This window comes from Macaca thibetana, chromosome 12 (assembly GCF_024542745.1).
Source record: "Macaca thibetana thibetana isolate TM-01 chromosome 12, ASM2454274v1, whole genome shotgun sequence".
Taxonomy (NCBI): Eukaryota; Metazoa; Chordata; class Mammalia; order Primates; family Cercopithecidae; genus Macaca; species Macaca thibetana.
In genome coordinates this window covers 95,886,157-96,030,335 of record NC_065589.1, presented here as the reverse complement: position 1 = coordinate 96,030,335, position 144,179 = coordinate 95,886,157, and the positions used below count along the sequence as shown (strand labels likewise).

Sequence of the window (144,179 nt, the reverse complement as noted above, 5' to 3'; positions counted from 1 at the left end):
ATTAAATAGGGAATCCTTTCCCCATTTCTTGTTTCTCTCAGGTTTGTCAAAGATCAGATGGCTGTAGATGTGTGGTATTATTTCTGAGGACTCTGTTCTGTTCCATTGGTCTATATCTCTGTTTTGGTACCAGTACCATGCTGTTTTGGTTACTGTAGCCTTGTAGTACAGTTTGAAGTCAGGTAGCGTGATGCCTCCAGCTTTGTTCTTTTGACTTAGGATTGTCTTGGAGATGCGGGCTCTTTTTTGGTTCCATATGAACTTTAAAGCAGTTTTTTCCAATTCTGTGAAGAAACTCATTGGTAGCTTGATGGGGATGGCATTGAATCTATAAATTACCTTGGGCAGTATGGCCATTTTCACGATATTGATTCTTCCTATCCATGAGCATGGTATGTTCTTCCATTTGTTTGTGTCCTCTTTGATTTCACTGAGCAGTGGTTTGTAGTTCTCCTTGAAGAGGTCCTTTACATCCCTTGTAAGTTGGATTCCTAGGTATTTGATTCTCTTTGAAGCAATTGTGAATGGAAGTTCATTCCTGATTTGGCTCTCTGTTTGTCTGTTACTGGTGTATAAGAATGCTTGTGATTTTTGCACATTAATTTTGTATCCTGAGACTTTGCTGAAGTTGCTTATCAGCTTAAGGAGATTTTGGGCTGAGACAATGGGGTTTTCTAAATATACAATCATGTCATCTGCAAACAGGGACAATTTGACTTCTTCTTTTCCTAACTGAATACCCTTGATTTCTTTCTCTTGCCTAATTGCCCTAGCCAGAACTTCCAACACTATGTTGAATAGGAGTGGTGAGAGAGGGCATCCCTGTCTTGTGCCAGTTTTCAAAGGGAATTTTTCCAGTTTTTGCCCATTCAGTATGATATTGGCTGTGGGTTGGTCATAGATAGCTCTTATTATTTTGAGGTACGTTCCATCAATACCGAATTTATTGAGCGTTTTTAGCATGAAGGGCTGTTGAATTTTGTCAAAAGCCTTTTCTGCATCTATTGAGATAATCATGTGGTTCTTGTCTTTGGTTCTGTTTATATGCTGGATTATGTTGATTGATTTGCGAATGTTGAACCAGCCTTGCATCCCAGGGATGAAGCCCACTTGATCATGGTGGATAAGCTTTTTGATGTGTTGCTGAATCCGGTTTGCCAGTACTTTATTGAGGATTTTTGCATCGATGTTCATCAGGGATATTGGTCTAAAATTATCTTTTTTTGTTGTGTCTCTGCCAGGCTTTGGTATCAGGATGATGTTGGCCTCATAAAATGAGTTAGGGAGGATTCCCTCTTTTCCTATTGATTGAAATAGTTTCAGAAGGAATGGTACCAACTCCTCCTTGTACCTCTGGTAGAATTCAGCTGTGAATCCATCTGGTCCTGGACTTTTTTTGGTTGGTAGGCTATTAATTACTGCCTCAATTTCAGAGCCTGCTATTGGTCTATTCAGGGATTCAACTTCTTCCTGGTTTAGTCTTGGAAGAGTGTAAGTGTCCAGGAAATTATCCATTTCTTCTAGCTTTTCCAGTTTATTTGCGTAGAGGTGTTTATAGTATTCTCTGATGGTAGTTTGTATTTCTGTGGGGTTGGTGGTGATATCCCCTTTATCATTTTTAATTGCATCGATTTGATTTTTCTCTCTTTTCTTCTTTATTAGTCTTGCTAGTGGTCTGTCAATTTTGTTGATCTTTTCAAAAAACCAACTCCTGGATTCATTGATTTTTTGGAGGGTTTTTTGTGTCTCTATCTCCTTCAGTTCTGCTCTGATCTTAGTTATTTCTTGCCTTCTGCTAGCTTTCGAATGTGTTTGCTCTTGCTTCTCTAGTTCTTTTAATTGCGATGTTAGAGTGTCAATTTTAGATCTTTCCTGCTTTCTCTTGTGGGCATTTAGTGCTATAAATTTCCCTCTACACACTGCTTTAAATGTGTCCCAGAGATTCTGGTATGTTGTATCTTTGTTCTCATTGGTTTCAAAGAACATCTTTATTTCTGCCTTCATTTCGTGATGTACCCAGTAGTCATTCAGGAGCAGGTTGTTCAGTTTCCAAGTAGTTGAGCGGTTTTGATTGAGTTTCTTAGTCCTGAGTTCTAGTTTGATTGCACTGTGGTCTGAGAGACAGTTTGTTATAATTTCTGTTCTTGTACACTTGCTGAGGAGTGCTTTACTTCCAATTACGTGGTCAATTTTGGAGTAAGTACGATGTGGTGCTGAGAAGAATGTATATTCTGTTGATTTGGGGTGGAGAGTTCTATAGATGTCTATTAGGTCTGCTTGCTGCAGAGATGAGTTCAATTCCTGGATATCCTTGTTAACTTTCTGTCTCGTTGATCTGTCTAATGTTGACAGTGGAGTGTTGAAGTCTCCCATTATTATTGTATGGGAGTCTAAGTCTCTTTGTAAGTCTCTAAGGACTTGCTTTATGAATCTGGGTGCTCCTGTATTGGGTGCATATATATTTAGGATAGTTAGCTCTTCCTGTTGAATTGATCCCTTTACCATTATGTAATGGCCTTCTTTGTCTCTTTTGATCTTTGATGGTTTAAAGTCTGTTTTATCAGAGACTAGGATTGCAACCCCCGCTTTTTTTTGTTCTCCATTTGCTTGGTAAATCTTCCTCCATCCCTTTATTTTGAGCCTATGTATGTCTCTGCGTGTGAGATGGGTCTCCTGAATACAGCAGACTGATGAGTCTTGACTCTTTATCCAGTTTGCCAGTCTGTGTCTTTCAATTGGAGCATTTAGTCCATTTACATTTAAGGTTAATATTGTTATGTGTGAACTTGATCCTGCCATTATGATATTAACTGGTTATTTTGCTCGTTAGTTGATGCAGTTTCTTCCTTGCCTCGATGGTCTTTACATTTTGGCATGTTTTTGCAATGGCTGGTACCGGTTGTTCCTTTCCATGTTTAGTGCTTCCTTCAGGGTCTCTTGTAAGGCAGGCCGAGTGGTGACAAAATCTCTAAGCATTTGCTTATCTGTAAAGGATTTTATTTCTCCTTCACTTATGAAACTTAGTTTGGCTGGATATGAAATTCTGGGTTTAAAATTCTTTTCTTTAAGAATGTTGAATATTGGCCCCCACTCTCTTCTGGCTTGGAGAGTTTCTGCCGAGAGATCTGCTGTTAGTCTGATGGGCTTCCCTTTGTGGGTAACCCGACCTTTCTCTCTGGCTGCCCTTAAGATTTTTTCCTTCATTTCAACTTTGGTGAATCTGGCAATTATGTGTCTTGGAGTTGCTCTTCTCGAGGAGAATCTTTGTGGCGTTCTCTGTATTTCCTGGATTTGAATGTTGGCCTGCCCTACTAGGTTGGGAAAGTTCTCCTGGATGATATCCTGAAGAGTGTTTTCCAACTTGGTTCCATTTTCCCCCTCACTTTCAGGCACCCCAATCAGACGTAGATTTGGTCTTTTTACATAATCCCATACTTCTTGCAGGCTTTGTTCATTTCTTTTTCTTCTTTTTTCTTTTGGTTTCTCTTCTCGCTTCATTTCATTCATTTGATCCTCAATCGCAGATACTCTTTCTTCCAGTTGATCGAGTCGGTTACTGAAGCTTGTGCATTTGTCACGTATTTCTCGTGTCATGGTTTTCATCTCTTTCATTTCGTTTATGACCTTCTCTGCATTAATTACTCTAGCCATCAATTCTTCCACTTTTTTTTCAAGATTTTTAGTTTCTTTGCGCTGGGTACGTAATTCCTCCTTTAGCTCTGAGAAATTTGATGGACTGAGGCCTTCTTCTCTCATCTCGTCAAAGTCATTCTCTGTCCAGCTTTGATCCGTTGCTGGCGATGAGCTGCGCTCCTTTGCCGGGGGAGATGCGCTCTTATTTTTTGAATTTCCAGCTTTTCTGCCCTGCTTTTTCCCCATCTTTGTGGTTTTATCTGCCTCTGGTCTTTGATGATGGTGATGTACTGATGGGGTTTTGGTGTAGGTGTCCTTCCTGTTTGATAGTTTTCCTTCTAACAGTCAGGACCCTCAGCTGTAGGTCTGTTGGAGATTGCTTGAGGTCCACTCCAGACCCTGTTTGCCCGGGTATCAGCAGCAGAGGCTGCAGAAGATAGAATATTTCTGAACAGTGAGTGTACCTGTCTGATTCTTGCTTTGGAAGCTTCCTCTCCTGGGTGTACTCCACCCTGTGAGGTGTGGGGTGTCAGACTGCCCCTAGTGGGGGATGTCTCCCAGTTAGGCTGCTCAGGGGTCAGGGACTCACTTGAGCAGGGAGTCTGTCCCTTCTCAGATCTCAGCCTCCGTGTTGGGAGATCCACTGCTCTCTTCAAAGCTGTCAGACAGAGTCGTTTGCGTCTGCAGAGTTTTCTGCTGTGTTTGTTATTGTTTACTGTGCCCTGTCCCCAGAGGTGGAGTCTACAGAGACAGGCAGGTTTCCTTGAGCTGCTGTGAGCTCCACCCAGTTCGAGCTTCCCAGCGGCTTTGTTTACCTACTTAAGCCTCAGCAATGGCGGGCGCCCCTCCCCCAGCCTCGCTGCTGCCTTGCCGGTAGATCACAGACTGCTGTGCTAGCAATGAGGGAGGCTCCGTGGGTGTGGGACCCTCCCGGCCAGGTGTGGGATATGATCTCCTGGTGTGCCTGTTTGCTTAAAGCGCAGTATTGGGGTGGGAGTTACCCGATTTTCCGGGTGTTGTGTGTCTCAGTTCCCCTGGCTAGGAAACGGGATTCCCTTCCCCCTTGCGCTTCCCAGGTGAGGCAATGCCTCGCCCTGCTTCAGCTCTCGCTGGTCGGGCTGCAGCAGCTGACCAGCACCGATCGTCCGGCACTCCCCAGTGAGATGAACCCAGTACCTCAGTTGAAAATGCAGAAATCACCGGTCTTCTGTGTCGCTCGCGCTGGGAGTTGGAGACTGGAGCTGTTCCTATTCGGCCATCTTGCTCCGCCCCCCGACCTCATCTTTTTATGGTTGCATAATATTCCATGGTGTATATGTGCCACATTTTCTTTATCCAGTCTATCATTGATGGGCATTTGGGTTGGTTCCAAGTCTTTGCTATTGTGAACAGTGCTGCAATAAACATACATAGTATGTGTCTTTATAGTAGAATGATTTATAATCTTCTGGGTATATACCCAGTAATGGGATTGCTGGGTCAAATGGTACAAGCCTGGAACATCTTTTTGTGCCAGAAAGTAAAGAAATACCAAAATAATAATGAGAAAAAATTTCAAAAGAATATGGGGGTTAGTAGGAAAGGCTTCCACTGGACAAGTCTGAAATGATTTGAGCATCAAAATAAATAATAGCTGTAATAGATAGTAATCCTTTGAGTAAAATAGGAATTCATCAATTCATACTGTTATAAATACCATGGTGGGTTTGTATTGTGTCAACCTGGCCAATCTGTAACTACATTTCCAAGAAGTCCCTTCCCTGCATAATTCTGAATTAGCATGAGCCAGTATATGAACAGAAGTATTCCTTTATGCTTAGAAGGTTGGTGCAAGGAACAAGATGCTGTTACAGCTCATTCAGATTATTGGCTCACCTTGTGTCAAGAAGGTGCAACCAGGTCTGCAGGTCACCAATTCCTGTGAGATCTTTGGCCTCCATCTCTCTGGTGTCTGGAGAGGTACATGGTCAAGGGCACTGACTCTTCTCACAGAACATCCCAAAATCTAAGTTGGAGGCTTGGAGGTGATGAGAGACCAAGGGACTCCATTCTATCCCTATAGATTCTAGCTTATCCTTGCTTCCCCGACTTTATGTTCATTGACCTTTCCTGATTGTCCTGTAGGATTCAGAATCCAGCTCCAGACACAGAAACAAAAGGTTCACAAGACTGTGCAACCAGTTTCCACTATTGTGTTTGGTGATATTCTTATAATAAATCATATATATATATATATGTGTGTGTGTGTGTGTGTGTATCCTAGTGTCTTGTTTCTCTGCACAAAACCTGATCAGCACAAATACATGAAGAAAGGACAAAAGGAAGGATAAAGGTAGGAAGGATAAAGGAAGGGTGGAGGGAGGGACAAAAGGAATGAAGTAGGGAAGAGAGAAAAGAAGGAAAGGAGGAAGAAAAGAAGTAAGGGGAGAAGGAAGAAAAAAGGGAGAGAGGAAGGAAGGAAGAGAAGGAAGGCAGGCAGGAAGGAAGGACTATACTGTTCAGTGAAAATCTCAAAGCATATTCCCACAAGATACTTAGTTATTCATTAATCAATGAGCACAATTTTTTATTAATTAGCTCTACAGTGAAGAAGCCTAGCAGAAGCTGTATTACTCAAGTAATAAAATTTAACTACCAGTAGTAGTAACATTACCAATGTTGCGTACAACCTGATGTGATATAATGAGATAAACACAGCATTGTTTTTGAGGTAAACCTGCTGAAAGTAAGGTTTCAGTAGGCATACCTTTCAGGTATACTTTGTTTTTTGTTTTTGTTTGTTTTTTTGTTTTGTTTTGAGATGGAGTCTCGCTCTGTCGCCCAGGCTGGAGTGCAGTGGCGTGATCTTGGCTCATACAACCTCTGCCTGCCAGGTTCAAGCGATTCTCCTGCTTCAGCCTCCTGAGTAGCTGGGACCACAGGCGCCCACCACCATGCCTGGCTAATTTCTGTATTTTTTGTAGAGGCGGGGTTTCACCATATTAGCCAGGATGGTCTCGATCTGCTGACCTCATGATCCGCCCACCTCGGCCAAAGTGCTGGGATTACAGGCCTGAGCCAGTGTGCCTGGCCACGTATACCTTGTTTTATTGCACTTTGCTTTATTACACTCCACAGATTTTGTGTGTGTGTGTGTGTGTGTGTGTGTATTTAAGAAATTAAAGGTCTATGACAACATTGCATCAAGCAAGCCTATTGGTGCCATTTTTTCCAACAGCATATGCTCACTTTGTGTCTCTGGGTCACATTTTGTCAACTCTTGGAGTATTTCAAACTTTGTCATTACTGTTATATCTGTTATGGTGATCTGCGATCAGTGATTTTTGATGTTACTTTTGTAACTGCGGGGGATGGGGTGCCATGAACCGTGCCCATAAAATATGGTGAATTTAATCGTTAAATGTTGTGTGTGTTCTGACTACTCCACCAACTGGTTATTTTCCTCCATCTCTCTCCCTGTGCTCAGGCCTCCCTATTTCTGAAGACACAACAATATTGAAATAAGGCCAAGTAATAACCCTACAATGAACTCTAAGTGTTCAAGTGAAAGGAAGAATCACATTTCTCTTACATTAAATCAAAAGCTAGAAATAATTAAGCTCAGTGAGGAAGGTATGTCAAAATCTGAGATAGGCAGAAAGCTAGGCCTCTTGAGCCAAATGGTTAGCCAAGTTGTGAATGCAAAGGCAAAGTTCTTGAAGGAAATTAAAAGTGCTTCTCCAGTGAATGCTCAAATGATAAGAAAGCAAAACAGTCTCATTGCTGATAAGGAAAAAGTCTTAGTGGTCTGGATAGAAGATCAAAGCAGCCACAACATTCTCTGAAGCCAAAGCCTGATCCAGAGAAAGGTCCCAACTCTTATCAATTTTATGAAAGCTGAGAGAGGTGAGGAAGTTGCAGAAGAAAAGGCTGCAGCTAGAAAAGTTTGGTTCTGGAGGTTTAAGGGGAGAAAATGGCCTTTATAACATAAAAGTGCAAGGTAAAATAGCAAGTCCTGAAGTAAAAGCAGCAGCAAGTGATCCAGAAGATCTAGCTAAGATCGCTGGTGAAGGAGGCTTCAATATACAACAGATTTTCAATGTAGATGAAACACCCTTCTATTGAAAGAAATCCTTTATATGGGACTTTCATAGCTAGAGAAGTCAATGCCTGGCATCAAAGCTTCAAAAAAAAAAACAAAACAAAACTAGGCTAACACTCTTTTTTTTTTTTTTTTTTTGAGACGGAGTCTCGCTCTGTCGCCCAGGCTGGAGTGCAGTGGCGCAATCTCGGCTCACTGCAAGCTCCGCCTCCCGGGTTCACGCCATTCTCCTGCCTCAGCCTCCCGAGTAGCTGGGACTACAGGCGCCCGCCCCTGCGCCTGGCTAATTTTTTCTATTTTTAGTAGAGACGGGGTTTCACCATGGTCTCGATCTCCTGACCTTGTGATCCACCCACCTCGGCCTCCCAAAGTGCTGGGATTACAGGCGTGAGCCACCACGCCCGGCCTAGGCTAACACTCTTTTTGGAAGCTACTGTAGCTGGTGACTTTAAGTTAAAGCCAATTCTCATTTGCCATTCTAAAAATCTTAGACCCTTAAGACTGATGCTAAATATACTCCGCTTGTGCTCCATAAATGGAACAACAAAGCATGAATGACAACACATCTGCTTTATAGCATATTGCTTACAGGAATATTTTGAGCCCACTATTGAGACCTACCACTTAGAAATTAAGCTTTCTTTCTAAACATTACTGCTCATTGACAATGTACCTAGTCACCCAAGAGCTCTGATGGAGATGTACAAGGAAATTAATACTGTTTTCATACCTGTTAACACAATACCCATTATGCAGCCCATAGATCAAGGAGTAATTTTGGCTTTCAAGTCTTATTACTTAGGAAATACTTTTCATAAGGCTATAGCTGCCTTAGGGAGGGATTTCTCTGATGGAGCTGGGCAAAGTTAATTGAAAATCTTCTGGAAATGAGTCACCATTCTAGACGCCAGTAAGAACATTCATGATTTATTGGAGGAGTTCAAAATATCAACATTAACCGGAGTTTGAGAGAAGTTTTTCCAAAGCTCATGGATGACTTTGAGGGGTTCAAGACTTCAGTAGAGGTAGTAACTACAGTTGCGGTGGAAAGTGCAAGAGACGTAGAATTACAAGTGGAGACTAAAGATGTGACCAAATTGCTGCAATCTCATAATAAAACTTGAATGGATGAGGAGTTATTTCTTATGGACGAGCAAAGAAAGTGGTGTCTTGAGATGAAGTCTACCTTTGGTGAAGATGCTATGAACACTGTTGAAATCACGACAAAGGTTTTAGAATATTACATAAACTTACTTGATAAAACAGCAGCAGGGTTTGAGAGGATTGGCTCCTATTTTGAAAGTTTTACTGTGGGTAAAATGCTATCAAAGAGTATTATATGCTACAGAGAAATCTCTCATGTAAGAAAGAGTCCATTGGTGCTACAAACTCATTGTTGTCTTATTTTAAGAAATTACCACAACTGTCTAACCTTCAGCAACAACCACTCTGATAACTCAGCAGTCATTGTGGTAAGACCCTCCACAAGCAAAAGATTACAACTGACTGAAGCCTCGATTATTGCTGACGTTTTTTAGTAATAAAGCATATTTTAATTAAGGTATGCACATTGTTTTTGTAGACCTAATGCTACTGCACACAATACACCACAGCAAAGTGTAAATATAACTTTTATGTGCACTGAAAAAACAAAACAAAAAAAGTGTGACTCGCTTTATTGCAGTATTTACTTTACTGTGGTGGTCTGGAACCAAAGTTGCAATGTCAGAGAAACACCTCTATAAGTATCCTACTCGTTCTGTTTCTCTAGAGAACCCTGACTAATACAATCATGAAAGACAAGAAAAGACTGAAGAACTATACTAGATTGAAGTACACTAAAGAGAAACAACATTCAAATACAAGAATAACCCTATGTTGACAACAGGACAAATTTGAATAGAGTCTGAGTATTAGATGGTAATGATGGAATAATATTGATTTCCTGATTTTTGTACTCACAGCTAAGTGGGAAAAAATGCCTTGTTTCAGAAAATACTCACTTAAAGGGTATCATGTTTGCAACCATTCTAAAGTGGTTCACCACATCAAGTGATATGTTTGTATATATGTACACACATACTAGATTGACCAACTGATATATAATTATACATACAGATAAGAAGAGAGAGAAAGTGAGAGAGAAAGAAAACAGAAATGATAAGGCAAGTATGCCAAAATGTTAACAATTTGCATATATGGATGAAAGCTACACAGGAACTCTGACTATTTTTCATACTGGTTTTGCAACTTCTGAAATTTAAAATCATTTCAAAAATAAAAAGTAAAATACATATAAATGTAAAAGAGGAAGGTTAGAAATAGATACTACCCAGAAAAAGAAAAAAGATAAGAAATTATCTCTTATTTCACGAGATTCGCTGCCCACTCATATTAAGAGAAATGTATACATAATATCTCACCTCTCAGGTTCATAGTATGAATAATAGTGTAGACCTGTGTGTCGGTGACAGTGTGAAGAGGTCAACTGAGCTGGAGCTGTCCTGTTTGTACTTCTAGTCCCATTTCTCCACCCTGCTTTGTAATTCAGGTGGCTGACCTGTGGGGATTACATTAAGGGTCTGGTTTACTCTCTGGCCATCTGTCAAGTTTGGGCAATGGATGGTATCAGCAAGGCATCAGAGTGAGGAAGGAGAGTGTAGTTGAAATTATTTACTCCCTAGGCTTCCTTTCTGAGGATTTGCTTCTGGCTGGCTGCCTCCATGTCCCCAATTCACAGCCCCTTTAAGGTGGCCCTCTGAACACAACCCTCTCTGCCTTCAGTTCCCAGTGACTGTTTCCTTCTCTTGCACCCTCAGGTCCCCTAGTGGTAACCTCAACCCCTCACCCCCACCTCTCTATATATTCCACGGAAAGCCTTGGGGTTTCTGTATCCTGCCCATACTTTGTAAATAATTCCTTTACTTAGTCTTCTTCATATTACCCAATTCATGCATCTGTTTTCTGCCATGCTCCTTAGGATACACTGACACCCTCAAGAATTTCTAGCGGTAAAATAGTACCACTTCAGTTGAGGCAAATTAGCAATATCTATCAAAATTATAAGTACATAGAACCATCAACCCAGCACTTTCACATAATTTTCGTACTAATACATATATCCCAGCATATTCCAAAATGACAAATACTCATTGTAACTTTGTATTATAAAATATTGGAAAAACTCTAAATATCTATCAGTAGAAAACAGTCCTACAACAGAATATTGCAAAGCTATTAAAAGAATGAGACAGCTCTTTATATATAACATAGAATGATTTTCAAGGTGTAATGTTAAAAAAAGAGAAGTACAGAATAGTCTACTAGTGTGCTTCCATTTGAGTAAAATATGTGTGCATGTGTATGTAATTTCATATATATAATACACATATAAATAGACACATACACTCACCATATGCACATATGTTTGTATATACTACATATGCATATGTTATCTCAGAAAGGATGGTAAAGTACTATTAACCATGGTTATATCTAGTAAGTAAATCGAATGAGTGGAAGTGAGGTGGGAGGTATCACAGATAAAAATCACTAACTTCTATTGTGGAAATTTTGAATATCATACCATGTACATGTATTATCTATTAACAAAATAACTAAAATTGAATTTTGCCTGCAGAGTGCCTATGTGGACTTCTTTTAGTGTACACAGGAAAAGAAAACCATCAGGTGAAGTCATGAGCAATTTCAATTCAGGCCACTTTAATAAGAGAACTGCTGAGGCCTCAAACTTACAAATGCTGCAGATATGCGGCTGAAGTTGACTATTGGTTATGGGTATGGAGAAACAAATCTAGGCACAGGGCTTACCCCTCTGAGCATAGCTTGGTGGTGTAATGGTCAATTTCCAGCATGTACACTATACAATTTCAAGTATAGCTAAATGTATCATTGACTCTATATGGAAGTCAGGGGTGAAGTGGGAAAGGAGGGACCAAAACAAAATCTAATAGATGGGACACTGAAATAGGAGATATTTAAAGTCTGGAAGATGATAGTTATAGCACAATACAGGAAAAAATCATCCATTCAAGGCAAGACACCAGCCTCTAGCAGGCAGTGAATGAGTTGGGGAAGTAGAACAGGTATGGGAATGTAATAAGTAATAAGTAATAAGAAAAGGGCCAGTTTTTTTAAGTACCAAGGCAGTATGGTAGAGTCCCAGAGTCAAGCACAGTGACATCCTGGCCCAGCATTAATCTAACGGGGTGCTGGGGTACTGAGGCTTGTTGAAGTGGGTAGGTCCTGCTATGTAGACACCCAGGTTCATGAGGCATGACTTCTAATGGCAGTGAGACCACATTGCTGACTTCCCACTGTGATTATCTCACAAAGAAAGAACACTTTAAGTATTGGTTGGTTGAGCAATGAGCAACCAGAAAAACAGGAAAAATTGCAGTGGGCCTGAGTCCAGAGGTAGGCTGCATCCATAATCCCTGGAGAAGGGGATTAGAGGAGACAAAAACCCATGAAATGAGTCTGTACATGATAACAGATGGGATGTGAGCTGTACCTAGACCACCACAGCCTGCAGATACCCTTACAACAATTTCTCACCTCTGTTCCATGTCAACAATTTACAGAAATATAAACCAAGTCAGTATGTACTTTGCTCACTTTAAATTAGGAGACAGAAATGTTTTCATCCACATCCCTTTCCTTTGTCAGGTAAATGCCATTTCCTCATTTACAAATAGTTTCTTTGTCAAAAACATTTCTATGTCTACCTGGAATTCTGGAACCTCTCAATAGAGTAAAAGCAAAAGCAAGAAGGTCTCCAGGGAATTACGCTCAAAGCAGAGGCACTAAAAATAGCCTGGTAGGGTCTTATCTCGGCCTTTTCCCTTCCATTTAGAGATATATCCAGAAAACCTACTGCCTTAAAGGATGTAATAGTTCAAAAACTACCAGTGTTTCAGCAAAAATTGCATTTTAATCTGTGAGTGCCACCTTCTTTTTTTAAAAAAAAATTTTATAGGCTTATTTTCCTCATGATAGTTTCATTGCATTTGTTGGGTTGTAAACCATGTAAAGCTCAGCAATAAAATGACTGCAATCTGTACAAGTAATAGCAAGCATGTCTCATAAACAAGATAAGTTGTGCCTTGCCAATATTGCTACACTTCATAAATATGAACTCAAGTCTGTTTTGTGTTTTCTAGATCAGTAGCATAGTTTTATTTTAATTAAACACAACATATAAAATATTCATTTATGAAACAAACATCATTGTTTTTAAAAGATTATATTAAATTAAATTATACTGCTTTTGCCATAAAGCCATGCACAAAAGAACCATTCTGAATTTTAAGTGGATTGATACAGTTCAAGTGTCCATCAATAAAAACTATATTAGGAACACAGTAATGCTACCATGAATAAATGAGCTATTTATATTTCCTGATAATGTAAGTGCTCATACGAACTCATTCCAATTTCTAAACACTAGGCATTTCAGCTGTGTAGTAATTAAGAAACTATAATATCTGCAGAAGAAAGGTAGATGCTGCCAGAGCCATTTTATACAGCAGATTTTAAGCATTTAACTTTATCAATGACATAATTCGTTGTCATATTTTATTAGATTAGATTTGGATAACTTTGGGAAACCAAGTGAAGAGCCACTAAAGGTGATTCCTATACAAGACCTGCTGTGTAAAGGACAGAGCTTCCCGGTTTTGTTCTTAGTTCTGCTACTAACAAGCTGTGAATCAGCTGCCTCTTTGTGATCAAAGAGAACTGCACTAAATTAACCTCAAGCTTGCAGATTCCATGATTATCTTCCAAACAGGGGTGGCCCTAGGTTTTATGGTGTCTGAGTTATATAAATTGAGGAATCTTTTAAAGAAAAGAGCATAAAATCACAGATACAGAAATAGATAGGAAAATGAATATTTACTTTGAATGAAAAAAGAAATCATAGTAAACAAACCGAGGCTTTTGATACCTCTTTAGGTAACCTGCCAGAAGCACTTAATTAGATAAGCCTTGGGCTTGCTTACCTCTCTTCTCCTCCCCACCTAGGATACTGTATAAATTCTTGCACTCAGAGGGCCAAGACAAGTGAACCCCTGATGTTTTCACCTCCTTTACTTAACAGTAAATCTACTGCTACTCCTAAATGACCAGAAACCCTTATGACATATTATTAGTCAGTTACAAAGATTCCATCCAAATTCTACCTATAGGATTCTCCTATGTGTTCCATGAAGCTTAGCCTAACTCATTATTTTTCATTGACTTCCTCTTCTCAAAACCCATAGTACTTATAATGTGTACCACACAATTTACCATTTATAAGCACTGGAAATTGCCTTAGATTGTTCACCACTGATTCAAGCACTGTCTTCGCAGTGAGAAGAAATTAAAGGCATGACTTTTCTTATTATAACCCACTCTTGCAAAGGTGGCTTTTACTACCAAGTCGATGGTTTTGAAAACTAATTTCTCAACTAAAAGAAAACCTCTTGTGTGTTGATGGTGTAGAATATTTTATGTTAAATGTAATCTTCCTAACTCAATACCTTTCAGGCACATTACAACTTCTCATGTCTATGAAGACTAAAAATGCAAAATGTTATCCTAGATTCAAGTCATAGAACACTGAAAATTTGGAAAGGACTCAATTATGTTTTCCCTTATTGTTCTAGAATGAATTGAGGTGCCCTGAATGCTAAACAAATATTTCCTTTGGAGTATATCACTTTGAAAACAGCTGTTTTAAACACTCGATCTCAACTCTCATAAATCTCCTTTACACATAAAACAATTAATTCACACTTCATGTGAAAATGTAAAACTTTCACAAATCTTAAGCACTCACCTTGGGTTGACACATTTTTAGGGTAAAATTGTCAAGATCCAGAAGAAGAAAGGATAAAAATAACAAGAAAGTCAAGGTCAAGCTCTTCTCCCAAACTATCACATATTATTATTTTTATTTTATTTAACTTTTTGAGACAGAGTCTTGCTCTGTCACCCAGGCTGGAATGCAGTGGTGGTGTGATCTCTGCTCACTGCAGCCTCCACCACCTGAGTTCAATTGATTCTCCCGCCTCAGCCTCCCAAGTAGCTGGAACTATAGGCACGTGTCACCATGCCCAGTTAATTTTCTTTTTCTTTTCTTTTTTTTTTTATCTTTATTTTTATTTTATTTTTTATTTTTAGTAGAAACAGGGTTTTGCTATGTTGGCCAGGCTGGTCTCAAACTCCTGACCTCAAGTGATCCATCCGCCTTGGCCTTCCAAAGTGCTGGGATTACAGGCGTGGGCCTCTGCACCCAGACTCAAGCTATCACAAATGTAGTGTCTTTGCAATAAAGGGTATTTTTGATGCTAAAAAGAATATTATCAACATGTTTGAAAAAAATTCTATGTTTACTTATTTGTTTACCCATGTAATAGTCTTTTTGGTGAGGCAAATTTGTTTTTAAAATTACAAATGAATGCAGCTTCTGCCCTTGTAGGATTGCCCATAATTGACCTGGAGCTCAGGCGCTACATATGGTTTCCCCTTGCTGGAAGCTGGTGATGAAATAAAATAACTAAATATCTATAGTAATGGCACCAGTAGAAAATGGGCATGTAAAAGAGCAGAAAAAGAGAAGAGGGGAAGTGATAGAGTAGAGGAAAATCACGTCACATGATAGAGGTGAATGCCAATAAAGAAATACAGATCAGTCAGATGTTCTTGGTGACAGGAACATTCCAAGGGGTCTTTAATAGCAGAGTTGTTTATATTCAAATTTTTAATGATTTTCTTCATAGTGGCTATTATGTTCTTCCCTCTACCGCTACCAACCTTGACCCCTTCTACACAAACACCAAATCCCCAGTAAAATCAACTACATATATAAATATCTGGTGGGAGTTTCTTTTAGGAAAATCAAAGAAAAGGATCAACATTTTACATCTTAATTGGCATGAAGAAAAGAGGAGCCACTGAAAGTGAGAAGCAAGTGAGACAGAAAGTTTAACAGGAAAAGAAACTGGAGATAGATTTTCAGTGACATTGACATTCTTCCACTGAGAAGCATAGGTCTTTGTTCCCTCTCTTGGGATAGGGGCCAAATTTAATGACTAATTTTTAACAAATAGAATGTAGCAGAAATGATGATATGTGTCTCCCAAGGGTAGGTCATGAAAAGAAATTCAGTTTTCTTTCAGGACATTTATTATTGGATCACACCATGATAGCAAGTGGAAGCTCAGGCAACAAGAAGAGGCAGCAGATAAAGTGTTCCAACTGACATCTTCAGCTTAGGACTCAGTTGACAATCAGCCTCAATCACCAGCCATGTGTGTGGGCATGCCTTCAGATAACTCTAGCCCTAGGCTTTGAGTCCAACTAGGCTCCAAAAATGGCAGAACAAAGGCATAGCTTCCCTGTTGTGTCGTGTCAATATTCCTCACCCACAGAATCAAAAGGCATAATAAGTGGATGGTTCACATCACTAAGTTTTGGGATAATGTATTGACTACCTCAGTTTGGGTAACCTTACATTTCACATTCTCCTGGGCAATCAATCTTACTAACCCTTCTCCATCTATAGAGATAGCAGAAATGGCATTGAACAGATCTGCAAAATGGTGTAATGTTGGCCGTTAAAAAGAGTGAGCATTGTTTCTTGAGGCATAAAATATTAATAATGTTAACAACATGAGACCTCGGAAGCCGTTAAAGTGATGCAGGGTGGGTGGATAGGTGGGAGGGAAACTATAATTTTATCTGTATTTATCTGTTCATTCAGTTAACAAATATTCAACTAAGAGAAGCAAGAAGATAGATTTATTTATACTTAGTTATCCCATTTCGCCATGAAGAAGAGTCTTCCAGTAAAATAAAAGGAAGTAATTAAAAAGTGAAATATTTATCAATTTGATTAAATTAAAAATGTTATAGCATAATGGTCTGCATGCATGCGTGTGTGTGTGTGTGTGTGTGTAGCAAGAGAGAAAACAATAATAAAAACTCAGTGTATTTGTAAACAATAAAGAAAAGTCTGGAAAGTATATAAAAACGTTAATAACCTTAATGTGTAAGGGGCAACACAGAAATTTTCACAGAATAATTTAAAATCCTAGAGAAAAATGGCTAACAGATCTGAATATGTAATTTACTCCAAATGGCACAAGTACACACATACGAAGAAAATTTATCCTTACTAGTAAACAAAATAAAGCAAATTAAAATAAGAGAAATGCTTACCTAAGAAACTGGTATAATAATTGTATAGCTTTTCCCCGCATTAAAATGGCAAGAGTAAAAGGAGCCCAGCATTTTTTTTTTTTTTTTAGAAAGCAAGTAATTTAAAAATATTTCTTTTTCTTCTTTTTTGTTTTGTTTTGTTTGTTTGTTTGTTTTTTGAGACAGAGTCTCGCTCTGTCATCCAGGCTGCAGTGCAGTGGCGTGATCTCGGCTCACTGCAAACTCCACCTCCCAGGCTCTAAGAGATTTTTGTGCCTCAGCCTCCAGAGTAGCTGGGATTATAAGTGCGCGCCACCATGCCTGACTAATTTTGTATTTTCAGTAAAAACAGGGTTTCTCCATGTTGGCCAGGCTGGTCTTGAACCCTGACCTCAGGTGATACACCCACCTCGGCCTCCCAAAATGTTGGGATTACAGGCGTGAGCCACCATGCCTGGCCAATTTGAAAATATTTATTAAATGTGCCTACCACTCTCAGGAAGTAATAATGCTCCTGGAATCAATACAAAGGGAAAGATAAAGATGTTTACTGAAGCATTTAAAAAGATACGTGTACTAAGCGGAAAGATAGCAGTGCCAGGGGACTTCTCCCTGGTGCCGTGGAGGTTGCACTGAGGCTGTTGGGCCACAGTATCAAAAGAGCTGTTCATGCAAAAGCAAACTGATGTGAGAGCAAGACAACTGGATTTAGAAACCTGATCCCTAGGAGAAGAGCTATCTCCACACACACATTATGAGATGAAAGAATAAAGCTCCTCCAACAGGACCTTGCTCCTCTCCTGTGGATCCAAGGTTTTTTAATTTTTTTAATGGTAACACAAATTTACAATGAAAAGTCCTCCAGTTTAACATAAAAAAGGAAGATTTTGTTTTAGAATGCCATATAGAAGGGGACTGGGAGGATCCAAGAACATTGCTCACCTCTCATTTGAGGGGAGGGTATATTTGGCTTCAATAAATCTCTTGCCTTTCAAGGACAAGGAGCAGTAAACAGAAATACAGCAGCATAGCAATAAGGTCTGCTTTAAAAATAAATAATCCAGACAGAATAGAAAAGCATTTTTCTTGCAAAATAAACTTTTATGCAATAAAAGTGTAAATTCAATGAAAAAAAATTCTGAAAATACAGGTAAACCAAAAGAAAAAAGTAAACTTCACCATTTGCCCCCACACCAGAAAAGATGTGTTAGAAACATCAGAAGTCTTGAATAGACTGATTTCAAAACTGAGTTGTGGTCTTGAAAATTTTTGAGAATGTACAGATTATATGACACAGCTAGTGAAGATAATATACAAGTATATTGATAAAGAAGTAACTGAACAGAAGAGGATATGAAAACTGAAATACAAAATTCATTTTAAAATATAAGTAAATGAAAAGGAAAACTAATATTTAAAATAGAATTTCAAACACTAAAATCAAGCAGAAGCATACATAAAAGTGTAACAGCATACATAAAAGTATAACAGAATTATATACAATCAAATTTAATTTTACAAAATGCAAAGACGATATAAAGCCCAATTTTTTTAAAAAAAAGTAAGAAAAAATGAAGAAGGCTTCTGGCTAAGATGAAGCAAAAGGAACCCAATTTACCTTTTGACATGAAAGTACAACAATAATAAAAAGCCGAACAGTACATACACAATGGTTTGCAAGCCCCATTACATTAGGAATGAATGGGAGTGATCTCTGAAAGATGGGGCGCTCTCAGAGAAAGATGAGTACTACCATCGCTTGGCATAGTGTCCTAAGAAAGTTCTCAGACTACAGCCCAACAAGGGGGAACCTAAGCAGAGCCCAGCAGATTCCCTAAATTGGGGAGACAGAACTGAGAGTCCCAGGACACCAAAGCAGGTCAAGGTCACAAGATAAAGAACTGAAAAAGGGAACTCCACACACGCAGACAACTCTGGGGACCTGGGATGTGTTCCTCTCAAGTACTGAACCGGGCACTGATCAGCATAAACAAGCGAAAACAACAAAAACTGGAGAAGAACTACCTGAAATAATTAGAGGAAACAGTAACTGGCCAGGAATTCAGTCTCTTACCAGTCAATCTGGAAAAGTTCAGATTTACAGGATATTTGATAGTGTACTTAGAAAGGTCTCAGAGGTGAGGATTAGCCCTAGGATAACATTGCTCTGGTCCTACCTAAAATTAAAAGCAAGATCTAAAAAGATTAAAATCTTTTTAGGTAATTTAACTGCGCTTAAGAACAGAGCTCAAGAACATTTACAGGAATACAAAAATATAAGCTACCCAAGAAGGTGAAATTCACATGTCTACTACTCAAATAAAAGATTTTGTCATGAAAGCAAGCAAGAAAATACAGCTCACAATGACAAACAAAAATCAATCAATTGAGAATAAGCCAGAAATGACACAGGTGTTCGAATTAGCAGATGAGGATATTTTAAAAGTTATAACCACATTCCATTTGTTCAAAAAGTTAAGTAGAGACCAAAAGATGTATATATATATATACACACACACACACACACACTAAAAAGGAGCTTTTAGAGACATATATATATAGAGAGAGAGACATATATAACATATATATATATATGCTAAAAAGGAACTTTTAGAGATGAAAACTACCATACAGTATGAGGAATCAAAAATACAGTAGACGGAACTAACAACATAATGATATTGCAAAAGGAAAAGCTAGCTAATGTAAAGAAGACAAAAACAGAAACTACCCAAAATAAAATATGGAGAAAAATTAATTTTTAAAACAATTAGCAGAGCATCAGTGAGTTATATGACACGTTTAGATGGCTTCATAGATCCGTAATACAAGTCTTTAACGAAGATAAGAAACAAAAAGGTGATGCAGATTATTTATCAGAAAGAATGCGAGTGAGAAGACGTGGAGCAGCACTATTAATACAGAAAGAAAACTGAAACCTGTCTGGGTGAATTCTATACCCAGATAATTTTTTTAAAGGTGAAATAAGGACTTTAAGATATAAAAAACCTGAAAAAATTCATTACAGAAGTCCTGTACTACAAGAAATGCTGAAGAAGGCATAAAAACAATGCAACTTATATTAAGTGACATGAACTAGAAACGGAAAGGCAAATGCCACATAATGTCATCGATTCAATCTAAAATAGTCAAATTTATAGAAACAGAAAATGAAGGGCACTAGAGAATAAAGGCTGGGGATTGGGGGATTGGGGAGATGTCGGTCAAAGAATACAAAACTTCAGCTATACAAGAGGAATACATCCAATAGATCTATTGTACATTGTGGTGACTGTAGTTAATAACAATATATTGTATAATTGAAAATTGCTAAGAGAGTAGATTTTAAATATTCTCACCACAATAATAAATGAGGTAATGCATATGTTGATTAGCTTGATTTAGCCATTCCACAATGTTTACATATATGAAAACATAATGTTGTACACCATAAACATATACAGTTTTTTTATTTGTCATTTAAAAAATGAAAGCATAAGCCAAGAGAACAAATAAAATACGTGCCTGATATGGACAGTAATTATAAGTGTGTTCATTTCCCTCAATAAAAGATGAAGATTCACGTTGACTTTTAAAAATGCAACTAAAATCTTTCTACATGTGATACACCTAAAAATAAATAGTTCACATTATTTCAATAAGTCAAATATACATATACACATAATATATAATGCACATGCAATAAAAAGAAAAGGAAAAAATTTTACTCTGTAAAATTACAATTCAATTAGAACAAAGAAGTAAATATATAAATATGATTGTTTTGTCAATAAAGTTTATAATCAAAATCAAATACCATGCACCAAATACCATGGAACAGACTGTGATACCATACAAAATAACGAGGATAAAAGGGGTAAATAGAATGAAAAGGAAAACAAAGAAAAGAACAAGGAAGATAGAGGAAATAAAAAGGAAAGAAAGGGAAAAGAAGGAAAAGAAAGAGGAGAAGAAAGAAGGAAAAAGAAAAGCAGAGAAAGAATTAAAAGCAGTAGAAAAATTACTGTAATAATGAGAGTCTAATATATTTCAATCTTCACCCAAACAGGCAGAAAGAGATAAATAACCGAAAAAAGAAAAAAAGAAATAATATAATTAATAAAGCTGAATGATCAGAGATTTAACAGAGAATGTGTCTTTTTGTTAGCATCATGGAATAATCATAAGTATTTTCTTATACTTAAGCATAAAGAAGACATCCATATATTTTACAAAGAAGAATAATACAGTTCATGTTCTCTTAACACAGTGTAGGAAATCTAAAAATTAATAGTGGTGTTAACATTTTAATATGTATTACATATCATTCATTCACAAAATAAATACTTTCTGAGTATTTTTTATGAGAAGCCACTATTAAAAAAAAAAAACTTCGCTATTATGATGTTTTCATTTAACATTCTAGCAGGGGATAAAAACAATACCTTCAAAAATAATTTTAAGATTATTTTTCATTTTCTCTTTTGCTTTTTTGAATATGAGACCCCTTCTGGTTTATCCTCCACACCCCCAAATAAATACACCTTCAAGCTCTACTGTTTGTCTTGAGTGTCATTTCATGGTGTTTTGTTTTGTTTTAAATTCCTACTGCAAGCTCTCCGACCCTTCAGCAACTTAACAATTTAGCTTGGAGAAATAAGTTGATAGAGTTCACCTGAAATAACACGTTATTTCTTTCTGTCGTTAAGGTTTTGATGGAGTCAGGAAGAAGAAAGGCATAATAATGAAGGATGGGAAAAATAAAAAGCTACAGTCTCCAATCAAGCAAAGAAAATCAAGAGTTTGAAAAGGAGCTCAAAGGGATTGTGCTCTTATGTTAATATTCCCCATTCCAGGCTTTGGTCTAGAGCAGAGGAGATGAGTTACATAAGTAAAGCTAACACCAAGGACAGTGGAGGCTCTTACTCCATCCAGTTCTCTCTTCTCCCTCTGGGAAGTGGGACTGTTCTGTAACAACCCGAGCACAGATACATCATTATGTGCTGGAGGGCACAATGAGACCAGGAAGCTCCTGAAGTGTGGCTCTTCCCAGCTGCCGCCAGTTCCTATGTGGCATAGACAGAACTCAAATCCTGGCTTAAGGATTTGTAAGTAATCAAAGAAATTATTTACAGAGTTGACAAGGTAACTCTGGGCAAAGACTGTGAAATGACCACCCAGTCCAGAGCCAGAAGGGGGAGACACAGGCCGGCTTGAAAGTAGTCAGCATCATTGTGAGCTGAAAGGGCTCAGCTCCCAGGCATTGGTCCTGGGAGCATTGTCTCAGCCAAAGGACAGTACCAGGGTTACAAAACCATCAACTCCAGTAGAACCTGCTTTAATTAGGACCTGCCCCTCAAATTCATGTCTATAAAAATTCACATGGAAAAAAATTCTCTTTTAATATCATGGATTCCTGGGAACAAAAGCACTTACACAAACAATTTCCCTCCTCTTGGTCTATGTAGTTGCCCTCTATCGGCAAATATTGCATTGGAGTGAGGCTATTTGGGGTTGTGTGAAAAGACAACAATTTCTAACTGAATGGCATTTGAAAAGAGAGAGAGGAAGGGATAGAACATGCACGAGAGAAAACTCAGATTAACCAAATTTCTCACTGCTTTCTATTGTGCTGTTTCTTTAGATATAAAAATTGCAGTGCATGGTTGAAGATAGTTTTGGCAATTGGAATCAGAGAATAAAGCCATTCTGGAAACCAGGCAAGTAGAACCATGAATGGTACACTATCTTTTGGTTACAAAGTACTCAGTCAAGTCTCTCTAATGTGTGACATATTGACACTATCACATAATTATCCAGTGAACTTGCCAAAGGAAGGACTAATAAAGAAAGGTGGTAACAAAGGGAGGTAGTAACAAAAAAAAAAAAAAAAAAAAAAAAGTACCAATAGAGAAATGTATTTGTGTGAATCTCTGTGTAATGACCTGGAGCCAGGCCATAAAAATAAACTATACACATTCACTGTTGATATTAAAATGACTCATAGTCTATTTATCAATACAAAAATTTATTATTATTACTTATTTCCACAATCCACGTGAGCTAGATCAAATATAACATTGAAAATACACTGTGGCTAAAGACCAAAGAGAGACTAATACCTCAATTGGATAACAGCAAATAATAAAATATGTATTTACATTTTTTCCTTCACTAAATTAATGAATTTCCATCAGTGAATGAAAACAGCTTTTCCATTCCTAAAGTGTGTAATCACGGTTGAATGGTTAAAATAAAAAACCTATAATGCCATTTGGAAATTCCTAGTGTCAATTTAAATCATGCTGATTATAAGGTTTATCAGTGCCCAACACACACGAGGTACTCAAATAAAATTAATATTTTACATTTGGATCATTCCTAAAAATTGCAAAGCACTTTCACATGCCATATCTTCCTCAATCTTCCTAACAACCTCATGACACTATAAAACAGAAATAAGCTCTTCACACTGCAACTATGTTAGGGTTTAAGTTCACAACTCAGGCTACAAAAGCATATCATTTATGATAGAAATATAATTAAGACTTACAAATTGACAATTATTCTTGCTGGTTGATGACTAACACATACATGAGTTTCCTGAAGTTAGTGGCAAAATTGAAATAGCTAAACATAAGAATAAATAAACAATAGAGGACTTCCACACTGCAGTTTTAAGAAATCCAAACATAAAGGCTCCCCTCTCATAATAAGGCCTGTTAATATTTCATACCCTCAATCATTTCCTACTCCCAGAGTATATGAGCAAATTACATGCAAGAATGACTGGGCAGGTCATACTCACTGTAATTATAATTTATCACACTTGAAAGACTTTTTGAAAACTCATTCAGAGTAAGTTTGTTGCAAAGTAACTGTATTTCAGCAAAAAAAAAGGGGGGGTATATGGTATAATCTGAAAAAGAAATATCTAATTAAAAAAAAAAAAACGATGTGAAAATTACTATTCCTTTGGTCCTGGTTCTTTTATGTTTTTGGTGTCTTATTCAGTGCCTGTTTGAAGTGAGACCCAGAGGATAAGTTTTCCTGACTCCAAGTTCTTTGAATTTCTCACTGCCCATTCCTACTTCTCAGGATCCTAAGATTTATTAAAATCCATTATGGACCGTATTTGTCTTCTCCATCTTTGTATATCTTTATTCAGAGGACCATATTTTTTTGTAACTCCTATTTCTGATAACCTTCTAATGATATTCAGTTGTTTTTCAGGCAGCAAGCTTTTTTAAAAACCGGTATGTAGATGGCAAATATATCATGTTTATACAATTTACCATGTAGAACTCATATTTAAAAACTATGTAAAGACTGAAAATTATATTTGAAGTATTCCTATTACTGTCTCATCTCTGCATAGCATTGTATGATTTAAAACACTTTATTTACAATATAGAAATTAATTTTTATCTACAAATATTATTTGAATTGTGAAAAAATATGTATTTTGAGGAAAGATGAAAAAAAATTGGGTCATTTCAACCAGTGTAAAAAGTACTAGTAAATATCTAGTACTTTTATTCTATTTATAAAACAGTTTTAGAAAGAAACACGTTGTCTGCTTTCCTGCACCGTCATTGGAATAATGAAAACAATGATAGCAATTGAGTAAAGAATTAAGCAAAATAACAGATTTAGCTTCTTTTAAAACTACATGATAATAAATGTTGTGATATTTCCATGTCAATTTCTTTAAAAATGACTATTCAAGAAGCATTTACAAAGTATTTATCCTTATGCCAGAGACTGTATCAATTATCGTATAAGAGACCCCGCTATGACCCTCCCTCAAAGACCTCATAGTTTAACATAACACATAGGATTCATAATGGAAGCTGCAGAGCACACAGTGCTGTGCAATACACAAGAGGTATCGCTTAACTCTGAGTTTAAAGGATAATCTTCGCTGAGGAACTAATTTTGAGTCTTGAAAAAAGAATCAAGATTCACCAGGTAGGCTGGCGCAGTGGCTCATGCCCGTAATCCCAGCATTTTGAGAGGCCAAGGTGGGAGGATTACTTGAACCCAGGAGTTCAAGATCAGTCTGACAACATAAGGAGACCTCATTTCTACATTTTTTTTTTTTTTTTTTTTTTTTTGGCCAGGCATCATAGCTTGTGCCTATGGTCCCAGGTACTTGGGAGACTGAGGTTAGAGGATCACTTTGTCCTGGGAGGTCGAGGCTACAGTGATCTGTGAGGGTATTGATACAGAAGAGAAGTGCTGGGAAGGGAAGAGTGTGGTCCCTTTAAATGGTATGGAAGTGGGGAAGGGAAATGCTGGGGAGAGGAGGGTGTGGTCCCTGGCTAGGGCTCCATCCCCAGGGACCTCGGTGAGAACAGGTATTTCATACGCAAATGTTGCATTTCCCAAGACCACTGTGGTCTTCCACGCCCCCATCCTTTGCCTATAAAAACACTCAAGACCCTAATAGGCAGTCACACAAGCGGCCGGACATGGAGAGGAGCACATCAGGAGAACACTCAGGTGGCTGGACATAGAGAGGAACTAACTGGCAGGTACCGGCACACTGGCAGGCTACCAACCAGCAGAAGCAGAAGAATGTGGAGTCTGGCTGGGGCAGTCGGAGGAGAGCCCAGGCTGCTTGGGAGGTTCAACTCCAGAGGAAAACCTTCCCACTCCATCCCCTTCTGACTTCCCCCATCTGCTGAGCGCTACCTCCACTCAATAAAACCTTGCACTCATTCTCCCAGCCCACATGTGATTTGATTCCTCTGGTACATCATGGCAAGAACCTGGAATACAGAAAGCTCTATGTCCTTGCGACAAGGTGGAGGGTCTAACTGAGCTGGTTAAGACAAGCTACCTATAGACGGCAGAATTAAAAGAGCAAAACTAAAGAGCACCCTGAAACACATGCCAACTGGGGCTTCAGGAGCTATAAACACTCACCACTAGACACTGTCACGGAGTTGGAGCCCCACAGCCTGCTAGTCTGTATGCTTCCCCTAGACGTTTGAGCAGCAGGGCACTGAAGAAGCAAGCCACACCCACATCACATGCCCTGCGAAGGGGACAAGGGAACTTTTCTCGTTTCACTACCACTGCACCCCAGGTTGGGCGACAGAACAAAACCCCGTCCCAAAAAATAAAAAATTTAAAAAAAAGATTAAAGCCTGAATAAGAATATATAAATATAGTTATAAAAGTTTGAGAGTCAACAGAGAAAAGTGAATCATAAAGTTGCATAACTTAGCAACTATAGGTCTTTATATACTGTTGTTTTCCCCCAGAAATCTAGAAAAATACTAATTTGAATCTCACTCTTAGCTTGAAGCTCCCTCACATACATTTTTTGGGTGAGAAGGATATGAGTTTTGGTTTGATTTTTAAATAATAATAATATATAACAACCACAAAAAGCTATTAAATATTTTAAATTAAAAATAATGAAACTACTAAAGGAATCCAATTGAATAAAATGTGAAATATATGACTGGCAGAAGTGGTGAAAAATCAAACTATAATTCAACAATTAAAGACCATGTGTATTAATATTAAATATTACAAAAGCTTTATTTAAAGTAGTCCATAAATTAGTCACTGATTACTTTTAGTGATTATTCTATTCAAAATACAGTCACATTGTTTTTTAAAAATTAATAATGTTTCCAATAAGACACAGAGTTTAAATAACAACAGCAACAAAAGTCTGTTAGAGTTTCTCTAATGAAAAAGCCAGGGTTTAAAAAATAGGTTAAAAAACAGATTTATCAATTTCAGAAATCTTAAATATTACTTCCCATAATCAATCTTTCTGATGTGTTCATTACAAAGTATTTGTTCACAATAAGCTGATAGCAGTGGAGATTACCCTACTGAAAAAGCTACAGGTTCTACTTTTTATAATTTAAAATAGTATTTGTTATTTGGTGGATTTTTAAAATTCAACTTTTATTTACATCCTGTTATATAGCAGATGCTAAGCTACATTTTAACTTCTGGCTTTTTAACTTTTACTTTTTACTTTTTAAGTTTTTACTTTTAACTTTTTAACTTTCTACTTACTTTTTAACTTTTTACTTTTTAACTTTTACTTTTTAACTTTTACATGGTTTGGCTAAATTTGTATTTTCTACCTAATAAGAGGCTAAAAGAGGAGCAAATATATATATATTTATATACACATGTGTATGTGTGTGTGTAAGTATATATATATGTGTGTATATATGTGTGTGTGTGTGTGTGTGTGTGTGTGTATATATGTGTCTGCATGACGGGCTAAGACAACACACTTAGCGGATAGCAGAAATTTCTGTTATCCAGTAACCAACAGGCTAAGTGTGTTGTCTTCATGAGGACATACTTATCAGTCATCCATTATGTTTATAAACATGAAACAATAAAAGCAACTTTGAGGAAGAAGAACAAAGCCAGAGGCAGCACACTCTTAATTTCAAATTATATTACAAAGCTATAGTAATCAAAGCAGTATGTAATGACATAGAAACACTTACACAGATCAATGGAACAAATTAGAGAGAACAGAAATAATACAATCATCTAATCTTTGACAAGGATACCAAGAATACACAATGGTGTTAGAAAAACTGAATATCTACACACCAAAGTATAACATTGGACCCTTATCTTACACCACACACAAAAATTAACTCAAGATGAATTAAAAATTTAAATGTAAATTCTGAAATCATAAAACTTCCAGAAGCAAACATAGGGAAAAGCTGTTAGACACTGGCCTTAGCAATTATTTTTTGATATAACACCAAAAGAACAGGTGACTAAAGAAAAAAATAAACAAGTAAGACTATATCAAACTAAAAATCTTCTTCACAGCAAAGGAACAATCAACAAAATGAAAAGACAATACATGGAATGGGAGGAAATATTTGCAAACCATATATTTGATAAGGGGTTAACATCTACAATATATAAGACACTAATGTAAGTCAATGACAAAAACAAAAACCTGATTTTAAAATGGGCAAAGGACCTGAATAGACATTTTTTCCAAAAGACACATGTGAGTAGCCAAGAGGCAAATGAAAAGATTCTCAACATAACTAGTCATCAGAGAAATGCAAATAAAAATCACAATGAAATATCACCTCATACCTATTAAGATAGCTATTATGAAATAAACAAGAGATAACAAGTGTTGGCAAGAGTGTGGAGAAAAGGAAACCCTGTACATTGTTGGTAGGAATGTAAATTGGTACAGTTATTATGGAAAACAGTAGGAAGCTTCCTCCCACAATTAAAAATAGAACCTCCCATAAAAATCCAGTAATCTTACCTCTAGGTATATATCCAAAGGATATTAAATCAGTATCTCCAAAAAGATATCTGCACCCCCATGTTGGCTGAAGCATTATTCACAAAAGTCAAGCTATGGAAACAACCTAAGTATCTAACAACAGAAGAGTGAATTTAAAAATGCTGTACATATATACAATGAAATATTATTCAGCTAAAAAAATTGGGAAATCCTGACACTTGTGACAGCATGGATGATCCTGGAGGATCTTATCCTGAGTGTAATAAATCAGACACAGAAAGACAAATACTTTATGATCTCACTTATATGTGGAATCTAAAAAGCTCAAACTCATAGGAGCAGAGAGAATGGTGGTTGGCAGGGGCTGGTGGGTAGGGGAATGGGGAGACGTTGGTCAAAAGGTACAATCTTTTCAGTCATAAGATTAACAAGTTCTGTTTATCTAATGTACAGCATGGGTGGTAATGGGTGTGTTAATCTGATTGTGGTAAATATTACACAATGTATACATATATTATTCCACTGTACACTTTGAATATATTCAATATTTATTTGTCAATTAAATATTTTAAATTTAAAAATAATGAAACCACAAAAGGTATCCATTTGAATTAGACTTAGTGCATGTGAAAAAATGTGAAATATATGATTGGCAGAAGTGAAAAATCAAACTATAATTCAATAATTAAAAACCATATGTATTAATATTAAATATTACAGAAGCTTCATTTAAGTACCCCTTGCCTTTGATGTTTATTGAGCTTCTAGGATGTGTAGATTTATAGTTTTCATCAAACTAGATTTTAAAATAGCCATTACATGTTCAGATATTTTCTCTGCCTCCTTCATAGTCTGATTACATGTATATCAGGCCACTTGACATTGTCCACAGTTCACTGATGCTCCCTCATGTATTTGCTCCTGTACTTTCATTTCCTCTATGTGTTAATTTGAGGATAGTTTCTATTGCTGTGACTTCAATCCTCTCATCTTTTCTTCCACAATGTCTAATCATCTGCTTTAATCCCATCCAGTGTATTTTTCATCTCAAACATGGTATTTTTTCATTTCTAGATGTGTGATTTAAATCTTTTTTCATGAATTCTATATTTCTAGCTAACATTTTTAACATATGGAGTACAATTAAAACAAATGTTTAGTGTCCTTGTCTGGCTATTGTACTATCTGCATCATTTCTGGATTCATTTGGATGTCTTTATTCTCCTTACTAGGGGGTCTTACATTTCCGTAGCTTTGTGTTCCTGGTACACGTCTTATTAGGTAATGGGCATTTTGTATTCCTAAAAATATCCTTGAACTTTGTTCTGAGACATACTTAAGTTACTTAAAATCATTTTGATTCTTTTGGATCTTACTTTGTAAGATTTGATAGGCAAGACCTGGGAGGGGTTTATCCTGGGGCTAATTATTTCCATGAGTGAAGCAAGACCTGTTTACTATATACTCGCATCGATGCCCATGAGTTGTAAGGTTGTCCAGACCAGCTTGTGGGTAACAAGACCCTTCAAGAAGGTCTCTGTAAGCATCGGCCATTGTTACCTCTAATTCTTTCCTGTGGTTCTTTTCCTGGCCTTGGGGAATTTTTTCACATCAGTGCATTAAAATGTATTCTGCTGAATAATAAAGAGGGCCATTCTACAGATCACTGGGTTCTTTATCTGAGCATATCTCTCTTTCGAAATACTTCTACTGTGCAAACTGTAGCTTTCTTGGTCTCTTAGGACTTTCGCCTACAATTCCTCAACTCCAGGAGTTTGATAAGCTCCTCTTAGATTCCTCCTCACACCACCACTGCTTAGAAACTCTTTCAAAGAAATAAGCTGGGACAATTATGGGTTTCAACTCATTTTTTTCAGAGTCACTGCTCTGCATTGCCTAATGCCCTGGGTCTAGAAAACTGTTTCATAAAAAATTAAGTAAATAAATAAAAATATACATCGTTGAAATGATAAAAGACATACATGAAGTCAAAAGCAAATTTTATACCTAATGAACAAACATGAAAAGCATTTCATTAAAGTTAAGTATATCTACTATTAACATGATTACATTTTTCTAGGACTTCTGATGACTGAAGAAGAAATAAAAGGAGGAGTTGCTATTATTTGTAGTTGAAATTGAATTGTCTTAGGGAAACAAAGGAAGGCACCTATAAATTGAAAAAAATGTCATTTACAAAGATTTATTAGAAAATATTTGACCCATAGTCTCTCCTGGGTGTTTCATTGCTTATTTTTCAATGTAAAGACTATGAGCTGGAACAAGTATTAATATAATAATGGTAATTATCTATGTAGGACTAACTATATATCAGACACTGTCCTATGTGCTTTATAGATACTAACTCTTTTACACTTCACTGTTGTCCCAGTTTGGGTGATGTTTGAAGGAAGAATAAAGATGTTAAATAAATTGCCCAAAATGGAATTGGGATTGTAATCAAGACCAGATGATTTCACAGAAAACACAATCAAAAATCTTAAATCTAATCATAAAATCAATAAAAAACTTGGAAAATGCAGAAATATCTAAAATGATGGTTATCCATGGTTTTCCATGCAAAAACCATTTAGGCACAATTGTAGTTATATGGCTAATATTTGAATTTTGATGACCCTTGTCTTCTCCATCTAAAAGATCCAGTCTTCAAATTTTCTTCAGTGATTTCTGGGATTGTTTCACATGCACTTAAGCCAAGTTTGTTTGTTTTCTTTCATTCTGCTTTCTTTTGCTGTAGCATACTCTGTCACTCTGCCAGTCACTGAACTCTTCCACTCGTGGCTTTCTTGAGCCTTCAATTTATCAGAAGTGCCCACTGATCTGACGTAGAGTTAAGAAAATTGTTGATGGCTTATCTCTGCTAGGACATTGTTTTGTGTCCCCAAAAGAGTTCCATATGTCCCTCTGGACTTAGAGTACCCTTGATCCAATAAGCCCAGTTGGCTTCTAATTGTTCTTCTTCTTTTTTAGGGCATTAATTACAGACGTTTGAGAAAAGTGTGGGGACATAAGCCATAGTGCTCTCCATTTATCACCCTTTATGTCCAAAGTCTCCCCCAGCCCTCCGATATATATATAGGACCAGGATGTAATTTGCAAAATTCTTATGAAAACACCTGTATCTAAAAAATATGCTTGTTTTCTAAATGCATGTATTAGAAAATGAAAGGAAAATGTCTCCCCCAACCAAATGTCTTCAATAAGAATTAGATGGCTTTATTTTTCACATTTCATCTTGAAAAATTCAGAATACTGGAATATTTTGAGAAAAGACAACTCATTAATAAAGAACTGAAAACCACTGTATTACAAGCAAGATACAAATACATTCATTAGTACAGTGTGAAGAGAATAAGATGATGGTAGAAAAACCTACTGATATTTGTCTCTTGGAAACTTTAATTTTATTGCATTTAAAAGAATCAGTTAAGAAGGACTAGAAAAGAAAACAGAGACAGTGTATATTTTATCAAGGTCCTAAAAACACATGCTGGCTCACTGGCTAAATGGATGGATGGATGGATGGATGGATGGATGGATGGATGGATGGGTGTGCAGACTTTTTTTGTTTTGTTTTGTTTTTAGGCACAGTTTCACTCTGTTGCCTAAGCTGGAGTGCAGTGGCACAATATCGTCCCACTGCAAACTCCGCCTCCCAGATTCAAGTGATTTTCCTGCCTCAGCCTCCCGAGAAGCTGGGATTACAGGTGCACACCACCACTCCCGGCTAATTTTTGTATTTTCGGTAGAGACAGGGTTTTGCCATGTTGGCCAGGCTGGTCTCGAACTCCTGACCTCAGGCAATCTGCCCGTCTTGGCTTCCCAAAGTGCTGAGATTACAGGCATGAGCCACCATGCCTAGCTAGACTGTCTATTCTCTGTTTGTGATATTATATGGTATTAGGTAAGCAAGCCTGCTGATGGAATGGGTGTGATGAGGGATTGGATAGAAAGAAAAAAGTCAAAGATAATCTTTAGTTTTTACTTGAAAAAATTAGTGAATAATAATGGAATATACTTTTAGAAATTGAGAGACAATGTAGTTGGAGAGGTAAAAAAATCAAGGTTTTAGTTTAGCAGAGTTGTGTTTTAAATTTCTTTCAGATATCTACATAGAGCTATCTAATAGGTTGTTGAATATATTTGGGAAGTGTTAGGCAAAAGTCAAGTTTGTGAATACATACGTGTGAAGTGCTGATCTATAACTAGTATGTAGCATTATTAGATGTACGCAGTTACTTAGGTAGAAAGTGTGTATGAAAAATGGAGATCCCTGGGGCGTTTCAGCATTTACTGCAGAGGAGAAATAACTAAGTAAGTGTGGTGTCACAAGTCCAACAAGGTGTTTCAAAGGGGGCAATGTGGTCAGCTAGATACAAGATTCCTGCAGAAAAGTCAAGTGAGATAATGCAGAAAAGGAAGGCCCCTGCAGTTTGCTCTGTGAATCTTACTGGTGATCTTAATAAAAGCAGTTTCAGTGGAACTCAATAGAAGCATATTCATGATACATTATTTATTTTTATTTATTTATTATTTCTTTTTTGAGACGGAGTCTTGCTCTGTTACCCAAGTTGGAGTGCAGTGGCGCGTTCTCGGCTCACTGCAAGCTCTGCCTCCCGGGTTCACACCATTCTCCTGCCTCAGCCTCCTGAGTAGCTGGGACTACAGGCACCTGACACCAAGCCCGGCTAATTGCTTGTATTTTTAGTAAAGACAGGGTTTCACCGTGTTAGCCAGGATGGTCTTGATCTCCTGACCTCATGATCCACCCACCTTGGCCTCCCAAAATGCTGGGATTACAGGCCTGAGCCACCACGCCCGGCCCTAAGTAATACATTATTAAGAAAACCATTTTTATCGTCAATTAGCATGCCATCATGTTCAGTCTATGTTGCACTATAATTTATTTTATTTTATTTTATTTATTTCTTTTTGAGATGGAGTCTCACTCTGTCTCCAAACTGGAGTGCAGTGGCGCAATCTTGGCTCACTGCAACCTCTGCCTCCCGGGTTCAAGCAATTTTCCTGCCTCAGCCTCCTGAATAGCTGGGACTTCCACAGGAGTGCACCACCATGCCCAGCTCATTTTTGCATTTTTAGTAGAGATGGGGTTTCGCCATGTTGGGCAAGATGATCTTGATCCCTTGACCTCATGATCCACCTGCCTCGGCCTCCCAAAGTGCTGGGATTACAGGTGTGAGCCACAGCACCTGGCCTCTATGTTGTACTGTAATTTATTTAAGAAATACTTTATAATATATATTTAGTTTATATCCATTTTTCAGTATTACATATAACATAATTATCACTCTCCTTGTACCTATAGTGTTACATCTTTGATCACTTCCCTAAGAAAAAGTCATAGTTGAGGTGTTTTTTAAATTTACAGATAATGAACATGGTAAATGTTTTGACTATATACTGCCAATTTTCCCCTCTCTATGCAGTTTAACTTAGAATATAATTCCAGATCTGGTGATAAAATACAAATACATGAACTAAAAATGAGTTATCTTGTTTAAATTAAAGTAGAGGTCTCCAACACCCAACAACCCAATTCATTCCTCTACACTTATTTTGAAACAATAATTCTTATTTAAAACAGTTATCCTTTTTTATACTAGAACTGACTTTGTTCAGCTTACTTTATGTGTGAGAGAGATTTGGAAAGAAAAAAGTCATATAATTCTGTAGTTTCTGTTACTTTGAGTCCATATTCTATGCATCTTGTACTGAATAAAGGTAAGGTTTGAGTAAAACCTATACATTCTGAATTATTTGAGCTACTAGGTAAACCTACTATTAAAACTATTGAAATAACATTCTGGCTAAAAAAACACTCAAATTTTAAGAAATAAATTCATCCATGTTATTTAAAAATATAATATAACAGAATCAGGGTTTAAAACAATCTATTGTGTTTATTTACATCTCACAGAGCAGTAACAATCAAAGTTAAATTAAAACATCCTCGGTGCTTGGCACATTGCCTGGCACTTCATGGGTGCTTAATAAATATTTGTTGAATGAACTCAGTCAGTTCAGGAAGAAATAACATATATCAACATTGCATTCTCTCCTGTGGATGAACAGCCTGTTTTGCAAGGTAGTCCAAGAATCAATAGTAATTACTTTAGGATTTTGATGAATTTGAAAAATTAACTTTAAAAGTGTGAATTAGGTTGTGTGTTGGCTTCTCTATCTCTACAGTTCAATACTTTACTTTCTAAAATGAACGTACAAAAGCACTTTTTTTTCTCCAAGAGTAAAGTATCCTTTAGACACCAAATTAAACACCTTAGTTTATCTTTAGTGCATGGTAATTGAATAAATGCATCTTCCCAGTAATACCCACAATTTTATTTCTCCTATTACAAATGTTCATCCAACATGAGCATATTTTAGGCTGGTCAAAATCAACACCTCTATTAAACAGTATTTTCCTCCAGTCAATATTTTTTTCATTCAAACATTTACTTTCAGCAATCCTAAAACTCCAGCGATCTAAATATAGGCAACCTCAACTTGAAAAAATTCACAGCTAAAACTAACATATACTCTCTGCCAATCTGTGCACCAGCTGTGGATTAAAATGTGCTGAAAAGCAGAACATTTTGTCTCTCTTCAATGATCAAATAGTCTCTTGCAGCATATACAACTCTTCATTAAATGGGAGGAGGGGGTGCTGCAGGAGGGAGAGAAGAATCTGGGTGATTTATTTTGAGGTGTCCGGAAGGTGCTGAAATCCACTTAACTTACGGTTGTCACCTGGTTCTTTAAACAAAAAGCTATCTGAGTATTAAATAGAAACAAGGAGAGGAGTGGTAACTGAGTTAGATTCTTGGAAGGAGAGTATCTTTCTGACTTTTCCAAATTACTTTCAGATTTGCTTCCTGTTTACTTTCTGGCAAACATTTAAAAATATCTGGCCAAATGAGGTCGCATTTGCAGAGACTGTCGAAATTCCATGTAACTGCAAGGTTCCAGGAAAAAAATGACAGATTTATTACAGGGGTTAGCATTAGCCAAAGAGCTTGTTTAATTATTTTAAGTCTCTTGCAAAATGTGAGTTCTTTTTAATTAATATGGCATTTACCAATATATATTCTTCTAATATTTGTAGCACAAAATTGCTCAAAATTGTTTCTACAATCCCATAGATCACAAATTCTTTACTTATTTACTCATTTTAAATGGCCTCAAAAACTGTACAGGGATTATCCAGCACAGAATGTCTTACTTTAAAAGGCTGATGCTAACCTGACCAGCATAATAGACAAATCGAAGCATAGCATCGCAAGAAAAAAATTCTTAAAACTGTTGACGGTAATATCATGCTGAATATTTTTTTCAGTTTGCACAATAGTCAAATTTTTGTAAAACTTTTGTCCAATGGCAGAACAATCTGTTTTACTTATTTAGCTCCTCAAAGTATAAGTTCTGTTGTTTTCTAACCATATGGCAAAACAGAATTGTCACTGTCTAATCATAGCTTGTATTATTTCATGTTAATGAGCAAAACTTAAGTTCTTCACCATAATTTTATAAATACAAAGGGTATGTATGTTAATCAAACTGCCAAATTTAAGATTATTATTCACTGAGAGTCAAAATGGAAGTCTTACACTAAATAAAAAAATAAGGAAAAGTATTTGTATGTGTGCATATCATTATGATATTTTTATGTAGATATTTTAACTTTAGATATTATCTCAATAAAGATAAAGAAAAATAGGAAATTTGAATAATATATCTATCTTTAAAATATGCAATTTATAAAGCAGAAACATGAAAAATCAAAGTAATATAAGTAGAATTTTTTCTTATATTTAAGCAGTACTTTATATTTTTAAAACGTCTTTTAACTATTTCATTGTGAACTTTACAATTAGTTTTCAAAATACAAAAACACACTGTTATTCTCAATTTTTAGATGAGAAGGCAGATACAGAAATTAAGTGATTTTCCACAATGTCTTACAACTGATCTCATGGTGTAAGTTGTTTTTAAACTTTCTTAAACTTCACACACACACACACACACACACACACACACACCCCTCTGAATTACAATCAGATAGCCAAATAAAAAAAACTCCTACTTGCCATGTTTCTTAAGAGGACAATAATGCAAAAAATTGATATATGCATTAAAATAAAATGATATAGGCAAAGCAGGAAAAAAAGAAAAAAATGCACAAATGATTGGAAGGAAAAAGTGGTTGTCTTCTCTCTTCTTAATACAAAAAAAAATCTAATCAGAACTCTAAATGTGAATTTCATAAACACAAGGCCACACCAAGGAAATTAAGAGCAGCACAGTATAGGTTAAGGACCACTTAATGACAAAGTATAATCAGTCCATTTCAATTGACCTTTTAGAAATAATCAGCGTTTTTGTCATTGAGTTTTATACTTATTTTTTTCCAAGCAACTTAACTTCTCTATCCTTGACTAACCTGCAAAAGGATACAGAATTAAATATACAAATATACCACGTTACAGCTACCACTGATGTTCAATTCTTTTGATGGAGAGAGTACATAGCAATCATCTTAATGGAACTATATAAAAAAAGATCAGACTATCTTTGAAATCCAACATCAAAAGTTTTCTGAAATAAGCAGTTACAATTTTTTAAATTTAAGTTTTAAATATTAGGTATTACACAGAAATCAGAGGTAAACATGATTGATTCCAGACAATTTTCTCTGAAAATAAGAACTGGCCAAATGTTAAGCTCAATTAGACAGTTGTCTATATTATCTGGGGTTATGAAAGACCTTTTTGCTCTTACACTTTTTATCTTACAGCACCTCATGGTGTCTTAAATTCCCACTAGACTTAAGATTCTGAAGGTCGCTGAGCAAATGTCAATGTTATCAGCACACATTTTAACACATCTCACACTTCTAGTCTTTATCAGCTATCAACACCTCAACTTGGATTCATGTAAAAAAAAGAGCCTAATCAGTTACCTGGCAAAGAATAAAATAAAGAACTTATATATTATGATTGAAGTGAAAATGTGACAAATAGACTTTCTTGTGAGGTAGAAAGGGTAGATATAATTGGAAAAATAAGAGTGAAGGACAACCAGAGGCCAACAATGGGAAGAATTAGATATAGGTTACTCTGTCTTTGTCTTTTGCAGCTCCATGAAAAACTTCAGCTCTAGTCTCATCCTTGATTCTAAACTAGCCATTGTAATCTCAGAAATAAACCAACACATTATTTTGTTTCTCACATTTTTACCAAATCTCAGCATTTTCTCTATCACACATGTACAAGTCTGTGGAGTTGCCATGAAGGGTGTTAGGTAAAAGATTTCTACTTTAAGATCTCTGATACCTGGTATATCAGAGATATCTGATAACATATCAGGATATCTCCAAATGTGATATTTGCCTCAATTTTCCTGCCTGAAATTCTTTGAATGAAGCCCAGGTCTCTATGTCCACCACAACTAAATGTCACATGCTGTGAACAGCAAGAGGTTAGACCTTGTCAAAGCAGGATCTTGACTGAATGGGGGTTTATTGGAAGATGGCCAAGAATCAACCCAGGATGTACTACAGTCTGTAGTTCAGAGAGAGAGCAAAAAATTCACTCCAGTGGACAAGAAACAAACACATAAGAAGAATTACCAGCACAGTCTGATTTATTTTGATTTTTCTTGCCTAGTGGAGTCTTCCTCTGGTTTGTTTATTGTTTTTTTTCCTAATATTTGCTTTTTCTATTCTGTAAGTAATTCATGTTAACTAGAGAAGGCTTGGAAAACATGCAGATGAAACCATATACTACCTGAGATTTAACTACCTGGAGATAATCACTAATAACATTTTCATAAATTTCCTCCCAATCTGTTTTTTTCTCTGCATACACAGTTGTAGATAAAAATATAGAGAGATGTTTTGCCTCAAATGCTGCATATGGTTGTATAAGCCTTATATCATTCAGTGAATTGTTGAGAATATTTTTCTAGTCCCTCAAATTCTATAACATGATTTAAAAGCTACAAAGTCAAGTCTAGTGTATGATATGCCACCTAAAGGTGCTGTTGACCCATAGGAACTCAGAGGCAAACTGATGTTGTTTAGTTCTTACCCATCTTCTCCTTTGAACACTGGAACACTTTTGGCTCTTGGCTGGGTTGAGCCAACCACAATGACACCACTGCCTATCTGACTTTGGGTGTCACGCATCCTACAATTCCTTCAGACCTATGAAATTGCACCTACTGGAAAAAGAAACATTTGCTTAATTGTCCACATCTTTGCACTGCCTCTTGGACTGTCTGGCCACCTGTGTCAGAGCGTCAGCTTCCACAGCCCCGTTTCTGCAATCCCACCTAATCGTGCTTTCCTCCCTGCATGTATTTGTGAGAAAGAGATAGCATATCTTATTTCTTTTTTTTTTAACACACATGTATAACATTTATAGCAATGTTATTTACAATAGTCAAAAGGTTAAAACAAGTCAAACATCCATCATATGACAAATACATCAGCAAAGTGTGATATATCCACACAATAAGATATTATCTGGCAATAAAATGAAAATACTGACATGGGAGAATCCTAGAAACATAATTCTAAGTGAGGAGATCGGTCAAAAAGGATCACATATTGTATGACTCCATTTATATGTAATACTCTAGTATAAGCAAATCTACAGAGATAGAAAGTAGATTAGCCAACATCATCCTGATACCAAAGCCTGGCAGAGACACAACAAAAAAAAGAGAATTTTAGATCAATATCCCTGATGAACATCGATGCAAAAATCCTCAATAAAATACTGGCAAACTGAATCCAGCAGCACATCAAAAAGCTTATCCATCATGATCAAGTGGGTTTCATCCCTGGGATGCAAGGCTGGTTCAACATATACAAATCAATAAACGTAATCCAGCATATAAACAGAACCAAAGAGAAAAACCACATGATTATCTCAATAGATGTGGAAAAGGCGTTTGACAAAATTCAGCAGCCCTTCATGCTAAAAACTCTCAATAAATTTGGTACTGGTGGAACGTATCTCAAAATAAGAGCTATTTATGACAAACCCACAGCTGGCACAAGACAGGGATGCCCTCTCTCACCACTCCTATTCAACATGGTGTTGGAAGCTCTGGCCAGGGCAATCAGGCAAGAGAAAGAAATAAAGGGTATTCAATTAGAAAAAGAGGAAGTCGAATTGTCCCTGTTTGCAGATGACATGATTGTTTATTTAGAAAACCCCATTGTCTCAGCTCAAAATCTCCTTAAGCTAATAAGCAACTTCATCAGATTCTCAGGACACAAAATCAGTGTGCAAAAATCACAAGCATTCTTATACACCACTAACAAACAGAGAGCCAAATCATGAATGAACTCCCATTCACAATTGCTTCAAAGAGAATAAAATACCTAGGTATCCAGCTTACGAGGGATGTGAAGGACCTCTTCAAGGAGAACTACAAACCACCGTTCAACGAAATAAAAGAGGACAAAAACAAATGGAAGAACATTCCATGCTCATGGATAGGAAGAATCAATATCATGAAAATTGCCATACTGCCCAAGGTAATTTATAGATTCAGTGCCATCCCCATTAAGCTACCAGTGACTTTCTTCACAGAATCGCATATCTTATTTCTAAGGCTGTTTCTAGGATTAAAAGTGTACAGAGGAAATGTTAATGAAAACGCATTTATGCATGTTATTATCTTGCCTGGCTATCCCTAAACAGATATGTATTTTAGTATGGCAGTTCCTGAACTCAATCTCCACACACAGGTAGGGGATCTTCTTTGGACTTTTTTCATATTCATTCGACAAGTATTTATTGGACACTTACTATGTGCCAATCACTGTTTCATGTTCCTGGTCTTTAAAGACTACATTCCAGGGAAAAAAAATAAGGAAAACAGACAAATATAATAATTACAAATATAAAAAATGTGATTGAGGCATCAAATGATAGGTTGGGTTAAAGAATAGTTAGGAGACCAGCTTTAAAGAGATCAGGAAACACTACCCTGAGGAAATCTTCAGCACATTGTAGAGACTTGCTTTCCCCAGGATCCCAAAGAATTAAATTCACCTTCTTACCATTTTCAAAAGCACCTAATATGTTGCAGGGTAGGATCCTTAGAATCTTGCCATTCTTGCCTCACATGTCCTTCATCTCCACCAATGTTCAGTCAATGCACCTTCTCATTAAAATATCTATTTCTACCTCACCTGAAGCACTTAAATACCTGCAGTGAACGAGTTAAATGATTAAAAATGCATTTTTCTTCCCAGTCTGTAGCAGTTCAACACATGAATTATGTCTTTGATTCTGGCAACTCTTCTGCAACTAAAAAGATGTTTGAGAAAGGAAAACAGGAAATGCCACAGAGAAATGTGTCTCTTTGTTTTTTTGGAGAAAAATCTTCCCATCAGTGGCACCCAGCAGAACAAAATGAAATATGCTAGTTTAAGAGTTAGCCAAACCTTGGAATTGGATTCTAGTTCTGCATCTTGCTTACTGTGGTGAGCTCAGTAAATTACTGAACCACACTGAACCTCAATTTCCTCCTCTATAAAATGAGAATACAATACTCTATGTAATGTAACTCTAAGAATTAGAAATAATATATGTAAAGCACTTAGCACAGCACCCTCTCACATATCTCTGGATAAATAGCTATTGTTACCATTTCTTAACAACCTCATGAGTAATGTATGAACTGTTATCCACATTTTATTTATACATTATCCTCATGGTATGCCAACCATGCCCAGAGAGGTTCAATAACTTGCCCAGAATTAGAGTCAATGTGAGGCTTTAACTCCCAAACTGTGCTCTTAACTATGGTTACAGCACTATAGAAAAGATAATTGTAGAGTAGCACGTTAGTCAATTTCATTGGGTTGCATCTCTGGTGCAAGGCTATCCATTCAAAGAAGCACTTGGCAGAAGGAGTATTACGTGGTGCCAGGATGCGCCTTAAAATCAAGAACCATGCCTGATTGACACTGAGAGTACTGATTTGCCTACAACTGCCTTCACTCAAGCAAGACTGAGCTCAAGGGATGGCATGAAAGCAAGAAGGGTAAGGAAGGTGAAATCCAGTGGATTACCATAATCCCTCATGTTCTCAAAGGAGTACACATATGCACCAAACATCAGTGAAGGAACCTAATGCAGACCACATTTTAAACATATTTTACATATTATGATGGGGAAAAAATTTTAGTTGAAAAGATTTGTCCAGATGTTGCAGTGCCCTAGCTACCAAGCAGGATTATATACAGGTCAGGAATCTTTTCTTAGGTGAAAAGGATTGGCACTAAAGAGAAAATGACAGTGCTGAAACCGTTAGATTGTGGTTCAGGCAGAACTGAGGAGCAGGAACCACGGCAAAAATTCAAGCCTTTGAACAGAGTCACAGTGCGGACAGGAAAGAGAAGAAAAGGAAAGCAAAGGCGCACTGCCTCGCAGGGAAAGAACACTCCTGGGGCTTTGGCCATACATAGGTTTCTTGGTAGCAAAAGCTTTGGGGGAGCAACAAAGATCCCAGCAGTCCAAACCCTTTGATACAGCAGTCTACCCAAGTGAGCTCTCCTGAAATTGTTCCTGACTATTCTGATGAGGGGCCCTTCAAACTGATCTCTGGATTTTTTGACACAATCCCAGTTACTCTGTGATCTTTTTGTTTGTTTCCAGGACAGGAAAAAAAAAAAAAAAGTTCTAGACTCGTATGTTTCCTGTCTTAGTTCTGGAATCAATCATTTCTCTGAGGAGCCCTGGTTGCATTTAATGGAGAACAATATTGAGAAGTCATGATCTGGGCACTAAGACTGTTCATTCTTGTTAAGATTTTGCTGCTCCCAGGCCCCTGAAGTAGAGAGAGGTAGGAAAGGTATGTAGTCATGCATCACTTAACAGTGGGGATACATTCTGAGAAATGCATCATTACACGATTTTGTCACCATGGAAACATCAGAGTGTGCTTACACAAACCTAGATGGTATGGCTTACTACTCACCTAGGTTATATGGTACAGCCTATTGCTCCTAAGCTACAAACCTGTATAGCATTTTACTGTATTGAACACCTGTAGGCAATTGTAACACAATGGTAAGTATTTGCATATCCAAACATAGAAAATGTACAGTAAAAATACAGTATTATAATCTTATGGGACCACTGTCATTTATGTAGTCTGTCCTTGACCAAAATATCACTGAGTAGTACATGACTGTATACAAGTGTGTGTGTGTATGTATACCATAACTTACATCTATATTTATTTATGAATCCATATATATTAAAAACTTCAGAAATCATTCTAGTTTTATTCATTTCCATATTTGTAACTCTCTTCTGATACCTGGATCACCATGCCTTTAGCAGAATTACTTATTTGATAAAACTCCTGTGTATTAGTCTGTTCTCAAGCTGCTAGTAAAGACATGCCTAAGACTGGGTAATTTATTAAAAAGAAAAAACAGGTTTAATAGACTCACAGTTCCACATGGCTGGGGAGGCCTCAAAATCATGGCAGAAGGTAAAGGAGGAGCAAAGGCACGTCTTACATGGCAGCAGATAAGACAGCATGTGCAAGGGAACTGTGTTTTATAAAACCATCAGATCTCATGAGACTTATTTACTGTCATGAGAACAACATGGGAAACTCCCCACCCCATGATTCAACTACCTCCCATAGGGTCCCTCCCATGACATATGGGGATTATGAGAGCTACAATTCGAGGTGAGATTTGGGTGGGGACACAGGCAAACCCTATCACCCTATGTCACCAGTCCCCATCTCCAGCTTTGCATAGATGCCCTCCTCACTTCACCTAGGCTCTGACCCCCAGGCCCGGGCCAGGCTACTCCCCATGGCCTGTGTGGAAGCCTCCATCCCGTCTCCAACTCAGATAGCCCAAGTATAGTAACTTATTCAAGTATAAATAGAATAAAAATGTCCATAACTTTGAGTATCTATGGTCTACATTTCATTTTTCAGTATTTAGGAAAAGTTGATTTGAGTAGTTTTCTATTTAGTTTCTAATAAAGAACAATCTTCCCTGTGATACCCTGTATTTGTCTAATACAGGGGCTTGCAAGCAGATTGTGGGACAAATCCTGCCTATGGCCTGATAGTATACAGCCTGTATACTAGTTGTATATAGATAATATATATACAATATACACAGTTAGTATACAGCAATCTAAGAATGGTTTTTACATTTCTTAAGGGTTGTAAAAAAATATATGTGACAGAGACCATATGTGATCCGGAAAAACTTAAGTATTTACTATCTGGCTCTTTACAGAAAAAGTTTGCCAGCCCTGGTCTGGGATATCTTACTGCTCTGCCAACTTGGCTAACTCATTTACCAGGAGGTAGTGACATAAAATGAAATAAGTTTCTGAGCTGCTTTAAGCCTCAAGGACTAAATAAGTTGCAAGTAACCAGTGAAATTGCCATCATATCAAAACAGAAATAATGAATAACTTGCAAAATCATCAGTGAGAACAGGATAGTGCTAAAGATACAATCTAAGTCACCCCATCCCTTATCTTAGACTAAACATGCCAAGCTCCATTTGCCTCTGATTTGCATGGTCATTAGTGGAAGCCCGGCCTCCAATACTATTTATTTCAATAAACATCTTCTTATGTAAAATCCTAATGCTTGATTATATGAATTCATATAATTACAGAATTAATGGAGTATAACCCTAATTCAAATTCAAAATTAAGTCAATTTTGAACTAAAATATAATTGATTGCAAGAATTACATAACCCTAGAAGTAGAGTGCTTCAGAAGAACAAGGTCATTATTTCTTAGCTACATGCCAAATAATAATAGGGTGGGAGGATCAAATTGTCATCTTTGAACTAATATAGCACCCACTTATTAGTAAACCTTGTAGGGTCAGGTGCAGTGGTTCATGCCTTTAATCCCAGCACTTTGGGAGGCCGAGGCAGGCAGATCACCTGAAGTTGGGAGTTCGAGACCAGCCTGATCAACATGGAGAAATCCCGTCTCTACTAAAAATACAAAATTAGCCGGGCGTTGTGTCGCATCGCTCTAATCCCAGCTACTCGGGAAGCTGAGGCAGGAGAATCACTTGATCCCAGAAGTGGAGGTTGCGGTGAGCCAATATCATACCATTGTACTCTAGCCTGGGCAACAAGAGCAAAACTCCGTCTCAAAAATAAATAAATAAAATAAATCTTGTATATCTGGTTTACTACTTTGTATTAGAAACCCATAGGCCTGGTTTCTTAGAGGCAAAATTGCAGTTTATGGATGAAGATAAGAAAAACCCATTTACATGGCTACAGTAAAAAGTTGAATGCACAGAAACCGCTCCAAAGCTCTGCTAACAAAAGCATGCCTGACACAATTTTCTTTCTTCACCAACACAAGAGAAAGAAAAGCTATGCTCAGCATTGTTTATCAATTTAAGTGCATTAATTCTATTTTCCACATATTGTGATTTCCCTGCCTTAAAAACAAAAAAAATCTCTTTTTTTTGGAAGAAAGGTTTTAAATAGCTTCAGTCTGTTCCCTTTATTTTCTTTTCTCACCCAAGCAGTGCCCTCAGACAATTGGGGGCATATAAAGGAAAAGTAATATGAAGGGGGGGAAGAAATAACAACTCAAAAAAAAATATTCACAGTGCCATGAATTCATATTCCACTATTAGTTTACAGTCTCACATAACAGCTTAGGCTGAAATGTGAGTTCCAGTGCAATGCTTGTACTAATTGTTCTGAATAATTCAGGTTTTATCACTTTCCAGGGCCTCTCTGAAGTGGGGTTGCTGGAAGCCATATTTGCTTCTTCAGCACCCACAATATGATGATTGTTATGCTGCAAACTACACAGTGAGCCGGAGCTGCTTGATTTGGAAGGCCGAACAGAGGAGAAATTTGAGAGCATCAGCCAGTCTGAGAAACAAACCAGTGTTTAGTGCATTCCACATACACTAAGATTGGAATCTTACCTGAGTTTATGGATTGCTGTGCATAGTCTACTTTAACAAGGTTAGAGAAATCTCTAATTGCAGTTTTTGTTTTCTTTGGCTCAAAAGTGAAATTCTGAAGCAGGTGATGACTCGAAATAGGTCCCGGAGAGAATAAAGAAAGAAAATTAGCAAAATAAATAAATAAAAATAAATTTAAAAATACCTCATTCAACTGCTTTGTCTGCGTAATAACATTGAGCATGACTGTCACTCTGAAGACATATTAGCTCATTTAGGTAATTAGTGTGAGCAGCATGTTTCCCTACTTATTCCATTCAATTATAGGGTTCTCACTTTGTCATTACTGGAGTGTCTTAATGTGACTTGTAATTAGTGTAATTACAATCCAATGTTAATTATATCTGCCACTTAGACATAATTTTATATAGTAATGGTCTCTAATCTCAATAACCTTATTATGTTGTTTATTCAAACAGGAATTAAGTCTTCTTTCATGCTTCAAATATGGAGATTACAAAAAAGTACCGCTTGTGTCATTTTGATGGTTATGACAAGGGAATCTCTGAAATAGCAAAATCATATTTGAGACAATGTCTGCATGTGCAAACAATTAACAGCAGTTCCTCCCTGTTTCCGGAAATATGCCTATGTATCTCCAAATAACTGTGTTTAGAGGCAGTTTGAGCCTCGACTTGCTCATGAATTCTGGGAAGAACTAATGCGTGTACATGTTGTAGAAGCCTATTACTGTGGTTCCGTTTATTAGAATACCAAATACACTCATTGCTGGCCATTTAATGGACCATTGCTCCGAGTAACTAACCACTGTATACAATGTAATAATATCACCTTGCATTTTAAGAGCACATTATCTTTTAAAGTGCTTTTAAAAATATTATTTCAGTTAATCTTGGAAACAACTTCATGGGAATAGTGATGGTAGGTATCAGATCATTGCAATAGATTGAATAAAAATGAAAGGACATTGGCCATGTTCACTTAACAAGGGAAGACCTATTAATCAGAAGCCAATTTAGCAAAGCCATTAATAGCATGGGCTCTACAGTTAACATTTCTAGATTTTGAATCCCAGCTCTTCCACCTGAAAATTTAGGGCCCTTCAGTAAGTTTCTTAACTCCTCTAACCATCAGTGTCCTCATCTGTATGTCAGAAATAGCAACAAGATCTAATCCATAGAATGGTTACAAGGATTAAATGAGCTATAGAGAAAAAGCTTAAAACAGTTTTGGCCACAAACTAAAAACTAAATAAATATTGGCTGCCATTATTGTTACTCTCAACAGCACTCTCATCTCTTCATTTGTGACCCTATATTTTTTCCCATAAACCACATCACTTTCTTATAGATTTCCTTATGCTAACTACTAATTAAAGGTTTGATCTATACACTGCATGTTTTGTGTGCAGATAGTATATTCATTTAGAAATAGATAACTCTGACCAAGAACTATTCAATAAAGCTAAAAGGAAGGATCCTTTAGCCAACTCAGCTGTTATAAAAATGCAATACCAAGAAATTCCTTAGGAAAAGATTCAGTGGTTTTATTGCCACGAGCACCAACACTTCACACTTCCTGACATACTCAGAGTGGTACTTCTTGTTACTATATTTCATGAATCCTGAAAAACTTAACACAGCCAAATGCAATAGTATGTGCAAAGTAGTCTTTACACACAGGCCTACAAAAATATTGGTTATTATTTATTTAACAGATCTCAGTAACTGTATTTTTAACAGAAATATTAAGTCAGAATGTTAAGATTTACAAATCTTTCCTTTTGAGCTTTCTCATTGCTTTTAAGCTCAAGTTTCTATCCTGATTTTCCAGAAACAAATAGGTTGCATACCAAGTTTTGAAATGCCTTGCCTTCTCTTAATGTATGGTAATTTCTCTGATGAAGTTGACAAAGATTGAGTATTCTCATCATCTATTCAGTAATAAACAAGAAGATAGTTTTTGCTGCTAACTTCTCTAGGCTAACAACAACATCAACAATGAGCCACTACATTCCTGGCTATTTTTTTAGGTCATTTTTAAAGTTCTCAGGTAGGGAAAATATTAGCTCTTGGAGTGTGCTCTAGGCTGGGGGAAATTGCTGGACCTGCTCGAGGTTGTAGAAGTATAAACACAACCTGTTGGGAAACCTTTGGAATGTGCCTTGCGGCCAGGGCACATTAAATACTAACTACCAGCTCTTCTGACTTTTTGTTTTATTTTTAATTATTTGCATGTAATGTTGAGACAATTTTGCTGAACAAACCAAAACAAAACACAACAACAACAACAATAACAACAACAAAAACACGAAGAGATATCAATTCCTCCCTCTCAATTCTTGGAGTAACTGCAATGACCCAGGTTTAGACTTGAAGCTTCAAAAGATGTGGATGAATTCTCACTCCCAGAAGAAACCTTCACAAGGAGGCATCAGGTTTTAACGTTTGCAAGTGCATGAAGACGGTCATCCCTTCAAGCTGCATGAGGGTTAAGAACTCACAAGCCCTCCAGCCTGTTGGCCATCCTTCTAATTAGTCACGGATGACCTCAGACTGCTTCTCCTAGAGTGCAAGTCTCCATTCTTGTCTGGAAACACTGCTATCGAGTGGTAGTGGTGTGCAGCTTAAGAAATAGAGGTAGTGGCCAGGCGCAAAGGCTCACACCTGTAATTCAAGCACTTTGGGAGGCTGAAGCAGGTGGATCACCTGAGATCAGGAGTTCAAGACCAGCATGGCCAACATGGTAAAACCCCATCTCTACTAAAAGTACAAAAATTAGCCAGGCATGGTGGTGGGCACCTGTAATCTCAGCTACTCAGCAGGCTGAGGCAGCAGAATCGCTGGAACCCGGGAGGCAGAGGTTGCAGTGAGCCAAGATCGCGCCATTGCACTCCAGCTTGGGTGACAACAGCGAGATTCCATCTCAAAAAAAAAAAAAAAAACAGAAAGAAAGAAGGGAGGGAGGAAGGGAGGCAAGGAAGGAAGGAAGGAAGGAAGGAAGGAAGGAAGGAAGGAAGGAAGGAAGGAAGGAAGGAAGGAAGAAAGGAAGGAAGGAAGAAAGAGAGATAGTATTCTCATGAAGAAACTCCCACAGGTTGACAGGAGGCCATGGTAGGAAAAGGTGTTGCTCAGAGGCTGATGATGTATTTCTATTCCTCTTCCCAGAATTGGGTAAGTTGGATACCTTGACAGTTCTCTTGACCACCTTATGGCTTACTTTCCCCATCTGAAATTATTTCTTGACTTCATCATTTTCCAAATATTCATGAAGACAAAATACAAAATTAAGTTATATTTATTAAATACTTTATGTTCTTAGAAAAAAATATGAGTTGCTAATAGTGGTGATGATTTCATAGGTGAGAGGTTGTCTGAGAAGCCAAAACAATGTTTGTCTAAAACGAGGGCAAGAGTTTGGAATTTATATATACATACACATATTAACAACAGGGATGATAGAATTGTGTAAGGCTTTGGGATCAGACAGGACTAAGTTCAAAGCCAGGCTCCACTGGTTTGCAGCTGCAGTGATGATGGACACTTAACCTCACTAAGAGACAGTTTCTTTATCCGTAAAATAGTGACATTAATAGCATCTTGAAAGGGCTACTGTGAGGATTATATGAGATGATGAATGTCATGTACTTAGCAGGTTCTGGACTCAAAAAGGGCAACTGTTATGATGAGAATAGACCATGATAATGAACATCAATTTTATGCTACCTGCCATAAGAAACAATTAGAAGGTTCTAAAATATGAAATACTTTATGGTTTCAGAAGATTATTCTGTTGTGAAGAAAATGGATGAATGGTAATAGGCTAATGCAGGGAAAATTATTGGGAGACTGTCATCCAGGTGAAGGAAAACAGTTGTTTGGATATGAATTTTTGCAGTAGAAGTGGTGACAGGTGAACAAATACAGGCGATATTTTGGAGGTCTCATCAAGCGGACTCTGATGGCTTGGATGTGGGATGTGAGAAGAAGAAGGATCCAGGTTTTGAGCCGGAGCAGTTGTGTGGATGGTGGTGTGATGTAGCAGATGCTGTGGTGTGCTGCCCAAATCCTTCCTTCCCACGTTCAGGAAAAAGGCACTCATTCCCCAGCCTCTGGGAGTGTTGGCTGCTGACTGCTCATAGCCAAGTCCCTCCCTGGAAACTGCTCTCAGCTGAAAGTTGCTGCCTTGCCCAAAGCTGAACATCCTTCCCAGAGACAGCCTCTAGACAAAGACTGGTAGATAATAGGCTAAAAAGGCTTGGCCCGCTAAAATGTGGAGCAAAATTCAGAACAATTCTAAAGTGCCACCCAGCTCAGAGATCTCCATAGGTGCATTTGAGGCCTTTGTTGTGGAATGCAGTTCTGTTTCTTTCTCTGTCCAATCTCGCTTTCCACTCCCTCAGATGGTGTGGTTCCAGAAAACCCTCCCAACAATTTCCTTTACGCAGATCTCTGCTTCAGAATCTGTTTCCAGGGTATCCAACCTGAGAGGATTTGTGTTAGTTGAGGCTCTACCAGCAACATCTAAAAATGGGATGTTGGAACTAGATCATCACCTGCTAGCAGGCCAGCCATGAGGGCCCCTTCCCTGATAGACATCAATAGTATTGTAGCATGCTATAATGGGTCCCTTGTTACAACTGTCACAATTAATGAAATGGAATGAAATACTGATAGAAAGGGAAGCACTGGTTAGTGCATTAGGTCATGTGATTGAGAGGTTCAAGACTATGGCTTTGCACGGCTTTCTGGAAGCTGTCAATGAACTGAACAAGTTAATGATAGTCCGAGGTTAAATGATCGCCAACTTGAAAAAATAAAACAAAAAAGTGGACGTTTTTGGCAGAATGTAAAGATATATTCACCTACCATAACTGCAGTGCACACAACATGTTTATTAAACTCAGGACTAAGGCAGAAGATTAGCAGAGCCCAGAGAAGATCAAATTCCCAACCACCAGAACATCTTATAACTATGGTCAAGGTTCTGATTGAGAAGAAGTGAGATCCTCAGACGTAGGATGGGGCTATTTGAGTGGCTAAACAAAAAAAAAGTTGAGTCACTAGGTTTCCCTGAACTGACTTCCCTGAAGAAGTGGTCTGTCCTCCTGGTTAAAGTGTAGGTGTGCTCCACTATTGTCCAATGAACATATCAAGGCATCTGCTTTGCAGGAGAACATTCCTCCCTACCTTCCTAAATGGGCTGTAGACCAATAATTATAAAAATATGACATAATCTAGTTGCAAGACTGTTGGGTCTGTTTAGAGACCCAAGGTATACATACTAAAGGAGCTTCAGGATACATCCAGCGTATTCCAACAGAGGTGGAGAGGTAAGTATGGACTTGGATTCTGAGACTATGGGTCAAGAGGAGGAGGGCAGAACATAAAGTTGGAAAAGGGATCATTTCTTTTTAAAAATCATGTTAATATATTTATTGAGATAAATTTGTTGATAGGGAAACACTATCCTTTGACAACACTAGATTTAACACTACTATATCACTGAACTCAGAGCTCACTCAAAGAAGCAGAACCAACAGGAAATTGTGCCTGTGTGTATACCATGCATACACATGTATGCACATGTATATGTACATGTATACATACATATTTTTACAAAGAAATTGGCTTACACACTTATCGGGGCTAAGTGTGTTCTAATTCATGGAGAAGGCAGTCGGTAAGGGAAGATCAAGAGCGAGATGAAAATTCACAAATACAGACCAAAGTTGTAATCCACAATTATTTCTGTCTTTCAGAGAAGCCTCACCCCTGCACTTAGGGCCTCCCAGATGGATAGTGCCTCTTACATAAAATCAACTGATTAAGAACTTTCATTATATCAGCAAAATCCCTTCACAGTAACACCTAAATTAGTATTGATTAAAAAACTGCAACTCTTTGGGAGGCCGAGGCAGGCTGATCATGAGGTCAGGAGATTGAGACCATCCTGGCTAACACGGTGAAATCCCATCTCTACTAAAAACACAAAAAATTAGCCAGGCATGGTGGTGGGCACCTGTAGTCCCAGCTACTCAGAGGCTGAGGCAGGAGAATGGCGTGAATCCGGGAGGCGGAGTTTGCAGTGAGCCAAGATCACACCACTGCACTCCAGCCTTGGTGACAGAGCGCGACTCCGTTTCAAAAAAAAAAAAAAACTGGGCACTTTAGCATAGCCAAGGTGACGCACCAAAAAAGCCATAGTCCATGTTTTCTTGGCTATCACACAAACAGCACAAATAACAAAGTAAAAAATTAGATAAATTTGACTTCATTAAAATTAATAACTATTATATTTCAAATGACATCATCAAAAAATTAAAAGACAACCCACAGAATGAGTGAAAAAATGTGCAAATCACATATCTCATAAGGAACTTATATCAGGAATATGTAAAGATCTCTTAAAACTTAAAAAACAAATAGCCCAATTTAAAATTAAATTAAAACAGGCATTTCTCCAGTCTTATTTTATGTGTCAATAGGCACGTGAAGACATTCTCAACATCATTAGTCATGAGTGAAATGCAAATAAGAACCACAATGTGAAACCACCTCACATCCCACTAGGATGATTATAATAAAAACAAATAAATAACAAGTTTTAAGGAGGATGTGGAGAAATTGAAACCCTCAAACACTGCTGGTAGGAGTGTAAAATAGTACAACGACTTTGGAAAACAGTCTGGCAATTTCTTAAAAGGTTAAATATAGAATTGCTATAGGATCCAGAAATTCTACTCCTAGGTGTGTACGCAGACTAATTGAAAACATATGTCCATATAAAAGCCTGTACATTAATGTTCAGAGAAGCAATATTCATAATAGTAAAAATGAAAACAAAAAATATCCAACAGATAAGTGGATAAACAAAATGAGGCATATACATACAATGAAATATAAACAGCAATAAAAAAGGAATGTTGTATAATATGTGCTATGACATATATGAACCTTGCAAACATTATGCTAAGTAAAAGAAGTCATCACAGAAGGCCGCATGTTATGTGACTCAATATATATAAAGTATCAAAAAAATACAGCAGGCAAATCTACAGGACAAAAAGCAGATTAGTGGTTGCCTAGAAAGGGAGAATGAGGAGTGATATCTAAAGAGTACTGGGTTTCTTTCTAAGGTGATAAAAATGCTCTAAAATTAGTTGTGGTGATGGTTGAACAATTCTATGAGTATTCCAAAAACCATTAAATTGAACACCTTTAATGGGTAAATTGTATGGTACATGAATTATATCTCAGTAAAGCTGTTTGTTATAAACAAACAAACAAGCAAACAAAAGGCACCACCAACACCCTGGATTAGAAGCTGGGAAAGCTAGAAAAAGTAGTCATTCACATGGAGTGAAATGCTAGAACTGCCATGTAAGATGGTGGAAGAAGGGACTCAAAGACTTGCGGAAGTAGTATGTTTGAGTGGACATACTACCTACAGGGACAACCTCCGCTGACTTTATTCTGTGATAGAGCCTATAGGAATGTCCTTTTATCAAAGTGATACAGAATGCATTGGTAGAAAGGGCCCAATACCACGAAAACCCTACCCCTGATTGTATAAAGAACACTGCTAGCTTCTGATATACTGTAGCAGTGCAATTAAAACCTTCACAGTGTGAGAACGTATGGAATACTGGTGCAAGGGAATAGACTGGTTAGTAAAATATTTCAAGAGGTTTTGGCAAACAATAATTATAAGAACTATAAAATAAGCTGAGACTTCTCTTGCAACTACATTGCACTTTTCCCTCTACCTACTCTTGCTTTCTGACTGTTCATTCCCTTACAGGTGTTGTACTCAAAAGCACAGCCTAATAAAATGTCTTCACACAAATCTCCATCTCGGGAAACCGGAACAATATTGGGTCATTTGCTGAAATGAAAAGAGTACAACAGAAAAATAAAAATCAGTGGGAATGGTTGGGCATGGTGGATCATGCCTGTAATCCCAGCACTTTACAAGGCCAAGGCGGGAGCATCACCTAAGTCCAGGAGTTCAAGACCAGCCTGTGCAACATAGTGAGACCTCATCTCTTCATCTCTACAAAAAAATCAAATTAACTAGGCCTGGTGGCATGTGCCTCCTATAGTCCTTGCTGCTTGCAAAGCTGAAGTGGGAGTATTGTTTGAGCCCAGGAGGTTGAGGCTGCAGTGAGCCAAGACTGTGCCACTGCATTCTCAGCCTGGGCAACAGAGCAAGACTCTGCCCCCACTCCCAATAACAACAAAAAAAAGGTGGGAAGAAAATCAAGGAAAACCAACAGGGGGTGGGTGCTGGGGGAGATACTAAACCCACACACATAAATTCTCAGTAAAAAAAGAAGTAGAGAAAGTAACCTAGAGTGCTATCTTACTCTTTCTTTCCATCTATTTGGCTGATTTGCTCAAGATCCTTTCTGGACTATAATCTAAGACTAATTTCTAATATTTCTTTCTGTCCTCTAAGATATGTATGTGTTTTCATTGGACAAATAGCAAATTCTTCTTTCTTATTTTGTGAATAAGATAAATGAGACTAAGAAGCCTGTGAGACTAGGAAAGGACTCTTGGGATAATTCAACCAAGAGTTTAATGATTTTTGAAAATCACAGTAATTTTGATATATGAAAATATGATTTTTCTCTTCTCTTTTAATTACAATTATTTTTTTAACCAACTCTGTCATGTCATCATTTTCATTATCAAAGAGTCTATTTTCTGTGTGGTAATGCAGGAGTGGGGATAATTACTAGAATAAGAGAAAGTAAGGGGTAGTTAGTAAAGGAATTGTCAAACTATCAATTGATGTTATGACTTATTTACCTGCCACATTCAAGGATTTCTGAAGTTTTCTGCTTCCTACCTTTTATTACAGTTTTGATATGAGATTTAAAAATCATCTACCAGCTGGCACAGCAGCTCATGCATGCAACCCCAGCACTTTAGGAGGCTGAGGTGGGCCTCCTATCACCCGAGGTCAGGAGTTCAAGACCAGCCTGGCCAACATGATAAAACTCCATCTGTACTAAAAATACAAAATTAGCCAGGCATGGTGGTGGGTGCCTGTAATCCCAGCAACTTGTGGGGGCTGAGGCAGGAGAATCGCTTGAACTCAGGAGGCAGAGGTTGCAGTGAGCTGAGATCGTGTCACTGCACTCCAGCCTGGGTGACAGATTGAGACTCCATCTAAAAAAATAATAATAATAAATTATCTTCTAAACATAGTATATGATATTTTCTAGTTTAAATTTCCATCGCTATTTTCCTAGATCTGATTAATGTGGTGAAAGGGTCACAAATCTGAATGCCCAAAGAAACCATACCAGTAAAGATAAAAGCCAGATAATGGATAAGATTTTAAAAAGTGAAATGAGTGTGAAAAAAGTGTGAACTGGGACATAAATTTTGTTTAAAGGGAGCAAACACTACCCAGTTCCAGCCAGATTGATATCCTGTGGGAAAGTGGGCACACTGGACCAGATCTTGCTCTGTCGCTCAGGTTGGAGTACAATGGCAGGATCTCTGATCACTATAACCTCTGCCTCCCAGGTTCAAGCAATTCTTTTTCCTTAGCCTCCCAAGTAGCGGGGACTACAGGCATGCACCACAATGCCTGGCTAATTTTCTTTTTCTTTTTTTGTATATTTAGTAGAGATGAGCTTTCACCATGTTGGCCAGGCTGGTCTCAAACTCCTGACCTCAAGTGATCTGCCTGCCTTGGCCTCCTAAAGTGCTGAGATTACAGACATGAGCCATCACACGTGGCCATTGACCATTTTTAAATGTTGACAATTAAAAAAAAATTAAACAATTTGTGAGTGTATCAGTCAGCTCAGACTTTCACAACAAAATTACTTGGATATTTATTTCTCACAATCTGGAAATCTGAGATCAGGATGCCATCATGGATTCTGGTAGGGGCTCTCTTCCTAGTTTGCAGATAGCCACCTTATTGCTGTGTCCTCACACTGCAGAGAGACTGAGACAGCAAGTTCCCTGGTGCCTTTTATTATAAAGGCACTAATCCACCATGAGGGCTCCATCCTTATCACCTCAGCTAAACCTAATTATCTCCCCAAGAATTTGGTATGGAGGGTGGAGAAGGGGACACAATTCAGATGATAGCAGTGGTCAAATAAACAACAGGCTGCAAGTGCATGACCATCAAAATAGGTATTTACTAAATTACCATATTCATCTTTTTTTAATAATTACTGTTACACTATTATGCCTCTTCTTAAAATCTTTATTAGAAAAACTTGTGTGTCATCATACAACACTGACTCTGCAGAGGATGTTCTTTGGGTTGACAAGATCTCCTTAGACACTAGGCCTGCTCGTTGGGCAGGTCCCCATGTAGATATTAGAGAATGTACAGTTCTACACTGGCTCTTCCACAGTCATGATATTCCTTGCCCAGACGCTAAAGTCCCTGTGGTCTCTCTGCCTTGTATACTCATTTTTGTACACTATTTTCCCAACCTACAATGGTGCAGTTAATTCTTTCTAACCTCAGGTCAAATGTCCCTTCCTCAAATGAGAATTCTGTATCATCCAGACTTTGTCTCATCTTTCTGCCATATGTTTCCATAGCAACCCAAGATTTTCCTTTAAAGCTTCTACCACAGTTTTAAATTTTACATTTATTTGTGAATCTGCATCCCACAACCAAACTGAAAACTTTGTGAAGCCAGAGCTCATGTCTGCTCACATCACCATTACAACCCCAGTGCCTAGTATTGAGCCTACCTTATATGGTGATTGATAAAGTAAGTGTTGAATGAATGAAAGTATCTTCCATAGAGATTATCCAAGAAAGGAGAGAGATAAGCACATGCTTCTACCCACCATTATTTTTGTACAAAACATATATTAATTTCATTACTATAACATAAACATTATTTTAAGTTTGTATGATACATACAAAGATTGAAAGAACTATAGAGTATGTGTCAGTACCCCAGTTCATTGCTATCACTGTCTGCCTAACTAGATTTTACTTTCGCTATAAATAGAAAAATTGTACTCTCCCTTAGGTATTCATTTCCTACTTTTAGCTTTTGAGTGATTTACCTTGCTCCTTAATCCAACCAACTTATCCAGAAACATCAATGCTTACCACAAAGTTTTGCTGTTCTAGTTAGAGTGACTTGCTAGGACTTTATCCACTTCGGACACCACTGGTAGTTGGAAATCTCAGCTCATCAGTATACTGCAAACTTTGTTGAATCTTGCTTTATACCTGTGACAGCCTCCTGTCCTCTGTCTTGTCAGCAATATATACAATCCAGAAAGAACCCCTACATTACAACATTTAAGTATGCCTCTCTCTTCCCCCTATGATTTTCTTTTCTCCTATTCCAGTGAGAGATTTTGTCAGTTACACTCATCTCTCCTCAATAAGTCATTCCTCTCTTAATTTTCCCTTTCAGTTGAAAGAAAGTGTCAAGTCTTCTCTTTCTAAATGCGGATTTTTTTTTCTAAATTTCCTGCTTACATCTTAAAATAAACAAGCACATATACCTTAAAATGAAATATTAAAATAAACGCTTGAAGACAGATAGAGCTGCAGAATTAGTATTGTGAGGTTTATCTTTTAAAGATGAGCTTGGAAAATTTGCTTTGATTTATAAGTTAATTTGCCTCAAAGACATTGTCAAAATATTAAACAGTCAACAATTTTATAGGGGACCTATTTAAGATACTATAGTCTTAAGTGCTGATGGGTCCCTGAGCTCACAGAGTTTATTTACAGTGTAGTCAGAGAGAGAAAAAAAAAAAATGGTTTCTAAATAAAAATAAACTAATTGTAGCCTCGTATGCTGAAAATAAAATCATATAAAGAGTCAGAAAGTCTATGCTATTGGTCTTGGCTCTTTAGAAATTTAGGCAAATTACTTAATCCTTTGTTTTCCCACATAACAAAAATAGGGATTATATCCACCCTATCTCACAGAATAAAAAAGAGATAATTTATGTGAAATTGCTTTGAAATCTAAAATATGCATACTATGTAGGGTAAGGTATTAAGATAAATAGCAGTACAAGGTATCTGATCACCAAATGTTCATCACTGAAAGAGACAAGTATTTAAGATTTATGGTCAGAGAAAGCATCACAGAGGAGGTGGGAATTCTTGAAGTAGGTGGCATTTAGATTGACAATAGCATGGCATCCAGGTAAGCATAGAAAGGTGAGTTAAAAACTTGCTGTATAAAATACTCTCTTTCCACTAATATGTTATTACTCAGTAGGGCAGAATTGCAGATTGAGGAAGCAGATAAAAATCACAAAGGAGCATCCATATAAAATGCAGATAGTAAAGTCATAGGAGGTAGACATATGTGCGTGCACACACACACACACACACAGAGCGAGCGAGAGAGAGAGAGAGAGATGAGTATAAACTTAAGTATAGGCAAAGAAGCAAAATGAGAAAAATCATCATCCATAATCTTACTATGCAGAGTAAGCCTCTGGTAATTTTGTCGTACATCCTTTCAGACATTTTCCTTGTTTATTTAAAACACTTTCTCCATAATCGTTGATTTCTTGTACATATCTTGAGCATGTTGTGGTATCTGGTAGGCACACAGTAGACACTGAATAAGTGTTTACTGAACTGAATTGAAGCTTTCTGACTCATTTCTGTATAAAGTTTGGTAAAAGCTTTTGATTTTCCTCTCCTCAAAATTGAAGTTTAGAAAATGATTTGATTTTTTTTAGGGTTTATTTTGCTAAGCTAAAATCCTTCAGAAGTCACACCAACTTTGCATTTTATCAATTCTCCTTCTGATTGTATTGATGCTGCGGTTGAAATCCAGTCACTAGTATTGACTTTGAATAACCATATAGTGTTCCGTTCCAATTCCTCTAAAGCACAGGATGCATCATGATTGATCAAGGGGATTAGGTAGCTATAAGTCAATTCCTTGAGTGGGTAGAAACCTAATGGACATTTTCTTATTTTTCTTACTTCTAGTTACACAAATAGTTATTTTTTAAAAAATTATACAGTATAATAAAAATTAAAATCATAATTATATGACCCAGAGATAACTACATTAACAGACATAAATGAAATAAAATACATTTTAGACTTGAAAAAGTATGCATTGATACACACTGTGAGAGATGCTTTTCTTTCAAGGCAGGAGCAGTATAATTAGTTGGTTCAAAATCAAAGCATTAGGTTAAATTAATCTTTTATCAGACACTTATATATGTACATATGTACATACAAACACATATGTGTATATATCTATACACATATACAAATATACATGTATATAGAAATATACATACAAATATATATGTTTAGGGGTCAAAAAAGTATGTGTGTGTATATATTTTAAAACCAGTTTCTTCAGTTTTTCCACAATAATATCAAACACAGGCTTCTGAAAAGTCCCTGGTCTTTACCTATTTGTTTGAGAGGTCCATCTTTATTAGCCTTTATATTAGAAAATAATCAGGAAACAAGTCCCTCAAAAAAGGTAACAAATAAGAATGGTTTATTCTTTCCACAGTGTTTGAATTTCCTAAAGTCACTTGTGAAAAATGCAAAGATTTTTTTCAGTTGAAATGTTCCTCTAATTTCAGGTATGATGAGGAGATACTGAAAACCAGGGTACTTTGGGGACCTTCTGAAATCTCACCATTCAGGCAGCTGCCTCTTTTTTCAGCCACAGAACTCACCACACACACACACAAAAATGCATTCCATTTCAGACAGGCCCCAGAATAATTAGGCATCATGAAAACCAATTAAGAATTCTACTTTCATTTTTATCTTTGGCCAGAATCAACCCCATGGAGGCCCAAGGCACTGTTCCATGTATATCACACTTCACAAATCTTTTTTTATAATTAAAAAATATTCAAACGAGTATCAGGGACACCCTACAAGGCAGAAGAAATCACACATTTGATTTAAAGTAGCTAGGAATATTTATGGAATGAGTGATAGTCCCACTGCCACGGTTTCCTAATGAGAAGGCTTATAGGCTGAGTGTAGCATGTACATGTGTAAGAATACACGCAGATATACAAGTGCAGGAACACATACACATATACATATGCAGTTTAAACACTGTTTCATCACAGGCTGACAGACTGGTCTCTTTTTCACAGTGACTGCTTATTGTAGTCAATGTGAGCTTAATTTCCATAGCAATCTAATAACTAATGTACCACCTCCTCAACCTTGAAAAGTCAGAGGTCAGTGGAAATCTTCCCAACTCACCACACTCGAAAGAAGCTCCAACCACCTAGAAAAGAAGATGATACTAATAATGATGGTAGCTTAGTGTCCTAATTGCATTGTGCTAAATGTTTAATAGACCTTATCTCTTATACTCCTGCCAGCAATTCCTTGTGGTAGAAAATATTATCATCATCTTTATTTTACAGATGGTGAGACTAGAGATCAGACCACTTAAGTGGCATGGAAAAAGTGACAAAACTAGAAGTAGTGGAGCTAAGATTCAAACTTGAGAGCTCCCAAGCCCAAGTCCTGAACTGCTACATAGATTGCCTCTACTAAAAATAAACAAAACAAGTCTCTATTATGAACTACCCCTGAGCAACATAGATGGCTTCCACCTATATATAATTGAAATATTTTTTAAAACTGAAAATAAAACTCTCTCTGCTCTTGTGGAAAGTACCACATGCTGTTCACAACCAGTATATTTACTTTGTTGGCTAAATTCAGGACGTGGAGATATACAAATGAAGGACGCTGACTGACTAGATCTTCAAACACTTTTGAATCAATGGTTTTCAAACTCAAAACTCTGAGAGATATGGCTCAATATAAACCTTTACTCTTTTTATCCATTAGCCAGCCTATATATTATTTTAATTATTTTAAATAAGAAATATTAAAATGAATATAGGGGCTTCCTACAAGACAGAAGAAATCATACATTTGTTTTAGTTAGGAATATTTATGGAGTGAGTGATAGTCCCACTACATATTAAAAGCTATGTTTTATAACTCCATTAGTACAAAAACATTGTGTTGATGTTGTAGTTGAAATCCAGTAACTAGTATTTACTTTGAATAACTATATAGTGTTATTCTGTCTATATTATATATATACACACACACATATATATACATATAAACATATATACACATATATACATATATTCACATATATACATATATACACATATATACACATATATACACACATATATATGAAGAGAGAGAGAACAAGAGAGAGAGAGAGAATCTTATAAAGTCAGGCACTCTTAATTTCCTGGGTCTCTTCAAGAAACAAACCAAGGACCTTGCTCTCAAGATTATAATCTAGTAAGGAAGACAAGAAGGTAGAAAGCAATGTTAATTCTGTATGATGAGATATGGTAAGTGTTAGATGTGAACAAAATAAACCCAATATCTAGGAGATACTCCTAATTCTGTCTTTTGGTGGAAAAGATTCTAGAATGTTGGAGGTCATTTAGAAAGCAAGACCTGAAGATAGTGACAAGTTAACTAGTTAATGTGAAAATATAAGGACACTTCAAGACAGCAGAGATGAAAGCTGCCACATAAAAATCAATTAGAAACGGCAACCACTCAACAAAAAGCTAGCAAAATATATGGCCAAAAAGAAACATAGACAATAAACATATAAATGAAATGCTTATCCTGACTCATAATTAAAGAACTACAAAGCGAAACAGGGATATATTTCACTCTTCATATCAGCAAAATATAATAGTTTGATGATAATGCCACTATGCTCATATATTTTGAGGGAGAATATGATGATTTCAGGAGTGCAAAAAGGCAATAGCAATGAAAATTATTAACTAAAATGAAGGTATTCTGCAGTCTCCTCCTAAAAAATTAGTGCCATAAATAACTGCATTTGAATATATGAATTGAGACATACGTTCAAGATGTTTGCTAATACATGTTTGTAATAGCTCAAGTTGAAAATAATGCCCACTCATGATTCTGGTTAAATAAGTATTGGCAAATCTACTTCTTTTTATGGGCTGAATTGTGGAATTGTATCTCCCCATGTTCACCCACAATTCACATGTTGAGGCTCTATCCCCCCGGTATCACAGAATATAACTCTATTTGGAGACAGAGTCTTTAAAGAAGTGATTAAGTTAAATGGGGTCATTAGAGTGGACCCCAATCTAATATGACTGGACACAGACAACACAGACAGTGGGATGACGATGTAGGACACCACAAGAAGGTGGTGATCTGCAAGCCCAGGACAGAGGCCACAGAAATCAAACCTGCCAACACAAACTGGAATTATTAAAACAAATTAGAGGAAGGGCACCCATGGAGCTGGGTCTCAGAGCTTTGGGAAGGAAGCACTTCTTGGCTGATACTGGTCCTTCTGAGCTAGGATGAGAAGCCAATGGGTCTGAGTCTGAGACCTAGGGCCAACTTATCCATAAGGTAATGTAGGCACAGAGGTGAAGCCCAAAATACTTTTAGAAGCCCATGAGAATGTTGTGACTTGTTCTAAAATCAGAAGAAAAATGAACTTTTAGGTCAAAGAAATTATTTTGATATGTAACACTTATATACTTGTTTTTGTATTAATGGAGTTGTAAAACATAGATTTTAATGTCTTTTATGAAAGATGGAGCCCACAAAAAGCATAAGTATCTAAGGCCTGTGAAAGTCATAATGTGGCCCTGCACAGCCTTCTGAGGAGTGACTTCCATGATCAGTACTCATGTCTCTGAGAGAATGCAAAGGAGTGCATTCTGAGTATTTCAATCAGCTGTTGCTGCTGAATTAACTGATATTTTCGTGAGAAAAAAGTGATGCTGGGATGAGAGACAGGACAAACATCAAATAGCAATAATGAAAGAAGGAAATAGAAATAGACAGAAAACAGAAAGGACATTCTCCATCCTCCAGTCCTCCATTCCTCTGCCAGTAAAGGCAGAGATTAATAAAGAGGAAAAGTGGTAGGCAGCACATGGGAAGGAAAACATAGTTTACAGAGTTCCAGCTACCGCATCATAAAGAAGTTTTAGAAGACTAGGTTTGAAACCAAGGAAAAATAACTTAATTACTGGCATAGCCACATAATTGAGTAATATATAGCTGTCAAAACACTGGATAATGCTGTGTGTTCATATAAACAATATTCAAAATATACTATGATATATAGAAACAGAGCAGAATAATACACAGAAATAAAGATTGATAGATAGGTAGATAATTAATTAGATTGATAAATATTCCTGTATCCCACCTTGGAAGGAACTCAATGAAACTTTAAATGACAGTTAAATTTAGGGAGTTTGATTAGGCTGACAGATAGAAGCTTTCATTTTTATTTTATTCTTTTCTGCATTATGTGAAAAATTTTATTTTTCACATGTAGTTTTGTTCATTTGCTTTAATATCAACAGAAGTTATTTGGATAGTTGGATTATATCCCTTTATTTGCTTTTAAAATTATCTGCATTAAAAATTAATAACTACTCTTTAAACACAATGAGGATAAAGTTCTAAAAAATATTATTCAGAAATCTTCCAAAGAGAGGCCTCTATTTGGTGTTCTCTGATTTCATTTCTCACCACTCTCTTTCTCGTATTCTGCTCCAATACCATTGAACTCCTTTTAGTTCCTAAAATATGCCTCTATCTCTTCCCACTAAACCCTTTTTCAGCTAACCACAACTTATCCTCCAGCTTTCAACTTAACACCACTTTCTCAGAGATACCTTCCATGATTTTTGGTTTAGAAATCAGAAATCTGTCCACTATATGTTTTCAAAACTCCCTTTGTCTACTACATGTTTTCAAAGCTCTCTGACCTTTTCTGTTATAACACCATGAGACTTCTGCTTTACTATTTATTTAACAACAGCTTTCACTAGTAGACTGTAAGTGCTATGATAGTAGGGGCTGTACCTCTCCATTCGCTTTGAAAATTGCCTGGCTCTCAGTAAATGATGTATTTCAGACATGGACAGATGGATGGATGAATGGATGAATGAATGCATACCATTAAGTTGGTTATCATTTAGCTAAGAACCTATATGTAGTTATTTAAGGGTAAAGAAAAAAATGTTCCCAGAACTATGAGATAGTGTCAGCTTTAGGTCCAAACTATAATTGCACAGAATGTACAGGAAGCATGACTCGAGAGGTCTCAGGAAACTTTCAATCATGGCAGAATATTGGGGAAACAAACCCCCAATATTTCAACGTATGTTCTTTTCCATTTTCCCTAAGAGTTGGCTGGTCTGAGAAATAAGGAGAAAGAGTACAAAGAGAGAAATTTTACAGCTGGGCCTCTGGGGTGACATCACATATTCGTAGGTTCCGTGATGCCCCTTGAGCTACAAAACCAGCACGATTTTATTACCAATTTCAAAAGGGGCAGGGGGTACGAACAGGGAGTAAGTCACAAAGCATCACATGCTTCAAAGGGCAATAAAAGATCACAAGGGCAGAAGGGCAGAGCAAGATCACAAGGCCAGGGCAAAATTAGAATTACTGATGAGGTTCCATGTCCGGCTGGGCATGCATTGTCTTGATAAACATCTTAACAGGAAACAGGGTTCAAAAGCAGACAACTGGTCTGACTAGAATTCACCAGGCTGGAATTTCCCAATTCTGGTAAGCCTGAGGGCACTGCAGGAGATGAGGACATATTTCATCGCTTATCTTCAACCTCATAAGACAGACACTCCCAGAGTGGCCATCCATAGGCCTACCCCTGGAAATGCATTCCTTCCCCTGGGTTATTCCTTGCTGGGAAAAGAATTCAATGATATTTCTCCTATTTGCTTTCTGCAAGAAGAAAAATATGACTCTGTTCTGCCCAGCCCTGCAGGAAGTCAGACCTTATAGTTATCTCCCTTGTTCCCTGAAAATTGCTGTTATCCTGTTCTTTTTCAGGGTGCCCAGATTTCATATTGTTCAAACACACATATTTTACAAACAATTTGTACAGATAATGTAATCATCACAGGGTCCTGAGGCAACATACATCCTCAGTTTATGAGGATAACGGGATTAAGAGATTAAAGTAAAGACAGGCATAGGAAATTATAAGAGTATTGATTGGGGAAGTGATAAATGTCCATGAAATCTTCACAATTTATGTTCAGAGATTGCAGTAAAGACACGCGTAAGAAATTATAAAAGTATTAATTTGGGGAATTAATATATTTCCAAGAAATCTTCATGATTTATGTTCTTCTGCCATGGCTTCAGCCAGTCCCCCTACTCGGGGTCCCTGACTTCTCACAACAGCAGGAGACGGTGGGGAAGCAGGCATATTTTATGTGGCTGGAACAGGAGGAAGAGGGTGAAAGGGGAAATGTTACACACTTTCTTTTATTATTATTATTATTTTACTTTAGTTCAGGGATACATGTGCAGAACATGCAGGTTTGTTACATGTTCCATGGTGGTTTGCTGCACCTATTGATCTGTCCTCTTAAGTTCCCTCCCCTCACCACCTACCACCCAATAGGCTCTGGCATGTGTTGTTCCCCTCCCTGTGTCCATGTGTTCTCATTGTTCAACTCCCAATTACAAGTGATAACTTGAGGTGTTTTGTGTTCTGTTCTTGTGTTAGTTTGCTGAGGATGATGGCTTCCAGCTTCACCCATGTCCCTACAAAGGACATAATCCCATTCCTTTTTATGGCTGCATAGTATTCCATGGTACCACATTTTTTTTTTTACCCAGTCTACCATTGATGGGCATTTGGGTTGGTTCCATGTCTTTGCTATTGTAAACAGAACAGTGCTGTAATAAACATATGTGTGCATGTGTCTTTACTATAGCATGACTTATATTCCTTTGGGTATATACCCAGTAATGGAACTGCTGGGTCAGATGGTATTTCTGGTTCTAGATCCTTGAGGAAACGTCATACTGTCTTCCACGATAGTTGAACTAATTTACATTCCCAACAACAGTGTAAAAGCGTTCCTATCACTCCACAGCCTTGCCAGCATCTATTGTTTCTTGACTTTCTAATAATCACTATTCTGACTGGCATGAAATGGTATCTCCTTGTGGTCTTGAGTTGCATTTCTCTAATGATCAGTGATGTTGAGCTTATTTTCATATGTTTGTTGGCCATGTAAATGTCTTCTTTTGAGAATTGTCTGTCCATGTCCTTTGCCCACTTTTTGATGGGGTTGTTTTTTCTTGTAAATTTGTTTAAGTTCTTAGATTCTGGACATTAGACCTTTGTCAGATGTGTAGATTGCAAAAATATCCTCCCATTCTGTAGGTTGCCTGTTCACTCTGATGATAATTTCTTTTGTTGTGCAGAAGCTCTTTAATCTCATTAGATCCCACTTGTCAATTTTGGCTTTTGTTGCAATTGCTTTTGGCATTTTCGTCATGAAGTCCTTGCCCATGCCTATGGCCTGAATGGTATTGCTTAGGTTTTCTTCTAGAGTTTTTACGGTTTTGGGTTTTACATTTAAGTCTTTAATCCATCTTCAGTTAATTTTTGTATAAGGTGTAAGGAAGGAGTCCAGTTTCAGTTTTCTGCATATGGCTAGCCAGTTTTCCCAGCACCATTTATTGAATAGGAGATTCTTTCCCCATTCCTTGTTTTTGTCAGGTTTTTCAAAGATCAGGTGGTTGTAAATGTGTGGTGTTATTTCTGAGGCCTCTATTCTGTTCCATTGGTCTATGTCTGTTTTGGTACCAGTACCATGCTGTTTTGGTTACTGTGTGCTACTCACTTTCTGACAACCAGATCTTGGGAGAGCTCACTCACTATCACAAGAACAGCAAGGGGGAAAATCTGCCCCCATGATTTAATCACCTCCCACTACATCCCTCCTCCAACACTGGAGATTATAATTCAACATGAGATTTGGGCAGGGACAAATATCCAAACCTTATCAGAAGGATATCTGCACTTGTCTAGCACTCTTCAAAGGAGAGCGTGTAGAGAGAAGACTTGTATTCTGATCATACCTTATCAAGGAACAGAAATGGTTTATAATCCTTTGCAACTTAAATGAATTATCCCTTAATAAAGCCACTTTTATTTTACTGTACTCAACAATATTTTGATTACTAAGTTTATTTCCTTCTCCAAATGCACAGCACCAGAAATAGTATGTCCTGACACAAACACATAAGAATGGTATAATAGACTTTGAGGATTTGTTTGGGGAAAGGTTGGGAGGGGGCTGAGGGATGAAATACTACATATTGTGTACAGTGTATAATGCTCAGGTGATGGGTACACTAAAATTTTAGAAATCACCACTAAAGAACTTATCTATGTAGCCAAAAACCACTTGTATCTAAAAAACTATTGAAAAAAGAAGTCTTCATGTAAGCACATATTAGCATTGTCCATTAAAACTTACGAATCACAATAAATGAAACAATATGCATAACATACAAAAAAAAGTCCTGAAAAGAGGACCTGGATTAATCACTAAAAAGCACATTTACTATTGCATTTTAATTAATAGCAACTGTAATACATGCATCAATGTCTTATGATTTTAGATAGCATGAATCAGTTCCTAAAATTTGACCAACTCTAGGTATATTCACCAAATTTTGTTTCTGGCCTGTGAAACTTATACCCAAATCCAAGTTCTTGCTTTCCAGTAAGCATGATCTTACCTGAAAGATGAACAAGTCTATCTCTCTGAGTTTGGTTAAGTAATCAAACATCTACTGAATATATTTTCCAGTTAGTATGTTGGATACGGGAAGGAACAGATTTTTTAAAAAGACATGGTTCTTTCCTTTGAGAAGTTTGCATTTTGGTCCAGTTGAGAACACAGTAAAATAAACAGATTATTTAAATTTAATCTAATAAGTAATGAGAAAGAAGTATACCCCAAACTCTTAGAGTGCAGAGAAGAACCTAACTAGGAAGCTTAAGAAAGGCTCCCTAAAGAACAGAACAGTTGAGTTAACTGTAAGATGACCCATGTGTTGAAATTATTCCAAAAAGACTTTAAAGAAACTATAATGAGTGCTCAATGTGGTAAAGAAAAATATGTTTGTAATGAGTAAAAACATAAGGTATCTCATCAAAGAACTATAAAATGTAAAATATGACTAAATGAAATATTTAGAGATGCAAACTATAATATCTGAAATTTTGAAATGCAGTAAACAGACTTAAGTTTATATTGGAAATAATGAAGAGTTAACTTGAATGCACATTAGTAGATAACTGACCTGAAGAACAACAACAAAAAATTATTTTAATGAACAGAACCCAAGAACCTATGGGACAACTTCAAGGGCTTGACATAAAGGTCATTGGAATCTTAAAAAACAGACAGAGAGAGAGAGAAAGAGAGAGAGAGAAAATGGGGCAGAAAAATAATAAAGCCCAAACTTTCCAAAAGCTTGGACAAAGTATTTCTGTGTGATATGTTACCCAAAAACTTAGGAAGACTGTAGCAGTGAGAGGAAAGCCTCATTGTCTTACTGTGTTAATGGCCAAGGGCTTTTCCCCCTCAAAAACTGTAGGGATATTCACATTTGTCTCTCACTTTTATGTTAATGAAAAATCTTTTATAGGAAGATAGTAGAGATAAGATAGCCAGAGACCTAAGTTTTATATTGCTTTAGCTGGTATTTTCATTTGTGCTGTAACAGAAATTCTATTTAGTGGTTTAAGCAGAAAATGTAGTTCTACCATTTCCTTTCTATTTTTTATATCACAAGATAATAACACATGACAGCTATTTTAAAAGACCAAAGATTTATTTTAAAATATCTTATTTATTGCACAAGATCAAGTTAGTTGTTTATAGAATAAAATGCTATGGAAGATAGCGGGTGAGAAAAAATAATGTCTTAACAAATGTCTAGTACACACTATGTATACTATATTTGCTTATCTTTAATGATGAAAGAATTAAAGTAAATGCAAATACTAAACCTATATTGAAAAAAGTCAAATTGTCAAAACTTCTACTAGTTCAGTAACTTCATTGTATTCATCAATTATTAAGTTGGAGATTATTGAACTCCAACAAGGATTGTGTTACTGTTTATATCATCTCAGATCAATATTTCTTTTCATTGTCATTTAAAGATTTTTTATAATCACTCTCAAATATTCTTTATAAGATCACCATATACTTTCAATTTGGCAAACTGTTACTCATATTTCAAAGGGAGACAAACTGAAATATAATTAAGTCAAAGAGATTGCCCCTAACCAAAAAGTAAATAGTAAATACACAAATAGCAAAGATGAATTAGAAGACAAATCTTGGCCAGGTGCAGTGGCTCACGCCTGTAATCCCAGCACTTTGGGAGGCCGAGGTGGGCGGATCACGAGGTCAGGAGATCGAGACCATCCTGGCTAACACGGTGAAACCCCATCTCTACTAAAAATACAAAAAATAAAAATTAGCCGGGCATGGTGGCGGGCGCCTGTAGTCCCAGCTACTCGGGAGACTGAAGCAAACAGTTTCATGCCTACAATCACAACTTCTTGGGAGGTTGAGGCAGAAGGATCACTTTAGCCTAAGAGTTCAAGGCCAGCCTGGGTGACATAGCAAAACCCTATCTCAAAAAAAAAAAAAAAAAAAAAAAAAAAAAAAAAAAAGTTTAAAAAAGTGATTAAATATAACCAGAATATTTATAGATCTATGCAATGATAAACTAAAATTACTTTGTTAAAAATGTGGATTAAACATGGATTTCTGAAAAATAAAATCTGCCTCCTGGGTTCGTTCACGCCATTTTCCTGCCTCAGCCTCCCGAGTAGCTGGGACTACAGGTGCCCGCCACCATGCCTGGCTAATTTTTTGTATTTTTAGTAGAGATGGGGTTTCACCGTGTTAACCAGGATGGTCTTGATCTCCTGGCCTCGTGATCCACCCGTCTCGGCCTCCCAAAGTGCTGGAATTACAGGTGTGAGCCACTGCACCCGGTCCATTTTTCAATTTTAATGGTGATTTAAGGTTGTATATAAACTTTGACCCGTAAAATAATAACAGATTCACTTATTTAATGGCATTAATCATATTCAAAGAGGGTCTGTACAGCAATATAAAAGCTCTGGAAAATAACAACGTTAATGGTTACATTACCTTTTAAGATTTGGATGACTTTTCTGAAAGGATACCCAAATTAATTCTCAATCCTTTTAATTATCAATAAGTAAACAAATACTTAAAATTTGATGGAATTCTTACTCATATTTCACTATCCTCTTAAGATTTCAGGAGGCCCACTGATGTTCAGCAATGGTTTCAATAAAAGATAAGGAAAAGTAGAAATTTGATCATATCAGTCCATGTCCAATTAGTATCTAGAAATCACACAGTATTTTGAATAGGGAAAATTAAATATCAAGAATTATTAACAGAAGATTAGAGTAACAAAAAATTGGCTAGGAAGAGTTAAAGAGAAGTATAAGCATTGGAGGAATAGTAGGAAGAGGACTTGGCCACTACACTACAGCTGAGATAGAGTACCCAAGGAAGAGTCAACCATGCCACTTCTGCCCAACCAGACTAAGATTGAGACCTCCTTGGAAAGGGCACAGCTAGAACTCTCCTGAAGGTGGATAAATGGCTGAGGAGCCCTGCTGGTGCAACTTCCTGAAAATCTGCCCTCTGCAGATTTTCCTCTGCAGGGGAATCTATCCTCGGGAAGGTACTGCCCCTCAGAACTTTCTATGAAAGTCACATAAGAAATTCCAAGAGAGGTCATTCAAAGGGAGGTACCTCACCAGCAATATTCTGTCATGAAGGCACTGAAAGAGGTACTGGGGAAAGCTGCTGGCCACTGGTTCCTGTTGCAGGAACCACAATCTGTAGAAGCAGTGCTTTTCAGGGCATATATGCTGGAGAACCCAGAGAAACTGGTGGGCAGGACCGTAGCACTAGAGAAACTACACTCTGTAGGAGCCAAATGATGGATAGAGTTGCATGCTGCAGGAAGCTGACCTGAAGGAACAATAGAACTAAGAAGAAAAACACCCCTTTCTCCTCCAGTGTCCCCCCGGCCTTTTCTCACAAGACTATCATTCTCGCTGGCAAAAGAGAAATATTTATAAAGTCTACTTCCATTATCACATAGCAGGCAAAGGAGGATAGATTTGGGACACAGAGACAATAAATTAAAACCTGGTATATTTGTTTTCCTAACCTAATCAGATTTTACCCTGCTATGCTTTAACACCAAAATCAGGAATAATAATAATAATTATTATTATTATTATTTGAGATGGAGTCTCGTTCTGTCACCCAGGCTGGAGTGCAGTGGCGTGATCTCGGCTCACTGCAATCTCCGCCTTCTGGGTTTGAGCAATTCTCCTGCCTCAGCCTCCCGAGTAGCTGGGATTACAGCCGTGCGCCACCATGCCCAGATAATTTTTTTGTATTTTTAGTGCAGACGGGGTTTCACCATGCTGGCCAGGCTGGTCTCGAACTCCTGACCTCATGATCCACCCACCTTGGCCTCCCAAAGTGCTGGAATTACAGGCGTGAGCCACCATGCCCAGCCTGGAATTATCTGATAATCCGTGTAAAAGTTAAATATATAGGCCAGGCGCAGTGACTCACACCTGTAATCCCAGCACTTTGGGAGGTCAAGGCAGGCGGATCACCTGAGGTCAGGAGTTCGACACCAGCCTGGCCAGCATAGTGAAATCCTGTCTCTACTAAAAATGCAAAAAAATAACCGGGCATGGTGATGTGTGCTGTAATCCCAGCTATTCGGGAGGCTGAGACAGGAGAATCACTTGAACCCAGGAGGCAGAGGTTTCAGTGAGTTGAGATCATGCCACTACTCTCCAGCCTGGTCAAAAGAGCAAGGCTCTGCCTCAAAAAAAAAGAAAAAAGAAAAAAAAAAAAAAAAAAAAAAAAAAAAAAAAAGAAATTCATAAAGTACTTTTTTTTCTTCCAGAGATTTTCTTTCTCCTTTTTTCTTAGTTAGGACTTCACCGATTAGTGTTCTTGCAGAAGGCTAAGCCACCTAGTGTGTTGCCATGACAGAGTTCAGCCTCCATATTTGCATGGCTATAGGACTTCCCATTAGGCTTATTTGCTGGCCTTGCTCCAGGCTTTGCCAAATATTGAGTGCTCGGTAACCACTAATTGTATTGTTCTTTATTAAGTGCAAGGTATTTTCACATTGGAACAACACTGTTATTTTTCCAAAAGTAAGCTAGAGACACAGCTAATGTGACAAAGCTAATAAGAGTGAGTGTTGAAATTCCAACCAAAGTTGTGTATTTTAAAATTAGTACTTTTTGTAAGATCCTTGTTAACTCTCAAATTAGTATGACACCTAATAAAGAAGTCAAAAAGGCAAAATATTTGCAAAATAGGGTATTTTAGAAAATGCAAAGTAAATTACAATTTCCTCTAAGTACTCCAGTACAGGAAGGTTAGCCCAAGGTTATGATCAACATTTTTCCAATTTTGGTTTGGATAAAAAGCAAGAAAACTGGGACAAGAGTTTTAGCAGTGGTTTTAGCTACTCACTAGGAAGATGGATCTGATTTTCACTTCACGTTGAATTCAGTAGTTCGACTGAAAATTTGAATTCACAGAAAATGCTAAGTTACCATAACCTATTGTGGATTATGTAGGCCTATACACTGAAAGAATATTTGTGTGTGTGTGTGTGTCACTATTTTTTCAAGTAAATTAGCCTGATGAACAATATTAAAAGGTGCAATTTCATTTTATTGCTGTAATCATTTAAAAGACAAGGTTAGAGAAAGGACAGGAAAATATCAAAGGTGATTTTAGATTATTTTTCAATAATAAGTTAAAGAAACATTTATAAAGAAAGAAAATTAAATTGTAGTTTACCGGTGAATGGATAAATGTATTAACAATCTTGATAATTTAAATGACAAAAGAAAATAAACGTGAGTGTTGATAATCATAATTAAAAGTGTACTATATTTACTAAGCATTAGCATGACTGGCATGTCTACCATGTAGTAATTGACCTAATTCATCATCTCATTTTGACTTGACACTCAGGTTATAACATCTGTAAATATTCACTCTAAGCAGAAGATGCACAGTGAGATTTGCAGAGTGATGTCATAGTTCACCCTTTAGGGCCTTTCAGCCTTGTTCAATCAGCATTTATCCCTGGACCTCAAATCATCATCACATAAGGCTATATTCCATCAGTGCTCCCATAATCCTGGGGCAAGGGAGCCCCTGTTAAAACTGGAAACAAATGCTTGGTGGGTTTGAGCTAATGAGGTACTACTGACTTCTACTCTATGACAATTGACCATCATAATGTACCTATCTGACTGGTCTGAGCACATTTTAGAGAAAGCCAGGGTAAACTGGATTCTTTTTTTTTTTTTTTTTTTTTTTTTTTTTGAGTTTTGAATTTTATTGTGGCTAACACATTAGATGCATTATTAAGGTTTGACAATATGGTGACTGCCTATAAAGACTTTTGCAACCAGTGCCTGTAACCTTCATTCCAAATAAACGTTCTTGTGATGGCTCCAATGTTATAGACAAGCATTAACAGCCAAAAAGAAAAAAGGAAATCTCCTTATGGTGTGAAAGGCCTCTCAGCTGCAGCTGCCCTGACACCCAGACGAGCCCTCCCAGCTGCAGAGGGTGATTTCAGTCCATGTCAACTCTCCTGCTTGTCTTTACAGCAGAATGAATTCTCTTTTGTCTCAGCCTTTCCCGATTCATGTTTTCTATCCTGATTCTCTGAAGTTTAACATCTTCTTTTGTTGGCTCCTTGGGTGTCTCGCTGGCCTCAGCGATCATGTCTCGAATTTTCTGCAGGCAGTCTGCCAGATTCCGGAACTGATAGCGGCTGCTCTCAGAGGTGAGGATCAACTCTCCTAACCTGTTGATCTTGTTTTTATGCATGATGGCTATCTTCTGCCGCACAGGCTCTGCGATCCAGTCGGCAGTTGCCAAATGGAACCTGACTTCCGCCTTGGAATTCACTTTGTTCACATTCTGCCCCCCAGGACCACTACTCCGACAATAAGATATTGTCAAGCGATTTAGAGGGATGTCACTGTCGGCTTGCTTTGCACCATCCGGGACCCTCCAAGCGGTGTCCGAGCCCTGAGATTCGGGGTAGAGCTTGTCCAGGCTGTAGATGCTCTTGAACTCAGTGCCATCTTTCTGCTTGTGCAGCGCCCGGCGTGGGCACCATGTGGGCGGTGGGAGCAGCCAGACTCCGGCTCGGTTCAGGCTCCAGCGCAGGCACCCGGTGGCCGCCATGCTTGGGTCTTGCGACTCTAAACTGGATTCTTAATAGCACATTTAACAGAAGTCAGTCAATAGAGGTTAGCATAATTCTCAGTGTGCAGTTTTAAATTGTAAACAGTTTTAGAGTGACCATTTCCATAACAGACTGGACTGATGTGCCACACAATGGGCTTTTGGCCTTCCTAGCAGATGGGCCTCCTTTGGTTTTGGTACTGAATACAGCATTAGTTGAAAGTGCATTCAGTTCAGAATAGAATGGCATTTTTTTCTTTTTTTTTTCTTTTTTTTGTGGAAAAGCTGGCTTATTGTTTGATTCAGACAAAGAATCCTTTATCTGTTGAGTGACTTGTCATCTTATGTAGATGTAAGCTATGTAAAGAATGACTTTTCATTAAAGCAAGTTTAGCATATTTGCAATTGTCTTTGGTCAGATGGGAAAGTTTCTGGCTGAAATAGTGGAATTATATCCTACGGTTTATGCAATCCACAAGTTGATTCTATGTGAGAAAGCAAAAATAATAATAAGAAAAGAGTTTTGTTTTTTGTTTTCTGTTGTTTTTTTTCCCCCTTGGCTCCACAGAATAACTGTGCCAAGCAGCAATTTTAGAACATATTGAGGAAAATCCACTACTTGTACAGGTGGCAAAATTCACCAAGTTATATGGGGACAAATTCCTGAATTTGGCTCACTCTACATTTTAAAAAATTATTATTTTCTTGCCAAGCTCTGTCATTTTCCTATGGACTAAGAGGTATCAGTCCTCATTAAACCCTCCAATGCTGCTTCTGACATCTTACCCTGAACCTACTGCTTGCAAATAAACTTTATAGTGTTCCTGCATGCTCCAAATCATCTTGTATGCAGTATTCTTGTTGTTTCCTTTTCACTGCCAACAATATGGTGTCCTCTGCAGGCCAAGAACTTCTACAATTGAAAAAATCAACTGGAGAAGGTCTGACAACGGTGGCACAGTCCTGCAGACAAAAACTATTTTTCCCAAGCACACCCCTAACCACTGAGAATCCTTCAAAATTCTCAGTATTTTTTGTCCTATGTGTGCTCCTTCACCATTGGTATCTGATATGGCTTGGCTGTGTCCCCACCCAAATCTCATCTCGAATTATAGTTCCCATAATCCCCATGTGTCATGGGAGGGACCAGGTGGAGATAATTGAATTATGGGGGTGTTTTCCCCCATCCTATTCTCATTAGAGTGAGTTAGTTCTCATGAGATCTGATGGCTTTATAAGGGGCTTCCCCCTCGCTAAGCACTTATTTTTCTCTCTCCTGCTGCCATGTGAAGAAGGAAGTGTTTACTTCCCCTTCTGCCATGATTGTAAGTTTCCTGAGGCCTCTCCAGCCATTTGGTACTGTGAGTCAGTTAAACTTCTTTCCTTTATAAATTACCCAGTCTCAGGTATGTCTTTATTAGCAGTGTGAGGATGAACTAATATAGTATCACTGGAGAACTGGGGAAGCCACTAAGAAACCCATTCCAATTTGAACCATCAAACCATTTTGCACTATTCTACCCTGCCAAATAGCCCCACTAAGGGCCATAGGAAGGTGGAAAGAGCTCAACAGATCGGTCTGGAAACATATATCTCCCAGAAGGGGCCAAAGACCCAGAGATAACCTTGATCCTGCCCAGAGACCTCAAGCACCTCCATCCTCTCAAGCAGCTCAGCCTACATCTCAGCTGTAGGTAATGTGCTACATGCCTCCATCAGGAGCTACACATTTCGCATAGACACAATTTTGAACATCAGAACACCAGAAGTCATGGGGCAGGTTAAAAAAAAAATTATGGTAGAGAAATATGGCCTGCTCTGGTGGTATTTCTCCATGATTTCTGTACTGCTACAGAACAACTAGAATATTTCACACTTTACATAATGAACTTTGTTTTCTTTTACATTTTCTATTTGATGTCATTTCAGGTCCCCTTTTTCCCCTTTCCTGATGTTTAATGCTATGCATTGAACTTATGTTGTGAGACACATTATAAGGTAAGGATCATGTATTATGGAATAGTCTCTTTCTCTTTGTGTCTCTCTATGCCTCAGGACTAAGCCATTCATGGGCCAGATTGATGCCTCTTTCTAGGAATAGAAAGAGGACCTGCAGGAGACAAGCTCTAGACTTTTCCTTCTGCTCCTCTTAATAGTTACCTATAACGATGTCCTGTTCTCACATTGTGATCACCAGCTCAGTGTATCAACTCATTTACTAAAACATATTCTCATCCAAAAATGGCTTAATGTAATTAAAATATACCTATCTCCATCAAAGAAATCCCTCACAAAAGTTTCTCTTTGAAGTGGATGCCAGTGTCCATTATGATAGATGGATACTGGAGAGAGTTGTAGTTCAGGCATTTTCTTAGAACTCTGGATTTAATAATGTAAGAATCTACTAATCCCTGTTTTGATGCATATTTGTTTTTATCTGTCATAAAATTCTTTTATCTCTATGTCAAGAATATTTACTTCCTGAGTTAATTCACCGAAATACAATTAAAACACAATTCACTAATCGTCAGGCATAGCCTTTTAACCAGATCAGACTGAATTACTGTAGGAACTTTAAATTGTTTCTTCTAGTTCAATGGTTCTCAAGTTTAGTGTTCATCAGAATCACCTGGAAAGCTTATTAAACCACAGATTGCTGGGTCCTGTTCCTAGAGATTTTAATTCAGTAGGTCTGGGGTGGGTCCCCATAATTTACAATTCTAACAAGTTCCCAGGTAATGATGCTGCTGGCCCTAGGTCCATAGTTTGAGAACAGCTGGTTGACTACATAAGCAAAAAGGGTTAAGAGTAAAGAATTTAGTGGTATTATACTTGGTATGTTCAAATTCCAATATCAACCATGGTTAAGTTTTGCATAGCTTAGTAACTTACTAACATAAACGACATATTACATTTAAGTTTGTACTGTTAACTGAAATTAAATTATTTTTGTTTGGATAACCTTAGATCTGTGTACACAAGTTCACAGGAAAATCACTGCATACTTCTTCATATTGTTCTTTTAGGTACCCTCTCTAAGGTAAATAATTTATTTTCAAATTTCTCCTTGTGTTCCATTTGAATTTGCCGACATAAGCTCTCTTTTTTTCTTTATAAAGAATTCTGGTTACATGGGTGATTGTGAAATCATTTGGAAATGATGCCCTGTTTTCATCCTAGCTGTCAGCTATAATACTCTTAAGATAACACAGGCCTCTAAAAGGGAAAGAGACTGAGGGCAATTGGGCAATCAGTTACTCATCTTTGCACACCCCATCTCCACTCTGAAATTGTACACCACAGACAATTGTACACCACAGTTATTTTAATTATCACTTGAATTCCTTCTTGATGTTTTAAACATAATTTTGTTTGGGACAAGGTCTTGCCCTGTTGCTCAGGCTGGAGTGCAGTGGTGCAATCATGACTCAACTGCAGCCTCAACCTTCTGAGCACAAGTGATCCTCCCAAACTCACGCGATCTTCATTTCAGCCTCCTGCGTAGCGAGGACTACAGGCACAGTGTACCACCATGCCCAGCTAATTTGTCAAATATTTTGTAGTGATGGGGTCTTGCTATGTTTCCCAGGATATTTACATACTTTTTAATTCCAGTATTCACAATATTATGCCTCATAAACATTATCCTCAGAACTCATGAGATTCCTCCCTCCCTCCACCAAAGGAAACCAGAATTAGGGAAGCCAAATTAACCTTTGCTGACAGCAGTTTCTTGCAAAAATTTCTACTAGAAGGCTTTTCACTCTGTCATAAAATGGATGAAGGAGAAATTTCATTCTGTTTCTCACTACTAATACTAGCACTTCTCTACAATGTCATTGATCAAATAAAATGCCAAGTTGAGATCACATTACAACTTTCAAAACAACAGCACTGCAAAACTCATATAATTGTGTTGGATAAACAGGTAATGTTATTACATGTCATGTAGCAAGAAACTACTATTTTCTGCCTTTGTGCAGGTGAGTGCTTAAAATATGTAGCACCCATGTTAATCAATCTTTCAGAATATTTAAAAATAGAAATTTCATTCCAGAAAACTTGGAAAATATAAAAAAGCACAGGGAGTAAAAATAAGAATTATCTGTAAACTCTACACTCAGAGATAAGTATGCACTTTATACAGGGGTGTAAAAAATTGCACTTTATACAAGGACGTCAAAAATAAAGGGACCAGAAGAGAATATTTCACTGAAAACAGTTGCTGAGTTCAGATTACTACCCTGTTAGGGAAAAGAAAAAGAAGTATTTCCCTTCTTTTTCTTTTCTTTTTGAGAAGGAGTCTGCTCCATTGCCGAGGCTGAAGTGCAGCGGCATAATCTGGGCTCACTGCAGCCTCCATCTCCCAGGTTCAAGCGATTCTTCTGCCTCAGCCTCCTGAATAGCTGGGATTACAGGCACGCACCACCACTCCTGGCTAATTTTTTGTATTTTTAGTAGAGACGGGGTTTCACTATGTTGGCCAGGCTGGTCTTTAACTCCTGACCTGAGGTGATCCTCCTGCCTCCCTCTCCCCAAGTGCTGGGATTACGAGCACAAGCCACCGTGCCACGCTGAAGTATTTCCCTTCTATCTCAAGATGTGAAAAGGCTTTAAAAGGACCTGGTAGTAATTGATACGTATTTTCTGAGATGTGAGAGCACACAGGGACTGGTGCTTGAAATTCACCAAGAATTGAGAAGACTAAATGCAAGTCTTTGACAGGAGAAAATAAGGATGACAGAAGGAACTACTCCTCTGTTTAGTATGGCAAGAGCACAAGAAGTCTCTCGAGGCCCAAGTGGATCCTACTAGAGGAAAGTGGGATGGAGATACCTTGAAGGCATCTCAGCAATAAGCGGCTGTGGGATGTACCATCGGGGTAGGAGCTAGTGGGAGAGTGCTGTGCCATGTTGGAGACCTACACCACCTAAACAACCCTGTAATGAACATCCAGAGAACACCAACAGTTTCCAGGAAGGGACTATTCTAGATACCCACCTATCTAGATACCAAAGTATGCCAATGCCAAGTTATAAAAATGTTTGTAAAGTGACAACTTCCCTGCCTCTCACTTCTCCTTTTCCAGCTTTATTAAGAGGATTTAAGAAGTCTTGGCTAAGGAGATAGGTGGAGAAGAGAAAGAGAATGCCAGGGAAGGAGAAGGCTGTCCACCCCTGGTTCCCACCAGAAGTCTCTAGATGCAGCAGAGGAAAATAAATATCTTTAATTCTACATGTAGTTCAGAGTTTTCAATGTGGAAATGGTCATTTTAATTATTAAAATTAGATGGCAGCTAAAAGTAATTATGTGCCTTTTTATTATCAAAATATGAACAGAAAAATCATGGACCTCCCCTGGACTTCATCCAAGGAATGGGAAAAACTTTACGTTGATGCAAAAGTATCCGCGGTTTTTGTCATTAAAAGTAATGGCATTGAAGGTAATGGTAAAAACCTCAATTACTTTTGTACCAACCTAATATCTTTATCCAGAGGAAAGGGACAAAGCTGCTTTCTCTTAATCCCTGTGGAATCCTGCTCTTTGGGTGTAATGAGAATACATTACATTCTGAAATATAGTTGTGCCAAAATATATTGAACTAGTCTCCTAATTTGTTTCTTGTTCACCATCTTTTCTTGAAAGTTCCCATAATTTAGACACTATTTCTTTTCTTAATTCTTGTTTTATCACATTGAAAGTCATGACATTATTTCTTATTTAAAGCAAACATTAAAGATAGCATTTAAACATAGTGCTTGAAACATAAATATAGTAGATGATCATAAAGGTATGTCTGAATAAACAATGAACAAAAGCACATTTCCTTCTGCTTAACAGTTGCTGCTTGACAAAATTTAAAAAGGAAACAAAATCCTTTCAGTATTACCTAATTTTAAAATAAGCACTCAGTTATTCTTCCTCATTTTTAAAGCCTTCCATTTTAATCTATCAAAAAAATTAAGGTACAAACTATTCTCTAGGGATTCTAGAAGTATATTCATGCTGTATCATAGCTGTATGATGAGATAGCACAGGCAGACGCTTTCTGCACTAAAAGATAACTAAGAAACCCAAAATAGGGATAGAATAGGGGTCAAACTGTTGAAGGCTAAGAACAGGTTAACAGTACTAGTTTCTAGAGTAAGTGAGTGAGGGGTCATGGCTAGAGTGAGACACTTAGCTGCCAAGAGAAGTCACGGTTTGAACAAATCAAGAGCTTAAAGTCTCGGGTTATTCAGAGTCACAGAACTAATAGGCACAAAGCAAGGGATGAGGCTGTGGAATTAGAGTGAGTGCTCATCATGGTTATGGGTATCACACATCAATTCCTTAGGAGGACCCAAATTTATACTCTCATGACAGGTACTTTGTCTATTTCAAGCATTATTTTATGACAACAATTCTCTGATACCAAGGCCTTTTCCAAGGACACTAAGAAGCTCTCACCTACGTGGGGATTTTGATCTTCCTTTATCATCATGCATTTGTGAAATCAATTTAAAAATTAGTTTAGCACTGGACAGCAAAAGAGGAATGAAGCAGAGAAAGATGATGTCTCAAGTATCAAGGGAGAAGTGACAAGGTATTGCTTTTGTTGCTAAAGAAATAGGAGTGGGAAGCTCCAAGGACATCTACCTTGGCAATGTGCTTGCTTCTGCCTTCTAGCCCAGATCACCCTCACACTCTAGCTTCCCTCCCTGGAAAGCTGAAGAGTCCCAGACTGAAGAGTTAGGCTAATTGCACTGGTTCAGGTGGTGATTAAGTTATAATTCCTAATGGAAAATTGTTGCTACAAAATCCTTCACATCACAAAAGAGTCACAGATAACCGTCTAAGTTATACGAATAGGAAATGATTGCAGCCAAATTCAGATCATTTCCAACAGTATAACATTTTTTTCTTGGATTACAAAGAGAATTTTATGACACTGGCACGCACATAACTTTCTCCAGCATTCCAAGCGTCTTCCTGTCTTTCTTGTTCCCACACGTTAAATCAGCAGTGCATGACTTACAATTTGACTTGCTTCCTTTTTTGCAAAGTAGTCAGAACATGATTCCATTCATGAGTGACCTTTCTCCTCCCTCTCAGATGCTGATTTGGGCAACATTCAGATCACTTTTATTTCATCTTGAGAGATAAAAATTTGGTTGCCCCAGGAGTGGGAGAACTTAGTGACTGTTTCAGTAAAGCATTTACCGAGTCAGTATTCAAAACCATCTGAAATAGTTGGCAGAGTTAAACAATAAATGGCATTACTTTAATAAACTGGGAGGGAATAAGACTGTCCCATTGTGCCTAGCAACTGTTAAACATTATGTTCTTTCTTGGAATCTAACAATGCAATGTTTGTTTCATTCAGTACTCTGCATTGTCTCTTAAAAACAAATCTTAAGAAATTGTGTGAGTATATTAAGAACATAAATGTATGTGTGTATGTGTATATATATATTTGTACACACACACATATTCATAGGCATGTAAAACAAATGAATGCCACTTTTTAGATCCAATCACCTGTCCAATCCATAAATAGATAACCATGCACTGGAATAACCAGATTTATATCAGCTGTAATGAGTGTACACAACAAAAGCAATACAAGAGACAAAAAATGATGAAAAGGAAACAGAATAATAAATTGCTAAGAGTCTAGGCTTTGAATTTACAGGTACCTCTGCCATGCACAAATAAGACTTTAACTTCTTTACTCTTTTTAGATACAAAATGGGGATGTACTAGGAGCTTCATCTGAGGGCTAGAGTGAGAATTCAATGAAGTAAGGCTTTCAAAATGTTTAGCAAGGAACTGACAACTAGTAAGTACTCAAATGTTAGCTTTAACAATGGCTCAATCAAAATTATAACTCTACTTGGTTTTAAACTTCTGATATGTTAAATTATGTAATATGTTAACAATAAAAATATAGAGAACAACCTGGAATAGTTATCCAGTATCAATCTCTATTCGGTTTCCAGTTTAGTGTAAGTTACTAACTTTTCTTCTTGGCTATGTTTATTGGGAAGCAGATAGCAAATTTTTATGAGCTTGGACAATGCCAGAGATAGGACTGTATCTCTGGCATATGCAATTCATTCTACATAAAAGAAAGACAGCCCTATACAGAAAGCGTTTTCTTTGCCATGTGAACATGTATATGTGTGCATGGAAGCTTTCATGTATGTGTTTGTGTGCACACATGTGCTCAGGAGATAAAGTCCAGGGAGGCATATAAAGAAGCACGCTCATCATTAAGATTTGATGTATTGCTACAATCCTGCAATATGTTTGACAATTAGCAATGGCTTAAGTGACTAATATATTTAATGACTCAATTTATACAATTTAGTTGGTTTCTTGTACTAAAAGAAGATACAAATGAGATTGGTGGGGAGACGGTGATTAGCCAAGGGAAGTGAGAAAACAGAGCAGCTACTCTTCCCTGGACATATCTTCTTTTGAGACTGTAAACAGAGGGATGGATTTTATTGACTATTTTGCTTGTAGGATGTAGAATTTAAGCTCATCACACTGGAAAGAGCCCACATCTAACACTACTTATACATTACATTAGAATTTTCAAAGACTCTTAGTTACCTTGAAGAGCAAGAAATCACAGACCAAGATTATTCCTGAAACCCACAATTATTGCAAGACAAATGCTAAGTAAAGCAGAGAGAGCTAACAACTCCTTTTCCTCTATGAAGTCAAGAGATCTTCTGTCTTAATGCCCACATCTGTCAGTAGCACCCTCTCCAAAAAGGAAGACCTGATATTCTGACTGGTAGGCACCAGAGGTATTAATTGGGCTATATTTTACTAGTGCATAAGACTATTGTGGCCTAGTGGCAATAAACCATGCTCTTCCTGTTGTCTGTCTCATAGCCACAAATAGGTTGGCAGTCATAGGAGTAAGAAAATTGTTTTCTTCTCTCCTGTCCATCATGCAGCTGGTGAGTAAATGCCCTTAAAAGGGCCCAATAACAGGTCTCTCTCTTCTCTCTCTGTCTCTCTCTCTCTCCCGGTGTTCTCAAATATAAGAGTTTCAAAATTTGGGGAAAGAAAGAGTCTCCATTTGGATTCCAAACCCAACCTATATCTACCAGGAAGCTTTGCCCTCAGACCAGATGGAGGGGGAGGGGAGGACAGGGAGAGTTACGGTAAGCAGCGTGTGTAACATGCTTCCTTAGCCATTACTGAAGCAGTAATGTGTTTTCCATGTAACTATTGCCCTTTAATCATGCATTTTCTTTATAAAATATCCTTGGAAAAGAAATTGGAATTTCATATCAATACTTTCACTTGATCATTTACTAAAAAATTCAATTAACTTTTATGTTATTCCTGCTATGTAGATACATGGCTTTATAGTAGTATTACTTATATTGAAGGGATAAATAGTAGGGTTAGAATAAAGTTCACCTTGCTCTCTTAACAAGGATAAGGATATCTTAGTAAGTTCTCCAAAATGTGATAATACAGATTAAAGTTGAAGTTCACAACAAATAGAATGCGAGTGGGTGGGTGCAGTAGCTCACACCTATAATCCCAGCACTTTCGGAAGCTGAAGTAGGAGGCTCGCTTAGGCCCAAAAGTTGGAGACCAGCCTGAACAACATAGTGAGACCCCATCTCAAAAAAAAAAAAAGAAATTTAAAGAAATAGAAAGTTAGGGTTGTTGGTTTTTTACACACACACACACACACACACACACACACAAAATTCATGTCAATGAGTAATAGAATCAATTATAGAACAATGTAAGTAAAAATACACATAGAAATTAGGGACAATCAAACTAAAACACCTGAAACATCAAGTGATGGTTATTTAGTTACCATCTACTGTATTTTAGATATTGCATTTAACTCGTGACCATCATAAACATTTTAGAAATTTAAACTTCAGTGCTGAGTAATACGTAAAAAATTTAGGCAATCCGGATGTTCCCAAATATTTGTTCAGCTTTTATTCATTGTTTTAGATCTATGCGGATATAACCATTGATTCATTAAATTTTCTTCAAGACCCATGAATTGTTATATATTCATATATTCATACTTTGCCTTATTCCAAAAAGGATATAAGACAACAGAACATCATGACTAACTATCTGAGAGGAAGTTGCTTGTCCTGAGATTAATTAATTTGCCTTTCTCTCTCTCTCTTTTTTAAGTATGTTTCAGAAGATCAGGGATTTTTTAAAAGTTTATCTGCTAGAATAGGGTAAAGAAATTGGAAGTTCACATTAATACTCTCACTTGATCATTTAATAATAATTTCATTAACTTCTATTTCATTCCTGCTATGTAGATACCTGGCTTTATAGTAATGTTACTTACATTGATATGATGCCTGATGTATTTCAATGATTAACGTCTCATTTGCTCCTCCAAACTTTGAGTAGGTCATTTGTAGAAAATTACCTCACACACACACACACACACACACACACACACACACCCCCCTTTTAATATTAGTAAAAACAAGTCCCAAAAATACAGTAAAGTGTAGAATCACACTCTCCTGACTGTCAATCTAGCTTTCTTTTCATTGCTCTGTCCTGTGCTCTCAAAGGTACAGGAACTGCCTCAACTCTGCTCTCTCTCCTATGTGAGATCTCTTTATTTAAAAAATAAATAAATAAATAAATAATCCTATTATACCTGATCAACAGTGGAAAAGAGTTTAAGATCATTGAATAAAAGATACTAGAAATGTGTTCAATTTTCTGTCACCTAAGCCCCCAGGTTGCTAGGACACTGCCCCCTTCCAAGAACCTCCTCATAAATTTCACATGATCTCCTCTCTTTTCAAGATGTCTCATTCGACTGCCATCAGACTTGGGAGAATAGAATCATCTCCAGCAAGTAAGATAGCTCACCATTTAGTTATTACAACATGCAGTGCTTTTTGCTTATCACAGCCTTAAGCCCTTCCTGGAAGGTAAGATTTTTCTCAGATTGGCAATATGCAGACATGAGAAAAGAAAGCAACTGACAGAATTTGTGAGGAGAAGAAATGATGCCTGAGGTTGCTTCAGGATGGGAAAACATATCTTAATTTCTCTCTCTCTCCATCTCTCTCTTCCTGCTGCCACAAGAAGCAGAAACATAAAACCAAATAAAAAAATTTCTGTCTCTTAATATCTTAAGCCAAACCACAGTATAAAAGTATGACTGAGGAAAAGGAATTTGACAACTAACAGTTAAAACGTGATACATGAAGATAACATTCCTGTATGATAATTCTAGAGAACATCTGATTGATAAAAATTGTGAGGTTTTGAGATTAAAAAAAAAAAAAGAATGAATCATGGAACGGACCAGTCACATAAACTTGCCAAAGGGGAAAAAAAGACAGGATTAACCATAGTTCGTGCAATCACATGTCAATTTTGCTGGAACTGTCCTGGTTTAACCCTTAAAACTGGTATAATCCTAGTCACTTTCAAAAGAGTACTTGTTTGGACAAAATACATCTGTGGTCGCCCTAGCCATAGAGGATGAAACAATCTTATTTCTATGCATTTCAAAAAGAAAAAAAAAACACAGGAAGTGTGTCAGAAAGCTGGGGACATGCCATTCTCTTTTTGACAGTTCATTACAAAAAGGCAAATGCAGTGGCCTCAACCAATGTATGTTTATTTATAAAATTGAGTAAGAACCCACAAATCCATTTTGAATTACTTAGTGGAAATCAAGATCTTTCATCACAGAAATAAAAGAAAGCAGAGAAGGAGAGATAAAATTGGCAACATTCTCTGAAATTCAAGCTGAAAACCATGTTTCAGCAAAGGAAACACAGAATCCTCAACCAATGCCATGGCACACGAGAGCCTTTCCACATGCCAGACAAACCATTCTAGCAAGATTTCTAGTCCAAACTGGGATTGTGAGTATATTTGTATTTTCCCTACTTTAAGAGAAGACTAGCAGAATTTTTCTCGTAAATTTAGGGATGCATAATCACATGTTGTTTTACATAAACATGCATTCCAATTTACATAAATTTGCATAACACTTTCCCCAAAAACCTAGCTCTGAATATGTAAAATAAATTAATCTGTGCTCTCTAATATTATTATATTCAAATATGACATCCAGGGCTACCTCAAGAGATAGGCTTACCAGAGATAGCAATGGCATCACTCCAAAACTCTTTACTAAAAATAGATAATAGTTATAGATTAGATAAAAGTTGGATATTTCCAGAAATTAATTAGAAACAGTCAGAAAACTGCTAATAAAATAATACCAGATTGGAATAAGTAGGTGGAATACTTGATACAACTCATTAAGAATTAATATTAGGGAGCTTGTTTGCCAAGTTCTTCATAGCCGTGTTTACTCTAGTTCTTCAAGTGTGTTTGCTCTAGCATAGAAGCCTTTAAAAAAGAAAGGATTTTTTTCATTTGCATTTTAACAAAAAAAATAGGTAATTGTTGTTGCTGTTACTGTTACTGTCATAGCAAAAAAGCCATGGCATGAAGTTTACTTTCTGATTGCCAATAAAATGTTTCAGGATTGGTTCTTTCCTTTTATTATAAATGGAAACACAAAAGGGGAGAAAATTAATATTCTCTTTCCTCTCCTTCATAAATAAATGTATTTGGTAAATAATTATTTCTGTGCTGTAAGATAGTCTTACTATGGCTTGCTTTACAAATGGTTTTTAAAGAGGATTTCGTAAATGAATATGAAAAACAAAAACACGGCAAAGTCTTAACCCAAAACTCTTTCATCTATTATATGGATATAGGATTCCTAGCTACTTAGGTTAGATTAATAGCTGGCAGCTCTTAGCATCTTAACATACCAAAGAAACTTTCTCCAGCGTGGGGGGGGGATGGGGGGGAAGATGAGGAAATGATAAAGCTGAAGATTGTGAACCACTCAAAAAGCAGCACAGATTACAGTAATTCCATTAACACATGAGTCAGATCATGGTACTTGCTTACTCAACAGCTTCTAATAGCTTCCCATCACCCTTAGAATAGAATCTAAATTTACCAGGACCCACAGATTTTACACAAATTGGCTTCTAGCATCAACTCTAGTCTCATTGGTATCTTCCTCTTACTTACTTCACTCCTTTAATGCAAGCTTTCTTGCTGTGCTCTAAACAGGCCACGCAGGGCCTTTCCTTTGATTTTGATGCTACTGTGGACCTGGGGAGAGGGAGATTGGAATAAGTCAAGTTAAAACATCATAAAGTTATCTGCCCTTACCAATATTCAGCCATTTTTCTTGAGTGAATCATCCTTAGATTGTTGCATGGTTTGGGTTAACTTTCAGAGTTCTGGAAAAAAGTTGATTTTGACAATTCGTGCTAGTGTTCTCATTGCTTTTATAAAATAGTAGTTTGTTGGAAGTCTATACTTTGCAATTCTGGAAATTGCTTTCAGGTCAGTGCTTCCTTAAAACTCACTAAAACTTGACAAGTGGTAGGTTGTTAATAATTAGTTGCATGTGATTTCTGAAACTGTAGTAGTAGATTTTTTTGTACTCTGTTTAACATTAAATCACAACATTTATTTTTTCTAGATAGATGACATTAAATTTTATTTATTCAACAAATACATATTGAGTCACTGAGTTGTATTAGTCACTGTTCCAGGCACCAGAAATATGGCATGGATGAGGAAATGACATTTGCCAAGAGGTCCTAATGACCTGAGGGAATAGATCACAGGCCACCTGAGGAAAGATAATTCCAGGCTGTCTACAACAGATATGCTTTAGATTCAAGACAAAAATATATCAAATGTAAAAAGTTTTACAACAGTATACCATGCAAATAGTACTCGAAAGAGAGCTGGAGTAGTTATACTAATATCAGATGAAATAGACTTCAAGAAAAAAGTTACTATAGAAAGAGAAGGGCATTTTATAATGATAAAAGGGTCAATCCATCAGGGAGACAGAACAATTTTTAAAATATATGCACCTAACAAAAGAGCTCCAAAATACATGAAGCAAAGCAGACTATACTGAGGGGAAAAATAGACAGTTTAACAAGGTTCATTACCCTACTTTTAATAATGAATATAAACTTTGGGAGAAAATAAAAAATAAGTCTCCAACAACACTGTAAACCAGCTAGACCTAACAGATACCTGTAGCATAATAGAGACATTTTACCCAATGGCAACAGAGTACATATTCTTTGAAGTGTGCATGGAACATTCTCCAGTATAAACCATATGCCAGGCCATAAAACAAGCCTCAAACAAATTAAAAGGATTACAATCATATAATTTATAATAAGAGAAGGAAATTTGAAGAATTACCAGTTGAGATGAAGAATTACAAATTGAGGCAAAATGTTTTGCCTTAGAATATTTACTTGCCATGATATATGTTATTAATGTTGATATGTAATGGTAATATTACTATTAGTTTTAAATGAATTAATATATAAACATAAAATTATTTTCAGTTTTAATTTTTACTATGGTAAACACTGATTGATATAATCAAATAAAAAAAGCTCTTTGAGAGTTTTCAATAATTTTAAAGAGGTTTCTCTTACCAAAAGGTTTGAGAACCACTGATTTAGACTAATAATTTGAGAGAGATGTTTGGGAGTCCACCACAATATGTATTATTCCACATCACACAAGCAACTGTTTGCAATGGTTCCTCTGGAAGAAAAACAGAGAGGTAGTAGGAATAGGAGCTTTATCATTTTCTACATTTTTGTATGGCTCTGAAGTCCCAGAAATGAAACATAACAACTTGTGTTTGAGAAGCTGAATGGAATACATTGTGAGTGGAGCATCAGAAGGGTGTATGATGGTGGGAGAGAGGAAATGGGTGTGCTGAAAGTATCTATCTTGTAGGACAGATAGGATACTATTATTCTAATATCTGTAATACAAGGGAATAACAATTGCATTAAAGAGTGATCAACTAAGTGCTACTCAGAGAGGAATGACTTTATTGTCATCTGGAAATCAAACTCACTGCAACATTCCCTCTTGAAATGCAAAACCAAGCCCACTGAAATGTTATTAAAAATCTTAACAATTCCAAAATATGCACTCGCTCATATAATCTATGGATATTATTCATCTCCTTCAAAATGAAAACTCTAAGGCTACAGGTATTTTTTTTTTAATCTAGACAAGTGAAGAGAATTTATGAATGTGCAGTTCTATACCCAGAAAGCAATTGCCATGAGTTAGAAAAGGAAAAAAAAAATCCACTTCAAATAAAACAACGTGACTCCTCCACTCCCACCTCCAACTCTTTGGGCTTAGGAAGACCTAACCCCCACCATTTTCTAATCTTCAGCAGGGATTTCATATCTAACAGCTGCTATTTAGGTAGCCCCTTATGCTATGAAATTCAAACCCTCATTTTATCTCCTTTCCCTACAGCAAAAATTGCAATATCTCACACCCAAGCTCCAGCTGTCAGATTCACACACCATTTCTATTTCAATGGCTAGAATAATCCCTTGCTCCCTTGTTTTCATTGAACAAGAATGTGCCAGCTTAAAAAAAAAAAAAAAAAAAAAAAAAAAAGGAACAGGGAAAAGGCATTTGTCTAAACTCAAATACTCAAAGGGGAGAAAACAGCTTGAAGAATGTGATGCTTTGTTACAGGCATTTTTGCATTTGAAGCACAGTTGTTTTTTACGTACATATACACATTCAAAAATATATAAATATAGGTAGATGGACATGAGACTCTACAGGCCTTTCTTTTTCAGAATGCACTATATAAGTCAGAGAAAATATACACACATAACTGTGCCAAAAAAACTAGACAATGTGACCATATCCATGGCAACCATTCTTAAGTTAAATTTTATTTTTTTAAATGAGAGAGAAAAATGTTTCTAAGTTTCCAATCTTTCACATCCATTGTGATACCAGTCACCTATAACATGGTGGTTATTGTTTAATATTTACAGAATTAGAAGCCCAAATTCCAAAGCAGCCTTGGAAGCATGGTGCTCCTAGTGATAGTTAAAATAAGCAATCCCTGAAGGCACCATTTGTAAATTAACACACAGATGCAATTTCAGCTGTCTCCAGTCTGAATGGGAAGAGTCAAATGATCTCTGTTGGGAGAACAGAGTTCTTAAAGAGTCTGATGTCTGATTTTGCATGAAGAAATACATGAAGAGAAAGGCTCTAAAAAAACCTCTTAAGTGCTTCCTAAGATGTGTGGTACTGGCATATCCACCTGAAATCGGGAACATCCTTTTAGCGGTGACAAAGAACTTTATCCAGTAAATTCTTCTCTCAAGATGTTTTTAACCAATATCACTTTTTTCCTTAGTTCTATAACCTACTGCCCATGGAATCATTATGATGGCATTCTGACTGCTCTCCCTGGCTTAAATGTTTCCCTCCCCAGTCAACTGAATGGCTCATTTTCTCTTCCCACCACTCTTTTGTTCTAAAAGCTTTGATTGGCTTCCTATAACTTCATTCTCATGTACTAAATCTTCTATAACTGGGTTCAGTCTTAGCTAATCTAAACTTTTCTCTTTAAGCTTTTGATGAACAACCAAGGATGTTTCCTCCCCATTTTCCCTCAAGCCACTTTCTACTTTTCCAACACACCAAGCTCAACCTTAGCTCAGGATGTTAAGAAGACAGCACCATTTTCTTTACAGTAATACTGTTCACCTTCCATCCAGCCGAATCATACTCAGCTTCCAAGTTCCCTTAAAGGTCCATGAGGGATAGCTTGACATCAACAGCCTTCACTGATTTCTCTAACATCTGGGAGATTATTTTATTAAAGAACAAATAAGCATTAATACTAAAAAATTAGTTACTAATAAGGAACTTTTTTCTAAATATAGTACCTTAGATTTTCAATTAAGACCTAAGAGTCTGAAATCATTCAGAAAGTAAAGATAACAATTACTCTTAAAAATAAAATAGCAACAATCACAGGAACCAATGTATCTAAAAGAGAATAATAATCTCTCTGCCATTTCAAATATACATGACATTTTCTCTCCTTTTACAAAAAAAAAAAAAAAAAAGAGTTGTCTTCTTATAAAAATGTTTATGAATGGAACTTTTTTAAAAAAATACATTGGGGACAGGAACTTATATATTGAGGACAGGAACTCTAGCCCTTTATTTCTTTTTTTTTTTTTCCTTTACAGTGGAAACCCTTACCTTCATTAGAGCACAGACATAATCTTTATTTCTAAAACTTAAAACTTTAAGCTAAATGAAAAACAGCTAATATTTTTGCTGTAAGGTAGTTTGCCAACTTTAGAAAAATATCTTCAATTCTTCAAACAGATGGCAAGGCCACCTTTAAAAAATATTAAGCATGCTAAAATAGATACAAACTGATAGTTCTACTTCTGATAAACGCTGCCGTGGACAACCGAATGCCTCCCATTCTGTTTCAGTAATAAATCACTTTCCTGACTTGAGTTAGTAATGAGATTTTTAATCATGTGTATTGAACATATCCTCCAGTTAATAAAAAACGTATCACCTCTTTTTTATCTTTAATAAAAGATTCGTACACTGCTCAAATGATTGGTATTACATTTTTAAAGAACCCGAGATTGATGTTTTTCAATTCTCCTTTCCATTTTTCTGGGCTTTTATAATTCAAAGGTAATATGCCCTGTAATTAATAATTCATAAGGTAATTTTAAGGCTTTTATTCAGAAACCTCTTTCCTATTGACTTTAGAATGTGTCATAAAAATGCAGGTATTAATATCTTGGCAATTCCCAGCTCTGTACGGATGAGGTCCTTGAATTTAAACAACTCAAGATTGGTGCTTCAAAAATCAGGAGACATAATTTTGAACCTTAAGGTACAGAAAAGACAAATATCTTTAAAAGTGCTATTTACACCATTATATTTCTTTCAACTGACAATTAACCACAGGCAGATTTCTCTTGTTATTCAGGTAATTGTCAGGATTTATTTTTTTTAGCATGACAATTATTTTGAGGAATAAATCAGAGGCAAACAGTTCTATCTGAAAACATTTTTTAAACTACTGTTCTAAATGTGCATTTAAACATCTGGAATCACTAAAAGATTCATTCAAAGACATTTTTACCTGAAGGTAAAGCTTTGTTTTTCTCATTATTATCTTTCAGGCACAACAAAGTAGTGTGTATTAGGAGGGGAGCACAGGAAAATCATCTATACTTTTTTCTCTTTTAAATATTTTTCTGCACACTGTTCTGGAAATCTATTTGATCAGAGAGTATCAGGGTGTCATTCACCAAGTTTGTTAGAAAGTGATCCTTACAAGGACACACAAAAGAGTGTGCTAGCATTTACTGGCCAGTAAATTCCACTCTATTCTCATAAAACTGCCAGGCATCAAATAACTATAATTATGCATGGCAAAGAGAACTGTAAATATAAAGGGCTTCAGAAATACAAGAGGTGTTATCATCTGCCAAATAGCCCACATTTGTCTCATGGAAGCTTGGTTGAGTGCAGATGGAAAAATATGAACCTATCCCTTACCTGTTGAAGAACAGTTCCCAGTACATCAGGATGCTGAATAAGCAATGACCCCCTTGTTTAAAAAATAAATCATGGCAACAAATTAACAACATATTACTGTCTCCCCACCATTTTGTGAACGAGATCAGTGGTGGATTCACCCCTGCATTGAGCTAGTCACAGGACCTGACATTTATAATAAGCTCAATAAGGATTAAACAGTAATATCTGAAATATGAAGAGCAATATTCGACCCACTCAGACACTTGGAGTCTCTGTTCCTCTAATCCTTCACCTATAAAAGAAAACAGCCATTTATTCCAGATGTTGTGAAAATAGTTTAGATAAGACTAATAAATCTGAGTCATTGCTCTACTATTACAAAATATGGCTTGTAATAAATTTCTTTCCTTGGGTATAAAGAACACCTGAAACCATTGTAAATCAAAATTTATATGCAAGGAGGAAGCTGTGGTACTTCAAGAGTTTTTTTTCTGGCCAAGAACCAAAAATCTAAGATCTACCATGCTTTGACCAAGGATTTCCTAAAGAACTCAAGATGGGCCTTAATTGTTAAAGGTAGAGGTACAGACTATCATTAGCTAAAGTGAGCACCATGTTTTACTTCTGATTCAGATTTGGTATAACAAGACAAATAAAAATAGCTTTTAGATCAAAATATGGAATACAAAAAAATCCATATGTCAGAAAATTTTCAGTTACACCTCTTGATGAGTTATTATTTTATTCATTTAAGATTGGTATACACTATACACTGTAATGATAGTTTCTACACAGAGCAAGACAAGCTTCCTGTCCTCAAGAGGCTTGCTGATACACACAAGTGAGACACACAAGTGAAGAAATATGTTTCCTTACATATATGCTATATTAGAAGCATGTGATAATATAGGGGCCTAGACAAAAGATGTCAATTATATGTGGGGAGTGGCAAGGTGGGGAGGGGTGTTTGAGATATTGCATAGTGAAGTGAGTGTTGAAAGGTGAATAGGCTTTCATCAAGTGTGCAGGAATATAAAGAAGGCCATTCTAGGCATATGAAGGAGCAGGAGCAAAGGTACCACAGATTGAAAATATCCTTGAGTAATGGTTGAATCTTAGGGTGTTGGAAGGTTGGAGGAGGTTCTGTAAGAGAAAACCACTCAAGAGACCACGAGATCATGGATTAACTTAACCTTTCCATAATATTTGGATTGTGGTCAGTGGCCAATTCAGAGCCATTAAAGGGCTATAAATAGGTGAATTACATGATTACTGTTTCATTTTAGAAAGATCACACTGGCAACAGCATGGAGGGTGGACTGGAAGGGTACATTGTAGAGATTCCAGGAATAATTAGAAGACTCTGGAAACAGTTAAGATGGTAGTTAATGGGGCAGAGCTAAAGCAGAAGTGATAGAGATAAATATATTGGATATTAAGAAGGTAGCACTGGAAGCACATGGCGACTACCTGGATTTGTGAGAGGAAGGAGAGTGGAATGGTTTTAGGATGAACTTTTGAAGTGCTGGGATTACAGGCATGAGCCACTGCACCCAGCCCAGGATGAACTTTAAGTTTCTTCTTTGATACCTAGAAGGTGGTGTTATTCATGGAGATGGGAATGTAGAAAGACATGTAGGTTTGAAATTAAAGGTAATTTCATTTATTCCATAAGTAACATTTTATTTCCTAAGGCCATGTGTGTAAAAGACCAGGAGATGGCTTGAATATAAAGGTCCAGAGCCCAGGGAAAAGAGCCAAGCTGGTGAAGTACACTCAGAACTCCTATTAGAGACAGTTGATGCCTTAAGACTTCATGAGATCACTGCGCTACCCTCTTTGGGACTCTCTCTTTGTAGGGGAGCTCTGTTTTCACTCTATTAAATCTTGCAACTGCACTCTCTTCTGGTCCGTGTTTTGTTATGGCTCAAGCTGAGCTTTCGCTCACTGTCCACCACTGCTGTTTGCCATCTACCATTGCTGTTTGCCGTCTACCATTGTTGTTTGCCGCCTACCACTGCCATTTGCCACCGTCGCAGACCCACTGCTGACTTCCAGCCCTCTGGATCAGGCAGGGTATCTGCTGTGCTCCTGATCCAGCAAGGCGCCCATTGCCGCTCCCAATCGGCCTAAGGCTTGCCATTGTTCCTGCATGGATAAGTGCCCGGGTTCATCCTATTCAAGCTGAACACTAGTCACTGGGTTCCACGGTTCTGTTACATGACGCACAGTTTCTAATAGAGCTATAACACTCACCACATGGCCCAAGATTCCATTCCTTGGAATCCGTGAGGGCAAGAACCCCAGGTCAGAGAACACAAGGCTTGCCCACCGTCTTGGAAGCAGCCCACCGCCATCTTGGGAGCTCTGGGAGCAAGAACCCCCTGGTAACATTTTGGTGACCCAGATGGAACCTCCAAAGCGGTGAGTAATACTGGACCACTTTCACTTGCTATTCTGTACTATCATTCCTTAGAACTGGACGAAAATACGAGCACCTGTTGGCCGGATGAAAACTATTAGCGTGGCTGCGGGACTTCAGACTTAGGTGTGAGGCTCCCTGGGGAAAGGCTTTCTAACAACCCCCAACCCTTCTGGGTTGGGAGCATTTGTCTGCCTAGAACCAGCTTCCGCTTTCAATTTTCCTGGGGAAGCCGAGGGCCTACTAACGGCAGAAAGCTGTCATCTGAACTCCCGGTGTTAGGCCGTTGAGATCATGGCACAGCCAGAAGTCTCTATTCAACAGTTGCCCATGTGTGCACCCCTAACTTTCCTTCTGACCCATACCACCTCGGTCCCGACCACAACTTTCTTTAAAGTGTAGCCCCAAAATTCTCCTTACCTCTGAATCTACTTCTTCTGACCCCTGCCTCCTAGGTACTAGTGGTTCAGACTTTCACTTCCTCTAACAAATTGTATCTCCAAAGGGATCTAAGGAAGCTCTATGCTGCGTCCTTAGGCATCTAGGCTATAAACCCAGGGAGTCTTGTCCCTGGTGTCCCTGCCAATTTAGGTCTACAGCTCTCAACATGGGCAGTTATGTGGGACCCATTCCCCACCACCCTTGCCAGGGTCCCAAGTTTGTAAATGGCTAAGAGACAGAGAGAGAGAGAGAGGAGAGAGACAGAGAGGAGAGAGAAAGATGAGAAAGAGGCAGAGAGACAAAGAGGGAGTCAAAGAGAGAAAGATAGAAATAGTAAAAAAACAAAAACAAAAAAAGTGTGCCCTATTACTTTAAAAGCCAGGGTAAATTAAAAACCTATAATTGATAATTGAAAGTCTCCTCCATGACCCTATAATGCTCCAATAATACCTTGTTGTCAGTGTAAACAAGGGCGTAGCCTGAAAACACTGAGACCACTGACAACCCGTAGCCTTCCTATCAAAAATCCTTAACCCAGGCCGGGCGCGGTGGCTCAAGCCTGTAATCCCAGCACTTTGGGAGGCCGAGACGGGCGGATCACGAGGTCAGGAGATCGAGACCATCCTGGCTAACACGGTGAAACCCCGTCTCTACTAAAAATACAAAAAAAATTAGCCGGGCGAGGTGGCGGGCGCCTGTACTCCCAGCTACTCAGGAGGCTGAGGCAGGAGAATGGCGTGAACCCGGGAGGCGGGGCTTGCAGTGAGCTGAGATCCGGCCACTGCACTCCAGCCTGGGCAACACAGCCAGACTCCGTCTCAAAAAAAAAAAAAAAAAAAAAATCCTTAACCCAGTGACCCGCGGATGGCCCAAATACATTCAATCTGTAGCGGCAACTGCTTTGATAATAGAAGAAAGTAGAAAAGTAACTTTTAGAGGAAACCTCATTGTGAACACACCTCACCAGTTCAGAATTATTCTAAGTCAAAAAAGCAAAAAGGTAGCTTACTAAATCAAAAATCTTAAAGTATGGGGCTATTCTGTTAGAAAAAGGTAATTTAACACTAACCACTGATAATTCCCTTAACCCAGCAGATTTCCTTACAGGGGATTTAAATCTTAATTACCATACAAATGTCCGACCACACCTAGGAGGAACTCCCTTCAGGACAGGACAATAGATGGTTCCTCCCAGGTGATTGAGAATTAAAACAAAAACAAAAACAAAAACAAAAAAAACCGCAATGGTTATCCAGTAACTGATAGGCAGACTCTTGTGGAAGCAGCTTTAGGAGAATTGCCTAATAATTGGTCTACTCCAATGTTGGAACTGTTTGCACTCAGTCAAGCCTTACAGTACTTACAGAATCAAAAAGACCATTTCAATCCTGACTCAAAAGGTCACCTACACCCTCTCTGAAACGAATTTGCATAAGAACTGTTGTTTATGGGAGTGCATCTTGATGGAGCAGCTGGGTTGTTATGAAATACTCAGGAACCCAGCCGATCTCTAGGACTCACCTCTAAGTGCAAAGGCTATGTTGGGCATGCTGGTAAAGGACCACTAGAATCCAGCATCCCGGACCCCTTTCTTTGTGGTCTAGAAAGGCAGGAAAACGGGTGCAGGACTGCTACATTGGCGAGCGTAACTAATCCGATAAACAGAGGTCCATGGGTGGTTACACACCCTGGAAAGGAATAAGCATTAGGACCGTAGAGGACGCTCTTGGACTAATGCTCATCGGAAAATGACTAGGTTTTTTCAGATGGGAAACATTCCCTTCAAGGCAAAAATGCCCCTAAGATGTGTTCTGGAGAATTGGGACCAATTTGACCCTCAGACGCTAAGAAAGAAATGACTTATATTCTTCTGCAGTACCTCCTGCCCACGATATCCTCTTCAAGGGGGAGAAACCTGGCCTCCTGAGGGAAGTATAAATTATAACACCATCTTACAGCTAGACTCTTTTGTAGAAAAGAAGGCAAATGGAGTGAAGTGCCATATGTACAAACTTTCTTTTCATTAAAAGACTTCATGAGATCACCTACAAGGACTATTTTCCCGTATCAGAATCACCAAAGTTAATATTTAAAAGTACATATTTCTGGGCCTTTTCACAAATATACTGGGTCAGAATCTTGGGTTTGGGCCCAGAAATCTACATTTCAACAAAAATGTTTAGGTATTCTTTGGCTTACTAAAAGTTGATAGGAAGAATATTTCTCTTCTATTCATTGCTAAATGTCTAGTTTTTTGAAGTGCCTGGCACACAGCAGGTTCTTATAAATAATTGCCAAATGAATGAATAAAAGAAAGAAAAAAGTAAAGAGCTAAGAACATTTTGAATACTTCTTATCTCCTACTTACTCCTTAAATAAACAATTTCTCTTTGGAATTCTAGAAATATATTCCTATAGGCTTATTTTGTTCTATGTACTGTATTCATTACAAAACTAAGCATACATTCCTCTTTTCCCAACATTACTTATGGATTACTAAGAAAAATGTGGAAACCCCTTTCACGTAGCTGTTTCAAAGTATATACACAATTTTTACTTTTTAATGGATAAGTATTTGAAGACATGAAGCAGATCATTAACCCTGAAAATTCCTTTTAAGGCTTCAGTTATCATCTGCATAGCTTTTCTTTTCTGTATCTTTATATTTATTCTTCATTGCCTCTACCCTACATTAAAAAAATCACCTACAATATTTCTTGAAACTTCAGTTACTAACCCCATTGCCCCTGACTACAGTCTCCAAATTCTAACTACACTTTTTCTTACAACATTGCTTTTTATCTGTTTCCTTTTCTCTGGCTGATTTTTCTCTTTCTTCTCCTTTCAAATGCCCACCTGCTTTCTCGGCTCTTGAACTCGAATGGATTGTTAGCAGCAAAGAGATGAGAGACCTTTCTAGCTGCTGGAGAGAAGTTCTGAAGTGGTGTGGATCATCTGGCTCCAGTCTACAGGTCATCTCAGACCGGCAGGAAAAGAAATTAGACCCTCCATTCCATGTATGGAGGCATTTTGTCTGCAAGGCAGCACCCCAGTGATAGCCCAGGCATAGATTGGGGACATGCTGAAAACTTTCAACATGCCCGCTTCATATTTGATGGACACAAAGAGAAAAAAGACTGGCTTTGAAAGACAACTTAACCTTCTTGAAAAGTAAATCAAACTCAGAATCCTCCCAGACACCAGGTAACTCATTTTCCAACTTCATCCTGGCCAGGCTGTTTGACCCTGCTTATTTGGTGGGAGTCCTTGGGGGCATCTTCTCTGATTGAATCCAGCTGCAGTCTAATGGCCAGCTGTCCTCTCAGCCTCTGATCAGGACCTTTCAAAGGTCTAGGCAGAAACTCCTGGGGAGTGGTATATGGTATCAGAGACCTGAGTGTGCTCCAATTTGTCATGGTTCTGATTAAGTGGATACATAACAGATGGTGTCTTGTTTTAGATGGAGATGAGTAGGTGAGAAATTGTCTGGCTATGTTGAATTCTTTTAATTAAAAAAAGAATGGGAAAAATAATCTGCAGCTGGTATGTCATTTTTACCTCATAAGCACAGTTTTCTTTCATTCAGTCATAAAAGGCAAGAAGAGAAAACGCAAACTCTCTCAATTTGGGACAAACCTAAGAAAGTCATTTCCTCTGTGGTATGAATATTGGGTTAGCAAATGATTTCTTTAAAAAACAAAAAACAGTCAAGTGCATTTATTTCTCCTTTGAAATGGACAGCAACAGAATAAAGGAATTATTTATGAAACAGTTCTAAAGATAGGTCCCGAGACCAGCGTTATCATCATCACTTGGGAACATTTTGTAAACAAAGTCAGGCTCTACACTGGACCTACTGAATTAAGAACTCTGGGCTGAAGAGTCAGGTAGGGCCCAGAAACATGTATTATAACAAGTCTGCTAAATGATTCTGATGTGCTTTAAAATTTGAGAACCACTGTTTTAGAATATTGAAAACACACTTCTGATAAGAAAGCTGTTAAGTTTTAAAAGACTTTCAGCATCAATCCCCATGCTTTTTTTTTTTTTTTTTTAGTATTTATCAAATGCTTATACACCATGAGGAAACTGAAGCACAGAGAGGCTAAGTAACTAACTGAGTAATGCAACTAGTAAGTGGCAAAGTCAGGATTTTGACCCAGGAAGTCAGGCTCTTGAGTACGGGCTGCTCAGTTTTCCTACGTGCGCTTCAGGAAGCCGGCTTCATCTCCAGACCTAGAGGTACTGTGTATGGTTTAGATATCACACAGTCCATGTCACTCTCAAAAATTTCAACATCTCCTGTCAACACCTCATGTCTTTTTTCCTCAAACTCTGCAAACTCTACATTTAGTTACTTTATTACTTCATTCTCCTCTATTAAAATGTAAGTTCCATGCAAAAAGACATTTAAATTTTTTTCTTACTATGGAAATATTCAAACATATGTGAAAGTAGAGAAACAGTATAATTAATCCAATTTATCTGTTACCACTTTCAAAAATACCAATATATGGTCATTCTTGTTTCATCTGTATTTCTACCCACTTCCTATACCCTGGACTATTTTAAAGTAAATCCTTAACATCGATCATATCATTTCTTCTGTAAACATTTCAGAATAAACACTTAAAAGATAAGAGCTCTTAAAAATATAACTTTAATATCATAGCTTTAAAAAAGAACCTATAATTTCTTAAAGTCTTCAATGTCCAAGCAATATTTAGATTTTTCTGATTTTCTTAAAAGTTGCTTTAAAATATATTTGTTTAAATCAAGATCCAAATAATGTCCATATATCGTGATTGGTTGGCAAGGCTTCTTTAAGTGGCATTAGGTCTATAGGTTTCCCCATCATCATTCTGTACATATTTCTCCAGTTTTTTTTTTCTTGAAGTATTTTATTGTTATTATTATTGATAAAATCAGGTAATTTTGTCATGTTAAGTAGAGGTTAGCAAACTTTTTCTATATAGGGCCAGATAGTAAATATTTTATATTTTGAGATTCATATGAGCTCTGTTTCAACTATTGAACTTTGCTGTTCAGTCATAAAACGGCATAAACAATATGTAAACAAATGAGCAAGACTATGTTGCAATAAAACAGCATTAACAAAAATAGGTGAGGAACCAAATCTGGCCCACAGGTCACAGTTGCTGATCCTTCCTATGGAATTCCACAGTCCGATTTCATTAATTACCCACCTATGGAATCCTTTATCAGATCTTCTGTTCCTTCTAGTTTCCGTAAATTGGTAGTTAAATCTGAAGGCTTGATCAGATGTAGGTTTGATTTTGTTTTCTTATTCATTTATTTTTATTTTTGTGAGACAACTTATGTACACACATGCATGTATGTATACATATTTTATGTATCCAAAATATGTATATATGTATACATTTATGTATATAAGTTGTCTCATAAAATAAAAATATATGAAAAAGTAAGAGTGTGTGTGTGTGTGTGTGTGTGTGTGTGTGTGTGTGTGTGTATAATTTTTGTTAGGGGTCTATTACAGCAAACAAAACAAAATAAAAGAAAACCAATAAAGAAGCAGTGCATATTCATCATAGGGTACTTCTATCACATTTTGAGATGTATGTATTAATTAATGATCATTGCCCAGATCTATTAATAATATCTCAAGAGCTAGAAGATAGTAATATTCTTATTTCATTGTTACTTCTTTATTTATTAGAGAGAACAGTGTTACAAAGAGAAATTATCTTTGGTCACCCTGAGGTACAGTTCACACAGGAAAAACAGAATAATTGCTTGATGATTTAGCTTATCATAATGAGTTTGTTTTCTAGAATCCCTCAAAGATATCTAAACTTTTAAAGTATCAGTATAAACCTATGATTTAAAGTATTTGAAGTTTTTAAATCAATTGTCCTTGTTATTCATATGGCACACACATTTTTCCATCTTTGTTCAGTAGAAATTTTTCCAAATTGTGTCTGATTCTTTTTGGCACAATCCTACTAGTTTTTGAAAGCATCCCTATTTTAAATTATGGCAAGATGTTTCAGATTTATCTTATAAATTATCTGCCCCAGACACTGAATTATCCATTTCTCCAATGAGTCCTGGTTCCTTTTCCTGACAAAAGGCATTTAGAGACCATAATCTGAGCATTAGGGTTGTACTTGCTAATGGGTTAGTCATTGTTTCTAGGGCTATTCATTGAACAGAGTTGGAAATTATTTTCTTAAGAATACATATATAACAAATTCATACAGAAGCCTCAAAACTTTTTGGCCAGGCAGAGTGGCTCAGGCCTGTAATTTTGGAACTTTGGGAGGCTGAGGTGGGAAGATTGCTTAAGTCCAGGGGTTTGAGACAAACCTGGGCAACATAGTCTCTACAAAAGACAAAAAATTAAACTTATCAACCTTCAATCTGTATCTTCTTCCAGTCATGCCAAAAATCTGGGTTCTCAAGGACATGTACATAATTACTCATTTGATTTATTAAATATCTCACAGTATAGACCTAACAGACTCAGAATAATGGTAACAATATTACTCTCAAAAGTATTATAACTTAAAATCATTTAATATTATTTTTAAGTTCTTTTTGTTATCTTAAGTTCTTTTTGTCCTAGGGATATACAATCAAATTCCTGAATTTTAAAATCACCTGGAGTAGTTCCTTCCTATGTGACTATTCTGTTTCTGTGCTGTCTAGTATGGTAGCCATTAGCCACATATGGCTAGTAAAAATATAATTCAAGTGACTTAACTATAACTTAAAATTAAGTTTCTCAGCATACTAGCTGCATTGTAAGTGTCCACTAGCCAAATGTAGCTAGAGGCTACTATTAAATAGTGGAGATATAGAACATTTTCACCATCACATAAAGTTATATTGGGTACATGGTTATTTTATTTCCTTTTAAAACATTTTTAGAAATTATTTTTATATGTATTTTATTCTGTTTTTTTATAAGGTAAAAATCTACATAATTCCAAAGACAAATCAAGAAACAGTATATACTCAAAGAAGTCTAGTTTCTATTCCTCTTCCCTCTACCCTGTTCTCTCCTTCCCATGATAGATCAAGTTTTAACATTTCTGTGCTTTATCTATTGGTTTTATTCTTAATGTGAACAAACATATATATATACTTATATACACATATATAATTCCCATATTTTCTTAGATAAAGGGCAGCATACTATTTAGTATTTAATTGAATAGTATTTTTCTATTATTTGCAAAGAAAAAAATGCAGTATAATATAACCACTAATCTTTTAGAAATAAATCAATGCTGACTCGCCATTAAAGCCTTTTTACAAATGATCCTGGAGATGTGGAGAAATCAATGAGACACTAAATCCCAGTGAAACTTAAAGTTTTGGACAGTTATTAACACAGTAACTTAAAGCTCAAGTTCATGATCAAAAGTAAATTCTAAAATCCCAAGTGGTGAGTGAAGGGTGCCATATGTGTTGGAACACAAGAATGACCAGATCAGCCCAAAAGGATGCCAGAGAGTGATACTGACTTGCTCTCCAATAAGAAAATTTCAAATCCATCTGAGTTGGTTGCCAGCAAATGCGATTTTTTTTGAAAGAGTGGAACATGTTCATATTTCCTTAGTTTTTGTCAACAACTTAACAGCTGTGTTCCAAATGGACTGAAGTTGAGCCAAAATATTGTCTGGCAGCCCTGAAAACAAAATCTGATAATAATTGATTTTCAGAGCATTCACAGTATGAATCCCAACATTCCACAGTCTGGGGATGTTGGGGAGATAAGGGGGTGGTGAACATAGGTCTTTATTTTCTTAATTCTAGATAATACATGACCAAAGAAAATCTAAACAGGAGATTAGCCCAATCATTGTGTTCTATTTCTTAAGATGGAGTGAAGTATCTATGAGATACATAAAAAAAAAATCTTTTTCTGCCTGAATGCTTCATACTAATCTAGAAGGAGCCTTGGTTACCATTATGCCACTTTAATGACCCAAAATAGTGTGCATGTAAGCATGATATCCCGCATTTGAAAATAAGAGAAACATCAAGTATTACATCCAATGCTGAGGAATATATGGAAGGCAACTCTCACAAGTTCTCAGAAACCTGTGATTCTTACAAGAAGAAATAAATGAAATATAAAGTACTGAACATATTTCCCTTTAAGATATTCTCCAAAGCTAGTGAAAGGCATTGCAGAAATGTAAAGTATTCCATGATATTGTTTAGCAATTCCATCTTGCGGGGAGGGAAAATGCAGCTAAGATCAACCTTGGGACACCCCCCTAAATATCAATGCCTGCTTTTCATCCTGTATTTTGTTTAGGATCAAGTCATCTGACTGAGTACACTTGAATTTTCACCTGAAATATTTAGTCAGTTCTTAAAGAAAATAAAAATAAAAAACTTTTCTCTATTAAAGAGAAAATACCTTATTTCCTCAGTAATTGTAATTATTTCCTCAAATTAACATATCATTGTCGCCTCTTGTTTTTAAAATTTGTAACTTTCTCTTAGCTTCCCTGAGCTAGCCATGTGTAGATATTTTCAGTCAGCCTGACTATATTCACTAACCATATATGTCTACCTTTTTGGAAAATATCCCCTATATAAATGTGAATGAAATTATTAATTTGAATCCTGTATACTCACTTTTTGAACTCTATTTACTCACTAGTCAATATTCAGTTAACTGGGAAACCTGTACGGTGAATCTCCTATTCATACCTTTGATGCTCATCTGGGTCAACCAATGAAAAAGGGGAAAAATGAATTATGCTTTTTAAAATCATTAATAAGGTATAAATCTCTAATAAAAATGCATGAATCACAAATGTGCTGTCACAGAGAAAAATAATAAGCTGAAGAAACCTCAAGGTCCTCTGGTTCAGTCCTTTTGCTCAGTAGAAGGAACTGAGGCTCCAAGAGTTTATGAATGTGTTTATCTTGCTGTACTTTTCTAGCACATTAGTAGCAAAATTAAGCTAGATGGGACTCCTGCCTACCTGTCCAGAACTATTCTCTCATAGTGTCAGGTTGTGTATTGTCATGTATGAGCAGGTACCAGGATTATTCTTGTTCAAAATAAACACTATCAGTGATTATCAGAATGAGGGTATTCCCTGCCAGGATCACATCCTCTTTCTGATTCACATTTCCTGACTTGGAAAGCACGTGCCCTCACTGCTGGCACCTCACAAATGTGGGATAGTTTAGCTGACCTGGGCTGAAGGTGGCTGGTTCCCAGAACTTTGGCTCTAAGAATCTGTTAATGGGCTCTGATCTTGGGGTATATTTGCTCTGCTTGCTGCAGCCAAAAATGTGCTTGTGTGTGGTCAGCATTCTTGAAATGTTTGCCTTTGAGTCACACTTTTCCTATGGACCTTTTGTTCATACACTGAACTTTTAATCATTATTTAACACCTTCAATATTTCATCTCACCACATACCACTAAGATATTCTACAGAACAATGATTTTACTTAGATGCTTAGAAACAACAGTAATAAATACAGTAGTAACTACAATAATTTGAGTACTTATTATATGTTAGACAACTTATATACTTTATGTCACTTAATCCTCAGAACCTTCCTTTAATACACACTGTGAGACAGGTATTATTAAATTGATGTTACATATGAAGAAACTGTTTCAGAAAGCTTAATAAATTGTCTAAGGTAAATTGAAGAAGCCGGGCTGTCTAACCCCTATGGCTCTGTTCCTGATTACCATTGTCTTGAAATTAAGAAGTACCCCCTTGCCCATTTCATGGCCTACAGCTAGATCACAGTTGATTAGCAGACAGTTGGGAAATCAAGACTGTGTTGGAACATCTTCAATAAGGGCAAAAAAGTCAGTCATTACTTCAATAATTACACTTCACCCTTTTAAGGAACCCCTCCCTCTAAGGATAACTTAAGGTCTTTTAGTTATTCTTGAACATTGAATGTAAAGCCCTTTATCAATCACACTGCACATACTCCTACTCCCTCCTCCTAAATCCTCCTTCTTCAATACTCCGAAACTTTTTTCTCCTCTAATAGCAGCTCTCTCAAGCTGGTCTTCACCAGACAAACTTACTCCAGTCCCTTTAACATTTTTAATGATTTCTTTTCCTCAAGGTTACTTTTTTTTTTTTTTTTTTTTTTTTTTTTTTTTGAGATGGGAGTCTTGCTCTGTTGCCCAGGCTGGAATGCAATGGTGCGATCTTGACTCACTTCAACCTCCGTCTACCGGGTTCAAGCAATTCTTCTGCCTCGGCCTCCTGAGTAGCTGGGATTACAGGTGCACACCACCATGCCCGAATAATTTTGGTATTTTTAGTAGAGATGGGTTTCACCATATTGGCCAAGCTGGTCTCAAACTCCTGTCCACCTGCCTTGGCATCCCAAAGTGCTGGGATGACAGGCATGAGCCACCACGCCCGGCCAAGTTTACTTCTTTTTAAGATCATCTTCTAAAACTATGTATCTAAGTTGTTGGCCACTATTGACAGAAACTTTCAGATTATATTTTTTAGTAAAAATAAAAAAATATTTTTTATAAAGTAGTTAATAGTTTTATTGAAGTAAAAAATTGTAAACCAGCATCTTGTTGATCCATATTATTCAGGCATTTCCTTTTTTTCTAGCTCATCTTTCCACTGCCTCTTTTTCTCCCAAAAGGAGACAAAAGCTCAAATGTTTCACCGCTCATTAAGAAATTGAAAAAAAGATGAGAAATGCCTCCTGGAAAATTTAGCTACACTAAAACTGCCATTAAATCTAAATGCACAGCTAGGTGAATGTTCTTTATTCTGTCATTATTTCAGTATCATGATACTGAATGTGAATGAACTTTGTTCAAACAAACATACCTCAAGGGATTCAAAGAGTATCCCTTATCACATAATCATGCCATTATTATTCATAGCTTTAAAAACATCAAGCTGAAATATATTTCTATCATAAACGTAGTAAGAGCATATAACTTGATAGGTTTGGGAATCAACACAGAACATTCTCTCTTCTTCAGATGCATCTATTGCTCCTAGACTGATAGGAATCAAGCCTATTATAAAGATATAGATTCAAAACAACCTTTCTCAAACATAACTTGGGACTCAGACAACTTAGTTGCATTCAATCTGTCCCTGGATCACTTCCATCTTTTCTTCTTCTCAAGGGAGTTGGGTCATAATGTGTAACTATTCTCAGAAATGGGTAATCCTCAAACCCTGGGCATCTCTCATGAATGTCTTTTCCAGCCAAAACTACGTCAGACTTTGTAGCTTTTTTTTTTTCTTTTTTTGATAGGTCAACTTACCATCTCCATACAAATGTTTATGTCACTATTAATATCACGCCTCCCTTCCAAAGCCCTGCAATCTAGAAAATACTACACAAGCACAAGTCCTTATAACAGCCATGAGTTACACAGGTAAGAAGCAATAGGAAGATAAGGAGATTCCCAGAATCACCCTTAAAAATCAGTAAGCTACAGACTGAATCTCCACACTCTGACCCACAGGCATTTTATTCCTCCTCAAAGAAACAACACAAACTCTCAGGAAAAAAAGAAATATTAATGAAAAAAATCTAAGTGCCAGAAAATGCCAACAGCCTTTTGAATCAAATGATACAAAATTATAAACAAAATTGAGCATGATCTCCAGGTACTGAGCCGATTTGATGCTAAGCGAATGAATGTCATCATACCAGCAGATGTGGTGGGGGCAAAACCAACTAAACCAAATGGACCAAGATGGTGCCAACAGCCTTAAAGAAATCAGAAAAAGGAATTCAAGAATCAGTCTGGCAACATAACAGACAGCCGATGTGAAGATGGCAAAAGTGATAAAGTGATGAATATGCTGTAGCCACCTGTAAGAACACATGCTGCTCTGTTCTGGGGAGGTAAAGTAGGGTTTTGTCATTCCATGACATATAGAGGCTCTTGAAAGGCAGTACCTTCAAAGTAGAGAGTTGAGTCCTCAAAGTAGGGAAAAAACATGAATCCAGGTCCCTGATTAACCCCAAGTCCTAAGTACAAAGAAAGAGTATATGCATTGTTTAACTAAATTCTGATAATTAACACTTGGCCTAGGCTGCCTTACCTGGGCTGTTTCTTACACTGTCCTTCAATGTAGGCCAATGATGTAATATCAAAGCACAATACAGTTAAGCAATTCTGCAGAAGGGCAAAGGATCAAGTCCACTTATGCCACCCTTCTACTAATCTGCTTAATCAGGGGATTGATTTTAAAGTAACTTGAGAAATGTAGGAATTGAATATCTTTCTGAAATTCTTTTAAAAATATTTCATTTTCAGCTGAGTTTCTACAAAGAGTTGGACAAGAGTAACTTCAAGATTTTACTCCCAAAAAGTTACCTAGAGAAATATGGTCATATATAGTCTGTAAATAGCAGAGAGCAATAGCATACAGGTAGTAACAATGGTGGTAATAATGGAGGTAACAATATAAGAATGGCAATAGCAAATATAGTCACAAGTGTGCTGGGAAAGAGGGAGGCAGAAGATTTGATCACAGAGGAAGGCAATGTGACAATGGAAGCAAGGTGCCCCACTGTCTGAGGATGGAGGAGAGGCCCAGGAGAGAAGGATGGAGGCAGCCTCCAAAAACAGGATGAGGCAAGAAATGGAGTCTATCCTGCAGCCTCCAGAAGGAATCATTTCTGTCAACACCTTGATTTTAACTCACTGAAACTTACTTTGGGTTGCTGATCTCCAAAACTATGAGAGAATACATTTGTGCCACTGAAGCCACTAAGTCTATGGTAATGTGTTAAAGACACAACAGAAAGTAAATATACATGATGACCAAGAACATGGTCTTCAGTGTCAGGGACATCTAAATTAGAAAACTCTCTCTGACACTTACCAAGCTGGTGACCTGGAACTTAATTTAATTTCCCGAAGCTTCAACTTCGTCATGTTTTGAGCAATTAATGAGATGATTCATGTTAAGAGTTTAAGCACAGATTATGACACAGAATGTGTATAACTAATGGAAGGTAGTATCATTAGGGAGGAAAGGAACTGATGATTATTGAAGCCAACTAAATCCCAAGCACTTCATGGCTCCTGTCTCATTTAAGTCCCATGACTCTCCTAAAGGTAAGGATTTCTGTCTTAGATATTTGACAAAATAGGAAACTGAGATTTAGAGATGAAGTCAGTTATGTAACTGATATTAGTTTATATTTATCCCAGTAACATTCACTGTCTCTCTGTTGATACTCTGACAATAAAATCCTTCATAGAAGTTTTTTCAAATCAAAGCAAAATCAAGATGAATGTACCAAATGCAGTTGGTGGAAAGAGTGTAGTTCAAGTATAAGTCCAACCTAATCCTTTGCCCTCCTCCCTGTGATCAATTAGTCTAGACTTGGCTATGCCTATGTTTCTTCACAGGTGAAAATAAACTGGTCGAAAGATTAATAATGGGATAAACATATGACTTTTTAATTTTCTACACAAATCTAATAGTTGAATTGTTATCAATTATTTTTATACATAAGGTTTTTCGACTAATCAGAAATTTTTTGCCAACTTGATTTTGCAGAATAAAAGATACTATAAACTCGAATTGAATTGTAGCATTCTAACTAAAGTGCAACTATATCATTTCAATAAGACAACATGGAATTTCCACTATATTCTTAGAATCAGTAATATTCTTTCTTTTAAAAATATACATTAATAGGTCAGGCATGGTGGCTCACTCCTATAATCCCAGAACTTTGGGGGACGAACTGGGAGGATCACTTGAGGTCAAGAGTTCAAGACTAGCCTAGGCAACATAGAGATAGCCTGTCTCTACAAAAAATTTTAAAAATTAGCTAGGCATGGTGATGCATCCCTGTGGGCCTAGCTACTTTGGAAGCTGAGGTAAGAGGATAGCTTGAGCCCAGGAGGTTGACGCTGTAGTGAGCCATTATCGTACCACTGCACTTCAGCCTGGGTGACAGGGCAAGATCCTGTCTCAGAATGTATATGTATGAACATACACATTAATAAATGTTTGAGAATTTTTAAAAAATGCTATTCCCTGGTCTTTATACTAAATCAAGTAAAATCTTTATGATGACCACAGAGACACTGTTAGAGAATAACAAATTAATTGGTTATAAAAGTTTATTCAAGGACTTGCTAACACCATGTCTGTTTCTGTGGCAGCACAGAGAACACTGTAGAATATGAATCTTTGTTCATAATTAGCCCTCAATATAGACACAATTTTTATCTTCAGAATTTTCTCTACCATGGCAACAGAGACTATTTAGACTCTACTTACTTTCTAGGGACATTGAAGGCTTTAAACTCCTTAAACAGCAGAGTGTCTTAGGATCAGAGGACTTAGGCTCAGAAGTCTAGATCTCAAGATGACTTACATTTCACCTCTATTTTCCAAAAGCTGTTTTCTGTCTTCTTACTCATCAGCTACTCTGCTTTATGCTACATTGGTGAAGTGGTTAGTAATTACACAATGTTCCAGATATCTATTTTCTAGATTTAAAAAAAAAAAAAAAGTTCTGAAAGGTGAAGTGATATATTTCAAGTCATACAGCTGACCACCTGTAGAACAAATATTAGAACTCAAGCACCCCAAATCTTACACCCACTCTTCGCTTCCCACACCATCCATAAACTATAGCAACCTCTGTGGAAGGACAGCAATGTGTAGATGCTTTATATGCTGCCTGAACTGAAAAATGTCATGCTTGTAAAAACTGTCATGGCTGGTTACCCAGAGGAAGTACTACTTGTCTTTCCATTTTATTAGCCCAGTTTATTTTTAATAGAAGAAAACAAATGGTTCTCAAAAGTATTCTATACCTTGTAGGCCCTGCAAAGAATCAGAATCAATGGAAGGACACAACCACAGTAACCAACCCTGACACTGTCATTTCTAAGCTGTACAGCTTCTTCCTAGAAACTTCATTCTCTGAACTATAGTTTTTCTCATTGGCCAAAAAAAAAAAGCCTAGATAGTAACATTCTTAATAGTTAATACGGTAAATAGAAACCTATGTCACAGGATTGTTTATGCGGGGAAGGAAAAAATAATTTTCCTTGTAACCTTCTGAGTTCCTAGCTTAGATCTCTATAACATAGAACATATTAACAAGAAAAAAACCAAACATGTTTACTAACATGTGTGTTTTATATATATGGGGGTGAATACTCAGAGAAAAAATATTTCTCAAAGGGGTAGCTTAGAATTCCAGCTTACATGCCATCTTCACCAAAAAGCAATACATTTTTTGAGAAGTGACAAGACAAAGGAAAAGGACCTTGAATCTCTAGGGGCAGGAAATGTAGGAAAGTGAATACAATTGACCCTTGAACAACACAGTCTGAATTTCGTGGGTCTACTTATACGTGGATTGTCTTCTGTGTCTGTCACCCCTGAGAAAGCAAGACCAATCCCATCTCTTCCTCCTACTCCTCAACCTGCTCAATGTGAAGATGATGAGAATGAAAATCTTTATGATGATCTACTTCCAATTAATAATAGTAAATATATTTTATCTTCCTCATGATTTTCTTTATATTTTATATCTTTAGCTTACTTATTGTAAAAATATAGTATATAATACATATTACATACAGAATATGTGTTAATTGACTGTATTATTGGTAAGGTTTTCAACAGTAGGTTAATAGTAGTTAAGTTCTTGGAGAGTCAAGTTATACAAAGGCCAGGTGCAGTGGCTCACACCTGTAATCCCAGCACTTTGGGAAGCCAAGGTGGGTGGATCACTTGAGCCCAGGAGTTTAAGATCAGCCTATATAACATGACAAAACCCCATCTCTGGAAACAAAAAAACAAAAACAGAAATTAGCTGGGTGTGGTTGTGTGCACCTGTAGTTCCAGCTACTGGAGAGACTGAGGTGGGAGGATCACTTGAGCCCAGGAAGTTGAAGCTGCAGTGAGCCATGTTCATACCACTGCACTCCAGCCTGGGCAGCAGAGAGAAACCCCATCTCCACAAAAAGAAAGGAAGAAAGGAAGAAAGAATGGAAGAAAAGAAAGAAAAGAAAAGAGAAAAAAGAAAAGAAAAGAGAAAAGAAAGAAGGAAAGGAAGGAAGGAAGGAAGGAAGGAAGGAAGGAAGGAAGGAAGGAAGGAAGGAAGGAAGGAAGGGGGAGAAGGAAAGAGAGAAAGGAAAGAGAGAAAGAAGAATTTACACATGGATTTTCAACTGGAGTGGAAGGAGAGGGGCAGTGCCCCTAACCCCCACATTGTTTAAGGGTCTACAGTATATGGGAAACTATCAGCAGATAAAGGCCAGTTAGGAAACTTTGTGATGTAGATTCCTCTGGTGCAGTCTCTGAGCTGATCAGGGTCTAAAGGTATCATTGGTAATAATCAAACTTTGTCCTTTCTGACAGTGGATTTGGACAAACAACTTTGCAAATTTATGTCCTGTTTTTATGCAAACAGGAAAAGGGCAGAACTTTTCTGATATCTGCTTCTTCTCAATTGCCTGCAGTTCAAAATAACCCTTATGACAAGGTGGGTTATATTTTGAGGTGGTATATTCTGCTACCTTTCATTTTTAAAGTCAAATAGTAATGACAGCATTAGTTAATATCACTTTTTAATATTGTTGTAAATTAAGCATTCTGCTCAGCAGTTTATTCATTTAATTTTATTTGATCCTTGCAATCACTCTAAGAGGTAGATTCTAGTATTATTTCCATTTTGTAGATCAGGAATTAACCTTGAGTGTTCAGTTCATTTGCTCAAAGTCACAAAGCTAATTTTAACTCCTTTTCACCAGTATGGGCAAGAACTTTTAAAAATATAAAGCACTATAAGATATAAATTATATATTCCTCAGTTTTATCTTTAAGATTGCTATAGTGGATACATTGATATACATGCTTATTGCTAGAGCCACCTCTGGGATAATAAATTTGGATAATTGCTTGCCTTTCTCTCCTTTCTTATTCCCATACTGTCAGCAGCTTAGGGATGAATTAAGAAAGCTGATGAGAAAGACAATAGATGTGTCAGTTAGTAAGACACTGTAAGCTCCTGAAGGCAGGAACTGTATTATTTCTGTGTTCTATTCTCTGCTCAGTGTTATATACTGAGTGCCTCGCCCAAAGTCCTGCTCAAAGTGGAGGTTCAATAATATTTGTTGAGTGAATAAACCAAATGATAAATACATGCCTACTAGGACAAATTTGAGTTTTGTCTACATTCAAAGTGCCTATAATGCTGACAACTATCACTAAGAACAAATTGATGTAGATGACCAGGAAAATGCAATGTGTTCACCAGATTCTGGTTCTGTTTCCCCCAGGGCATACAACCAGACCATATTTCCTAACCTTTCCTGCAGTTATGTGTGGTTCTGTAACCTAGATCTACCCAATAGAATATGAACAAAATGAGCTATACCATATTGAGGCCCGAACCCCCAAACCTTGCAAGCAATTCTCCAACTCTTCCTTCTCTGGACTTCGGGAGACAGATAATCCAGTGGTAGGTTCCAGAGCCCTGGGATATGGTGAAGCCACCTGGTAGAGGGATTATGGGTCCCTGAGTACATGGAGCAGGACATCACCACTACCACCACTACGACGACCACCATCATTGCCACCAACTCACAATGGCATGTGAGGGAAACAAACTTTTAATTTATTAAGTGTTTTAGTCCATGTGGACTACAGTAACAGAATACCATAAATCAGGCAATTCATAAGCAACAGATACTTATTTCTCACAGTTCTGGACCCTGGGAAGGCCAATATCAAGCAGATTTTGTGTCTGGCGAAGGCTGCTTTCTGGTTCACAGACCACACCTTCTAGCTGTGTCCCCACATGGTGGAAGGGGCAAGGCACCTCTCTGGGGCCTCTTTTTATATAAAAAAGGGCACTAATCCCATCACCTGATCTAATCACCTCTCAAATGTCCCATATCCTAATACCATCACATTGGTGATTAGGTTTCAGTATCTGAATTTTGGGGGATACAAACATTCTGACCATAGCATTAAACCACTGAGATTTGGGGAGCTCTTATTACAACACTGTGCCTCTCTACACTTTTTCTCTTTTTCCTACACTCTTAGAGTGCCTTCATTTCTCCTCCCCATGTATTACCTATGGTTGTTGTTGATCTTAATATAATTTGTATAAAAATACTTATCCCATGGAGATGAACAAAGAGAACATCCTAGGCCTCAGAAATTCAAGGATGAGAGCTCAAGAAATAAATTCTTCTAGTTATCATGTCTGATCTGCTCTTACAAAAAAGCTAGGGTGACAAAACACTTGGGAACTCCTTGGCCTAGAAAAACATACAGGTTTATAAAGAGAATATGCAAAGCTGAAACTTCTACCTAGGCAGCAAATATTGAAGAGATGTAAAAAATGAGCCTGAACTCAGAGTTAATATTCATTCATTTTGTTTGTGTATGAAATGACCTGGTCTATAAGAGCCCATTGTTCCATACAGTCTTTAGCTAAAAAGAATTTGGATTTAAACTTGATGGTCTGGGAGGGTGACATGAAAACATCTTTAAACACTCTGAGTAATTGTGCAAAAATCCCTGACACAGGAAAGACTATGTTTCTTTCTATCCTTTGTTATATTTTCTGATTGCTCTTCTAATAATTTGTGTGATATTTCCCAGTTGTGAAATGTCTCTGATTGCCAGTGATTAAGATTAAATGAGAAGATTGCGCTCCTCCCCCAGGTGGTTGTTAGGAAACATCTGAATCATAGTGATTTGTTGGATGAACTAAAAGAGTGCCTCTCCCTATCCATCTTGGGTTTACATAAATAAACATTCAATATATGCCACACCAATACATTTATTTGCACTGCAGGCTTCTGATCTGCCGTATCCAGTTTCTTTATGGCTTAGCAAATCATAAGCATGTTTGGAAATACAACCGCCTACATGTCAAGACTCACGGTTTTACACATATTAAATACACCGGATCTGAGTTACAAATCAATGTGGTCATTTGAGCTTCATAAATGTAAAGGCAGTATAATTCTCAATTGATGATGACATCATCCACAGTTCTGTTATACCCGGGGAAATATTCAGACTTGTCTTATTTTTTGGTCCTATGAAAACACTGAAACAAAAACAAGATGAAATAAAACAAAAATGATATTCCAAGAAATGACAGATGTAGCCACCAGGAGGAAAAATGTACAGGCCACAATGAAAGGCTATGTCTGTGGTGCAGCTGGCACAGAGGTGTGGTGCCATCTGATGGTCTCCTTATGGTGGGTAATAACGTGGACATCAAACTTCTAAAAAAATATAACCAAAATCTTTGGAAACTTTGGCATAGTTACATGATACTTTTTACTGTTTTTTTTAGATAGATAGTAGTATCAGCACACCACGCACTGCCATATTTTTATAGTTATTTGTTCCTTCCTCCCAGAATATCTACCTCCTCTATTTGGGGTCAAGCCCTTTCTCAGTCGTCAAATCTTGCCTCAAGAATCACCTCCCTGCCGTGGTCACCTCTGAGCCTTACAGACAGAACCATGATATCCTCTCTCTGACCCCGTAACATAGTCCACTAACCCTAATCCAGTTATTTAATAACCTGTGTCTCCTTTAGAAAAGCCAGGGCTCTTCGAGGGTAGGCACTTTGTGATAGTCATCCTCAGGGCCTACAAAGACGTAGTGTTCTTATGGAGTGTTCAATCAATGTTTGATATCTTCATGAAATGGTTCTCAAAAAATGGTATGTGAACCCCCGGGTGTTCCTAAGAATTTTCAGAGGGTCTGTGAGGGCAAAACTAGTTTTATATTAATATTAGGGAGTCATTTGACTTTCCCACTGTGTTGGCATTTGTGCTGATGGAGCAAAACCAATGGTGGGTGAAATGACTGGGGTCAGAGCATGAATCACATCAATGGCAATAAACATCACTAGCAGTCATTGTATTTTTCACTGCCATGCACTTGCAGGAAACATAGTGCCCATTCCACTTACAAATGTCCTTTATGAAGCAGTAAAAACATATGAATTTTTTAGATCTTAACCGTTGAGTACAAGTCTTTTAAATATTCTGCATGATGAAATGGACCAGATGGATGAAAGACACTTCTGCTGCATTCTGCAGTGCAATGAGTTTCTCAAGAAATATTCCTTGTCTGGTTATCTGAGTTGCGAGCTGAACTAGCTGCTACTTGTTTAGAGTGCTACTTTTACTTGAAACAGCCACTGACTGGTAAGCTATGGTTATTCAGACTGGCAGTTTGGCAGAGATTTTTACATCATTGAATGGAGTAAGGCTGCCATTTCAAGGAAAACAACTGGCAATTATGTTGCTAATGATGAATTTAAGTTTTTGAATGAAAATTAGAATTTTGGAAAACATATATCCTCTACTTTTCGCCTGACAACTTCCCAATACTTACAACTTTTCCAGTGGGATCAGTGGTGATATTTACAAAAGTGAGCTTTTGGTATTTTACAATGAAATGTGTCAACCTTTGGAGATCTGTGTATTTGTTCTAGTCCTCTGAAAAGTAGGTGCTAAGATCAGAGTATACATTCAAGAAAGCTACTGATGGGAAGACCTGTGAAGGATAAAGGGAGAGAGCCAGAGAAGGCAGAAACAGCCTTTGAACCACAATGTAGGTCTGACACCGAAGGAGGGAAGAAGGAAAGTGCATGGGGTAAGAAGAGTTCTAGACTGCAGCAGTCCCTGGAATGTTTCAACTAAACCAATGCCAAGTTCTGGAGTCAAACTTACCAGTTTAAGGAGGTCTGCATCTCAGTGGGGTGGGATTGTCTTAGTGCTTCTGTTATGTGCAGCCTCTGGCTGGCAGCAGCCATGGGAAGCGTGACCTCCATACAAACATGATGGTGGTTCCAGAAGGACAGTCACAGGTGCTGTCAGTCAATCATATTCCCTGCAGTCAAAGATCTAAATAGTGCATTTTCATACACACCACAATCTGTATAACTCAGACTATATTTTTCAAAGGAGCAATGCATATTGTTATACAGTCATGCAAGAATAAAGTATTCACTAAAACTGAGTTTTTCAAAGTTATTTATATTAACTATGGTTTCTGATTCCACATTGACCCTGATATTTAGGTAGTATTTAAGAAACCACCAGTTGTTGGGTTTGATGTAGTATCAAAGAATGGTCATTATCATTTGAAAAGGCTATTAAAATACTCCTTCTTTTAAAACTATACATATGTGTGAGGCCAGATTTTCTTCATATACTGTATTTCAGCAAAAAGACCATGTCTCAACAGATTGAATAAGAGCAGAATGAGCATACGTGTATCTTATATTAAGCCAGATAATACAGTTACAAAAATGTAAAACAATATCACTATTCTCTTTTTTTGAAAAATAGTTTTTTATTAAAATTTATTATTTATGTTAACATGAAATGGAGTCATTACTGTTATTTTAAAAAAGAAGTTGATGCATTTTTCAAAAGTTCTGTTTTAATTTTGAATACACTAAATACAATTAGATATTACCTATATATTAGATTGGTACAAAGGTAATTGCAGTTTTTGCCATTATGTTCAATGGTAAAAGCTGCAACTACTTTTGCACCAACCTAATAACAGAAACTTTTTGAGGTCTTCAATAACTGTAAGGGCATAAAGTTTACCTAAGACAAATATTTGAGAACAATTGCATTAAAGAATCATTACATTCAGTTGTGAGAAGTGAAAAAAACAATCAGTACCCCATTGAAGAAAGCAAAGAACCTGGTAGTTAGGAGAGTGTCTCTGGTGTCAGAAAACCAAAGTTTGGATTTTGGCTTCTATATTTGCTAAAGAAAGTCTTTGGACAATGAATTAAGCTCTCTGAGCCTCTGTGTCCTTATATACAGAAAATAATATCTATTCCATAGGATTTGGGTAAATATTAAATTAGATACAAAGTATTTATTATAATCAAGATGAAGCAGCAAAAGCTCAGTAAAGTTTAGCTTTTCCTAGTAGTTATTGATAATATTATTACTCAAATGCTAGTAATTTTCTCCAATTGGAAATCAAAATAAATAAACACCCATTCACCTTTCCTCCACAGCAGTACATAGTAAATAATCCTTGAACGCTCTGCATCAGAATCATATAAAGCACTTATTAAAAATGCATAAAACCAAGGTATTAGGTTAATTTAAGTCTTAAGTGCTACTAGAATAACTAAATATCTGTATGAAACAAAAATGAATCTCAACTCCCTGACTCATTACATACACATAAATACATGTACACACTCAAATTGATAAGATACCTAAACATAAATGTCGGAACTATAAAGCTTCTAGAAAATAATATAGGAGAATATCTTTGCAATTTTGTTAAAGGAAAGATTGAAACAGACCAAACAAGCACCAACCATAAAAGAAAATATTAATAAATTAAACTTAATTAAAATTAAATGTTTCAGCTTGAATGAAAACACAAATAATTTTTTAAATGACAAATTACAGGCTGGGAAAAATATTCTGAAAACATATATCTGGCAAAAATGTGTATTCAAAAAATGTAAAGGACTCATAAAAGTGAATAATAAAAAGTCAAAAAATTTTTTTAAATATTCAAATAATCTGAACAGATCTATCATTAAAGAAAACATTACAAATCATCAATAGATACATGAAAAGGAGCTCCACGTTTTTAATTTTTTAAAAAAATTTAATGACACCAAAGTTTGTGAGGACATGGAAAAGCAGAATTCTCCTGCATTGCTATTGAGAATGTAAAATGCACTCATTTTGGAGAAATGTTTGGTGATTTCTTAAAAAGTTAAACATACACCTATCTTTTGAGCTAGAAATTTCTCTCCTAGATATTTACCCAAGAGAAACAAAAACTTATGTTCACAAAAAGAAATGTATAAGAATGTTTATAGCAGAATTATATACAGTAGTCAAAAACTGAAAACAATCTACTTTGGTCCATTTTCACACTGTTACAAAGACATACCTGAGGCTGGGTAATTTATAAAGGAAAGAGGTTTAATTGACTGACAGTTCCACAGGGATGGGGAGGCCTCAGGAAACTTGTTCAAACACACATGTTTTACTATCAATTTGTACAGTTAACAAAAATATTATAGTGGTCCTGAGGTGACATACATCCTCAGCTTACGAAGATAACAGGATTAAGAGATTAAAGTAAGACAGGCACAAGAAATTATAAGAGTATTATTTGGGAACTGATAAATGTCCATATTAAAATGAAATCTTCACAATTTATGTTCCTCTGCTGTGGCTCCACCCAGTCCCTCCATTTGGGGTCCCTGACTTCCTGCAACAATTCCAGCATTAATGCAAAAGTCCAAGTCCAAAGTCTCATCAGAGACAAGACAGGTCCCTTCTTCCTACGAGCCAGTAAAGTCAAAAGTAAGTTAGTTACTTCCAAGATACAATGGGGATACAGGCATTGGATAAGTGCTCCTTTTCCAAAAGGGAGAAATTGACTGAAACAAAGGGGTTACAGGCCCCATGCAAGTGTGAAATCCAGCAGGGCAGTCATTAAACCTTAAAGCTCCAAAATGATTCCCTTTGACTCTATGTCTCACATTCTGGACATGCTGATACAAGGGGTGGGCTCCCACGACCTTGGGCAGCTTCTTCACAGGCTGGTGTTTAGTGCCTGAAGCTTTTCCAGGTATACAGTGCAAGCTGTCAGTGTATCTCCGATTCTGAGGTCTGGAAGAGGGTGGCCCTCTTCTCACAGCTCCACTAGGCAGTGTCCCAGTAGGGACTCTATGTGGGGACTCCAACCCCACATTTCCTTCTGTCGACTCATGGGGATTATAAGAATTACAGTTCAAGATGAGATATGGCTGGGGACACAGCCAAACCGTATCACAGTTCAAATGCCCATTAAAATGATAATAACAATGTGTGGTTTGTCCAAACAGTGAGATATCAGACAGCACTAAAAAGAGAATGAATTACTAAAGCACACAATAATATGGATAAATATGAAAAAATATATTATGTTGAACAAAAGAAGCCAGATGCAAAACTATATATAGTATATAACTCCATTTATATAAAATCTAGAAGAGACTGTGGCTGGAAATCAGAAATCGGAGGGAAAAGGCATTGGAGGTTAGAGGAAGTAAAATTTTTTTGAAAGGGGGACAAGGGAACTCCCTGTAGTAATGGAAATATTCCATATCTTGTTTTGTATGCATGAAATTGTTAAAACTCAATGGACTAAATCCCAAAACATGTACATATTATGTGTGTTAATTATATGTCAATAAAATGTGTAAAGGAAAGGAGGAAGAGGGAGAGGAGGAGGTAGAGGAAGAAGGTTATAGTAGATGTTTGTCCTGCACTGCAGATCGAATAAATGAGAAATTCTGAGGGTGGGGACTTAGAATCTGTCTGTTTTGCAAGCCTCTGAAGGGGTTTTCATGAACTCTGGTGTCTTGACAAGAGTTGTCCTCATCAGTGATCCACAGCTGTAGAAAACACTAGCTTTAAGTGGAAGTAAGTCAAACAGGACCTCTTGTGGTTTAGACCTTTCCTTCAGGAATCCTCTATCCTTGGGTCTCCTGAAGCAAGATTTCTATCATATCATTTATCAGATTTTTATAATTTTTTACCTTGATCTACAGATTATCTTTTAAAAGTCATACTCTATTTCCTCAATGGATTATAAACCCCTCAAGCTCTGGTCCTCTCTCATACATCTGTGTTGATTCCACACAAACATTGTTGTGATGAGGTTTCTGAGGAAGGATATCCTCTGTTAACTCTCTCTACCATGAAGCTTGCACTTAGAGCATTTCCCTAGGAGCAGCCCCAGTCCCTTAAATACATGAGACTCCCATGGTGTGAGTGTTGCCAGCAGAGGGAAAGCCTAGGCAAAGAAAGGTTAGATGCCATCCAGCCCCAGCCTCAGAATGAGTCTGCAGGATCACCAGAGTGAGCAGAGGGCAGCCCAGGGCCATAACTAGGCTATGGAAGTATGGGGAGATCCTGGACTTTTCTAAGAAAGCCCATAAAGCCAGGAGCTTAGGGAAGCAAATTGGACCATTGCTCCCAGCATGCCCAGCTTAATGCCCAGGCTCAGCCCTCCTCTCAAGCAAATGGGTGTAATTTTACTTCCACAAAACCTCTTCCAAAATATCTCACACATGGCCCTTCTGGCACCAATTATTAAATTAGGTAAAACGAAAGGTTCAGCAGCCTCTAGCCAGATCTCCAAAAAGAAAACCACATTACTAGCAATGCCAGTGAAAGCAAAGGCATTCTATAAAACCTGAACATGTTTTTGTCACATTTCCTATTGAAGGGCAATTGTGCAATGTCTAAAAACTGAAATACAAGATTCTGGACAGACTTAATGAAGAGCCGAGTCACTTGTTTCATTGATTGAAGGTCTTAAATGGATGGGCACATTTCCACTGAGAAGAGCACAATTGTGTTGTAACTATGCATTTTATCCATGGGTAGCAGAGTCAACAGTTCTCAAGATGTTTTGAGAGCCCATTATAAGTCAGGCATCTATGAAGCAATGTATGTGAATAATCATACTTAATGTTCACGGTAAACTAATAGTGAGGCAAAGACCATTATAATTGTCGTTTTACAGATGTGAAAACTGAGGCTAAGAGTAACTAAATGGGGGACCCAATGCTATTTAACTCAGAAATAGTCAAGCTATATTAAGATCCAAGCGGTCTTACCCCATGAGGCATTCATTTTTTAAAACATTTTTCCCACTGAGTAAATATATTTATTAAACCCTTATAATATGCCAGACACTGTTCTAGTCATTGGGAACATGATGACTGTCAAACAAAGTTTCTATACTCACAGAGCTTACATTCTGGTGAAAAAGAAAATGAGTGACTTAAATATTTATAATGTAATAAGCAATGATGAGGGATAAAAAGTGATTATGTGTGTTGGAGTGCTTCTTACTGAGATAGAATGGTCCCAAATGCCTCTTTGCAGAGGTGTCTTTGCAATGAGACTGGACCAACTGAAGGTAGGAAGGCAGCCAAGCACATGTGCAAGGAAAGAATCCCAGGCAGTAGCAAATTTCTTGCAAGGAAAGCTAGTCACATTGAAAGGATTGAAAGGAGGCAACTGGGACTGAAGACATAAGCTAAGAAATGAATGGTTAAAAAAAAAGTACTAAAAAGACTCTTAGGGGCGTATTTTGTAGGACATTGTGGAACATTTTATTTTGAGGAAGGGCAGAGCCTGTGAAGGCTTTGAGTAGGGGAGGGGCATGGTCTGCTGGCTGTGGAGAGTTCAGACTTGGGCGGGGTTACAGCAATAAAGGACTCTGGAAGATCAGTCAGGGGACCACAAGAATGAAAACCAGAGTGGTGTAGTGGCAGCAGTGGTGATAAATCGTTGCATTTAGAATAGACTGTGGATATATGGCTATGAGATTTGCTAAGGATTGCATGTAAGATGTGAGTCAAGGATGACAAGGATCCTCTTTCACTATTATGGTATACCGTCCGTGATAGTTACTCACCAATAAGGAGTAAAAGTTAGTATTTTACCTTCCAGGAAAAGAGAATGAGATACAAGAGAAAGCCTTTCCCTAGAAATGAGCAAACTTTTATCTCTAGAAAAAAAAAAACAATAAATGCATGGTTTTCCTGGTGTGAGTTATTAGCTTGGTGAGAAGGAAACTCCAGACTGTTACAAAACAAGGAAAATGAGACTAAGTGTCAGAAGAAGTGGATTCCATCTCTGACTCAACTATTTAAGGAGAGTGTGATGCCAGCAAGATGCCTAAGCCCGCTGGTTTTATTTGCTTTAAATATTAAATGGGAATAAAAATTCATGCCCTCCCTACTAATGAGATTGTTGTAAAGAACAAGTGAAATAAAGTAAATGAATGTATCCTACAAATTCTCAAGTGAAGGATACCTGCAATGCATAATAAAAATTCTATCTTTCCAGGTTTAGTATGTCTATGTAATGTTGGCAGTGCAGTTAACTCTTGTTACACATACTTTATAAGCTGAGTGTTAATACATCCCTGATTAAGACTTGTCTAGAAGCCGAGAGGTTTTCCTTTTATCTACAGAAAAAAAAAAGCCATGCTAATGTTTCCCCATGTACATGTATGTAGCTTTCTCTCCTTTCCCAAGCCAAACCAATTGCTGTGTTCTAATATCAGCTCTGCTGTCTTCATTTTCTTTGTAGCATACAGCTGTTTTTGCTTAGATTAAAAAGATGGTTGGAAACCCAAAAATAAATACAATTCCAATGAAAAAGAAGATAAAATAAACAAAAGGCATAACATGTTCAAGCTTTAAAAGTGAATCTAGAAGTTTTAAAACAATTTGAGGAATTGCAGCCTCAACTTTCAAAGAACATTGGGGCTACATAAATCCGCACTGAAGACACAATAAATAGTTTAGAGGAATGCTCAGTGTATTAGCACACTTGAGACTACCAGAGACTGGGTAATTCATGAAGAAATGAGGTTCAATTGGCTCACAGTTCTGCAGGCTGCAAGCTGTACAGGAAGCATGGCTGGGAAGCCTCAGGAAACTTACAGTCATGGCAGAAAGGCAAAGGGAAACCAAGTGCATCTTCACATGGCAGCAGGAGAGAGAGAGAAAAGGGGGAAGTACTACGCACTTTTAAACAACCAGATCTCATGAGAACTCAACTCACTATCATGAGAACAGCAAGGGGGAAGTCTGCCCCCTTGATTCAAACACCTCCCACCAAGCCCTTCCTCCAACACCTGGGGATTACAATTTGACATGAGATTTGAGTGCGGACACAGAGCCAAACCATATTATTCTGTCCCTGGCCCCTCTCAAATCTCATGTCCATCTCACATTTCAAAACGCAATCATGCCTTCCCAACAGTCTCCCAAAGCCTTAACTCCTTCCAGCATTAACTCAAAAATCCAGGTATGGTCTTATCTGAGACAAGGCAAATCCCTTCCATCTATCAGCCTATAAAATCTAAAACAAGTTAGTTACTTCAAAGATACAATGGGGGTACAGACATTGGGTAAATGCTCCGATTCCAAAAGGGAGAAATTGGCCAAGCAAGAGGCTACAGGGCCCACGTAAATCTGAAACCCAGCAGGGCAGTCATGAAATCCTAAAGATTCCAAGCAGAAATCTTAGTGTTTCCTGATATGTAAAACTAAACTCAGAACCTACTGTGTAAACCCATTAATGTATCAGATACTATTCACTTTCCATTTCTCACGTAAATGACATTCATAGAAACTTCCAGGAAGTCTACACCAGCACATAAGGGAAGTTAAGTGGAGTGACTTCCTTCTTCATAATTCTCAAGGATGTACATATCTTGTGCTGAGTGAACAGTTGTCTGAATATTTGGGGTTGGTCAGTATAGTCACCCTAAAATTTAAAGGGTTGGAGATAATCATCTTGAACTCTGAACTTTTAGTCTATTTGTAATTGAACAATCAGATGAAGAAGTATCTAGCAGAGAAAAAAAGAAGTGATTTTAACAAGCTGCTATTAAAACAAACAGATGAGGACTAGGGAGAGGCCCTGACTTATGAACTAAGACACACAACCCCGCCAGGCTCTTCCTGCTTCTACCTGTGTTGCTCATTTCCACTTTCAAAATACCCCACTAGTCTCTTCCACCTTCCTTCCTTGTCATTTCACTGCCATAAATTATATCACACATTAACCAGGTTAAAGCACATGCATGTATGTACACACACACACACACACACACACACACACACACCCCCTCATAGATGCTACTATACTGGGGCTGAAGAGAAAAAACTTTGGAACTTCAAATAAGTTCTGGTTTAAGGTGGGAAAAAAACATGAAAAAGATGAACAGCTTAGCCCAGGAATGAATGCCCACTAGTAGCAGTGGGGCAGAGAGTATTAATATTCATGCTATTCATGTGCTCCTCTACATGTCTGGATGTCGTTGCAGTTGTTTCTGACCTGTAATGGAGCTCTGGCCAATGTATAATAGGCTGAGAAGTCCTATGCCACATGTCCAGTCTGTCCCTCTTCTGTGGTATTTCTTTAACAGCTGGAATTGAAGGACTCTGAGATGACAGTGCAGCCTGTTTCCCCTGTCGGAGAAGAGCTGCCCAACTTTCACAGGACCTTGTGTGAACAGAAATAAACTTGTATCTTGTACTTCCACTGAGATTTTAGCATTGTTTATTTCAGTAGGTAATGTTAATTACTTTAAAACAAAACGCTTTGAAAACTAATTACATGTTTTCTAGAGCTGTTGGAGCCAGAGCCAAGTGTTAAAGCATATGAATCTGTAGGATAAATTCAAAAAGTTCAGAATGTGAGACTCCACAAGCTATATGGTGGGAATTGGAAGTTGACTTGCTTCTCTGGTGCTGCCCATACTTCCACATACCAACACCTCCAGCTGCCATGCATCATTTACCTCAACTTATACACTTGGGTCAACAAGTCCCTTTTTAGTCAAAAAGGAGTTATGAAGAAATTGTTGGTTTTCTACACCACGGTGAGATTTAGTTGGTTCTGACTGATTTGTTCTTAGCAAATGTGCTGAGAAAATTGAAAACTGAGGGATGAAAGAACGTAGATCCTTAAAAATAGCATGGTGGATGAGATGCCTGGGGACGAATGCCTTAGGAAAGGATAAATGTGTGTTGGCATGGGGAGAGTCACAGAGTGAAGAAAGAGAAAGCAGGGAGGGTTGCAAAAGGATACCCAGGTGTCAATCTCACAGATTTTACATTTTTGCTTAAGGCCATCTCTAGGAAACTGGAAAACCCATTCTCCCATTTAACTCTCAAGGCTGCTTGACTCCTATTCCCAGGTGGTCTGACAGCACACACCGCAGTTCTACTTCACGAATTGAGTAAGTTTTTGTTGGTTAGCCTGACACCCTAATTCCCAATCAATACACCGTCTCTAGGAAATAACACTTTCCAAATTCCAGACAAACAGTTTTAGAATACAAGTTATACAACCTATTCATAAAATTTGAAATTATGCACAGAATCAATCCATATACTTCCTTGCCAACACCAAGACTAAATGGTTTGTCTTCACTGTACCTCTTTTTGGATGACCTTTTAAAAGCTTATAATTTTTTTTCTTTAGCCCTAGATCTTTAATTTTAACCTGATTTCATCTAGTTGAATGCATTTTAAAATGTGAATACTAACAAAAATTAAATTCTAAAAAAGGGATTATGAAGAAAATGTCCTGTGTCATGAATCAGAACATTATATAGGTAAGAAAAAAATGATAATCAATTGATGCCTAGCAAATATCTGTTGGAGGTGAAAGAGTTTATCCTTTAAGAGGGGAAAAGCCATGCCAACATTTCTCTAAAAAGAGCTGCTAACAGATGCAGATCATAGTGAAAAGGTTCTTTGGGAGTTTCAGGGAGGAGTGAGGTAATTCACACACTGAGGAGGCAAGTGGATAACTAGGTCTTGATAAATAAGAAGGCTGGACACTAAAGCAACTGAAGAAAGCTTCCTTTTCTATGGTTCCTTCATCCAGAAACACCAGCAAGAGCGGCTTTCTATAACTAAAATCAAATTCATACAAAAAGATAAAGAAATGTTGTGGGAGGTGGCAGGTTGACGTGGGGATTCCCTGTTTCAAAGCCTTCAATTTCGTCCGAGTGTTACAAATATGTCATAACAGTAGCAAGGACCTTATCTCCTTATTGGCAGGAACTCAAGTCGTGTAGTGGAGAACACACACCTCTGAGAGATGATACCACAAATGAAGTGTTTACGGTGTTTCTAAAACCAGGCTCAGATGCACAAAGGCAGGGCTGGCCCTCAGCAAAGTCAGTCAATTCTGCTTTTCCAACAATTTTTACCACCATCCTATCTTCTCTGAGCCTGATATAGCACTACTACTTCTCTAACCTAACTGTAAAGTACTCAGATCCCAGGTCATCTGGGAAACATACAACTGTATTTGGGTAAAATTTGCCACATGTAATTAAACATGGGCAGTGTACTGAAAGAGCCAACCTAGGAAGGTTATCAGAGTTTTACAATTGCCCTATGAGTGAACTCAGGTTCCTGAAACCTGACACTTAACTGAGTTCTTTATTAGTCAGCTTTAGCTTCTTCCCTGGATTATTGTTTTAAGAACACCCAAGAAAGCCTTCTAAGCTTCCCTTTGTAGCCAAGCTCTGCTTCTCAAAATAAACCATTTCTTGCAAGCATAATATTGATGTAAAAACTGTTGGTGTCTCTCTGTTCCTTCCTTTGGAATTAAATCTTTCATATCCCTGGTCTCATTTATTCAGAATCCTAGTCTTTGACAAGTTATTGTAGAAATGAGTCATTCTAATACCTGCATTTATCCAGTTGAAAGCCATACATCTTCTGAATGTTATTTCAATTAAACTAAATTAATTAGGTAGGCATTAATTCCTTACTACATGTAAGGAACTGATTTGGGAAAGTGAGGGAATATTAAAAAAATTATAAGTTTATCCATGCCCCCAAATAGTTTATATTTGTGGTAACGAGACACACTCTAGGCAAATAATTTATTAACGTGAATTAACTTGAATGGGTCAAAGTACTCCAAGCATATTTCTTGAATGAATGAACAAATAAGAAATAACTGCTCGAATGAGCAACCCTGATAACAAGGTTAGCAAGGAAGTACCTAAGATTATGTTATCGCAGGATGGGTAAACAAAGTTATCTGGAATTAAGAAAGTTCAATTCCACTTGCATGGCACAACTTTCACCCCAGAAAGTGACTGTGAATCCTTCATGGCTGCCTCTGTCTACAGGAACTTAAAACTGAACACAGAAAGTCACATTTGCCCATCCTTGGCATAGTCCCCACCCTAGATCTACTGCTGCCTGCTGAGCAAGGTCTTTGAAAACCTTGCCATCCCAGACCACTTTTGGGTCCAGAGAGTGCATCAGAAAATTGTGACTATAACTTAAAGACTAGATCAAATAGTTAAAAATATAGTTTACCTGGGCACTGGAGAAATTAAACTCCTCTCAGTTACTAAGAGAACATGTAGTATTGGGCTGCATCATTGGAGATGCTATCTGCTCTCCTCATAGTGAATAGAGTTCAATGTGCTCCTTAAATAATACAAATGCTTAATTCTTCCTCATTTCAGAATAGTAATACTAAGTTCAAAATCTTGTCTTCATCTTCATACTGACCTGAGCTTAGCAGCTCATCTTTTGTCTGATTCTACTGATTTTTGTAAAGTTCAAATTTTGTCCAATTGCTACATAAATACATAATAATTACATAATTCGGGAATCATTCTAGTTGGAGGTGCTGGCCAGAAACAGCACGTGGCTGAATACCTTCTTGTCTGTCTACCAACATACTTTTCCTTAATGCCTTGCCTCTCTTACAGGGTTTTCTTAATGCTAAATGTTTGTGGGATTTTTTCATCACCTCCTTAATTTGTTAATCATTTGAGTTCCCCATGTTGCCTTTTCATTCAAACAGGATTTTCCTATATGCATCCTCTTAATTCTTCATGCTGTTACTGTTGATAAAGTGCTTTGCACTGTTTCTTTCTCTGTATATCTAATTAATGACTTTCTCTCTTAGTACAGCTTCTGGGCCTGTTTAATAATTTTCTTCAAACAAGTCCAGTGGTCTCATTCTCCACTGCCATTGTGACATTTCTTCACAAATCCTTTAGCCCTATTTCTAAATCAGTCATCAAAATCAATGAATACATCTTGGGGTCTTTCCCAAGTCCTGGGATTCAAGATTTCAGCAACATAATCTGTCTGAACTTTTGCCCACATTTTCTGTTGATGAATCATCATAATGGTTTTGTAGTTCCATAGGAAGTTTCTGTAGCTCTTCTAGATTTTCTTATTTGCATTGAGGACCTTAGGAAAATCAATTAAACATACTTAATATATCAAGCTAGGGCCACCTATCTAATATAAAATTGTCATAAACCAGGAAATCATTTCTGGATTTTAGAAGTATGCAAATAAAAACTTCACACATTTTGATTTATAAAAAGATTAAGTGTTCACATAACTTCTTAGAGTCTTCAACATGTAAGCAATTTTGATTCAAATTATGCCCCAAGGGAAAGAGGATTAGACTGTGTAGGGCAAGGGCCACCCTGGGCAAAGTTGCTGAAAAATATCCAATGAAGTTGGTGTGTCTCATGGCCCTGAGACGTCGCTCTCTCTATGAGCCCTACCCATTGACCAGAAAGGAGAAGGATATTTGGTATCAGAGATCATGCCTAACCAGAATCTCTTCCATTAGGAAGCCAACTATTTGCTTAAATCATCACCTTACTATGAGAAAAATGAAAATATTAAGGAAGAAGCAGCTGAAGATATTTTTATTCCTCTCTTACTCTCCCAACATGTGCACTAAGAGGTGACTAGGCAAGTCACAACATTTAAGTTTGTAGAATTACAGGAATCACTTTGTTCTTTGGAATATATGGGGATACTGTGATTACCCTAAGAGAAAAATAAATGTAAGGTAACATCAAACACTATCTGAACATCAGTATGTACATACATGTGAAAACAAGATATTGCTTTTATGAATGCTAATATAACTGCAGGAAAATGTATTTTAGGATTTTTTTTTTTAGTAAGATAGACAACAATCATCTAAGATCTTCATGAATCTCTCATTTGACATACAATTCATCTAGGTCTCAAAAGCAGGAAGGGAGAGCTGCAGTTGGAAGAGGAGAAGAAAGAAATAAGCAACCCACTCAGGTGTGTTCAGAGACAAATCAACAAAACAAACCAAATCAGGGTATTTCTTAGGTGCAGGTTTGTAATACACAGGTAGAGACCTAAGAAAAGAACAAACAAAAGTTCAAAACAGCAAATTAACACTGTTTGGGTTTTGATGGGAAGTAAGTTTTGAAGGGAACAGAGAGACCTTGTTAGTGTTCAGAAACCTAGTTTACAACATGCAGATGAATATTGAGCCTATCAATTGGAATTCACTGTGACCATGCTGGAAACGGATATTATGAGACTTATTTTATCATACTCAAAATTTCCAAAAGAATTATACCACACTAAGCAGCACACTGAAGAAAATGTGACAAAATGAACAATATGATTTGCTTTGCTTGTATTCATAGGATATTGGCTACCTTATTCTGTTTCCTACTGGTTGCCATTTAAGTAAAATTTACAGGTTGATTCAGCTGACGGAATTATAAGCAAAAGTAGCATTTTTTCAAGCTCATAGTCTTGTTTTATAGATTTGCATTTGCCTATTAGAGACATTCTCAGTTTTCCATATTTTATTCTTGGGAGAGCAAAGAATAATAAATATGACAGAAAATATTGTTTTATAAGAAATGTGAAATTTTATTTCTTCAGAGCTAAACCTGTGAGAATCAACAGAACTTAGAATGGGAAAATTTGCATTGATATAATAGGAAATTATATAGGAAGCCTTTCTAGAGAAGCAGATTGGTGGTGGGGGAATGGATACCAAAGTCCAGACTGATGAGGAAAAACACAAGGTCATTCTAGCAATACATTCTGCACCCACACACATAGCACATACAGTCAAGTTCGGTAAGAAAAAAAGATTCTCCCATTGTCATTTAAGAAACTCAAGACTCTCAGCTGGGTGCAGTGGCTCATTCCTGTAATCCCAGCACTTTGGGAGGCCAAGCCAGGCAGATTGCCTGAGGTCAGGAGTTCGAGACCAGCCTGCCCAACATGATAAAACTCCGTCTCTACTAAAAATACAAAAAATTAGGCAGGTGTGGTGGCAGGTGCTTGTAATCCCAGCTACTCAGGAGGCTGAGGCAGAAGAATCGCTTGAACCCAAGAGGTGGAGGTTGCAGTGAGCTGAGATCGTGCCACTGCACTCCAGCCTGGGTGACAAGAGCAAAACTCCATCTAAAAAAAAAAAAAAGAGAGAGAGAAAGAAAGAAACTGAGACTCTCAGAGTAAATTCTCAAGTTGTTTTTTTGTTTTGTTTTGTTTTGTTTTAATGTCTGTCACAGAGAGAGTAGAAATACTCGAAACATACTGAAATTTGGCCATGTCCAGTTCATCCAGTTGCCCCAAAGTTGTATCTCCTTGGGGCCAAAACAACTGTTGTTATTTATTTACTGTAAAAAAATACAGTAAATAAATGAATTTAAATAGTCTCTTGTCAGTAACCAATCAGTTTGATTCACATTTAAAGTGAGTTGACTCAATTTTCTGACAATACGGAGATGGCCACTGATATTTTTATAGTGACAAAAGTACATGTTTTCCATGTGATCCTATCTAAAGTGTTACAAAGTATTAAAGATGATGTGGTAAGATAAGGCTTATGGCATTTCTACTGCCATGCAAAGGACCATGCAGTAAACTATTTGTATTAGTTTGTTTTCACACTGCTATAAAGATACTACCCAAGACTGGGCAATTTATAAAGAAAAGAGGAATTCACAATTCTGCATGGCTGGGGAGGCCTCAGGAAACTTACAATCATGGTGGAAGAGGAAGCAGACACCTTCTTCACAAGGCAGCAAGAAATAAATAAGTGTAAGCAGGGGAAATGCCAGACGCTTATAAAACCATCAGATCTCATGAGAACTCACTATCACAAAAACAGCACAGGGAAACTGTCCCCATGATCCAATCACCTCCCACCAGATCTCTCCCTCAGCACCTGGGGATTACAATTCCAAGATGAGATTTGGGTGGGGACACAGAGCCTAACCATATCACTATTTAACACCTGAAAGAAAATCAATCAGATATAAAGGAAAATGCAGTATAGAAATGTGGGAATTAATGATATAGAGCAAAGTAATCAAGTCACCTATATTGTGCTGATATTTACTGTCATCTTATACATGATTTTCTCTACTGGAAAATGTTACTTCAAAATTAAAACATCACAGTACTATGTCACTGAAATACTTTTTTGAGAGTAGCAAAATTCTAAGTTTCATTCTCTCTCCCTCTCTGTTATTATTATTATTATTATTTTTTATTGAGACAGAGTCTCACTCTGTTGCCCAGGCTGGAGTGCAGTGGCGTGATCTCGGCTCACTGCAACCTCTGCCTCCTGGGTTCAAGCAATTCTCCTGTCTCGGCCTCCCGAGTAGCTAGGACTACAGGCACACACTGGCTAATTTTTTAAATTTTAGTAGAGACGGGGTTTCACCATGTTGCCCAGGCTGGTCTGGAACTCCTGAGCTGAGGCAATCCACCCGCCTCGGCCTCCCAAAGGGCTGGGATTACAGGAGTGAGACACAGCACCCAGCCCTAGGTTTCATTCTCATCTCAATTCTTCCCCCTTTGGCTAGAAGCTTAAAAAGCAGAGCTAGTTATGTCTTCAAGGTAGTAGTGGTTGAGACTGTTGTGGTCAGGATAAAAAGATGGCTAAAGAGGGGAGTGGTTGATAATGTCTTGTTCAACTGCAAAGGTTCACATATATGGAAAAGAAAACAGTGAGCAAGATGATTGCTATGTTTTTTATTAATCTAAAATCATAGAAGATGAAAAAGAAAAATGGAGATTTGAGAAATCACATGAATTTCTTAGGATTTAATGCACTTACTGATTTTTAAATATTTTTAATGAATGAACAATTATCCTACCAACATTGAGTATCTCCAATATTGAGAATGTTGGTAGGTTGTGAAGGCGTTTATTAGAACAAAGAGTGGATGTATGTGTGTATATATATGTATTCATATATATATATATACACACACACAGATTTACAAAGATGTAATAAGTAGAAACATATAAAAATGTATCCATTTTAGTGTAGTGCAGTACACCTCAAATTTGGGTTCTGTAACCAACCAGCAGAAATACTTTGAGCAATTTACTTAACTAACCATATGGCGATTCAGTTTCCTAGTCTGTGAAATGGGTATATATCAACCTCACCAGATTATTATTAAGATTAAATGAATTAATATATGTAAACCAATGGGAATAGAGCCTCATACATAGTAGGCACTGTAGACGGTCAGCTTATTTTCATTAGAACAGTAACATGGATGATGAGCTTAAGTATCCCTAGGAGTTTTGTTAAAGAGAGCTAAAGTGTAAAGACTGAGTCAGAATGTGACACATGGGCTAAGAAGAGAGGTAGAAAGTAGAGAGCGAGGAGTTGGAAAAAATATTACAGGTACTGAGAACAGCTTTTGTCAGATGCAAAGATGAAGGTATAAACTCCTGGTAAGTTTGATATTTCTAGAACTAAAGTGAAGAGACAGGGGAAAAATGCTAAAAGATTAGGCCAAAAAGGATAGGACCTCATCATTAAAGGCCTTGTGTGCCAACTAACACACTTTACCTTATTTTGTGCGGATAGAGAGATCCTAAATAGCTCTAATCAGGGAAATGATGTGATCACACTGGATTTATTTCTGGAAATGAAAAGATTGATTTTAGAATATCTTAACTGGAAGATTGAAAGACCATAGGCCTATGACTATTTCTGAAGTTAAATGACTATTAAAGGTTAATGTATGAAAATAAAAAATTAATTCACCAAGATTAGCTTCTTATCAATAAATGATAATTTAATGCTTTTATCTAAGTGCTTCCTATAGCAAGACTCTATGGTAAAACATCCTGGGAGCCACTGTGACTATTATTTGTTCAAATCTAATGAAAAGGTTTAGTAAAATAGAATCTATATGAAAAATAGCAATGTGGACCAAATACTGAGCAGAGTGCTTAATCATTCAATAAAATTTATAGACCACCCACAAAATGTGTATCTAAACTCTTTTCGTGGAATGTAAATCATAAGCAATGTCATCTTACATTGGCATAATGCTGTATAAGCTACTTTCACTGCCACTCCTCCTTTTCCTGCTAAGATGAAAATTTCCATCTTATTAGAAAGGGTTCAACATTTCATTTACTAAGAAAACATTTTTAAGGTGCTTGGTATATGGCAGGCAGCATTCTAGTTGTTTTAAAAATATTTGCTTTTTTAATTCACATAACAACCTTAGCAGGTGGATGGTATTTTTAACCCCATTATAATATTAGGAAATTGAGCTGCAGATAAAGAAGCTTGCCCAAGGTCATAATACAAAGGCAAAATTTGAATCTACATAATCTAGCTTCTAAGCCAAGCTCTTAATCACTAGACTGTACCCTCTCTCATATACGGAAAAATTTTATTCTAAAGGGAATTCTAGGTAACTTTAACAATTGAAAAAAGACGACATTTTCCCCTTTTCTTTAATACTACTCAGGCACTGCTAAAGATGTCTATGAGATGAAAATAATTCAACTTGTTTCTTTGTAGATTTCCAAACTAAAAGAGATCATCTCTCAGCTGTCTCTTCCATTTGCTTCTCTATAAGCAAAGAGATGACAAACTGACTTGAAAAGAAGACTATTTACTCTTTCCTTCTCTTTGTGTCCCAACAAATACCATCCCTACCCTGGCCTTGACACTAATTCCAAAAATCCAAGCTTCTATCTACTGAAGAAAGAACCCAGTCTTTCCTTGGGTAATTAAAACTTAATTGTAAGCCTGGTTTTTTTTGGTGGTTGTTGTTTTTTTATAGTGGTCCTCTCAGACTCCGGTTTCTGAAGACTCCAGTGATCTCTCTATGTTGGTATCTAAAGGACCCACAGAAGGTTTTGTCATCACTGAAACAATGTCCACCTTCACAGGAAGACAGTGAGGCTGTACATGACTTAAGAAATGACTGGGTGTGGTGGCTCACGCCTGTAATCCCAGCACTTTGGGAGGCCAAGGCAGGTGGATTACCTGAGGTCAGGAGTTCGAGACCAGCCTGGTCAACATGGCACCGTGTGTCTACTAAAACTATGAAAATTAGCCAGGAATGGTGGCATGCGCCTGTATTCCCAGCTGCTCCAGAGGCTGAGGCAGGAGAATCACTTAAACCTGGGAGGCAGAAGTTGCAGTGAGCCGAGATCGCGCCACTGCACTCCAGCCTATAAGCCAAGCTAGGCTTCTGGCCAGAAAAGAACTACACATAAATAAATATACTAGAAGAAGAAAGGAAGGAAAAAAGGAAAGAAGAGAAAAAAAAATGTACATCTACCAAGAGAGTGTAAAAAAATGGCTAACTACACAGTAAATTAAAATAAAAAATCCAACTTGTTTTTAGAGCCAGCCTCAGGCTCTTTAGGGAGCCCAAACTGGAACCTTGTGCATAAAGTTCTCCACAAGGGATAATCCAGCTTCTTGGCTTCATTCAAATAGGAAGCAGAAAGACCAGAGCCAGATACTACTTCCACAGAGGGGCTTTATGGAAAAGAGCCCTGAAGAGACTCAGGTATTATGGCTATGGATATCCCAAAAAGATAATTTTCAACTGGCCTATTGGCAGCCAGCACAGAAGGCAAATGATGAGTCCTTAAAATTGTGCTACCCACTGTAGCAATAGTGGTTTGCTCTCTAAGTAAATTTTAAAGGGAAGCCTAATTAGAACACACAAACTGCCTATAGGTGGCAATTACATCAGTGACCTGGGAGGGAGCTGTGTAAATGAGCTAAGACTAAAGTTTCTAGCATTCTTATAAACACCATAAAAAGCAAGGTGATAGCAAGTGCTGAGGCTTAACATCCTTAGCACCCTCTTTCCTTTACAGCCTTTTAGGTGCAAAGATTGCAAAAAAAAAAAAAAAGAGAGAGAGAGATCCATAAAAGTCTCCTTAATAGTCCCTGGGTAGAGTGCATATCACTAACAGCAATTACTATAACTGCTGTAATCTGAGATCACAGAAATGGCAAGAACATTTTTTAATTACTTTATTAATGATTTCTGAGAATTTATTTCAGGGCTGAGACACCAAGCTCAATAAAGAAGAGGAAGAGGAAGCTTCTATGTTATCCAGATCCACAAAATGCAGCAATATCTGATGCAGCTATCCAAAATCATTCTCCTGTGCAGCCATGTTTAGGGAGAAAGGTAGCCTAAGGAGCCAATGATATCATTGCCTATCATGTTAATAACTGTGACTTCACCCAATTTAAACATACTGAAGGCACTAGGAGTATAGAGGAATTTTCTAGCACATCTAATTATTGACAGGTTGAGGAGCTTGGAGTTCTAGTTCTAACATGTCCTTAAATAAAGAGCTTAACAAGAACAGCTCTTCTCAAATTATTGTAATCATGCAGGGTTCTGAACCTATCTAATCTTTCCCTTAGGAGAAGCACAAAGTCCACTTCCATTATGAGCTTGTTCACTCCTATAATATCTCTCTCTACTGAGAGAGTAAAGATTGTTATGTTTATCATAAAAAAAGATGAAATGGAAAAAACAGACAACTCTCTTGTGGAGAGTTGTGTTTGCCCAGAGAGGTCATAGTTCTCTAAAATTTTTTATCATAGAGTTCTGTTTCTTCCTTTGCATTTCAAGGGACAGGGATATCAGGAGAAGAGAAGAAAGGGGGTGGGAAGAGAGAGAGACTATGCCTATGTGCATAATAATAAAACTCTTCTATAGCACTGAGTAATCAAAAAGGATATTGTATGTGTGCCCATGTGTGTGTGTACTTATTACTGGAATGATCTGATTGCCTAAGTACCTGATTGATTTCATCTAAAATTGTCTGAATACTTCTGAAATTATGAGTATACCTATACAAAATACAGTAGAAAGGGGAAATTACATAACAGCACAATGCACTCAATATCTCTAATTAACTTTCACATATAGCTTTTATAAAATTAGAATCTTATTATCCTCTCTATTCTCTATCATGACCAGGCAGAGAAGACACAAAGAATTACATGGAATTCAAAGACTGAATATAACTTTCAGCTACACTCAAAAAATACTTAAGAAAATGTGGAAAGGAGAAAAAGAAAAATAACACAAACAGCACTTTTAAAGAAATTTGTGAAGCTCCTTCTTTTTTGAGAATATTTTACATGGTAAAGAGAATGAACAGTGTGAACATTTCTTTTTTAATGTTTTGCCCTATAGAGAATATCACACAAAATTATTTTTACCAACGTTTGTAAGATATTTGAGAATGTTGGATAGAGAATGGAAATATAATACCATATTTTTTCATCTTTAATCTCAGTTTCTTAGGCTGTCTCATGATAGTCCTCTTTAGGATTAAAAAAAAAAAAAAAAAAAAAAAAAAAAAAGCCCTTTGTCTTCTTGGACAGGAATATTCCTGAACAGGAAATAGTGTTCCGAAAAGCAGTGCATTCAGAGGCATAAGGCATAAGGTTCGAGAAACAGAAGTCTCTTTGCTGTATTCTTTCTTGTAAGGTCATAGCCACTTAACATTTAAGGAAAGCAGAGCTAGATACTACGTGTCCATAGACCATAGTGCATTTTAAATTTCTTGATTTAGAAGCAGGAATAGTTAGGCAAATGTAATTTATTCAATTTCTCTGATCAAACAGTTATTTTCTAACTATGTTAAGAGGAACTTTCTGCTTTGGTCATCTGTAGGGCATAAAGTTAAAAGAAAACTGTCTTTTAAAAGCATGCTCTTCAAGAAAACGAGAAGACAAGCCACAGACCGGGAGAAATTATTTGCAAAAGACACATCTGCCTAAGGGCTGTTGTACAAAATATAAAAACAACTGAAAATGTGAAAACAAACTCAACAGTAAGAAAATGAACAACTCAATTTTTTAAATGGGCTCAAAACCCTAAACAGATACCTCACCAAAAAGATATACAGATAGCCAGTAAGCATATGAGAAGATGTTCAAGGTCAGATATCACTGGAGAATTTTAAGTTAAAACCACAGGGAGATAGCACGACACATTAGAATGGCCAAGATCTAAAACACCAAATGCTGCTGAGGATGTGGAAAAATAGGAATACTCATTCATTTCTGGTGGAAATGCAAAATGGTACAACCACTTTGGAAGACACTTTGGCAGTTTTTGCAAAACTAAACCTACTCTTACCATGTGACCTAACAATTGTACTCCTTGGTTTTTACCCAAATTAATTGAAAACTTATGCCCATACAAAAACATGCAAACAAATGTTTATACCAAATGTTTTATTTATCATAGCCAAAACTTGGAAGCAACCAAGATGTCCTTCAGTAGTAGTGAATAAATAAGCCATGGTGCATCCAGACAATAGAATATTAATCTGTGATAAAAAGAAATGAGTCAGCATGCCATGAAAAGACATGGAAGAATCTTAAATGCATATAGCTAAGTGAAAGAAGTGAGTCTAAAAAGACTATGCATTGTATGATCGCACTATATGACACCTGAAAAGGCACGCCTGTGGAAACAGTAAAAAGATTAATGGTTGCCTGAGATTAGGGGGAGGGAGGGATAAATAGGCAGTGCACAGAGGATTTTTAGGGCAGTGAAACTATTCTGTATGATATTACAGGATGGATATATGTCATTATATATTCATCAAAACCCATAGAATGTACAACACCAAGAGCAAACGTTAATGCAAACTATCGACTCCAGGTGATGATGTGCCAATGTATGTTCGTAAATTGCACTAAGTGTACTACTTTTGGTGCAGAATATTGATAATGGGAGGTTCTATGTGTGTGGGGATGGGGAGTATGTGGGAAATCTGTACTTTCCACTCAATTTTGCTGCAAACCTAAAACTGCTTTAAACAATAAAGTTTGCTGATTAGAAAAAAAACATGTTTATGTACTCTGCTTTTTAAATGTGAACACGTTCATGTAAGTATTTAAATGTAGAAAAGTTAACATAAATTCAGTGTTTTCTTCAGTCCAGTCATCGTTGATCTAACATTTTCTTTCTTGTATTTAACCAAGAGAAGAAAGTGGAGAGTCCCCTCCCACATCAAGCCAGAGCCCTGCATTAGCTGAGAACAGAACTGTCCAAAGCTTCTCCTTCAAGCTTTGAGGGATTATTGGACCTCATCAGCTTCTATAAATTAGAAGTATTAGCAAGAAATATACATAACATCAGGGCTGGTAATTTTGAGCATCCCTTTGTTATGCAGCATTGATTTTGAACCCATTTAATGCTTTCTAGCTCACAGAAAAGTATACCTATAAATTATCTTCACTATGACCAGACAGCAAGCAAGATAGACAGACAAATTATTGGCAATAAGGGTATCGGAGGGTAAATGCTCCCCCAAATGCCCTTCATATTAGAATAATTCTTCTATATTTAGTTACTTCCCCAAACTTCCTTCACATATATTGTATTTTTCTCTTAAGCTCTAATTAGTTGTGAGGTAATTCAATCATGATGCATATACTTTGGAAACATATGGGGAAAAGGGGGCTGGAGAGAGATTCATACATTATTGTGACTTAGTTGAAATTTATGGTTAAATAGTTTTTTGATCATCAAAATGATAATTTATGATGTCCCTGGTACTAGGAATTTAGTAGCTGAGAATAACTTAACATTTCATTACCATTTTTATTGCCATTTTGGAAAACACATCATGAACTTGGAACAGCCAGTCAGCCACATTTATTGAGCGTCACAGCATAAGAGCCCAATATTGCATAGTATGGGGAGAATACAGAATATTCTGTTCATATGTCCAAAATCCAGCTAGCAGAAGCTTAAATCTTAAATAATTGAATAAAAGTTTATATAATCTTATATAATGTAATTTGAGCCCCCCAAAAAGTGATGAGTATGAATGCCTGCAACAAAAGGCTCTGAGTACTTAAAAGGACTGAAATAGCTAATGACATATTGCTAAGAGGAAGAGCAGACTATGAAACCAAGCATAAAGAGTCGCATAGAAAACATATACAGGACCGGGTGCGGTGGCTCATGCCTGTAATGGCAGCACTTTCGGAGGCTGAGGCAGGTGGATCACGAGGTCAAGAGATCAAGATCATGCTGGCCAACATGGTGAAACCCCGTCTCTACTAAAACTAAAAAATTATCCAGGCATGGTGGCAGGTGCCTGTAATTCCAGCTACTTGGGAGGCTGAGGCAGGGGAATTGCTTGAATCCGGGAGGTGGAGGTTGCAGTGAGTCAAGATCGCACCAGTGCACTCCAGCCTGGGCAACAGAGCAAGACTCTGGAAAAAAAAAAAAAAAATAGACAGGAAAGGTCATCATGTACATGGTGAGTATCTATTACAGCTGAATTACAGATGATGTTTGCTCTCTCTATGCCTTTCGGTGTTTTCCAAATTTTCAATATTAGGCTTGTATACTGTATTAATAAAGATAACATTTTATGTTTAAAAAAAAAAAAAAGCCAAAGAAAAAGCTCTTATTGCTATGGGTCTAAGAAGAAAGTGTATAACAGAGAGAGAGAGACAGAGAGAGAGGGAGAAGAATTGTCTTCTCTTTCCCCCAAGTAGCAAAACTATGAGACTGAGACAGAGTTCAGTTTATCTAATGGCAAAGTTTGGCTCTCAACTTTGGTTTGCAAAACGAAGCCTTGATTACAATTTGAGCCAGGAGGGGGCAGCAAGGAGCTGCTCATGAAAACAAAACAAAACACAAAGACCCACTCCAGAGGAAGGTAGTGGAGCCAAGCAGAGGTGGATGTGACACAGCGTAAGTCAGGGAAAACACAGAATGGAGGTGAGTCCAAACACAGCCAATACAAGAGAACCAGTGAGGAAAGACATCACTCTAGGAGCTGAGAACTAAAAGCAGTCATGGTGGCACAGGCCAAAGCTGAGTTCTGTGGCAGGTTTAGGTAGCAAGAGAGAAATAAACATTGAAAGAAACAAACCCCACAAAAAGATTGCTCTACGGGGTAGAATCCAGAACAAGAAACCCAATGATCTTCACTGGTTCAAATGTCAGGAGCTGAGGAGTGCCATCTAAAATGCTGATAAACAGAGCTATAAAGGATGCCTTCTAGGCTCAAACACAAAACTCCTGTCCTGTCCTTTCTGCTCCTATCTGTGTGCCCAGGGAACCATGTAATCCCCAGTACAAGAGTAGATCATACAATTTACACATACATAGTGGATCAGAGACCTAATGTAGAGATGACAGCCATGCCCAGTCTTACCCAGTCACACTCACAAATCAAATCCTCCAGCTTACCAGCTTTGGGCTAGATTTTGAACTTGGCTTAATTTTAACACGTTTTCTGGCACCTACAATTTCGTTTGGGAACTAGGCTTGCACTAGTACAATAGGCTTGCATTAGATAGATTTAGAAAATTCCTGTTATACTCTTCATCCTTGAACAGAATTTAGCTCCCTTTCTCTCCCTTGCCCTTTCTGCCTATTGATTCCAAAGGCATTGTTGCCTCTAGATTGGGGGCCCCGAGATAGGATTCAAATCAAAGTATGTCGAATTGCAAAGCAATTCTCACTGTTGCATAACCTCTCCAAGTCAGTTACTCTATCTTAAAACTAATCAAAATATCAAGAAGTTATAAAGAATAATTTATATAATTAACTTACATAAAGGACTTTGTAAAATGCCCCAAATGGTATAGGCGCTTAATAAATGCTGGCCATAGTTTTTTATCCTTTGCTATATTCCCTAACAAACCAAACAAAAATCAAAGCACAGTCTTTTCATGGGACTCATTGGAAGATTGGTCATCATACCCTCCTTTCCCTCTATTGTTCCTGGGACATATTTTAAGGATTTATAATTGCTACTCAGATTAGTGACAATTTTCATTTCACAAAATGACTCTTCTTACAATTATGCTTAAAGTCCTCTCTAAATGGTTCTTAAATATATTAATTATGCAAAATTTCTCACCTGACATATGAAAGGCTAACTTTTCAAATGATTTCAGAGTAAATGGAATGCCGAGTCTTCTCCCAACCAGTAATAGCAATGTGTTCATTTGAACCAGATCATGAGCCTGCCTGCCTGGAGAAGTGAAGTCCCTGAAATGTCTCTGAAGCAAATGAGCATGTGTGTCTGCATGCAAAAAGGCAAAATCGACCATGGAGCACTGGGTTAAATGCAGGATGATAGGCGACTCTACAACTCACTTTACAATCACTTAACCCCTTTTGGTCCTTTGAGACCTAAAGGTGGTGCTGACAAGAAATGCAAGCCTGTTTGTATAGATATTATGAGTCCAGGATAATAGTTGTGCAGCACTTTGGAAATAAAAAGTATTTAACCCTTTTAGCATGTTCCTCAGTCAAGAATAAAAAATGTAACTTTTAAAAGCTCAAATAAGTATGTATTCCCCTGTGGGGTAAAAAAAGCTTCTGGCTGAATTTAATATTACTAACAAAACTACAACTGTAATAGGAGTACTTGAAGGAACAATTTGAGCTTACTCAAATTTGTGTCCTTAGAAGGCAATAAATAAGTTTATCATTTTGACAGGTAAGACCGCCTGAGGTGCTTTGAACAAAAATAGGACACTGTCTTTCTGATCGAATGCTTTCATCTGAAGACTTCTTCCCATATCCACAACAGTACTTTGAACTCAAATGACATTTGTTTTATATATTAAAAAATAGGGTTCCATTTTCTTGTCTTTGTTTTCACTAGTGTCCAAAAAATTGTTTCTACATGAAGTAGTAGGACCCCCAAAAAACTCAATAAATTATTACAGCCATAGAATAAGCAAAGGTAACAAAATGGACCCCAAATTCAAGATCAAAATCCATTAAAAAGCTACAGTCATGCATTAATGGCTTTGTTAAGAAGCAAACAGAAACATCTTTTTTCCTCAGTCCACCCTCTTCAGCTTTACTAAAATAAGCCCAAGGAGCACCACGCCATTGATACTTTACTTTGAGAATATCAACGACAATTTAATTGAACACAGAATATAATCATTTACTTTTGTGGACCACTGTATACACTTTCCAAAACATTTTCACATATATTATTACACATATCAAATATTAGCGTAAATCTTTTACAATCAGGGAAACTGATGTATACAGAAGTTAAACGTCTAGTTCTGTTATTAGGCTTATTCATGTGAACTCATGAAGGGACACATCCAGCCAATGGCTGCAGATATCATCCGAAAATTATTTACAAGTTGGAAATACAAAACTTGAAGGTAATTGAAGCTGGACAGGATCCTCATTTCTACAGTATTTCAAAGGAAATCTTTATTTTCAAGAGCAAGAGCCAAATATAGAATATTTGACAATCCAATAATGTGTTTGTAAAGCTTTGAATTAACTGAAATTTCCGGATTTTCTGTACTGAAAAGACCATCTCCCCTTTTTTGCCCTGTGAATTCTTTCTCTGGTAAAGTGGGTGTGTTTGACGACAGTGTAATCGATAATATAGGGGGTAAGATATAGAGTTTACATGGTATTTTTGTAAAATATGTATGTCGCTTTATTCCTACCAGAAATAACCCATGTGTTTTACACAAGAACATCAAATTTGATGTAGAAAACAGGTGGCAAAAACAAGCTAGTTAGGAAGATTCCAGGAGAACTCCAGGCACCTAAAAACTCGGGAACATTATCTGCCAGTGACCACAGTTGTGCTAAAATTAATATTTTAAGTATTCATTTCCCCTCAAATATGCCAAATGTCTAATTTGATTTGCATATGTGTGATATTAGCTACTTAAACTGCAATCTCAAAAGTATTATCATGTCAAGGACTGAGAAGAGACTTTGTGGAGCATAATGGTGTCCAGTTTGTAAGATCTGCTATAGAGATGCCTTGCTTATGAATCTCCCATGGTGGTGGCCACTTTGGCCACATTCTATCAATCTAAATAAAAAGCTATGAAATGAGGACTGGCATTATTCCATAAAATATTCCAATCTTACCCAGCATTTATTTCAAAGTGGGTGCCTCTGAGGTCCTTTAAACTATTTTCTCAGAAAGACCATTCATGGTGCTTTTTGTATACAACTCATAGTATCTCTATATCAAACATGAAAATGATTCTACTGAGTACATCTATGGGTGTGGAAATGACAAACTGTGATTTGACGTAATCTGTAATGAATGAGTAATAGAGTCACACAACTAAGGGAAGGAATCTATTTTAGAATTCTCACTGTGATATACAACATGGTTGTTGGACAAATCATAGATAGAACAATCTCTTGGCTTAGAGTCTTTCTAGGTTTTATGGCTTACTTGCAGGGAGAGGAGTTCTGGTTTCTATGACCTGCTGTGGGGGAGAAATGGGAAAAGGACAAAGGAGAGTAGGAGAAAGTCAGGGAGAACTTCTTGTTTCTGAAGCCCTTACAGGCTCCTTCAGTCCAAAGTACTCAGCAGGCAAGTGCTATACTTTGGGGTATTGTGTTCTGAACCCCAATAAAGTTTGTTGGGAAGTACCCTTAGAATAGATACCTGTAGGAAGGTTAAGAGAATACCACTGGGCAGAGAAAAGTGGAGCTGCACAATAAAACTCCAGATGATTCTAAATTGAGTTCTGCAACTAGACAGACCTTTAATACTTCCCCACCTTGAGGCAGGAGGGCTAGGCTCTTAATTAACCCCCTTGTCCATTAACAATTCCTTCAATGCTGGTATCTCTGTATTAGTTCAGCTGCTATAAAAATTACTGTAGGGCTGGGTAGCTTAAATGATAACTACTCCTTTCTGTCAGCTCTGGAGGCTGGAAGTTTGAGGTCAGCATGTCAGCATAGTCATTCTCTAATAACATGGCTCTCAAGCATTTGCATTTCAATATGTTCACTTCAGTGGGAGGAAAGCAAGGAGGTTACATCTACAGAAATGGGGCACACACAATATCAAAGTTTATTTTATCTGTGCTGTAGCCTGTAATAAACAACTTCTCATACTTGTGATTGCAATTTATTCATGACATTTCAATTTTCCATAGAATGCTTGTGAATTTCAGGGGAGTATACTGTGCACATGAACATCACCCTTCCTTCTTATCACAGAATCCAAAAGCATGAAGCATGCTAGTACTTTGCTTTTACCCAGTAGTTTTAACATTCTATTTCAAGGCTTTCATGAAAGCATAGAAGATGTTTTACTTTCTCTTATTCCTACCCTTGCCCTCTCCTGATGGAAGTGATTTCCTCAAGCAAGAAAAAAAAGGTTATGACAGCACCATGAGGAAGACACCATTCCAGCAATCTAGTCCTTTTCCATTTTCCCAAAGCAACATAGAGAGAGGAAGGATAAAACAAAGTTGTGCTGTTTATTCCAAAACAAATAGTTGAAGGCAAACTTCTTACAGGAAACGTAGTCTAGAAGGAAAATGAATTTAGAGAAAAGGAGAACTTTGCTTGAAATGTGTGAGTTTTGTTTTTGGCTGAGTTTCAGCTGCTTCCTGGGTCAGTTGGCTAATGGCACATACCCCATCTTCCTCTAAGTGGGCAATGACAATTCCAGCTAGTTTTTCTTCAACTGACTGTTTAGACAGAAGAAGAGAAGGAACGATCTAATTATAAATGTTTAAAGGCCTTATGAGGTTCTTTGCTTTTCCAAGAAAATAAACAAAGTTGAGAGTTCTCAAGTGGGATCCTTGAAATCAAGATTTACTTCCTGGCTTGAGGCTAACTTGCTATGGTTTATGGACATTTTTTCAGCTCTCTGAGCCTTGGTCTCTTCGTCTATAAAAGTAGATGGCTGGACTTGATGAGTTTTAATTTGCCT

The 144,179-nt window shown here is 37.2% G+C and overlaps 1 protein-coding gene across 1 annotated transcript; it reads right to left on the bottom strand.

Moving 5' to 3' along the window:
- Window positions 1-72,519: 72,519 nt before the first annotated feature.
- LOC126932272 (peptidyl-tRNA hydrolase ICT1, mitochondrial-like) lies at window positions 72,520-73,441 on the bottom strand. The gene has a single exon (XM_050751020.1). The coding sequence runs from the start codon at window positions 73,420-73,422 to the stop codon at window positions 72,802-72,804; it is 621 nt and encodes a 206-aa protein (XP_050606977.1). The 5' UTR covers window positions 73,423-73,441; the 3' UTR covers window positions 72,520-72,801.
- Between the last annotated feature and the right edge of the window lie 70,738 nt (window positions 73,442-144,179).

Bases quoted from the DNA above. Each gene is read 5' to 3' on its own strand.
- LOC126932272 (XM_050751020.1), bottom strand. From the start codon at position 73,422: ATGGCGGCCACCGGGTGCCTGCGCTGGAGCCTGAACCGAGCCGGAGTC.